Source organism: Ahaetulla prasina, chromosome 6 (assembly GCF_028640845.1).
Source record: "Ahaetulla prasina isolate Xishuangbanna chromosome 6, ASM2864084v1, whole genome shotgun sequence".
NCBI lineage: Eukaryota > Metazoa > Chordata > Lepidosauria > Squamata > Colubridae > Ahaetulla > Ahaetulla prasina.
In genome coordinates, this window is record NC_080544.1 from 35,096,791 (window position 1) to 35,217,477 (window position 120,687).

General features: G+C 36.9%; 2 protein-coding genes and 1 long non-coding RNA gene across 4 annotated transcripts; 2 read left to right on the forward strand and 1 right to left on the reverse strand.

The window, feature by feature from the left end:
* Positions 1–4,612: 4,612 nt before the first annotated feature.
* CC2D2B (coiled-coil and C2 domain containing 2B) lies at positions 4,613–94,024 on the forward strand. The gene is made up of 34 exons (XM_058188080.1): positions 4,613–4,657; positions 4,858–4,926; positions 5,770–5,836; positions 8,239–8,315; positions 8,540–8,617; positions 13,848–13,940; positions 15,694–15,871; positions 18,972–19,105; positions 19,226–19,351; positions 21,259–21,356; positions 29,541–29,681; positions 30,753–30,816; positions 30,954–31,075; positions 32,760–32,937; positions 34,014–34,161; positions 37,865–38,012; positions 40,957–41,095; positions 42,279–42,479; positions 43,300–43,392; positions 49,092–49,186; positions 49,771–49,941; positions 56,589–56,691; positions 66,933–67,042; positions 67,832–67,928; positions 68,418–68,516; positions 68,637–68,819; positions 69,288–69,491; positions 69,748–69,837; positions 80,463–80,576; positions 82,712–82,846; positions 85,113–85,235; positions 87,381–87,439; positions 89,213–89,444; positions 92,829–94,024. Exons 1-34 carry the CDS (start codon positions 4,613–4,615, stop codon positions 93,015–93,017), a joined length of 4,203 nt encoding a protein of 1,400 aa, XP_058044063.1. The 3' UTR covers positions 93,018–94,024.
* Positions 94,025–95,244: 1,220 nt separating this feature from the next.
* CCNJ (cyclin J) lies at positions 95,245–110,628 on the reverse strand. Of its 2 annotated transcripts, XM_058188806.1 has the most exons (6): positions 110,386–110,628; positions 109,703–109,809; positions 103,126–103,336; positions 100,565–100,864; positions 100,304–100,463; positions 95,246–99,438 (listed from the first exon to the last, which is right to left on the reverse strand). In XM_058188806.1, the coding sequence occupies exons 2-6, from the start codon at positions 109,769–109,771 to the stop codon at positions 99,045–99,047; spliced, it is 1,134 nt and encodes a 377-aa protein (XP_058044789.1). In that variant the 5' UTR covers positions 109,772–109,809; positions 110,386–110,628; the 3' UTR covers positions 95,246–99,044. The 2 variants fall into 2 exon arrangements, with proteins under 2 accessions (XP_058044788.1, XP_058044789.1); XM_058188805.1 differs by having other exon boundaries at positions 95,245–99,438; positions 109,703–110,628.
* A 125-nt stretch (positions 110,629–110,753) lies between these two features.
* On the forward strand, positions 110,754–117,585 carry LOC131201356 (uncharacterized). The gene is made up of 2 exons (XR_009155821.1): positions 110,754–110,865; positions 116,049–117,585. It is a non-coding gene; the product is annotated as an uncharacterized LOC131201356 (long non-coding RNA).
* The last annotated feature ends 3,102 nt before the right edge of the window (positions 117,586–120,687 follow it).

A 120,687-nucleotide genomic window follows, 5' to 3' on the forward strand; every position in this document is an offset into this window, starting at 1 on the left:
GCTAGCAATGCTGGCTATTGGGATACAGTGCAACAGAAAAAGAAATCGTCCCTGTTTTTGAGGGGAAAGTGTAACTTTTCATCTGTTTTCATACAGTTATTTCGACAGAAGGCTGCGCATTTGGGGAAATACTGTTTCTTGTACACATTGTTTTGACAAAATCCAGAAAGATAATAAATTGGGGCCAGACAAGGGAAACAAAAAATAAACAAGTTCGCTGTGAAAAGGAGTGGTTTTTAAATAATGGCACAGTTTTGATAACTATTTTGAGAAGGGCTTTGCAGCCCTTTCCCCCCAAAGGCAGTTTAATACCAGTAAAAGTATACAATGGTTTATTGCAGTCCTTGCTTAAGACTATATACAATTCATAACTAATATTTATTTAATCTCCTGGGTATATTTTTAATCCAGTTTGCATTATGTCTGGGATATTTCAAACTGTAGAAAAAAAATTCAGGAAAGGATTTCCTTTTCCTATGAAGCAGAATAAAGTACTCAACTGCATTTATTTTATTTTTTTTTATTTATTTTCATCATGTATTTTATGACAGATACAAGTATAAACATAATTATAATTATAAACATGTAAAGGGTATGAATAAAAGAAAACATTAGGATAGTGACAGTAGGGGCTTATGCACGCCCCTTAACTGCATAGAATATTGATAGTGGTTGTACAGTATATTAGCAAAAAGCCAAGTTGAAGATTTTGTATTTATATATTATATAATTATATAATTTGTATTATAGCTTTCAAAACAACTATAACCTACTTCAGTGACACAACCTCTTGCCTCCCATTTTTTTAATCAGATTGAAATTGGCATCAATATAATCAACATTGATGTTGGTATCATATAGATATAGGTATAGATTGCATGTGGAAAGGCTTAATAATTGAAATGCCACAGGTGGGACATACAAATGTGTCCTGCTAGCTGATTTTAACATTGTGGCAGGAACATAAGAGAAAGGAGTCTTAAATATTGAAGAACCATTTCGTAATTCCTTGCATCTTTAACATGAATTGGATGCAAATAAACAATGCCCAATTGAGCTATGATCCAGTTGAAGTAGATTGACTTGGATGGAGGCAGGCAATGGCGAATCCTCTGTTATAATGAGTTAGACTGGCTCCTTGAGAGAAGAACAATAGAGTCTTTCTTGAAGAGACCCTTCATATAGAATAGAATAGAATAGAATTTTATTGGCCAAGTGTGATTGGACACACAAGGAATTTGTCTTGGTGCATATGCTCTCAGTGTACATAAAAGAAAAGATACGTTCATCAAGGTACAACATTTACAACACAATTGATGATCAATATATCAATATAAATCATAAGGATTGCCAGCAACAAGTTATAGTCATACAGTCAAAAGTGGAAAGAGATTGGTGATGGGAACTATGAAACGATTAATAGTAGTGCAGATTCAGTAAATAGTCTGACAGTGTTGAGGGAATTATTTGTTTAGCAGAGTGATGGCCTTCGGGAAAAAACTGTTCTTGTGTCTAGTTGTTCTGGTGTGCAGTGCTCTATAGCGTCGTTTTGAGGGTAGGAGTTGAAACAGTTTATGTCCAGGATGCGAGGGATCTGCAAATATTTTCACGGCCCTCTTCTTGATTCGTGCAGTATACAGGTCCTCAATGGAAGGCAGGTTGGTAGCAATTATTTTTTCTGCAGTTCTAATTATCCTCTGAAGTCTGTGTTTTTCTTGTTGGGTTGCAGAACCGAACCAGACAGTTATAGAGGTGCAAATGACAGACTCAATAATTCCTCTGTAGAACTGGATCAGCAGCTCCTTGGGCAGTTTGAGCTTACTGAGTTGGCGCAGAAAGAACATTCTTTGTTGTCCTTTTTTAATGATGTTTTTGATGTTAGCTGTCCATTTGAGATCTTGCGATATGATAGAACCCAGAAATTTGAAGGTTTCTACTGTTGATACTGTGTTGTCAAGTATTGTGAGAGGTGGAAGTATGGAAGGGTTTTTCCTAAAGTCTACCACCATTTCTACGGTTTTGTTATTAGTTGGTTGATTTATTCATTATTTTAGAGGTCAGTCAACTTCAAATGACTTGGCAGCATACAGTTTCAGAACAAGGAACAATAAAAATTAAGAAATGGATCACAGACATCTACAAGAGAGAAACACATATAACAGCAGCAACAGCAAAAAACGTACAGGGGCTGGATCAAAGATGAACCAGTGAAACCAAATGCAACAGATGCAGCATAGATGGCTGGAGAATTCTGAAAATGGAATCCACATATCTTACTTCAAAACTTGCTAAATTTTAGATTCTGTGTGTGGGGAGCTGATTTATATTCAGATCTCTCTGCAGAAATCTATTAACAAAATCTTCAGACTTCTATAAGGCTTTCTGTGTAATATTTTAATGATTTTTGTAGATAAAATCTCTCATATTCAGGCTATTCCGGATATTGTTGTTTTTTTGATGTACAGACTTCTGATGTACATAAGTCTACTGGATTTTGACCAACTTCATATATAATGTCTAAGATTATTATATACGACTTGGTTAACAACATAAATGCTTTCTATTTAAAGAATGCAGTTATTAGATTTCTTCTGTAAAAGCTTGTCATAGAAACCTCAGAGATGCAGTGAAAACTCATTCTCTAGTCTCCTGTCATTAGGTGATTTAGAGAGAGATATATTTTTAACCACAGATAATTCTGTTCTTGTTATTAGTTGGTTGATTTATTCATTATTTTAGAGGTCAGTCAACTTCAAATGACTTGGCAGCATACAGTTTCAGAACAAGGAACAATAAAAATTAAGAAATGGATCACAGACATCTACAAGAGAGAAACACATATAACAGCAGCAACAGCAAAAAACGTACAGGGGCTGGATCAAAGATGAACCAGTGAAACCAAATGCAACAGATGCAGCATAGATGGCTGGAGAATTCTGAAAATGGAATCCACATATCTTACTTCAAAACTTGCTAAATTTTAGATTCTGTGTGTGGGGAGCTGATTTATATTCAGATCTCTCTGCAGAAATCTATTAACAAAATCTTCAGACTTCTATAAGGCTTTCTGTGTAATATTTTAATGATTTTTGTAGATAAAATCTCTCATATTCAGGCTATTCCGGATATTGTTGTTTTTTTGATGTACAGACTTCTGATGTACATAAGTCTACTGGATTTTGACCAACTTCATATATAATGTCTAAGATTATTATATACGACTTGGTTAACAACATAAATGCTTTCTATTTAAAGAATGCAGTTATTAGATTTCTTCTGTAAAAGCTTGTCATAGAAACCTCAGAGATGCAGTGAAAACTCATTCTCTAGTCTCCTGTCATTAGGTGATTTAGAGAGAGATATATTTTTAACCACAGATAATTCTGTTCTTTTTTTTTAATTTGGTACTTAAATTTGGTACTCAAAGCAAACAAATTTTTTGTCAGTACTAAGTTTGTATCTATATTTATTGGTTTGTCAAACATGTACAAGACAGCAGGTATAAATATAAACATGGATATGAATGAAAGAAATGAATTCAAATAAACGGGGACAGTAGGACAGGGATGGTAGGCACGCTGGTGCACTTATGCAAGCCCCCTTTACGGACCTCTTAGGAATGGGGTGAGGTCCACAGTGGACAGTTTAAGATTGAAGCTGTGAGGGTTAGAGGATGTAACAATGGACTCTGAGCATTCCAGGCGTTGATCACTCTGTTGCTAAAGTCATATTTTCTGCAATTGAGTTTGGAGCGGTTTACCTTGAGTTTGTACCGATTGTTTGCCTGTATATTATTGAGGTTGAAGCTGAAGAAGTTGTGCCCTTGAATACGTCATATATATATCAACTTTGTGATATTGTACACTGTTACATACATTACCAAGAATTGGCTGATAATTCACAAAACAAAACTGATCTCACAAATATTATAGATTAGCTGTAGTGCTTTATTTGATTTTAGCACAATCCATCTTTATATAAACCTGGTTTCTATAGTACTTACATTTTCTAATCAACATCTTTAAAGTTAACGTTATCTTAAATGTGTTGACAGCTCTCACCTTCATAAAATGATTTGGATTCGTATAGATCATGGTACAATTATAGTATTGAAGATTTTATTTGCTGCCTTGTTTTCTGGCACTTCAAAATTTTCATGCCTCCAATTTATCCAGTTCATTAGATAAATATTATTGAAAACATGTAACTTAAATCTATACCTTTTTCAGAAAAAGCTAAGTCAGATAAATTTATCTTTAGGTTATTACATACAAAGGAAATGCAAAAACAGTGGCAAAATTTACAGCTGTTTTAAAACAAGATTGAATGTTGGATAGCAATGATGTAATATGAGACATATCATAGCACAATTCCACATAAGTACAAACTATCCTCAATGAACTCTTCAATAACTTTATGTGCAATCAGAAAAATAAGCTAAAACATAAATATATTAAAAATACATTAAAAACATAGTCCCAACAAATTTATTTTGATTAAAGTAATTGTATATTATTTTTTACTGATTGTCAAGCTGAAATTATGTTGATATATATATATATATATATATTATAAATGTTTATATTTTATATTTTTCAGTTAATTAACATAAATGGATTCTGATGAAGATTTGGAGGCATTACTAGATAAGAGTGAGGCAAGTTATGACAAATACTTTTAAATATATTATTTTCTAACATTTATTAATAATTAGATATAATTGTTCTTTAGATAATTTGTTAAATTAAATATTGAGACTAATAAGGATGTGATTATATCCATTGTTTAGGGTTAGTTTTTAAAAGTGGCTTTGTATCCTTACAGAGAAACTTTTAACAATTTCCTTTCTTTTTTCAGAAAGAGAAAGTTCAGGAAAGACTTGCAAAGAAAAAAAATTCTTTACCTAAAGGAAGTACTAGAAATCAGGTACTTTTGTCCATATTAAAATAGAATATAGTATATTCTTTAGAATTTTGGACATTCTTCAGAAATTGCTTTTTAAAAAATGCCCCTATGTTGACAACTTTTTATATTCAATGTCACTTTTTATTTGTATATTTTCATGAAAAATGTACATGTAAACTGCTTTGAACTAAAGAAAAGGTGATTTAAAAAGTATTAAATTAAATATACACAGTTTGTAACCTGAAGTTAATCACAAAACAATAAAAGCAGTACAAGTTATATTTAGTATCTTCCAGGTGTAGAATAGTTAAAAACAGGAAGCAGGGAGGAACAACAGTGGATTACTTTTATGCTAGAGCAGGGGTGTCAAGCTAGCAGCCCATGGGCCAGATGCATCATGCGTAGGCCATGCCCACCCCAACTCCGCAAAGGGGAAAAATTGTCATGAAATGTCACGAATGGAAAATAAAACTGCCTTTTTTTGTTAAATACACAGTTTAAGTCCACAATCCACAATTTGGGTTGCTAAACTTAGAAAAGAGCAACCAAAATGTTCAAGCTGAGGAAAAGTTGTAATATGAGATACATAAATTAAAGGAGACATGACAGATATCTATAAAACAAGTAACCATAGTGTATAATGAACATGGACAAAAATAATTGTTTTGCAGTCATAATTTTTGAATTTGGTTAGGTTATAATTGTGGAAAATTAGAGGATTTAAATGGAAAAACCTGGAAAATAAAATGCTTTGCTAATACCTATCTTGGAGGAAAGATGGCATATACATTTATTAAATCAATTAATTAGTCATACAGGAATGTAGTTCTTATAGTTTATTAGCAATTTTTTTATTCAATTTAGCAAATTGAAGATAATCTATATGACGAAAGAATACAAATAGAAGCCCAAGAACAAACTCCACAGAAAGGTAATTCAGTGTTTTATTTCAGTGGATATGAAATTTAGAAACATTTAGTGTGCCTTAAATTAAGTTTTATTATTTCATTTTATCATTATTTCACAGGATCTTTATTTTATTTTATGCTTTTATGCATAATTTTCAATATTAAAAAAATTCCTGGGAAGATATCCTGTCTTGACATCTCAATTTAATAATTTATTAGAGAAAATCAGAATGAAAAAAGCTGCACTTTGAAAACTGAAAACGTTTAAATATCACAGAACAGTGGTCCACTCTTAACAATGTAGAAATATTTCAATATTAACTATAACATTAAAATAATTTGTAATATTTTGTTATTCCTGCATCTATAATTTCAAAAATTAGTTGTGAATGCACTTTTGTCAAATAAGACTGAAAAGCACTGTTTTCTCAGTGCTGCTGCTCTAATCTAACTTTACTGCTTAGCACAATGATTCTTAAAGTGGGGGTTTTCAACTATACTCAGAGGGGTAATTTGGGCATATGTTGAGGGTCATGAAGCATCATCTAAGTCAGGGGTGCCAAACTGGTGGCCCGCAGGCCAGATGCGTCATGCGCAGGCCAAAAATGTCACGATACATCACATGACATCAATGTGACGCAGCGAGTTTGACACCCATGATCTAAATGATTCCTACTTCCCCAACCCATATATGTCTACAGATGCCTTCCCCCTGCTTTCTCACCTTTTTCACAAAGGAGTCATGAGCCTACCCTTTTTCTTCTGGACCTCCTATTGGAGAGAGGTAGTAACTGTTTTAAGAAATTATGCTATACTTTTGCAGTTTTAGAAAGTTACTTTTTGATTCTGTAGTCTTTTTTTTCTTTCCATACACTTTTATGTGAAAACTTCTTTGTGAATTGTTTGATTTGTTGTACTGTAGTTAATCAGTATCATTGCAGCTTGGCCAGTAATCCAGCCTTCTAGAGAATTTATGAACAGAAGCATAGCTTTTGAAGAAGAATGGTCATTGAAGACCTAATCTCATTCTGATTCTCTAGAAACTTAAGAGACATTGTCAGCTGCAGAGTTAAGACAGAGTTAATGTGGTTTGTGACCGTGCTTTTCCATTCTTAACCTAGATTACTCGGACTTTTGAACATGTTGTTTACCTCCTTTTTTCAAATTTGCATATGTGGGGAAACTCCTCTTGAGAAATTTCCCCGAGGGGAAAGTGAAGCAAAAATATAATTCCCTGCTTACACACTGTGTTACTCCATCTTTTTAAAAAAGTTTACAATAAAATGGTTAACTGATTAAGATGATGGATTTATTTTCCCAGAAAAATATACTTTAATACTGTATATAAATTATCCATTTATGGAAGAATCCCTAATTAAATAACTTTAATTCAAACTGTAGAGCAGTGAAGAGTGACTGGCTAATTCTAAGCATTCTTGCCATGGATGGAAGAGTTCTGAAATTGTACTGTACTTTCTTTAGAGGTACTGTCTGATTGATAATGAAATGATATAGCTCCTTCTGTTACTGTCAGACTTTATCCTCCTTGCATGTTCCAGAATTTTTCAGTTTGGATGCAAGATAACAGTGCCAAATACTTGTTATTTAATTTTCAGGGCAGGAAATGTGGCTTTTTTCAATGATTAGCCACAGCTATTTTTCCCCTCATTTCTTCCACCTCTGCTTTGTCTCCTTTTAGTACCTCCAGCACAATGGCTTCTAAATGATTCTTGAAAGACAGAAAGCAACTGAATAGAACTATTCAGTTCTATTCAACTCATTATTGGGCAACATTGTCTAACACAGTATAGTAATGCAAACACCAATGAAGTGTAATTGCAGCAGAAGCAGTTACGGACAATTATTTAGATCTGTATCCCTCTCAAAGTACTACTTATCCAAAAACTGAATTGAGTTGTTATATTATAGATTTGATTTGTAGATATGGTGGTTGATCCCTGAATCCAATATTCCCTTTCCTCTCCATATGGGTAAGTGTTATGGGAAATATGGGAAATTACTATTTAAAAACCTTGCCCTATTTTTGTGTGCAAAACACAGCATCCTCTCTTTTCCAGTATTGGAAAAGAAATGAGTTCTCATGAACTCATGATCTCATGAATATTAGAAGTAGAACTCCATGACGATTTTGAATCGGAGACAAGGCTGTCAGACTCTCATGTCAGGTTGAAGGCTGAATCAGAGCACAATCCTATTAAATATACATTCATTTGGAATTTTGCTAACTGTATGTCTCTGTATGTGGTTCATATGCAGAATGCAACCATTTAACAGCTTGAAAAACTAAAAAATTATAGTCACATATTTTACTTTTAGCAATATGATCTACAGTGTATACTATAGGGACAGTGAAAGAATTCTATCACAAACTCCATTCTAAAAATGTATGCTTTCTTGATTCTAGTTGTGGCTGAAATAGAACAAGATACATTAACTGAAGCATTACGGGACAGAGTAAAAGAAAAGCTGAAAACTGCCAAGGTGATAGTTTTAATTGGTTTTTAACTAAATGAAAAAAATACAGAATATTGATTTATGTTTCTATGAAAGAAAAAAAGATAATCTAATGTAAAAGATTCACCTTCAACATCACTTGACGTATCCCAGAAAAAAGTGGTTATGTAATGTGTAATTTGTATGTGATTCTAGTTGTTAATGTGTATGTTAAAAGTAATATACTAAATACAACATAATATTTATTTTAGGCTGCACAGGAAAAAGATTTTTCTCACAAACAAAATTCTGCCGCAGGATTTCAAAACAATCAAGAAATAAATGCTGAGGTAACAAAACTTTTGTAAAAAAGATTCCTGAGAGTAATGTAGCTATTGTTTGATTCAGTTTCAGGATATTAATAATGAGAAAGGCACAGTTTTGTAGAATTGTAATTCAGGCCGTACTGCTTTACATAAATAGAAAAATGATCCTTTCTTAATTTTTAATCTTTTACTAAAGATTAAAAATTAATGTTGATGTTCTATATAATCTCTGCAATCTGCAATCTTGTAAAAGGATTAGAAATAGAACGTACATGAGAGATTTGTTTATCCTTTTTTGGAGTTTTCAATGGCAAGAGAAAATAATAACAGTTGCAGCTATGGGACATAAACAAAAAATGAAAGCAAATGAATTGCATATATTTATCTGAACTTGAGTTTTAAGATCGAATCTTGGTTGGGAAATAGGTACAGATAATGTAATTTGTTCAAATGTTGGTGTGAAGAAAAAGAAAAGTTGCACATTGGAGGATTTTTTTTTCCAGACAGCAGGATCTAGGAGAACTTCTAGTTGATCCTAATGGGTCTATTCCTTTTAAATTTAAAAAACATAGTCTTTTAAATTGTTTTCCTTTTTTTAAAAATCTGATCTGGTTTTTGAAAAAATGTTTTCTAGCAAAATTCTATTCAGTTTCATGTTACAGTTTTTCATATTTATATTTATTTTAAAATTATTGGTACAAGCATCGGGGAGCATCCAGAAAGCTTAATAAAATACAGATGATCTGTATCTGGAAGTTCAACAATAAAAAAAAACAGGAAAGGCCCTTTGAAATAATGTCCCCAGAAAGCTAAATATAGATTTCAGTCTGTCATAACAACAAAAGGTTAAGTAGCAAAGAATTGATAGCAACTGAACTAACTTGCTGACATTTCCCCATTCTTTTGTTTCAACAAGTATTATGAACATATCTAAATTTTGATTGCCAGACTTGAAATAATGAATAATATGAACCATTCCTAGAACTGATGATGCCATAGAAAATACGTAATTAGTAACACAGTAATCACTGTGTTTTCCGTCAAACATTACCAACAAGCACACAAATAAATACCATGGAATAAATATTTAGTTAGTTTCTATAGCTACATATGTAGTTTGGGATATCAGACAATGGACACAATTAAGTTTCGTGAACAATTTTGTGTTGACTTGATCATTAGTGGAATTTGCAGGAAAGTTATATCAAGTATTCTCAGTATTAAACTGGAATCCTTTGTCATGAATTCATTAATGTTTCAAATGATAACTGAGTGGTTAATGAAATATTGCATATATTAATTTAAATTGGATTTTTAGTTTTAAATAGTATTTTATGCAATTTGAATAGTAATTCTAAAACTATACACATTCAGCCTCACTTATTACATTTGGAAAAACACACCCAGAGTCCACTTTCTGCCACACATTTAACTTATAACTTCTGTACATTTAGAACATTACACACACCTTCAGATGTTCTTCCCTAGCTAGCACATGACTGTTAGAGCCTAGAGAGGTCATGGGTTGAGTAAAATGTGGTGAAACTCACTTAACATCTCTCTTGGTTTGGCAACAAAAATTTTGGGCTCAATTGTGGTCGTAAGTCAAGGATTATTTCTGCCTTCCTCTGCATGGCAGCCTTGTCCTAGTAAACTCCTTCTCCTTTCTAGCAATTTTCGTCTCTGTTAGAGGCACCAAAATAACCCAGACAATATAAGGTTTCCTGCTGGAGCAGGGGGTTGGACTAGATAACCTCCAAGGTCCCTTCCAGCCCTAGATTGCTGTCCTGTTTCAAAGCATCTTCTGAAGCCACGTCTAGTGCCAGGGTTTATGATCCTTCCTTCCTCTTCTTTCTCTCTCTCTCTCTCTCCCTTCCATCCTCTTTCTTTCTCTCTCTCTCTCTTTTCTCTCTCTCCAATCCTCCCTCCCTCCATCTCTCTTTCTTTCTTTCTTTCTCCCCTTCTCTTTCTTTCTCTCTTTCTTTCTCTCTTTCTTTCTTTCTTTTCTCTCTCTCTCCTTTCCTCTTACCTTCTTTCTCTTTCTTTGTCTCTTTTCCTTTCTTTCTTTCTTTCTCTCTTCCTTTGTTTCTTTCTCTCTCTCTCTCTTCGCTCTTTCTCTCCCTTCCTCTCTCTCCCTTCCTCTTTCTTTCTTTCTTTCTTTCTTTCTTTCTTTCTTTCTTTCTTTCTTTCTTTCTTTCTTTCTTTCTTTCTTTCTTTCTTTCTTTCTTTCTTTCTTTCTTTTCTCTCTCCCCCGTTCTCTTTCCTTCTTTTTCTTTCTCTCTCTCTCTCTCTCTCTCTCTCTCTCTCTCTCTCTCTCTCTCTCAGTCCCTCCCTTCCCTTCCTCCTGAAATGCCAGCAAAACCCACCACTTTGCTCCTGAAGTGGACTAGGGCAGGGGTCTCCAGCCTTGGCAACTTTTAGACTTGTGGACTTCAACTCCTAGAGTTCCTCATCCAGCTTTTCTTTTCTTTGCTGGCTGAGGAACTCTGGGAGTTGAAGTCCACAAGTCTAAAGTTGCCAAGGTTGGAGACCCCTGCCCTAGGGAACAATCCAAGTTGCTAAAAAAAACCCAAAAAACCCAATCCCCATTGCATCTGTTTTAGGGGAGGAGGTTCAATTCATCGCCCAGTTACAGATTGAAATGAAATGCTCCAGGCTGACAGCATTGCTTCCAATGACATTTGGCTCCAGATCAGATCGGTTTTTGTTTTTATTTTTTTTTGAAAAAAAAAAAAAGGTGAAGGAGGGACACTGAGTGAATGAAACAAAAGAGCCTCCAGCTTCTGACAGATGCTGAAGCAGCCATCTCTGGTGCTGGATGCTGGGTACGCCTCTTATTTTCGTCGGACCACTACCTCTTTGGGGCAAGGATTGCTTTTTACAGTGTGGCAAGGAACAACAAACAGTGCCTGTCACCTTGGCTACTGCAGCTGCTAACCTTACCCCACAGAGATCCAGCAAGGTCTCGCTGAAACACCACATTTGCTCAGGGATGCTTTCTCTTTCCCCACCCCAGGACTGCGGTAAGCGGCGGCTCATTCTTGCCCTGCCCCATCATGCCAGCGTCACATGAAGCAAATTAAAGGCAGCCCGCCTCTCTCTCTCTCCCACCCTACCCACCCCCCACCCCGCTTTCCTTTCACTTTTCTTTAATGTGCCCTGCTTCCCTCCCCAAATCTTGGGAGGTGGCCATTCGTGGCTTGTGGAGGAAGCGTCCTCTGCACTGCAAAGCCCTCGAAGCAGCTGCAGGAGGGGGAAAAGGAAAAAAAGGCTCAGCCTCTGAAGCCTCTCGATGGAGACCTCCTTGTGTGTGTGTTTGGCAGGCTGAGGCGAGCCAGGTGAAGGGAGCCCAGGGAACCACATCAGTTGCAATCGGCCCTTTCCTTCTGCTACCGCTGGCGTCTCTTCCTTCTCTCTGCTAACAGAAGTTGGAGAGAAAAAGGCAGTTGCTTCGCCGTGTATTTCTCCGCGTTTCCATCCCAAGTGAGCCGCAGCTGCCTTCCCATTTGCTGTTGGGAAGGTGATGCAGAGCGAGAGTGGTGGAACCCCCTGCACAGAGAGAGGGCCAGGCCAGGCCCGGCCAGGCCACCTCAGAGCCTGCAGCACTTTCCCTTCGGCCTGGGCGGGAGCATTTACCCAAGCAAGTCAGTGTGGGTAGCCCTTCATCTTGGTGCTCCCTTGCCTGCTGCCCTCCTTCCCTGCATGGCTGCAGACATCCGCCTTCCTGAAGCAACCCTGCCGCTGTTCCCTTTCATTTTGCAGCGGGAGAAGAAAGAAAGTGAATGGTGGCAGCGCAGTGGTGCTCTGGGAGGGCAGGCAGGACCCAAGGCAGAGGAGAAGGCAAGCAGGTGGCAGGCGGCTAAAGGCCCCATGGAAGCTGAGCGCATCAGGCCCAAAAGTCGAGTGCACCTTGCCATGTCCCTCCGAGGAGCCGAGTGCAGCGGGTCTCCCTCCCATCCCAGCATTGGCCTTACCTTCTAGATCCTCCACCAGCGTATTCAGCATGCCCAATGGACCCAGCGCATTGGTAAGGCTGACGGTGGGTGGCCCTTGGTGGAGATGAAGCCACTGCTCCAGGGCTGAGAGTGGTGCCGGCGCCACTCTGGGAGGGCAGGCAGATGTCTTGCCCCTGCACATGTCCCAGGGCAGCACAGCGGCGGTGTCTCCACCAAGGCTCACCCCACCCATTGGCCAGGCAAGGCTGGACACCGATCTCGGAAGGCAAGTGGGTGAGAGGGACCACCGAGAAGGCGGTGTGGAAGGCAGGCAAGCATGGCAGGGCTGCGGGGAAGGAAGTAGGCTGCTAGCTCCCTTCCCCGCAGCCCTGCCATGCTTGCCTGCCTTCCATGTGGCCTTCTGCCTGCCTGCCTTCACAAGCTGGCCACCGGTATGCTGGGAAGGCAGCGTGGAAGGCAGGCAAAAATGGCAGGGCTATGGGCCGTGGGGAGGAAAGTAGGGGAGACAGGCTGGGATAGTGTGGGGGAGCAGGGGCAGCTAGGTAGGCCATGACTCTCAGGCTTACCTGGCAGGCAGATCAGGGCCACTCAGTTTGGGTGCAGTGCTTCAGGCAGGCAAGCTGCAAGTGAGGACCCATGCAGTAGAAGTGAGGAGTGACTGAGTGGAGGGGGGGTGGGGCGAGCGAGCATCGGGTGGCCAGGGCCAGCGAGTGGGGACCAGTTTGAGGGCGTGGCCAGTCAGCAATCACTACTGGTTCCGCGACCTAGCCCAAATTATTGCTACTGGTCCTCACGAACCGGTGTGAACTGGTAGCAACCCACCACTGCCGTGATCTAAACCTTATCACACAAAACATTGCCTGCCAGCATATTTATATTCTTTCTTCATTATATCTTCCCAGAATTGTTTAAAATGGTGGGAAATGGATCAAGATGCTATTTCAAAGTGTCTAATCTCAGTGTTTATGTAGATTATGGAATGAATGATGAAAATTTCGCAGTATATGATAATTTAGGGAGATCTTACCTTCATGCCTGTTGTTTAATTAACAAATGTATATGGACAAGTTACATAGTTTTAATTAAAGGGCAACCTATGCATTTTTTAAACAACAATGTTTCACTTAGGAATGAATGGTTGCTATTGTAAAATAAAGCTAATATTTCAGTGGTAATCGTTACTTTAAAAGAATATGAGGGCAAATAAAGGAAAATATCGTTTAGAAGAAAATAAAAGCTTGCTGTTTGGTTGGTACAATCTATCAACAGTTATTCAGCTGTTCTTTTATCACTCTTAGAATGAAGTACCCTTAGATGAAGGCTTTGAATTTTTTACATCAACTTTTGAATATCACTCCAATATGAAAGAACTTGATACGAATGTTGAACAGGTATTATTATTCTTTTACATATTCATTGTCTTTTTCTTCTTTTGAGTGTCTTGTAGTTCTTTCGAATAAATACCAATAGCAATAAGACTTATATACTGCTTCATAGTGCTTTTACAGCCCTCTCTACGTGGTTTAGAGTCAGCCTATTGCCTCCAACAATCTGGCTCCTCATTTTACCCACCTCGGAAGGATGGAAGGCTGAGTCAACGTTGAGCCGGTAAGATTTGAACTGCTGAACTGCAGCTAGCAGTCAGCTGAAGTACACTGCAGTACTGCACTCCAGCCACTGCGCCAACTTGGCATCATAGTGCCCTATATTTCATTACCATTTTTAATGAAATAAACAATATTATTTTATTGCAGTGTTATTTTAATGTCTCAGAATGTATATGCACATCAAGTAAATATTATTTTATAATTTTTTTCTTTTTGCTCATATGATGAAGTCTTCAAAAATGCTTTTGTATGTTTCTTGGAAAACTTTCACTATAATCATAGAAGTAATATGTACTTATGTGTAATTACACTATATTATGTATTTATGCATAAAAACAGTGCATTTGCAATTGGATTTAAAGTAATAAGGTTTTTACAGCCTACCTTTTTTTTCAGCCTTTTTAAAAACTGCTGCATTTTATTTCTCAAAATAATTTTGAAAAATGGAAGGAGTAACAACCATTTGCTTTAATTGTTCAGTGGAGCAAGTGTGTATCATTTTTATCCTCTTACTGGCTCCTAATGAGAACTAATAAATTATATTGAACTATGAATATTCTTTAGATAGGATCTAAATATCCCCTTGCAGAAATGGGAAGCGGTTATAAAAAAGAATGCTATATACTACTAGAAGTGTGTTTCTGTGTTGAATACTTGGACCACTTCTGATTTCACATAATCAACTTCTAGAAGTTCATAAAGTAATTTCACAATGTACACATTAGCCTGTTCAAAGCAAAAAATAGAATGTTCCAGAGCCAGATTGTTTCAGTCCAAAACATTTTACATCCTTAGTGTGCTTCCTGTACAATGTATATAGGATTGCATCATTAGTTTAATAAGTTATTGAATTGTTAAAGAAGTTATTTTAAATGAGTTACAAAATTTGAAGTATTGAAGAATTACATTTAAAAAACAGAAATATGAATACTGAAAAATTGTTTATTTCTGTCCTGAAGGTAGGTCATTGATGCATATATGATGAAATTTGTAAAGTTAAATGATATAATAAAATTCAACAGAAATTATCAAATAAATAATTATCTTAAATTATTTCAGTTAGGATAATTCTTTGTTAATGAAAAATTGAAAAAACTATTGAAAAATCAAAAACCAAATTATCAAGTTTGTATATTTAAAATATTTATATTTATAGCCTTTCTACTACCCATCTTTTGAGGGGTAACAGTTTGTTCTTTTGACCCCTTTTTGTGTTTCTAATGAAGATATCCCTTTATTTACTGTGTACAGAAGTAGAATCCAGTATTGTCCTACTGGAATTCTGTTTGTTCTCAACATCTACTCCTAATGATTAAAAAAATTTCCAGCCAACTTTGAAGATACATGGAAACTGAAAGCAGTGGATATCATTGCTTTTCATTCAGACTAGATTTCATTTATGAACATATTGATTATTTTCTAGGGATTACCTGTATCACTTTAAAGAATTCAGTTGAAATATGGTTTCATTTTAGTTTTTATTCAATTATTCCTGAACATACTATTTCATATTGTTTTTCTTCATCATAAACAATAGAAATCAACAGATGGCTGCCTTCAAAACATCTATAGCTTAAATGAGCAAATTCCACTGCTTGTCCACGTGAAAGAAATGTTGACAGAATTACTTGAAGTAAAATCTCCTGCCTGTAATTTCAATAAAGTAGACAAGGAAAAGGGATGGAACCAACTTTTTATTCCAAGCACATCACCAGGTGATATAGGTTTCCAAAGATAGTACAACTTTGATACTGATTTTATAGATACTGATTTTATAGATACTGATTTTATGATACTGATTTTATACTGATTTATATTCTGTCCTGATTCAGGACAGAACTGTTATCGGGTGTAAAATTTAATGTAGTTTTCATTTTCACTAAACATATCTATACTAATGTAAAATTCACCATACAACTGTTTGTAAATACTAGGGAAGATTTTTATGCTGCAAAAAATGTTACAATGGCATCATGTCAAAAAAGTGCTCCCCTCCCCCTCCATAAAAATCTATATACTTTGCTTGTGTAAAATGTCTTCATGTAGAAGGAGGCGAGAATAATGTTAAAAGGAGCGATTCTTAAGAACAAGGCAAAGTTGGCTCCCCAATTCAGGTTCAAATTTTCATGAAGGTATGAGTTGTTTGTCATTGTGGAATACTCTTTTTTTTTTATTAAAAAAGTTTTACAACAATTAAATTTTCCCCCTCCCCCCCTCCCTCCTAAACCCCCCCCCTCCCCCCCCCGGACTTCCCGGAGCAAACACAAGGTATAGTTCCTTAAACAAAACAGTCATATATTAAACTTTTTAAAATCTAACACAATTATAATCTTTCTCTCTCACATAACCTGACTTCTTCCATTAAAATCAAAAATAACATCCTTCATTCAAAAGCAATCCGAAATTTCTTAATCCGATATCTATTTTGAATATAATCAATCCAGTTCTTCCATTCATTTAAATATTTTTCTTGAGTACTGTCTTTCAAGAAGGCTGAGATTTTAGCCATCTCAGCCAAATTGGAAACTTTCAATATCCATTCTTCTATTGTGGGTAATTCTTTTTTCTATTGTGGAATACTCTTGACTTATTATGAACACTGAAACCATTCAATATTAATAGACAGAAGAATCGCAATGCTATATTAGTGGTCATCTCTAGCAACTTAGGAAGCAGCTGCTTGGTAGCAAAATATGGCATATCCACATTATCCTGCCCTCTTCAAACCATGAACGAAAACCAGATAGATAGATGGGCATAGCTGGCATAAAGTTCTTGATGATCCATCATGATAGATTTAATGTAATTCTATTGCCTTACTTCTACATTCAAGGCTGCACCACAAGGAATGCAAAACTGTACCAATGACATTACAGCAATTTCTTATTTATCAAGGAACCACGGTCAACTTACATATGGATATTTCCTATACATGAACACAAAAATACAGGACCAGTTATTTCCTTAATTTCTTACCCCCAGTGTGGCTCCCATGAAAAGAATAGTCCCTTTTAATGATTCTTCCCTCCTATTTTTAATAGCATTGTCACTGGAAAGAATACTTGTGCCATCTAGCTCTTGCAATCATTTCTTCATATTTACTTTTTTGCATAGTATGATCCTGAGTTATAATACTGTGGAGAACACTACAGATATTCATCAGATATCATTTTATATCATCTCATAATGGGGATGAGGGAACAAAGTGTGCAGGGAGTGAAGTGGGATCTGGTATTTGTCTATTAATCACCTTTAGCATGGCACTTCCCCATTGGGACCCCAAGCCAATTGGCAAAGCGAGTTCAGGGGGTAAGGTGTTCCAAAGATGTTCCAAAGGGCATGAACCATGACAGAGAAGACTTCTCCTGGACTCTGCCAACCAAAATTCCTTGACTGATGGGGATGCCCAGCATGCCTTCTCAAGTAATCTGGACCCATGCCATGCAGGACTGTATAGATAATAGCCAGCTCCTTGAATTGTACCCAGAGACAGACTGGCTGCCCGTGCTGCTACATTCTGCACCATGTATAGCTTCTGAATGGTCTTCAAGGATAGCTCCATGTAGAGCTCATTGCAGTATTCTGGTTGTGAGACAACCAGGGCTTGAATGACTGAGCTCAGGAACTCCTGAGCCAGGAAAACTCGCAACTGGTGCACAACCTGAAGCTTTGTAAAGGCAATTCTAGCTGTGACTGCCTTGCATTCTTCATAATATATGTTTTCCTTATAGAAGAGTTGCTCTAGTTTTCCAACCATTTTGGTATTTTCCCCATTTTTCTTAGATCTTTATTTTTGTTTTAAAAATATGAAAAAATAGTATAGTAAAAAGTAAAATGTATTTTAAAGTAATAACCTGCAGATCATTGCCAATTTTTCCAAAGAAAAAATATGAATGCAGTGCCAGATTTTTTATTTAAAAATTGATGAATCTGTTCTGATTAGGCCTGAAAGGACAAGAGAACAGCAAACGAGCACCAAAAGAAAGTTTTAAGAACATTGTGCATTACTCCTTTGAGCTGGAGCTGGGATGAGGCTTCTGTAGCTATTTTTTGTCTCCATTCTATGGTTCAAGAGAAAACATTACCCTTTTTTAAGAGTATTTTTTTTTAAAAAAACAAGTGGGTAATTATAAAAAATGATATTTCTGATAAAGCTTGGAAGCATATTCAGTCTAGCCTTTAAGAGACAAGATAAGGAAATGCCATAACTGATAGGTACAATATCGTTGTACACAATTGTTGTACACAATTGTCTCTGTGTTATGACATTTCAGATTTCTTTAATCTTTCCATAACTATATGAGAGCAGTAAGAAGCTTAAAAGAGCAAAAGTTGGAGAAAGTAATTTTTTACTGGCAATTCACTTTATTATGAGTATCATCTGTAGCAGATTAATATGGCTGCCATTATTTGTTGTTTGTTTACATTTATACCCCGCCCTTCTCCGAAGACTCAGGGCGGCTTACAGTGTATAAGGCAATAGTCTCATTCTATTTGTATATTTTTTACAAAGTCAACTTATTGCCCCCCCAACAATCTGGGTCCTCATTTTACCTACCTTATAAAGGATGGAAGGCTGAGTCAACCTTGGGCCGGGCTCGAACCTGCAGTAATTGCAGGCTACTGTGTTCTTAATAAGCCTTAATAACAGGCTTTTACCAGCGTGAGCTAAACCGGCCCCTATATATATAAATATTTCACAAATAATTTATACATGTTTTCTCAGTATGTAACCAGTAAAAGGAAAAAAATTAATTAGCATTGCAATCTTAAATAAGTATACACCATTCTTGAAGTCATCTTAATCATTCTCAGTTATACATAGCCATAAGCTACCAAGCAATATGTTGCCAAGACTCCTAGAAGAGGAAGGATTTTACATTCCAAGAAAACCTTATATTCCTAGGAAGATGTACCACAAAATGGAGAATCGTCTTCATCAAGAAGGGGTAAATATAATGATTTTGCTTTTTTTTTTAAGAACTACTTTCTAAACAATTTCTTTCTGAAAAAATTATGTTCGTTGGTTTGCTTGATTTTCTTTATGCTTTTGAATCATTCTTATCAAGGCAAAAGGCTGGTTTGAAGAAAGTGGGGAAATAATATCATTACCTTCTCCGATCAAGCAATCAAGCCATCGCATAGTGTCTTTCCCTGTTAAGATTGTCACAGAATTAAAGACAGTATACAGAAAGGTTTGTTTTTATTCTTTCACACTACTTCACAAAGAGATATTTCATTGGATAACATTCAATTTGCATTGCTAGAAGTGTTACATACATTCAGGAACACTGACAATATATTTTAGTTGTTTTTTCACCATAACTAAATAACAATTTGTGGTGGGGGTGTTACTCATGCAAGGGCTGCACTAGCATTTGAAATTTCATAAGATAGGTGGAGATGCTATGATATAATTGCCTCATCACTTTCCATTTGCTTTGAAGGAGACATGAATGAGCAAGCTGCAAACATCTAAGATAAGTCTACTCATTTTGAATTAGTTTTTAAAGCCTGGCTGCCTGTTCAGGCCTTTCAGCTTTGGGGTTTTGTATCAAATGTTTTAGGTGTCATAAATGTACCCTATCATATCCATTGCTCTTTATTTATACCAAAAAACTAGTATTTGCCCCGGTCTCATATCTAATAGTTAAGGTTGAATTAATTGTTTAAACTGAAATGGTGTGAGAAAAACATAATTTTCTATGTTGATTCATAAACAGTTTTTATTTATCAGGCCAAACAGGTTTTTCTCACTTTGGATTCTTTTACAAAGCCTGCTATAAAAATGTGCATACATAGAAGTACAGTCTGTATTGTTCAATATTTCTTTCTTTAAGAGAGAATTTTGTGTTTTTCACCCCCCAAAATAGGCCACGCAACCAGAGTTGGAAAATTGTACCAAGTTTGATGACTGTAAAATGTATCAACTAGATCTTAACATATCAAGTATTGTCTTCAGTCATCATTCTCTTTTTAACTGTGAGCAAGTGTTGGCTGTTAAGTTGCTTAATATTTATGAATGTTTTCAGAAAAGACAAGAGCAAAATGTTACTAACTTGGTTTCTGAAAAAGTAAGAGAATACTTTTGTTATATTTTAGTTATAATGATGTTTGAAAAGATGTTGTTTAATAGCTTCAGATTATCTCAATTTGAAAACTAGAGATATCCCTAACTTTAATATATATTGTCATAATATCTGTACATATTCATTTTGAAACTTTGACTTGATTAGAGCTCTATTTCTAGATAGAGAATATTTCTATTCTCTATTTATTACAATATAGATCAGACAATAAATTTATTATTAACAGGTCAAATTAACATTCAGAATAGTCTAAAATATATTTCCTAGTAATATGTAGGGAATTGTTGTTTCCCCCCCCACCACCACGCCAGCCTTTGAACTGTTTTTATTAAAAAAATTGAATTGAATGCATTAATTGCATTCATGCTACATATTTATTTTGGGCACTTAGAAACCAGCCTGCATTTACAGCCCTTTGAAACATTTTGCAGTTACAGTGTTTCACTGGAAACCAGTGGTTTCTCGTAAAACGCTCCATAGCGAACAATGGATTCACTTAGCAACTGCAGCATTCATTTAAAAACCACGGCATTTGATTTATGACTGCCACATTCACTTAACAACTATAACAAATATAGAAACATTTATACTGGATAATAGATATCTCTTTTAAAGCACTGTGATGACAAATTCCATTTACCATACGGAGAGCTATTTATGGCCATAATTTTTTTATTTCCTAAAATTGAATCTCCAGAACATAAAAAAGATTCTAGAGAGACCAATAATCTCTACTGCAAAGTTCTTTAATAGCCAGCTGAATGAAGCTAAATTACTTAATTGTTGTACATTGAAGTTTGAGGATTATTTATTTTTTATGAAAAAAATATTTCTGTTGGAATTATTCAGAATGTCTATGACTATTCAATTATTTTGTGTTATTACATCATGGCTGCAAAATGTAGACATTTTCCACTATAAATATATGCATAGGTTTTACAAACTGCTTTTTCTACTTGTTAATGCTAATTCACTAATAATGATTAACTAATTATACATTATTTTTATTATAGCTAAAAGCCTTAATAAGTGCAACAAAACTGGCAGAAACAAATTTAAAAACCAGCCAGTTGAGTACAAACACTGTAAAGGATTACAGATCACAAATAAGGTATCTTGTTATCCTGGAACATTTCAAATATGCTGCAGATATGTTATTGTGTTATTATTGTTGTTGTTAATGGTTTTATTTATTTTATTTGCTTTATTGTTATTTCTGCAGTGCTTGAAATCTATATACTATTAAAAACTCTTGCGTCTGTAATCTTTAATGGGCAAAGCAATGGGGTAACATTTTCAACGAAAGCACCTCAAATGGGCTAATTTACAGAATACATCTAAAATTCACAGCCTATGACTCTTGTGGAATTGAAAGTTAACAAATTTTATAAAACTTTTTATGACATAAAAATCATTATAAAGCATTTTTCCCATATCAGAAGCACTTATATGGTGAAAAGATGAACCGGTGATATCACCATTGCCTGGGGGACAGCCAGTTGGGGACTCCTTTCATGTCCCCATTAAGTTGCCTGTTGAAGTGTTGTTCTGATAATTTTGAAGATTGATCTAAAGATTCTTACGTTGAAATGACAGAAATAAAATTTAGGCCTTGATAGGTCTTTGGGTCTTTGGAAACTTTAATATAGAAACCACAAACTTACAGCTGAACATAGGATCATAACCACAGGATACGTGCACAAGTATTTTTGTAACTTCTGTATCTTATCTAATATGAGCTGTGTTCCTGTTACGTAACTAAGTGAAACTAAGACACCTATATATGCTTCCTTCAAAATGCATTTGGGGTTCTTCCAGTCTTATGGGAGGACCCACCTTTGTTCAGCACTGAATAAATGTGTTATTTAGAGAGAGAACTTTGATTGTGCCAAGCCACACGTGGCCCCCTGCTTAACTGTGGTATCTGCTTGTGGTCACTGCTTTAGAACTGCTGAGTTGGGAGGAGTTGAAGCAAGTGACGGGAACCCACCCTGCTGTGCAGCAGCAATAGGGTCTCAAACGCAAGCCTGCCAATTGTCAGACTAGCGTTCTAATATGTGAGCCACCATGCTCCACATCATAAAACATTTTATCACATAACACAAAATATAAAACATTTCCTGTGGTGAACTCCTGATATTTGACTGTGGTATACAGTTCAGTATAAGCTACTTTCAATACAGACATATCTCTGAATATTTCTCTGAATTTTTAAGAACGTTTTGATTGCATTAGAAGCTCTGATATTGTTAGAGGCATTGAAGAATATGGTAAGGACATATCTGAAATCACAGGTTACTAGTAAAAGGAAAAAACAACCAGTTTAAGGGTTGCTGATTGTTTTTCCCATTAAAAGTGGGTTGGTCATTAAAAGGTCAAATCAGTACATGGAGGGAAAAGGGGAGATACCTGGGAACACAGTACAGGGAGTCCTTGTTTAGTGACCACAATTGAGACTGGCAACTTTATTGTTAAGCAAAGTGGTTGCTAAGTGAAACATCAAGGTTTTACAATCGTACTTCAGCTTTCCTTTGCTTTACAGATCTGCAAAGGTCATAAATGAGAGAATTAGATTTATTTATTATTGCAATTTATTTTTTCATATCTGTAACTATGAATGATTGCTAAATGATGCAGTAACTAAACAACTATTTGTATCAATGAAAGTGATTTAACATTTCCCCCTAATGCTGACTTATTACTTGGATTGCATTTTCTCTCTCCCTCCCATGCTGTTATTTTAATTCCTGAAACTGTATTGCATAATAAAAGCCTGCAAAATTCCCAAAGAGAGCATGTACAGTAGAACCTCTGTATAGTTAGTTCCATAATTAGTTCTATAACTTCGATCGTAACCTGATTTGGTTGTACATGCATTTACCAAAAAAAAATGGCGTGGAAGGGGAAATCAGTGCGGAAGAGAAAATTTGATTTGATTGCCACTCGAATATATGTTCGTGACCAGATTCAAAACTTTTGTGAATTTTTTGGTCGGAACCTGATTTGGTTGTGGTCAGAAGCATTCGTGACCAGAGGTTCTACTGTAGCCACTCAAAATAGTAGCGATTTCAAGAAATTTGATGAAAGCAACTTCATTAGACTATAATAACAGGTTCCCAGGAAGGAATTTCCTATTCCAAGAAGAAAGTCATTATTTTACATTGGTCATTTGCAATAAATACAGTATAAATGAGAACCTTTTATCAAGTCTACTCGTGATGATTGAGAAACATTGGACATGTTGTTTTGCAAGATTTGCAAGATTCCGGTCTCATCAGAAGTTGGCAAACAGGCAATTTCTGGCCTCCGGAGGGCCTCTGGGGGTGGGAGTGGGGAAGGCTGTTTTTGCTCTCCCCAGACTCCTAGAAAGGCTTTGGGAGCTGTGGACAGCAAAAAATGGGCCTACTGTGCCATTGTCTGCCAGGAGTGGGAGGAGCGGGGGGGGGTGTCACATGCGCATGCATGGGGGCAGGACACATAAAATTATGGGTGTGGGCATGCACGCGACCCTCACCCACCGCTGCTCCTAGCACACAATGGCAAAAAGTTAGCCATCACTGTTCTGAGGAGTAGTTATCCTAAATCTCTTCCTCTTCCCACAATCCAGGTCTGGACTGTGCTGTCTCTTGTTCTGATGATAAGACAGCTGGTTTTATTTGTAAATCCAGTGTTACATCTTTTTCCATATCATTCTTGTAACTTGTCATTTTTAAATCCAAATCCTAAACAGCTTATTCAATTCTTGTGGAATTGAAAGCCTGATTTTCAATTGTATCCGGTTTTGTCTCCTCTTTTAAAACTATTTTTATAGTTGCAGACAATTTTAAGAGAAATTTATGAGTGGGTTAAAATACCTTTCTCCATTCTGTGTTAGTATGTCGCTAAGACTGCTCCAACTGTTGCATGATTTCATTGATTTCTCTTGCAAACAAGGTTTTGTTAAAGATCATTAAACAGAGGCTACAGAATATCATCAATTAAGAGTTATCTGATGTAGAAAGGGGCACAGCTCTGAAGATCACATTGCCAATATTAGATGGATGATGGAAAAGGCATGTGAATATCAAAAAAATATGTATACGTGTTTTATCAATTACAGAAAAGCTTTTGACTGTATAGAACACAGTACAGGGAGTCCTTGTTTAGTGACCACAATTGAGACTGGCAACTTTATTGTTAAGCAAAGTGGTTGCTAAGTGAAACATCAAGGTTTTACAATCGTACTTCAGCTTTCCTTTGCTTTACAGATCTGCAAAGGTCATAAATGAGAGAATTAGATTTATTTATTATTGCAATTTATTTTTTCATATCTGTAACTATGAATGATTGCTAAATGATGCAGTAACTAAACAACTATTTGTATCAATGAAAGTGATTTAACATTTCCCCCTAATGCTGACTTATTACTTGGATTGCATTTTCTCTCTCCCTCCCATGCTGTTATTTTAATTCCTGAAACTGTATTGCATAATAAAAGCCTGCAAAATTCCCAAAGAGAGCATGTACAGTAGAACCTCTGTATAGTTAGTTCCATAATTAGTTCTATAACTTCGATCGTAACCTGATTTGGTTGTACATGCATTTACCAAAAAAAAAATGGTGTGGAAGGGAAATCAGTGAAGAGAAATTTGATTTGATTGCCACTCGAATATATGTTCGTGACCAGATTCAAAACTTTTGTGAATTTTTTGGTCGGAACCTGATTTGGTTGTGGTCAGAAGCATTCGTGACCAGAGGTTCTACTGTAGCCACTCAAAATAGTAGCGATTTCAAGAAATTTGATGAAAGCAACTTCATTAGACTATAATAACAGGTTCCCAGGAAGGAATTTCCTATTCCAAGAAGAAAGTCATTATTTTACATTGGTCATTTGCAATAAATACAGTATAAATGAGAACCTTTTATCAAGTCTACTCGTGATGATTGAGAAACATTGGACATGTTGTTTTGCAAGATTTGCAAGATTCCGGTCTCATCAGAAGTTGGCAAACAGGCAATTTCTGGCCTCCGGAGGGCCTCTGGGGGTGGGAGTGGGGAAGGCTGTTTTTGCTCTCCCCAGACTCCTAGAAAGGCTTTGGGAGCTGTGGACAGCAAAAAATGGGCCTAATGTGCCATTGTCTGCCAGGAGTGGGAGGAGCGGGGGGGGTGTCACATGCGCATGCATGGGGGCAGGACACATAAAATTATGGGTGTGGGCATGCACGCAACCCTCACCCACCGCTGCTCCTAGCACACGATGGCAAAAAGTTAGCCATCACTGTTCTGAGGAGTAGTTATCCTAAATCTCTTCCTCTTCCCACAATCCAGGTCTGGACTGTGCTGTCTCTTGTTCTGATGATAAGACAGCTGGTTTTATTTGTAAATCCAGTGTTACATCTTTTTCCATATCATTCTTGTAACTTGTCATTTTTAAATCCAAATCCTAAACAGCTTATTCAATTCTTGTGGAATTGAAAGCCTGATTTTCAATTGTATCCTGTTTTGTCTCCTCTTTTAAAACTATTTTTATAGTTGCAGACAATTTTAAGAGAAATTTATGAGTGGGTTAAAATACCTTTCTCCATTTTGTGTTAGTATGTCGCTAAGACTGCTCCAACTGTTGCATGATTTCATTGATTTCTCTTGCAAACAAGATTTTGTTAAAGATCATTAAACAGAGGCTACAGAATATCATCAATTAAGAGTTATCTGATGTAGAAAGGGGCACAGCTCTGAAGATCACATTGCCAATATTAGATGGATGATGGAAAAGGCATGTGAATATCAAAAAAATATGTATACGTGTTTTATCAATTACAGAAAAGCTTTTGACTGTATAGAACACAGTAAGCTATGGGCAGTTTTGCATGATCTTAGTGTCCCAGCCCACCTAATCAGATTCATCAGGTCACTCTACACCAGAGTTTCAAACTCGCATCATCACAGCTGCGTCATGTGACGAATCACAACTTTTCCCCCCTTCACTAAACTGGGTGTGGGCGTGGCCAGCGTGTGATGCATCTGGCTTGCGGACTGTCAGTTTGACACCCCTGCTCTACACTGATCAGGAGGCAACAGTGAGAACACTTTATGGTGACACAGACTTGTTCAGGATCAGTAAGGAAGTTAGACAGGGATGTATTTTTTCTGCTTTTTTGTTCTATCTGTATGCTGAAATGATTATACAGAAATTAGAACTGGAACTGTCTGACTTTGGGGTGAAGATTGGAGGAAGAACCATAAATAATTTGAGGTACACAGATAATCATACACTATTGGCTAAAAATAAGGAAGATCTGGAAAAATGATCTGGAAAATTAAGGACAAAAGTGAAAAAGTAGGACTGAGTCTTAACATCAGGATAACAAAGATAATGACAACAGCTGCAGATGTCATGAGACGTTTAAAAACATGGAGGAAACTGAATTTGTTTGAGAATTTATCTTCCTTGGATCCAAAATTGTTTACAACAGCAGTTCTAGTCTTGAAATTAAACACAGGATAACCTTAGGTTGCACTGCAATGGTTAATTAATTAATTTTATCCCATTACTAAGATCCGGAAAAGCAGAGATATTGATATAAATACAAAAAGCAGGCTAGTTAGACAATATTCTTCCCTACAATATATAGGTGTGAGAGTTGGGGACTAAGAATAGTAGATCAAAGAAGAATCGACACCTTTGAACTGTGGTCTAGGTAAATTACTGAATATGCCATGGACAGCCACAGTATTTATTTTATTTTTTTATTTATTTATTTTGTCACAACATCATACAAAAAGATTATATAGTATATACACATATAAACATATATAGGAAGAAGAAAAGAAAAACAATAGGACAGGAACGGTAGGCACGTTTGTGCGCTTATGCACGCCCCTTATGGTCCTCTTAGGAATGGGGTGAGGTCAATAGTAGAAAGTTTTTGGTTAAAGCTGTTAGGATTATGGGAAGAGACCACAGAGTCAGGTAAAGTATTCCAAGCACTGATGATTCTGTTGCAGAAGTCGTATTTTCTGCAATCTAGATTAAAGCGGTTTACATTAAGTTTAAATCTATTTGTTGCCCTTGTATTATTGCAATTAAAGCTGAAGTAGTCTTTGACAGGAAGGACATTACAATAGATGATTCTGTGAGCTAAACTTAGGTCTTGTCGAAGGCGACGGAGTTCCAAGTTTTCTAAGCCTAGGATTTCAAGTCTGGTGGGATAAGGTATTTTGTTGTTTTCAGAGGAATGGAGAACTCTTCTTGTAAAATATTTCTGGACACGTTCAATTGTATTGATGTCAGTAACTATAGAGAGGTGTTAAATCGTATAAAACCAGGCACATTACTAGAAACTAAAATCATAAGGCTATCTGATTTCCTTTGTCCATGTTGTGTGTGCAAATTCATTGGAGAAGGACAAATGCAAGGACAAAGAAGTGGACAAAGAAGAAGGGGCAAGCAAAGAACATGCTAGCTTGATAATAAATCTGATACAAAGTTGAACACACAATTGAAAGAAGCTGTGCTTGACAGAGTAGCATGGAGAGCACTAGGCTATAAAGTCACCATAGACACGACTAAATGGTTAACAACAACTTTTTCTTCTGGTTGCCTCTAGTATGCAGTCTTCAAAGTATCCTCATGTGCTTTTTTCTAATCCAAATATTTCATGGGAAGAGGTCTTTTACTTAGATTCAAATTCTTCATATATTTTAATAGGATTTTAAACAGCCCAGAGGAAGGATTCTTATAATTAATTTCAAAATCTTATTTCCAATCCATCTATCCCCTTACTGTTTCTATCTTTCCATAATCAACATTCTAATCCTCCTTTTGCTGTTTATTTAAAAAAATTTTTTTTTGAACCATGGCTTGGGCAAAGCTGATCTTCCCTCAGCTCTCAGAGCTCTATAAATCACTGAAGAACACTGTTTTACTCTTTCCTCATGAGGAGGCTCCATATGGATTGCTTCTAGGCAACCTCAGGTCTTCCCTTTTATCCAAAGCGGAATTTTGAGGTGCTGATCCTTTTGCCAGCTCCTCATTCCATTGCCATCACTATCAGTCCACCATTACTTTCCTGGAAGTCTCACTAGTATTAATTTTAATATTAAATAAACCTCATGATCTATATTCGAATGTTGAAAATTTAAGTGTGATGGAAATTCAAGACCTTCATTAAACAATAGTGATTTTTAAATGTCTCAGATAATCTTTTATTTTTTGTGATGTATCTCCCTTTTCACAAGAAGACACTTATACAGGTAGTCCTCAACTTACAACAGTTATTTAGTGACCGTTCAACATTACACGGCACTGAAGAAAGTGACTTAGGACCATTTTTCACAGTTACCACCTTTCCAGCATTCTCAGGGTCATGTCATCAATATTCAGAAGCATGGCAACTGATTCTGTTGTGACCCAGGTTCCTGGACCTGAACTCCTGGACTCGGATGATTCAGAAAGTGAGGGAGAAGACCTGGGAAGCCCTTCTTCTCTTGGGCCCTCTCCCTCCCTGGCAGGGAGGAGGAGGGGCCGGCAAGGCCTGATTCTCTGGAGCCTTCTTCTGGTTTGGCAACGCCCCAAGAACAGTTTTGGAGTGATGCAAGACTGCGCAGACGTGACTGGCACGCGCAGCAGAAACAGCATTGGGATAAGGCCAAGGAATGATGGACATCTGCAGAGACTATAAATAGGAGGCGGGACTTCCTGGTTTTTTGTCTTGGACAAAGCAATGAATTTGCGCGGGCAAACTGTATCAATGGAGGGAAGAATATATTCGTGAGTAATTCTGGCCTTATCTATAATTTCCTCATTATCTCCAGAAACTTGGCAGGCCCGTGGGTAGACGTGGCCAGGACATTTATCTATGTAAATAAATTAGAAAAGGAGGCCTCTGACTGACTCTTTGCTGGGAGTATTGGGGGGAGGGAAACAGAACAGATTCATACTTGTGACCATTGCTGTGTCCCAGGGCCATGTGACTGTCTGATAAGCAAATTCAATGGGGAAGCCAGATTCACTTAACAAACAGGCTACTAACTTATCAACTGCAGTGATTCACTTAACAACTATGGCAAGAAATGTCATGAAATGGGGGAAAACTCACTTAACAAATTCTCACTTAACAACATAAATTTTGGGCTCAATTGTGATCGTAAGATGACGATCACCTGTACTTTGTATAAGGATATAAGAAAAGGTTTTTGATGTATTTGCATTCAAAACAGGAGAAATTAATGTTTAGCTTTTATAGTGCCTTTAAAAAAGTAGAATTCTCACTGTAATTTTGTCATTTTTTTCTTCCCTATATTCATTCTAAAAAAGAAATACTAAAATATTATACAACAAGGAACAACAACGAGATTATTCTTTAATACAAAATATGCTGAAAGTGTGGAAACAGATGAAGACTTTACGCAGACAACAAGGCTTTACCAGTACAACTATAAAAATTCAATTTCAACGGTAAGTGTATAAGGCAATCACAATGCAATTAGAATTTGTGAATTAATTCTCTATAAAAAGTAATATCATGGCAATGGCAACATCCAAACAATATTCAATTATCTTGGAAAAATATGTAGCTTTAAAATTAACAAAGAAGAAGCCTAGAAGACATAAAATCTTCATTGGATTAAATTGGATTTTAAAAGTGAATTTTAGCAATTTTAAATGGGGTTTTAATTGACGGTAATTTTTAACTTCAGGCTAATTTCAAATAAGTTTTTTTAAAGGTATTTTAACGTATTTTTTAAAAGGTATTTTTAAAGGTATTTTAACGTGTATATTTGTATTGTTGGTTTTATCTTGCCTGTACACCGCCCTGAGTCCTTCGGGAGAAGGGCGGTATAAAAATCAAATAAAATAAATAAAATAAATAAATAAATAAGGTCTGATATGAAGAGAAATCTCTGGAAAGCTCAATAGAAACAGACTATTAATGGCTACTAATTTTTATTCACATAATATCTAAATATTGAAGGTGTTTCTGACTATTATGGTTTAGTCTAAATGCATGACTTGTTTCATAATTTAATTTTATAAGCCATAATTAATGCTAATTGTAGTATGTTGATTTAGATGGAATAGCAAATCACTTTTAACCAAATACTCCTGAATTTTAAGTGCCCTTCCCAGATACACAGTAGAAAGATTGAGGGAACTGATAGAGCCAAAGTGGTGCTATTTAAGATGATGGACAAGGATTAGGGAGAGTCCAACTAATTGTCCAAATAATTGGGTTGCTTTGGGCTACTTGATCTCACAGGGGAGGGAAAAGGTCAAGTAAAATACTAAAAATTAAAAATATCACTGAATGATAAATTGGAGAAGGTGGAGGATTCAGGTTTCTCTATTTTGCATTAAATTATATTTATGAACAGGCCACGCAGAGTTGAATTTGGGGGCTTTGAAACATTACTGGAAAATGCAGTTCTTTATTGCTAGAATATGATGTGGCACGCAGAATTTTATAGAAGTGGATAGGCTATGTGCTATCACCAAATGTTTATTTTTCATATAATTTTCATATTCAAGGCAAACATGTAATTCTGAATTGGATGAATATCTAGCCAAAGTATCAGAAGATGATGAAAAAGAGGTAAGCAAAATGTTGTGAGATCAGTAAATCTGTGTAGAAATTTTTATAAAATGCATTTGAAAAAAAGCAATACAAATGCAGATATTATTATTTGAGATAATATTGATTATAATCAAAATATTAATATTGAATTCTAGGATTCTTTGGACTCCATTTGTAGCTCTCAAACTTTAACAGACCCTAGAGAAGGAAAGAAAACATTTTTCATCCCTCATGTGACCTTTATATCAGAAATAACACCAGCAAAATTATGCCCACTGTGAGTTCCACATTTTTCCCCACTTTGTTTCACTTTCCAATGGCTAATTTTTTTTAAAATTGCAGATATATCATTTGGCATCTGTAAATAAAATGACTTCTTCCTCCCGCTACCTAACCATACATAGCAATCTTCTATAGAATAGGTCTTTCTTGGTATCACCGTCTGGTAGAACTCAGAGCAGCCCAACTGAACTGAAGTTCATTCAAGCTCTCCAGAAAAGACTCTGGCTAATAGTTCAACTAGTCCTTGGCTTATGTCCATTTGATCACTGACTGTTCAACATTGACAGCAATGTTGAAAAACATGGACATAGCAATAGCAATTATCTATATACCATTTCATAGTGTTTTACAGCCCTCTCTAAACAATTTACAGAGTCAGCATATTGCCCCCAACAATCTGGGTCCTCATTTTACCAACCTCGGAAGGATAGAAGGCTGAGTCAACCTTGAGCCAGTGAGAATTGAACTGCTGGAAGTCAGCAGAGATAGCCTGCAATACTGCATTCTAATCTCTAAAATTTCAAGCCATCACAGCACATATTTTAATCTGGGTACTCAGATGTCCAACTAACAAATATAACACCATGGTCACCTGACCGCCATTTGCAACCTTCCGTGCCAGCTTGTCATAAACAAAGTCAATGGGGAATTTGGCAGGGAAGGTTGCAAGTCACTCAAATAAATCATTTCTGCTTTTTCTTCCATCAGGGTAAGCTCTCTGCCCACCTGCAGCCTTTGCTGGCCCTCCCAGGTCTTTCCCTGTGGCAACTTTCCACCCCCTCACTGCAGCCCATCCATGCACCTTTACCTGGGATTCTTGCTTCTTTCCACTTAATGATCCATATGTTTTGGGATTACAATAGTAAGTGGGATTGCCCAGGATTGCATTACTAAGCGATGCAGTCACATGACATTGTACTTTTCAACTGCATCACTTAGTGATGGCAATCCTGGTCCCAATTGCTGTCATAATCTGAGGACTACATGTATCAAAACCAGGAATGTTAATCAAATTACATTGCTGTGTCTCTGTCTGGGTACAGATAGTCCAATGGAATGACCAAAGTGTCCTTGTGCCAAAATTGGGTTGAAATTCAGACTGAAAATTTAAACCTTAAATATAATTTTTATTTGGAATATATTGTAACATTAACATACTACACTTTGTTTTAATGGTCAGAAATTCAATCTAGAAAATGTATATTGGTAGTCCTTGATTTACAATAGTTCATTTAGTGACCGTTCAAAGTTACAATGGCATTGAACAAAGTGACTTATGACCATTTTTCACATTTATGATTGTTGCAGCATCCCCAAGTGATTTACGTTCAGATGCTTGACAACTGGTTCATATTTATAACTGTTGCACTGTCCTGGGGTCATATAATCCCTTTTTCCAACCATCTGACAAGCAAAGTCAATGGGGAAGCCAGATTCACCTAACAACTGTGTTACTAATTTAACAACTGCAGTGATTCTCTTAACAAATGTGGCAAGAAGAGTTGTAAAATGGGGCAAAGCTCACTTAACAAATTTCTCATTAGCAACATAAATTTTGGGCTCAGTTGTGGTCATAGGACTACCTGTAAATGCATGCTTCATGCAGAGATTTATGTGTAGTTTCTTTTGTGTGACAGTATGGTTAAATAAAATACTAACTTTAATTTGTTCATTTTTAGTGAAGAACAGAACAGAAGAGAAAAGGTCAAAATGGAGAAATATTTTATTAAAACATATTACAATAATAAATTGGTCTCTTGCACTCCTGAGTTTTCTCTTCGTGATGATTTTAAAGTTATATTCCAACAACATTTTATAATTCAGATTTTAAACTGGTCTGAATCCCTTCAGCTGGAGGTATCTATGCAGATACAAATATTGCATCTGAAATCTAATAATCTTCTCTTTACAAAACCTTCATCTAATTGGATATTGTTCTGTTCCAATTATTTTGAGGGGAATTTTTATATTTAACTATTTTACCTCAGAATGAACATGTAGTTGACATGCTTGTTGAATGAACTTACTGTGTGTTCCATAATGTTTGAAAAGATACAGGTATTTCTCGATTTATAACAGTTCGCTTAGTGATCATTGGAAGTTACAATGGAAAAAAGTTACTTATGACCATTTTTCACACTTTTGACCGTTGCAGCATCCTCATAGTCACATGATTTACATTTGGATGCTTGACAACTGATTCACATTTATGACTGTGAGAGGAGATTAGGCTAGTCATTCTTTTGCAAATGTGCATTGTAGATTGAAATTACAATGTCTGTGGTCTCTTTATATAGTAGCCACGAATCTCCAAAATTAAAAATAACCCTCCCCCCACAAAAAGGACAGACTCTCATGAGGTAGCTGTGTCCTGTGCATTTTTTTTTGTTAACACGTGATTTCAAAACATTGATTTTGTTTATATTTTAAATTTTTTAGTATTTATAGCAACATTGTGCCTTCACTATAGTGTAAAATCATGCAATGCTGCCCTCTGTCTGAAAAACTGATTGGCCCTAGATATTATTTATTATTAATTGCATTCTATTTTGCTTGCTTTCTCTGTTCTATTTTTTTTTTTTTTTGAGAACTGAAGTCAATATATATGGCAATCTTTTCTAATTTTATTCTTCACAACAACCACCACTCCATGACATAGGTTGGAATGAGGGAGAACAAATGACCCAAAGCTACTCAGCAGTGAGAAAATGGGTACCTTGATCTTACAAAAAACTTACTCATTATACTAAATTATTTCTGCTTATGTAGAAGCAACTCATGCCTTTTAGATCTAGATACATATATTTATAATATTAACCTTACAGGTTATCTATATAAAATATTTTTATAGTGGCTTTTTCTTTTTTTTTAACTTTGGTTAATTAGTTTCAATTCTTCTTTGACACAGTTTTATATTATATATTATATTGTAGATTATGGAGTCAAATAAAAATATGTTGCTGGCCAAAGTGTACTTACCTCTTCCTAATAACTGTATTTTGAAAAGCAAGGATGTTTTGGATGAAGTAGAGTTTAGCTGTGAACAGCAAGTTAAACCTTCAGATGGAGCAGTGGGAAGCAGTAAGTTACTACAGTAATATTTCTTCAAATTATTTACTGTTTCACTGTATATTTTTACAAGGCAGATTTTCAGTTTCATTGTGGTTTTTTCCCCTCCAAATTTTAAATACAAAACGAAATTTGGTGTTAAATTTAGAGCCAGAGAAGGATTAAGTATAATTTTGAAAAAGATGCCTCTGAGTTTTCCCTTTTCTTATTTTATTGGTAAAAATAACTTGTTCATTCACAATTACTCTAGGCTTCTTACATAGATGGCACTGCTTTGCACTGTTTCCTAGAATAACCATGTCATGCAATGAAGAATTGAAAAGAAGAAGCAGCTTCTGTGAAAGGCTGGCATTGCTGAAAACATCCTAAGGCTGAAGACAAGCATAATATCTTAGGGCTCAGATACATTTTTTAAAAAGTGTTTGTAACCCTTTCCAAATGTAGCACTTTTTTTCTAAATTTTTTATTTTCTTTCTTTCTTTCTTTCTTTCTTTCTTTCTTTCTTTCTTTCTTTCTTTCTTTCTTTCTTTCTTTCTTTCTTTCTTTTTATTTTCATCAAGCATGTATTTTATGACAGATACAAGTGTAAATTACAAATTATATATACATGAAAAGGATATGAATAAAAGAAAACATTAGGACAGAGACTGTAGGCATGCTGGTGTGCTTATGCCCTTATGCCCTTAGGCCCTTAAAGACCTCTTAGGAATGGGGTGAGGTCTACAGTAGACAGTCTAAGGTTAAAGTTTTGGGGATTTGGGGAAGAAACCACAGAGTCAGGTAGTGCATTCCAGGCATTGACAACTCTGTCACTGAAGTCATATTTTCTGCAGTCTAGTTTGGATCGGTTTACCATGAGTTTGTATCTATTGTGTGCTCTTGTATTGTTTTGGTTGAAGCTGAAGTATTCATTGGCTGGTAGGACACTGCAGCAGATGATTTTATGTACTATGCTTAGGTCAGACTGAAGACAGCGAAGTTCTAAGTTGTTTAAGCCCAAAATTTCGAGTCTGGTGGCATAAGATATTTTTTTACAAGCAGAGGGGTGGAGGACTCTTCTTGTGAAATATCTCTGGACTTGTTCGATTGTATTATTGTCTGATATGTTATTAATGTCTGATCTCTTGAGGGCTCGGGACAGAGGTTGTTCCTCTGTCCTGGTCCTATTAGATCTCTCAGCGGCTTTTGATACCATCGATCATGGTATCCTGCTGCACCGGCTCGGGGGACTTGGAGTGGGGGGCACTGTTCATCGGTGGTTCTCCTCCTACCTCTCCGACCGGTCGCAGACGGTGTTGACAGGGGGACAGAGATCGACCCCGAGGCCCTCTTATGTGGGGTGCCGCAGGGGTCAGTTCTCTCGCCTCTTCTGTTCAACATCTATATGAAGCCGCTGGGTGAGATCATCCGTGGTCTTGGGGTGAGTTGTCATCTATACGCTGATGATACTCAGCTCTATATTTCCACCCCTAACCACCCCAATGAGGCTGTTGAAGTGATGTCCCAGTGCCTGGAGGCCGTATGGGTCTGGATGGGGAGGAACAGACTCAGACTCAATCCCACCAAGACCGAGTGGCTGTGGATGCCGGCGGCCCGGTACAATCAGCTAATTCCATTGCTGACCATTGGGGGCGAGCTATTGGCCTCCACGGAAAGGGCTCGCAATCAGGGCGTCCTCCTGGATGCACGGCTGTCTTTAGAGGATCATATGACGGCTGTCACCAGGGGAGCTTTTCATCAGGTTCGCCTGATTCGCCAGTTACGCCCCTTTCTGGATCGGGCTTCCTTATGCACGGTTGCTCATGCCCTTGTTACATCCCGCCTGGACTACTGTAATGCTTTCTACATGGGGCTCCCCTTGAAGGGTACCCGGAGACTCCAACTGGTCCAGAATGCGGCTGCGCGGGTGATAGAGGGAGCTCCTTGTGGCTCCCATATAACACCCCGCCTGCGTAATCTGCACTGGCTCCCGGTGATCTTCCGGGTTCACTTCAAGGTACTTGTTATCACCTTTAAAGCGCTCCATGGCTTAGGGCCGGGATATTTACGGGACCGCCTACTGCCACCATTAGCCTCTCACTGACCAGTGCGCTCTCACAGAGAGGGCCTCCTTCGGATACTGTCAGCTAAACAATGTCGGCTGGCGACCTCCAGGGGAAGGGCCTTCTCTGTGGGAGCTCCTACCCTCTGGAACGAGCTCCCTCTGGGGCTTCGTCAACTCCCCGACCTCAGGTCCTTCCGCCGCGAGCTGAAGACGTTGCTGTTTCGAAGAGCAGGACTAGCGTGAACGTAGTTTTAAATTGGGTTTTAAATCAGGGGTTTTAAACGGGGTTTTAAATTTGTATTTAAAAGTTTTAGGCCATCAATTGAATTAATTTTCTATTCTTTTTGCTGTTTTATATGTATTATATATTTTCTGTTGTTTTATTGGCTGTGAACCGCCCTGAGTCCTTCGGGAGATGGGCGGTATACAAATATAATAAATAAATAAATAAATAAATAAATAAATAAATAAATAAATAAATAAATAAATAAATAAATAAATAAATAAATAAATAATAAATATGAAGTGCGGGTTCCAGACAGATGAGCTGTATTTAAGAATTGGTCTGGCAAAATTGGTACACCCTAGTTTTCAGTTCAATATTACTGGAGAAGAAGCTATGCAAGACTATGTTAACAACTCTTAAAGCCTTTTTAGCAATGCTGTTACAGTGAGATCTGGCACTTAGATCATTTGAGATGAGTACTCCAAGGTCTTTGACAGAGTGAGGATCGTCTGTTAGGTCGTATCCGTCCAGCTTGTATTTTGTGTTCTGATTTCCCCCCCCCCCCCAATGTGTAAGACAGAGCATTTGTTGGTTGAGATTTGGAGTTGTCAATTGTTTGACCATTCTGACACATAGTCAAGGTCTTTTTCTAGAGTAGCAGCATTGTCAGTGATGTTGAATAGTTTTAAATCATCTGCAAAGAGAATGTAGTTGCTTATAATATGATCGCAAAGGTCATTTATATAAAGTATAAGAGTGTGGGTCCTAAAATGCTGCCTTGGGGGACACCGCTGTTAACAGGTGCAGGGTTTGATAAGGCGTTCCCTATTTTGACTACTTACTGCCTGTTTGATAGGAACACAGCTATCCACTTATGCAGGAATCTGGAAATGCTATAAGATTTTAGTTTTGGAAGTAGCTTGTCATGCACCACTGAATCGAATGCTTTACAGAAGTCTATATAAATTGCATCTATTGATTTTAAAAATTATTTAAAATTATTTTCAAAGCCCTTCTTTTGAAATGATTTTTTTTAAAATTCCCATTATTTTTAGTAATATATCTTAAATAATCATTTGTGCCAGGAAGAAACCTTAGTAAATTTGTGGTCCTCATGTTTTCATTGCTAGCTGAAGTATATTTCAAATACGTGTGGAAATAGACTATAAGGCTGTGATTGGTGAGATGAAGAGTCTTTGTTTTTCTGTACTATTTAAAAGCAGATGCTCATATATCTATTTTTATCAGCCAGATCCATTTTATTGTGAATAATTTGGCCCTAATTTTAAGCTCCAAAGATTTGTCATTAGCAAGTGAGCTGTCTATTTGTTAGTTTCAGAAGTTAGCACCTAAAAGTTACATACACCAATGAATATGTGCCATTTAAAGTGAAATGAAAGTCTGGTGTTGCAATAATATTTTTTTTGGTTATGTTTATATTGTAGATGTTCCTTTTTTCCTTGGTGAAAATCAAACAGAAGAATTGTGTATTATGACATCAGGAAAATTAATGTATTCTTTATCTTGGACAGTTAATGACAAAGGAATTCCTTTGGCTCCTACTATTCAACATGCATTTATTTCCTCCAACAGGTGATAATATTTATGTATTAGTTTCACTGTTTGTTTTTGTAAATAATTATCTATACAATCTATTTTTCCATGCAATGCACAAACTACCATGTCATGCTTCTTTTCCTTGTCTTGCAAAGAATCTATGTTCTAAGTCCGTGATGGTGAAGCTATGGCACGCGTGCCAGAGGTGGCATGGAGAACCCTCTCTGTGGGCACATGCACCATTGCCAGCTGCTGTTCTGGTTTCCAGTGCCCCGGCCAGCTGGTCTTTGTGGGTGCCCGAGTGCTGGAAAATGGTCTGAAAACAGCCCAAAAAGTGCCCAAAAAATGGCCTGAAAACGGCCCGAAAAATGGCCTGAAAATGGCCCAAAAAACAGCCAAAAAACAGGCATTCACATGCCAGCCAACTGGTCTTCGGGTTTCCGGCATGCACACATGCCCGCGTATGTCTGCACATTCTGGTTTGGGCACTCGGTGCCGAAAAGGTTCACTATCACTATTCTAAGTCTTCGTAGAAATAGATTGTATATTTTCATAAATTGAGGAAATACCTATTTTTTCTTTTGTCTCAGTAATCATGTGAATTATATCTTGAAACCAGGCTGATAGAATGAAGTTAATCTAATTGCATATATCTGTGTTACTTCTGCACTCCAGTTTGAAGTAGTTACAAATTGCAGGCTTATGCTTAGCACAGCCATGCCTAGCTATTTCTCATAGCTTCTCATGACCCAGTCCAATTAAATAGGCATGGAGGAAGCATGAAATGTATATAAATACAGATAGTTACCAACCACAGTAAGGACTGACAAGTCTGTTATTAAACAATTATTAAGCAGTCATTAAGTGTGATGTCTGCCAATCTAGCAGTTCAAAAGCATGTAAAAAATGCAAGTAGAAAAATAGGTACCACCTTTGGTGGGAAGGTAACAGTGTTCCATGCGCCTTTGGCGTTTAGTCATGCCGGCCACATGACCATGGAGACGTCTTTGGACAATGCTGTCTCTTCGGCTTTGAAATGGAGATGAGCACTGTCCCCTAGAGTCAGGAATGACTAGCACATATGTGCGAGGGGAATCTTTACCTTTACCTTTACCTTAAGTGTGAACCATTACAATCATTATGAATGTGCATGGTTTGACAAGCACTTGAATTACAATTATATGACTTCAAGAACAAGTCGTAAGTCTGTATTTTCAGTGCCATTGTAAATTCAAACCATCACTGAATGTGTGGTTGGTTAGTGAAGACTTTCTATAATACACTTCACAGTTTGCTGGGAAAAGTGGGAAAATGTTGGCATTGAGTTTTTGTACTGCATAGATCTTGGACATAAATGACATGCATTACTAATCTTGCTAGGTCTCCAGATAACTAGCTAGGAATCTATCATGGATGGCTAATTGTAAGCATGTCATATGTTAATTTGCTTTATGCTTTATAGCCATCATTGGAGGGCCAGTGGTCCTTGAGCCTTAAGCTGGGCCTGACATGAAATTTTCCCACTTTGGACCTATACCAGAGTCTGGATCACAGCTTCTCCTCAGAATGAGAACAGACCAGTATTCCCAATGCAATGTATATGTTCAGCTTATTGTCATAGCTATTATTGCTACAAAGTTTTCCTAAAACCATCCATAAATTTAGATCTTGCCCAAAACTAAGAGGAATAGACTTTGTACTTTATACACTACAGAAATGATTACTTTCTTAAATTCTTTTAAGTGCAGCACAATTTTGCTTCCAGTAGCCTACATTTCAGCTATATAACCAGGGGTGAAATCTAAAAATTTTCCCTACTGGTTCTTTGGGCGTGGTTTAGTTGGTGGGCGTGGCTTGGTGGTCAGATGACTGGGTGGGCATGGCCAATAACAATAAATAATAAAAATAATAAACAAAGTATAAAAAATAAGAGGTACCAAAAACCAACTTTCACACTTTACACACACACAACACAACACGACACAACTGACTCACACACAATGTAAAAGCAGCTGCACTTCACACTTCACACAGCCACAAAAAGCTCAAAAACCAACTTTCACACTTTACACACACACAACTCACACACACACACAAAATGCCACATACAGCTTTCTGAGATTTTGTGTGTTTGTGTAGTTAGAGTGAAACACTACAGAAACACACCAAATCTCAGAAAGCTGCACAAATATTTTATTTTATTATGTTATGTTATTTTATTTTATTTTATTGTGGACTTCAAATCCCAGAGTTCCTCAGCCAGCAAAGCCAGCCAGTTGATCACCGAGGAAATAGATTAACTAAGCAATTGATTCTGTCTGGCTGAAAGTGAAACTGCTTTCGGGCTGGAAAAAGAGCCATGTGTTCATCAGTAATCAGGTAAACATGCTTTCTACAAGTAAGAGTACAAGTAAGGTTCTGCTGATGAGGAACTCAGGTGAGATCGCCAGAGGAGACTTTAATTTTTTTTTTAAAGTTTAACGTCTCTGCCAATCTCAGCTGAGGGGCGGGATCCTCAAAGGCTTTTTTTTTACTTTTAAAGGCATGTTTCAGCTGAAGCAAAACCGGCTTTTAAAAGTTAAAAAAAAAAACCTCTGCTGATGGTGCGGCTCAGCAGAGGCAGGGGGGCGGGCAGGGGCAGGGATTTTTGCTACCGGTCCTCCGAACCAGCAGCTGCCATCGCTACTGGATCGTGCGAGCCAGTCCAATCCAGGAGCATTTCACCCCATATATAACCCTATTGACTTCTTTTAAGGGTCTTTTCCACACTCTTATGATTTAAAGCCCGTTTCTACATCCTTAAATTAGTAGCTCTAGGTGTATGATTTAAAGTCCTGGAATGCATCTTGCAGTTCATATGCAGCGACTATTTTAAACTGTTAAAATAAGTCTATATTCTTTCACAAAAGTTCCTTTTTTCCTATTGTGGCATCATAATGAGACTGTTATTTCATATTAAGTTTTTTTGTTTTTGTTTTAGTGTACCAAGGAACATCAGTTCAGGAAAAGGGACAGGAATTTGGTGGTATTCTGATATCCAGAAACTAATTGACTGGGCAAAAGACACAAATATTGATCCGAATGATCCTTACTACTCAGATTTGTTTGAGTTAATTATGGTAATGATGAAACTTCTGTAATGAAGTTTCAAGTTTTCTGCGTAATAAATGTTATATAATAGAATCTTCTTTATTCTAAATAATAAATTAAGGACTTAGAAACACTGATCAAGAAATTAACTCAGGATTTTGTAATAATTTTTGATAACTAAAAAGTTTGTATATGTTGTTCCTTTTTAACTCTTCATTATCCTATATCTTATTTATTAATTTTACAAGAACCAAGTTTAGAACTATCTTTTATCCTTTTATCCAACTTGTTTCAAACATGAAAGTACAAGTAGAGTTTATTTGACAAAACAAAACCTTACAGTGTGAGCAGATACAAAAGGAGAGTTTTTCTTTCTCTCATAATACATGACATTTTAGTTACCAATTGAAATTGAATGGCAATAAACCCAGGACTGGTTTGGAAACACTTGTACCAGAGATGGGTTTCAGCAGGTTCTGACCAGTTCTGGAGAACCGGTAGCGGAAATTTTGGTAGTTCGGAGAACCGGTAGTAAAAATTCTGACTCGCCTCGCCCCCATCTATTCTCTGCCTCCCGAGTCTCAGCTGATTGGGAGGAAATGGGGATTTTACAGTATCCTTCCCCTACCACGCCCACCAAGCCACATCCACCAAGCCATGCCATGCCCACCAAGTCACACCCAAAGAACCGGTAGTAAAATTTTTGATACCCACCACTGACTTGTACATATAATATGACTTATGGAATTGACACTCAAAATACTTGTAGTGAATAGTTCATAGCTTAGGTGACTATAAAATGAATTAAATGGAAGGATAAATATGTATTTGAAGTATAGATATCTGTTAACTATAATAGTTACATGGTTCTCTAGACAGAAACAGTATAATCCTAAAATGTAGAAGACGTTAGACACTACGTTTAGATGCTGACTTGCCAACAAAAGTTTTCATAGAATTTAGCAATAGTTCTACTGTTTCCATACATACATATCTAAATTTTTAAAGAAAAAAGTCAATTATATTCTGAATAACTTTGTTTTTTCAAAACAATTTAGCTCTCCTATGCTTATTTAGTGGCAAAATCTTTGTAGATTTTATTATATTTTTTCCTCTTCAGCATGTGAACAATGTTCATAGCAGTAAAGTTTTTATATTTATTGGTTGTATTTACCAAAATTATCCCAACTTATATTTATTATTTTCTAATAGTATGCACAGTCTCAGGAGAAAAGTGATTCAAAACACTTTCGCCTTGAACAACTGCAAGATTTTAACTTTGTTATTGCAGAAGATATTCAAAATTGCAAACGTTTCCGGCTGTTACAGCTTAGGAATTTAGGACAGTTGGGCTTCTACTGTTTTCAGCAAATTCCTCTCTTTGACAAAGAAATTCCAGACACAATTTTTCAGGTATTTTACTTTAAGAACAAATATTGAAGTTTAATTTTACATTGTGCATTTACACAATGTTCTACATTCACCTCTTCCAATGCTTAAATTAGTTGGTGTTAGACTGGTTATCAGTGACACTATAGCAGTGAAGGGAAGTTGGAAGCCACACCCAAGCTTCTTTCGTGGGTTTTTGATAATGGATTTGTACAGATGCAACAACACATACACAGCTGAGCATTTAAAAGAATCACAGTGATAGGTAAGCAACTAGATTGGGGAATTGGGGAAAACAACAGAAGAAGGTAATGGGAAATCATTACATTTAATGCCAACAAAATTCCATGAAGTGACTCTGTAATCGATAGACCTAGGGCTTAGGTTTTTAACAAATTCAGTTTTCGTCATGGATCAACATAGATTCCTTTTGCTTGTTTTTTCCTACACCTTGCATGCATTAGTTACACTATTTATTCATTCTATATTCAATCCTCACATTAAGAAGTGTCATAAGAGTTATATGATTAACAAGTGGTGGGACATTTTCAAATACTTTTATATATAATTTATATATATAATTTATGCTGGTATATTTAATTATATACCAGCATAAATTGAAGTACTAATATGTTAGATTTCTCTAGTAATATGTAGATATAATTGTATGAAATGAATAGAAAGTACTACTCTAAATGCTAAACAATTGTTACTTAAGACCACAACAATCTATATCTTTCAAGAAGGTAGAATATAAATATAGTGACTTAGATGCTATATTTTGTTTGGGCAAACAGCCTAGTGTTACTTTTAATTGATAAAAACAATCCATTTCTTCTTTCAGGAACATGGAGGCCAATTGGAAAAGGACGTTTTTATGACAGATATGGATCCTATTTCTGCACAAAGAAATAGTTCTGCTAACTTTGTTAGGATGGTATGACAGTTTTTAATATATTAGAAAGTGAATGATTGGAAACTACTTACTGCATTGAAAATAAAGCAATGTAGTATTCCAAGTCTATCAAACCTAAGGACAGTTATCTTAAGATAAAATAACCTTTATTGTCACTTTTTTCTGTGAATACACTGGCGCACATTAAAAAATTAAATTCTGATGCCTGCTCTCAAAAGAAAATATAACCATATACATACATGCACACATACATACATATGCTACACACACACACACACACACACACATGTTAAACACAGTTCATTTTGAATACATAGCAGAAAAAAGTGTTGGTAAGGTTGATACTATATGGTACAAAGCTATTACAGAATCTAGTTGTTCTGCTTTGGATAGCATGAAGCCTCCTCCCAGAAGGTAACAAAAGAAACTGGTCATGGAGAGGTTGTGTAGTGTCCATGACAATACTGCAGACCGTGGTTAAGCAGCACTTATATGTTATGTCCTGAATAGAAGGAAGTGAACATTGAATAATCTTTTCTGCTGTCCTCACCAGTCTCTGCACAGCCTTTCTATCTGAAACAGTAATACTTCCAAACCACAAAGTAATACAATATGACAGGATGCTTTCAATTGCCCCTCTATAGAAAGAGTCTTCTAATGTTATATATGTATATTTTTCTGAAGTATATGCTGCTTAGGATATAATTGCTGTAATAACATCAACAACAAAATGCAGACAGTTTCTCAGCGAGCAATGGTTTAAATCCATATATAAATCATATGGAAGAGAAATAAAATGAGTAACATTGCTATATCAACATACATTACATATATATTAACATACATCACATTATAAGAGCCTCTGTAGCTCAGACTGCTAATGCAGTCTGTTATTAACAGCAGCTGCCTGCAATTACTGCAGGTTCTAGTCCCACCAGGCCCAAGGTCGACTCAGCCTTCCATCCTTTATAAGGTAGGTAAAATGAGGACCCAGATTGTTGGGGGCAATAAGTTGACTTTGTATATAAATATACAAATAGAATGAAGACTATTGCTAGCATAGTGTAAGCCGCCCTGAGTCTTCGGAGAAGGGCGGGATATAAATGCAAATTTAAAAAAAAAATTGCTTGGAGTAATGCATTGCAGTTATATTGTTAATACAAATGCTGAATATTGAACAGTATAAAATAAATTCATTTAAATCTTGTGCACCAAGTAAGAATTAATTCCTATTCATATAAAGACTCACATTTTTCACTTTAATTAACTACAACACAGTACATCTTTATTATGTCAGCCATTGATCATAGACCAAACAACAGACTACATAATGCCATACCAGAAAATATGTTTCTATAAATACTGTATTTAAAACTAATTTAAATAATTAGTTTTAAAATTGTATATTTAGTTTTTAACCTAAAAATAACAGGATATTGAAAATACATACTCTGTGTTTCCCCAAAATGAAGTCCTCTCCAAATAATAAACCCAATTGGGCTTTTTAGCATATGCATTAAAATAAGACCCCCCCCCCAAAATAAGACCCCCAACAACTACTTACACACATGCGCAGCCAGACCCACCATTTCCTCTGGTTGCTTGCCATACAAACAACATGAGGTGAGGCGAGGCTGGAGGGGGGGGGAGGGGAGACATGCCCTCCTCACCCTGTTTTTCGTGCTGGCCGAGAGGCTGGCCACCGCTGCCCTGACATGTCCTGCTGCTGCCGCCTTGTGGAGCAGGACTCTGCAAGGCTTGTTGTGCCGTGGCATGCACAAACTGCAGCACCACCATGAGCTTCATTGTCCCGACACAGCTGGCGTCCTGACACTTGCGGTATGTTGAACCTCACGGCAGTGCTGCCGTTCATGTGTGAAACATGAACATTGCAGGGGAAGGGCGTTCTCTGTGGGGGGCCCGGCTTTATGGAATGAGCTGCCGGTGGGACTCCGTCTCCTCCCTGATCTCCGGACCTTTAAGCGCGACTTTCTTTTTTCACCAAGTGGGGCTGGCCTGACTGATTTTAGTATGGGGGTTTTAGTGGGTTTTAATAGGGTTTTTACCAAGGTTTTAGTTTTGATAAATTTTAGCTAATATTTTAAGTTACAGCAATTGAATCAGTTTTTTAAATTTGATAGTGTATTTTAAATTTGTTGGGATTTTTGTCATTTTATTGGCTGTACACCGCCCTGAGTCCTCGGAGAAGGGCGGTATAAAAATACGAATAAATAAATAAATAAATAAATAAAACAGCACAAGCCTTGCAGAGTCCTGCTTCACAAGGCGGCAGCAGTGCAATGAGTCTCACAAAGACCCATTTCTGGCAGGTGGGGCAGAGGAGAAGCGAGACGCGTGGAGCGAGATGTAGCTCCCATTGCTGTCTCTTCTCTCCCCCCTCACTGGGCATAGCAGGGCTCCTGCCTCTTGCATAGCTCCTATCCCTTTAGGGATGCAATTTGCATGTGGCAAGTGGGGTAGGCGAGAAGTGGGATGCGCGTCTTACCTTTCAAGTTCCGTGGCATTCCTTGCTATTGGAAACATGCTGGAAAACATGCTGGAAAAGGAAACCTCCTCTCAAGTTCAATAAAGTTTTTTTTTTTACAACGTGTTTCCCTGGACACAATGGCGAGGAACGCGACAGAGCCGGAAAGGTAAGATGTGCATCCCGCTTCTCGCACGCACCACTTGCCACCCCCAAATTGCATCCCTAAAGGGGGTGGGTGGCTAAGCAAGGGGCAGGAGCCCTGCCATGCCTGGCAAGCGGGGGGAGAAGAGACAGCAAGGGGTGCAATGTCTTGCTCCACACATCTCACTTCTCCCCTGCCCCACCTGCCAGCCCTCAATAAAGAGATGGGGAAGGGAAGCAACCAGGCTGTTGTTGTCATTGAAGTGCGAGATGCGCGTCCTACCTTTCCAGCTCTGTGGCTTTCCTTGCCATTGTGTCCAGGGAAACACGTTGTAAAAGAAAACTTCTTGTGAGTTCAAGAAGTTTGATTGAACTCGCAAGAAGGTGTTTTTTTACACCCTGCTTCTTGCCTGCCCCACTTGCCACCCCCAAATTGCATCTCTAAAGGGGGTGGGTGGCAAAGCAAGGGGTAGAAGCCTTGCCATACCCGGCGAGGGGGGCCACATCTTGCTCCATGAATCTCGCTTCTCCCCCACCACACCTGTCAGAAATGAGTCTTTGTGAGACTCATCTCACTGCCACCTCCTCCTTGCAGAGCAGGACTCTACAAGGCTTGTGCCATTGCACGCATGAACGGCAGCACTGGCCATGAGGTTCAACATACCGGTGCAGCCGCGAGCGGCATGACGGCAGCTGTGCCGGTATGATGAAGCTCACGGCGGTGCTGCGGTTCATGTTTGCAATGGCACAACAAGCCTTGCAGAGTCCTGCTCCACGAGGCAGCGGTGGTGGGACATGTCAGGGCAGCAGCGGCCAGCTGCTTGGCCAACGCAAAGAACAGGGAGGGGAGGAGGCGGAGACAACGGGATACCCAGTCCCATGCTCGTCGCCTCCTCCAGCCCAAAATAATAAGACCCCCTCCCCAATAATAAGGCCAAGAAAATGAGACCCTGTCTTATTTCTGGGGAAACACAGTATTATATTTTTGTTTTAAGTTAATATGCTCCTTAATTAGAGCTCTGTAAACTTTGTCACTATAATCTGTAAGTGAAAGCAAAGCATTAAAAAATCCCAAACAGTCAAGGGTAAGGGAAATGTATTGCAACAAAGTTATATGCTATTTTCAAAAATTACCCAGCTAGAACAGCAGAGGTCATTCACTGCATTCTTAATGCAGCCAAACTAGCTTTAAGAATAGGTTTAATTATTTTTCCAAATGTCTTTTTTCCCCTGTTAAATACGAGAGGGGGCAATTTTTTTAAATTGGCAAATGTACTGAGATTCACTGGTGGAGATATGACATAAACGCTAGATTTTAAAAATGATGAGTCAAATTATTCAGTAACTGAAAATAATCTGCAGAAATTTGATAAAGCTAAATATTTAACAAATTTAGAAAACCAAAAGGAGAACAAGGAGACTAGCGTCTGTTTCTTTCTTTAAAGAAAATTAAATTATAGAAAAGAGGGAAACTTTATTACCTTAGTCCAATTATTTAAAATTCTAATAATCCACATAAGTCAGTAACTTCCCATTCTATAACTGATTTTAAAGAAGCAAGATGTAAATGAAATTAGTATGTCAATTTTTAAAAAATTAAATATCTGATCAGTCTTTTCTTTATGCCTTTTCTAATGAATAAGCCATCTCACTGAAGCTGACTAAAATAAACCAAGTAATGTCCAAACATTAGAACTTACTCTTCTCATAGTTAATTTTTAAATAATATTTAAAACAGTACTTGATCAAAGCTGATAGAACTCTATTCAGACATTAAGGCATACTTCAAATAATCATCGTATCAAAAGCCTAAATTAAAGCCAATAGATTTCTTTTCCTGCTTTGAAAATTTGTATTATAAATATACAGATTAAAAAGAAGTAGGAAAAGGACAGAACCATGCTTAACTATTCAAAATACTTGTTACACTATATGTTAAATATACTATTGGGTAGAATATCACTTGAACTTGAGTATTTTAATTCAGTCACACACCTTCCACAGAACTGCATGTTCCAATTATGACTAGTTACAGACTTATTATATCTTACATATAATAAGATGTTTTGGTTTCTTTACCTCAAGCAATTATCTTGTAGAGAATTAATCCAGCTTCCTGGCCCAACACAAGAATTTTTCCATTCCTGTCATTCCTAAATTTCAGCACAAATTGTATTGTACTGAATGAAAAATAAAGCACAATATAATTTGTATTGAAATGTATTTCTTATCTTACTTTGTTTTTCAAACATTCAGTCTAGTGATGGAATGTTCTGGAAAATGGAAATTGTAGCAAAGTATTGCTTCTAATGAGATGTTACTTTATTTTACTAATTTAATTTTAATAAATATAATAAATATAAAGCCTACTTTGAGGTCTACTTTTAAGAGCAGAAAGGGTGCATGAATTAATTGAACAAAATCCTGCTTGCAGGATTATTCTTGCTCTCAAATGCATTTAATTTCTGACATAATTTAATACAAAAGAGGAAGGATTTTGCTAACACAAATAATGAAATAAAATGTATATCTCCCCCTAAAAACAAACACTTTTTTGTTCTAAAAATCATATATTAACTTATTTAGGATTTGATTAGACATGGACAAAAATGAGTAATTCTGATGCCATCATATAGTATGTATGGTTTAATCCCCAAACGCAACATGTACCTTTTACATAGCAACAAAAGCTTACTCAGCCTTCTATCTGCTTCAAGCAATGCCTGTACTAGATATTTCACTCTAAATGTATTGATTTCTGCTGGCACTTCCAAAGCATTAACAACATCTAAAAACTAATAAAGGAGAACATTTGTAGTTCAGGGTCTCTGAGCTTCCTTGTTTTCTTGCAGAGGTTTCATTACTCAAACTTGGTAACATCATCGGTGCTAGTGTGATGGTTTAAAGTCCATCAGTGCTAGCACTAATGATGTTACCTAGTTTGGCTAATGAAACCTCTGCAAGAAAACAACCAAGCTGAGAGAGCACCAAGGAACCTTCAACATTTAAAAAATTTTTGTTTCTGGCTTAAACTCATGTTGATTAAATTTTACAGAGAACTTACGCTTTTTTTTACTATGTTTTTTTTTAGATGCGAGATCAAGTTGCAAAACAAATTTTGACCATTAGGCACAAATTTAATTTATCAGATCTTGTGAGTGATTATGAAGAAATTATATCAATGAGGTAGATAATTTTAAACAACTTATTTTAAAATGACCCAAGGTGGGTACAAATGTTTAACATGAACAATGTAACATTCTAAAAAAACTTCTTACTACATGAAATAGAAAGGTAAAAAAATAGTCTGAAAGAGCTCGTTTATTATTGAAACACTAGAACAGTTTTACAACATGATATGCTTTGTGGTGAAATAAATAAAAAATAAGTAAATAAATAAATAAAATGATGAAATAAAATTGTTTTATAAAACCAATTGTGCATATATTTCAAGATCTGAGAAGTAGTAAATGCCATTCCCTGCTATCATATCATTTGCACTATGACATCAATGAACAGACTGTTATTAGCAGGTAAACTGCAATAATAAAAATCCTTTGGGTACAAATAAGGGCTTCCACATAGTTGGAACCAGCAGCATCCACTGGGAGAGGGTCAGGAAGACAGTTTCAGCAGTGTGATTGTCGCCCCCGTGTATGTGCACGTGAAGTCAACACAGAAACAAAAGGGCTTGATTACAGTGCTGCAGCCATCAGCTTGACTTTTTTGGTCTGATCAAAATAACTTCTTTATTTCTTCATTTGTTCTAGCCAATTGAGTAATGCAATTTTCAAACTAAGTGAACGCAGAAGACATTTGAAACCACAAAGGAAAGAGAGACGAAAGGTTGCAGCCCAGGCAGTCTCGGATGGAGATGTTAAACTTCTTATCAGAATATTGAGAGCATACAATATTCCTGCAAGAAAGGCACCAGCATCTAAGTAGGTGCAACTTTCAATGAATGCAAACAAGGTTGTTTTTTTTTTAGTAATACAGTAAAATACAGACTGTTCATTGATTCTATAGTAAATCAATAATACAGTAATCTACAATATTTATTTTATTTATTTATTTATTTATTTATTTTGTCACAACAATATATATAAGCATCACATAAAAAGATTATATAGTATATAAACATATATATGCAGTAATATAAGGAAGTATAAGCATATATATATATAAGAAGAAAAAACAAGCAAACAATAGGACAGGAACGGTAGGCACGTTTGTGCTCTTATGCACGCCCCTTATAGTCCTCTTAGGAATGGGGTAAGGTCAATAATAGAAAGTTTTTGGTTAAAGCTTTTGGGATTATGGGAAGAGACCACAGAATCAGGTAATGTGTTCCAAGCACCGATAACTCTTTTACAGAAGTCATATTTTCTACAATCTAGATTAAAGCGGTTAACATTAAGTTTGAATCTATTGGTTGCTCTTGTATTATTGCAATTGAAGCTGAAGGAAGGACATTACAATCGATGATTCTATGAGTTAAACTTAGGTCTTGTCGAAGGCGACGGAATTCTAAATTTTCTAAGCCTAGGATTTCAAGTCTGGTGGGATAAGGTATTTTGTTGTTTTCAGAGGAGTGGAGAACTCTTCTTGTAAAATATTTCTGGACACGTTCAATTGTATTGATGTCAGAAATGTGGTGTGGGTTCCAGACAGGCGAGCTGTATTCAAGAATTGGCCTAGCAAATGTTTTATATGCTCTGGTTAGTAATGTAGTGTTTTTGGAAAAGAAGCTACGCAAGATTAGGTTTCCAACTCTTAGAGCCTTTTTTGCTATGAAGTTGCAGTGGGCTTTGGCACTTAGGTCATTTGATATGAAAACTCCAAGGTCTTTGACAGGGTGGGTGTCATCTGTAAGGTAATGACCATCAAGCATGTACTTAGTGTTTGGGTTCTTTTTTCCAATATGTAAGACTGAGCATTTGCTGGTAGAGATTTGGAGTTGCCAAGTTTTAGACCAATCGGAAACTAAGTCAAGGTCATCTTGAAGGGTAGAAGTATTGTTAGTGATGTTAAATAGTTTGACATCATCAGCAAAGAGAACACAATAACTTGAGATAAGGTCACAGAGATCATTTATGTATAGTATGAAGAGTGTTGGTCCAAGAACGCTACCTTAAGGAACGCCATTCTTGACAGGAACAGGATTTGATAGAGCATTGCCAATTTTAATCACTTCTTGTCTGTTAGATAGAAAAGCAGATATCCAATTGTGAAGGGGTCCTGAAATGCCATAGGATTTTAGTTTTAGGAGAAGTTTATCATGTACTACTGAGTAAAAAGCTTTGTAGAAGTCTATGTAGATTGCATCTATTGTTTTGCCTTGATCAAGATTTGTAGTCCATATGTTTTTACAGTGGAGAAGTTGTAAGTTACATGATAATTTTTTTTCTGAAACCAAATTGTTTATTAGAGAGTAGGTTGTTTATTTCTAAGTGGAAGGTAATGGATTGGTTGATGATTGATTCCATTACTTTGCAGGTGACGCAGCATAGAGAGATTGGTCTGTAATTTTCAACTAAGCTGGGGCTCCTTTTTTGAAGATTGGGATGACTGTGGCTAGTGACCAAAGTTTGGGAAGGGAACTGGTCGTGAAAGCTTTATCAAAGATTATGCTTAGGGGTTCTGCTATATTAGTGGAAAGTTTTTTTAAGAAGTATGCACATAGTCCATCAGGTCCAATAGATAGAGATGGTTTCAAGTTATGAAGAGCTTTTCCAACATTATCTTCTGTGAAATCTATATGTGTTAAGTCATCATACTCATTGCTGGTACGATTTGGGAATGTCGGATATGTGTCATCACTGTTAACAAAAACTGAGCCAAAGAATGTGTTAAAGAGGTTTGCTTTAACTGTTTCGTCATTGCATTATTTGCCGTTAGAATCTTTTAGTGGTGGGATGGATCTTGAGTCTTTAAGTTTATTGTTCACAAAATTATACAAGGCACGATTGGAATTTGTGCACAGAAGTTCCTCTTCTTGCTTGGTGTGGTAATTTGTGCATTCAGTTTTTATTTGGTTGCATATATTTCTGTAGTGGTTTTTGAAATTTGCTACATAGCCCTTTTTGTTTCTTCTCCAGAAGGATTTTTTTTATTGAAGCTTTTTTATTGATATGGGTAGTTTGCTTTTCCGGATCTTGGTGGTTGTTTGTGGTACGTATAGTTTAATGACTCTATTGATTTCAAGTAGGAAAAGTCTATAGTGGTCTTCAGCAGTTATACAGGTTGAGAACAGATTTTGCCAGTCCAGAGATGAGAGATCGTTGTTTATAAGATCATAGTTGGCTTTTTTGAAGTTGTAGTTAGGAATACTATTGTTATGACGATTTGTGTAAGGGCGTAAATTGAGACGAAAGTCAATCATGAAGTGGTCGCTGTTGGAAAAGGGTTCTTTTATTTGTAGTCCATAAATTGAGTTTATGTTGTTGCAGAAGATAAGGTCAAGGCAGTTGTTGAGTCTTGTATTGTTAGTTACAAGTTGTTCAAGACCTAGGTTTGTAACAGTGTTGTATAGTGTAGTATGGATTGGATCAGTTGTACATTCACTAGTTATCCAGTTAATAAGTGGTAGATTTAGGTCACCCAGGAAGATGAGAGGATATGGGCAAGAGGTAGCCCATGTTAGCAGTGAGGTTAATATATTTGCATGGGTAATGTCGTAGTCAGGGGCTCTGTAGCATAGTAAGAATCGAAGTGTGGTGTTAAGGGATAGGTCGCATACAATAGTTTCAGGAAGAGAAAGTTTATGTGCAACTTGAATGTTTTTTAGATTCAGTGACTTTTTGTAAAAAATAGCCACTCCACCACTTCTTCGGTTTTCACGATCTGATCGATAAACTTGATATTCTTTGTTTGAAACAATGGAGTCAGGGAGGGATGAGTTCAGCAGTGTTTCACAAACAAATATAATATCAAATGTACCACTGTTTAACAAGAGGATAAATTCAGGTAATTTGTTAACAATGCTTCTTGCATTTATCAATTTGCATTTAAGATATGTAGTGATTAGTGTTGAAGAGGTAAGGGGCGTGCATACCTAGTTTTGGATGTTAGTTGGTTGAAGGATATGTATAACAGGTGGTTGTATAGGTGGTTGGATGGGTGGATGGATGTTTTGGGTAGTGAGTGTTTGGATGTTGGGTATTTGATTGTTTTTTGAGATGGATGGTTGGTTGGATTGCTGTTTGGATGGCTGTTTGGATGGCTGTTTGGATGGTTTGTTGGATGGCTGTTTGGATGGCTGTTTGGATGGATGGTTGAGTGATGGGTACTTGATTGAACATTGGGATGGCTGGTTGGATGTTTTGGGTGATGGAGGGTTTGGTGGTGATTTTTTGATTGTAGGTTTTATTTTTTATGCAATCAGCACGGTAGTCAATGTATAGGTTGGATTCACCATTTTCTTGTCTTCGTTTAAGTTCTGTGCGGAGTTCACGAGAACGTATCCGTTGCAGAAAAGATAGATCAGGACGTGATCTAAGTTTACTGTAGGCAGGGTTGGATACTGTAGGCAGGGTTGCAATAGCTGCAGATTATCTAGATAGTCATCCACACTATAAGATAATTAACAGCATTTGTAGTGCTTTTAAGTTAAGTTTACTTTATTGTCATTGCACCTCGTACAATGAAATTAAATGCCATATTCAGTGTACATTATAACTATAAAAATAAAACATAAACAAACATCCTTCACATTCTATACAATTGAATTGAACAACCAATATTGCATTAGTATTGCACTATAAAGTAGAATTCAATAAAGTTACTGCCCTGGGATAGAAGTTGTTTTTCAGCCTATTTGTCCTTGTTTTTATTATCCTGCACTGTCTACCAGATGTAAAAGTTCAAAAAAAGGGTGCCCAGGATGAGATGGATCTTTAAGGATGTTTGGAACTTTCTTAAGGCAGCGGGAGCTATAAAGCTCTTCCAAAGAGGAGAGAGGGCAACCAGTGATCCTCTGGGCAATGACGTTGACCCTCTGGAGTGCTGTCCTATCTGCCACTGTGAAATTGGCAAACCATACACAGATGCAGTAAGTTAAAATACTCTGTATGGTGCAGCGGTAGAAGGTCACCAGCAGTTTTTCATTCAGTTGTTGTTTCCTGAGAAGTCTCAGGTACTATAATCTCTTTGACCAGTGCTGCAATGTGAATGCCCCAGGTCAGGTCCTCTTTTATGATAACACCCAGAAACTTAAAACTGGCTACTTGCTCCACTCAGTCTCCATTGATAAGCAAAGGCTGGATGTCTGATCTATTCGGTCTATAGTCTACTATAAGCTTCTTGGTCTTATTGGTGTTAAGGACCAAGTTATTGTCTCCACACCACGAAAGTAACCATTCCACTTCATCTCGATAGGCAGACTCATGCCCCCTGGAGATGAGTCCCACCACATTTATAATTTAGTTCTTTTCATTGTGAATATAACCGTCAATTCTACAATACTAGCAAAGTAATTTAAATACCACCAAGTGAAAGACAGAATTAAAGACACATTATTTATGCTAATGGCAAAAAACATTTCCAAGAAAATGTAATGAAAATCATTATTCTACAATATCGTGTTAGCCCTTAAAAAAGCCTATGGTTTACCGTGTTTCCCCGAAAATAAGACACTGTTTTATATTTTTTTTGAACCCTGAAATAAGTGCTTGGCCTTATTGCCATGCGTTCAAAAGCCCGATTGGACTTATTATTAAGGAACGTCTTATTTTGGGGGGAACAGGGTACATGCCTCTGATTTTCATTGTTAGTACCATTTTGTTATATTTTTATCAAAATTCCACTGTGCTCTAAAATACTAGTTTAGTGTCTGGATATGTAGAAAAGTCTGCTGAAATTATTTATGGCAGAATAGCACAGAAGTGAAAGATTGAAGGCAAAGGAAAAGGGGACAGCACAGGATGAGATAGTTAGATAGTGTCATTGACGCGACAACATGAATTTGGGCTAATTCTGGGATACAATCGAGGACAGGGGAGCCTGATGTGCTATGGTCCATGAGGTTATGAAGAGACAGATATGGTACAACTTAACAACTGAACAATAATAACAAACCACAAAAGGAACCAAGTTAATTTGCAAAATGAAAGGCCTGGTAGATTTTGAAATAAAGGGGATTTTTTTTTCTTGAAATAATGTTTCATTTGAAAAGTATGGCTGTCTTTCAGAATTACTATTCTAGAAATAATTGGAACTACTAGAATATTGTATGTAATGCAAACAGAATTTCTTATCAGAGATTTATAATATACTGTATAACAATAATAGGCATTGGGGCACATTTCAATATGTTTTCTCTGGATCAGTCTCGTTGACTTTAGTGGAATGCCAATATGCTAAACTTAGACACAAGCAAAAACAGTATTATTTCCAAGTAGTCAAGCACAAATAATTACCAGTTTTGAGAACCTTGGCTTGAATAAACTTTTCATTTCATTTCCTACAGTGCTACTACCCCGTATTTTACTTATCTCCACATTATTCAACCAATTCCTCATTTACCTTCCCCTGAATTACTCATTATCATGCAATTTCTCTAAAGCTGTAGTATTCAAATTGTCATCTCAGAACTAACATCTTCAAATCCGTTTTTTGCAATTTCTATAACACTTTCTGAGTATTAAAAATACTTTCTGAGTATTAATTTCAGATGTTTCCTGTTATTTCGAAATAAGAAACACATATAAGCAGAAGAATACTAAGCTACTGTCAGGTTTGCACTGTATCAGTTTGCATTGATAGGGGAATGAATGAATGATTGAGCAAACCTATTTATGGTCACTCCTCTTTTCCATATTGTCTATATTATTTTGGCGGATATGTCTGGCTGCACCCAGCAACCTCCTCAAAACAATTTTATTTGTGTTGTCCACACATTCAGGTTCTGAAACTTCCTTCAGAAAACTTCTATACTATGGGCAGGAACCTATTTGCACACTCGAGAATACTCCTTCCTTTTTTTTTCTAGACTAGAAAGAAAACTTATATCAGATAATTTTGACATTAATGCATTTACTAGCCCTAAATAAATGATCCTTATGCAATCTTTAATCATGAAAAAATATATGAAATGGAAGCATAAGAATGTAAATCATGCTACAATGAAAATTTCTTCTGAATGAATATGTGATGCATTTCTCAGTTGCTTTGTTTACAGGGAAGAGTATCTAGGTAATAGTTTGCATTTATATAACTCTGTATTTCCTGAAATTTCTAGATTTATTGCTACAATGCATTAAATTATAGTAGGAAATAATTTTTGATTGATAGCAATAGAAGCAGTCTATTAGCAATATCCATGTTTAACAACAAAATGAAAATGAAAAGTTTGCTGAGGTGACTCTTCTGATTAGACTTTTCTAAAAGTAATGTCATGCCAACTTATATTTTATCATGCCCCCCTCCCTGCATAGACTTGTATCAGCAAATTTGAGTTACAACTTTTACTCAGATTTTCTTTAGATTAGCAGTCAACCTATTATTATGCGTCAATAAATGGGAGTTGTGGTGCATTTTAATGAGAAAAACTGGCTGAAACATATATAATATTTTCTTTTAATATTCTTAGGGTTCCAGTTACTTATTCACCATCATACTTACCAAATCGTATGTCCCGAGGCAGACATATTCCATTAGGTAATTCAGCCTATGCTGCCGATCTTCTCTCTGAGGTAATTATGATTTTTTTCCCTTTTAAAATATGTTCCATTTTTCTCTCTCTGTGTGTATATATATATATATATATATATATATAAGCATTTCATAAGCCTTGAAGAAAGCAATAATAAATCTATATGGCAATGTGAAAGATCATTCTATTTTGAGCAGTTTAATGACATGTTTTGATTTCCCCTTAATGTTAGGAAAAGTCTAAAAGTTTAGAGCTCATTCTGAGCTAAGTTTCTTGTTTCTTACTTTTGTTTGATAAATAAAGAAGGTGTGTGTGTGTGGGTGCAAATCTCAAAAAGTTATGTAGAAAATTAGCACCCACCCCCCTCCTAGAAGAATGAAATATTTTAGGAAATATTAAAAAGGGCAGAATATTATATTTCCCTGGATGAGAAATGGAAAAACATGTTTTAAGGACAAAGCAGCTCCCTGCAGCTTCCTGCCTCCCCCCACCTTTGTCAATGGGTCAGAGACAGAAACTCATTCTCCCCACCTTTGTCAATGGGACCATCATTTGCAACACAATAGGACCCCTCTAGCAACAGAAACTCACCACATGGCACCTAGGAAGATTACATCAGCCAGCAAGGCTAGCTAAGACCCCCACCCCCTGGGAGTCTGACAACCAATCAGGATACTCTTCCTGTGCCCCAGGAAGTTCAAAACTCAGAGAAAGCATAAAGCCAGGGCGCGCTCAGCATCTCGTCCCTTTTCTGTTCAGGAACTCAAACCATGTGATCCTGACCACCATTAAACCATCTTTCCAAGCAGTCTCCATGTTTCCAGTGTCTTTTTCCCCACTTGGAACTGAACCCAGATGGACATTTCTTTCAACAGCTACAAAGCTTTTCTTGATCCTACATTGTCAAGGTCAAATCTTGCAGGCTCATGACCGTAAAAGCAGGGCCATGAAGTCATGATGACAGGTTTTAATAAAAACCCTAGTATTGGCCTTTAGCTTGGGAGCTACTACACAGAATGTATTACTGGGCCCTTCCTTTTTTTCCTGGTGTGTTTGTTGTCTCTGGATCTAAAAGAACCAATTGCCTGGACACCTGGTCATTACCTTGACATTTGTCAAAACAGCCAGTTGATTTAAAATATTACTTTGAATAAATAAAGACCCTTTAATTTATCCTAACCCTTTTCTGTTTTTAGACTCTTGGATTAGTTTGCTAATGTACATGTAGTTCAGTAGGTGAATTTTAATGTTTTCATTACGGGGGCATGGGTTTTAAAAGCAGTCAGCAAAAATATAACATCAAGGAACGTAAAGGAATATCCTTAACTGGATAGTTTTTATTAACACCATCTCACCAGAAGATGTAAAGTCAATTCCTTTACATGTCTTAAGGAAATGCAAAATGTAAAAGACTGCAGAAGAAAATAAAATTTGTGGTTATAAAATTTGAAGTTTGGACCTGGATTCAATTTTGAGGTTTTAATGAAAGCTTTAGGGAACTTTTAAAAATGTATTTTAACATGGATAAAGTAACAATGTTTTTATAGCAAGACCAGGGTGGACTTTAATTCTTATTTTATTTTCTATATAAAAACATGTAGCTATAATATATACTCAAGTTTGGGTGTCAGAATCCTGGGATACCTACAAAGCACTTGTATAAAGTTTTTATGTACACTTAATTTTTTCTATTTTATCTAAATTAATAATTGCATACAGGCTTTAATGATTATTTAAATATTATGGGCCCTTCAGGTACTTTTTAGTTGCCATTTTCAACTGAATTGTAGTTTATTCTTTATTAATTTTTAATATTGCATTTTATTGTCTTGTAGTGTATAATTATGTGTGCATGAAAAATGAAGTTACTATAACTAATAATAATTTATGGGGAAAGTACTGAAAAGATCTGGAAATTGTGATATCGCCAGACCAAAGTAGCAAGGAAATCTGAGCACTGATTAAAAGAGAAATTATTCACTTTATAATTGAACTGTGAGAATTTAAGAAAAACTTAAATTGTCAAAATGAAAATGAATTTGATGAATTAGAAATAAATACCTGCTTGACTTATGACATAATACACTATTGACATGTCTTGATTAGAAATTAGAGGCTGTGGTTCTCATCCTGGCCAGCATCAAGACCAAGTGGGTGACTTTTGATCAGGCACTCTTCTTTGAGTTTAATCCTCCCTCAAAGAGTTATTGTTATGACAAGAATAGAACAGAAGTATTACCTTGTTATCTAGAACAGTTTCACCAACCAGTGGTCCGTGGGCCACTGGTGGTCCTATAAAATTGTATCCATAGAAAAATTATTTGCATTTTATATTGCACTAAATACTATTTATCTTTTAAAAATTCATATTAGGTCCAGATGGATTTAAAATTATGAATTTAGTGGTCCCTGAGGTCCGGAAGGTTGGTGACCCCTGATCTAGAATAACCCACTGCATTATTAAAGATAGGTAAGCTCAAGAATTTTTACAACTTGTCTCTCCATTAGGACAGTACTTATCTGAAAACAGAACTGGATTGAAAATGTTTGTGTGTGTGTGTGTGTGTGTGGTGGAAAGAAAGCAAAAGATTTTGAATTTGAAAATGGGCAGATCAGATCCACGTTATGAAGAAAAAATCCTAGTGGATTCTCAATAAGAGGCAGTAACTTCAATGTTGGTTAACTGCTTCATTGTAAATCCTTCTCCTCCTCCTTCCTGTTATGCTGTGACTGAACTCTGTTTAAGAGATTGGAAAGAACACTGGAGCTGCACTTTGCATTCTTTTTTTATTTCTTTTGTCACAACAGTATACACAAACAAATGTTATAGATAAAACAGCATATCTTGAAGTAAGTAATATATATATATAACAATAGGACTGGAGCGGTAGGCACTTTGTTTTTATGTATGCTTATAGTCCTCTTAGGAATGGGGTGAGGTCAATAGTAGACAGTTTTTGGTTGAAGATTTTGGGATTTTGAGTAGGGACTATGGAGTCTTGTAATGTATCTTTAAATGTTTTGGCGGGAAACAAGCACGTTGCTGATTGGTTGAAGCCGCCGGTTAAACTGTATATAAGGAGAGGTTTTTCCCCAGCCCGGTTGCTGGGTTCACCATATATTAAAGAGCTGTTGTCACTACCCTGGTCTCCAGCCTCGTTATTGCCCAACTTAACACTGGCGACGGGTGGGATCTCGAGGCTAAGAGCACCAGGAACGAGCTGAACGCACGGAAGAACCGAACCCAGCAAACTCAGGGCAGAAACGCGATGGCCAGCTACACCGCCCGCCCGCTTGACCCATCCAGGGAGAAATGGGGAACGACATGACCCGCTTCGAGAGCTTCCTCGAGGCAAACGAACTGCAAGGAGTTCCAGACAACCGAAAAGGGCGATTTTCCTGAGCCACTGCGGTCCCGAGGTCATCGACATCGCGAAGCCCTGGCAGAGCCAACGCCTACAATCGGTATCATGGCAAACTCTGCAAAATCTATTGAAGAACCATTTCCCAACACCGTCCAAATACGCACGCTTTGAATTTGGAGAGCGAGACAGCAAGAGGCGAATCCATCAGCGATTACATGGCCGCCCTGAGAAAAGCCTCCAAGGATTGTGGGTAGAGACTTGGATGAGGAGCTGTTAGAGCAACTCATCCGTGGGGTCAGAGACATTCGCTTTGGCGGAGGCGGCTGCTATCAAAAGCAACTCACGCTGGCAAACGCCTCTGGACGAAGCCAGAGCTCATGAGATGTCCACCCAAGCGGCGGAAACCCTACAAAGCCACTCACGCCAACGGCAAGCGCGAAATCAACCCCGTCCACAACGAAGAAATCCAGACCAATCAGACGGCGAGGATGAGGAAGGAGTTTGCCTCACCGGAGAAGGCAAAGAAGACCGATGAATGCGGAAGGCGGAGGGCAACACCAGCGCCAACGATGCAAGTTCAAGGACGCCACATGTCGGCGGTGCAGAAGAAGGGCACCTGGCTCAAGTCTGTCGAGCACCCCAACCTTCCCGCCGAAAATTCAAACCAACCAATCAGAGCGCTGGATCGCAGGCGACCCGTGATTGGTCAAAACAAAAGGGCGCGAATTCAAATCGAACGACCGTGATAGTAGGCCGAGCAGCAACCCGCCGAGAAGAAAATCTTCACAAACCGAAAATCGGAGTGCCGTGCGACTGAAGTGGACACAGGATCAGCGATCACAATCATGTCCTGGGACACTTTTAAAGCTTTGCCGAATCGCCAAACGCAAACTGCAAACACAGCGGCTAAGAGTTCACGACTACCAAGGGAATCGCATCCCTGTTCGAGGGACCACCTCCGTCCAGGCCGAGTACGGACCACATTAAGAAGACCCTGCCCATCACGATGTCGAAGGGACCCTGCCAAGTTTGTTGGGACTAGACTGGTTCCGCATTGGGCATGGAGTGACTGGCATCTACAGAAGTGACTTTAACCTAAAAGACACACTCATGGACGAATTCAAGATGTGTTCAAGGACTGCCTGGCCAAGGGGGACCCCTATTTCCTTCAATTTAGACCCCAGGTAGCCCCTATACGGTTAAAAGCAAGGAGGGTCCTTTGTCCCTTAAACCCAAGATTGACAGGGAGATAGACAAGCTCATCAGTCAGGGATACTGGTGCCAGTCGATCATGCAAAGTGGAGACGCCAATCGTCACCCCAGTGAAACCAGATGGGTCAGTTAGAATCTGCGCTGACTACAAGGCAACGTTAAACAAAGCCTTGCAAAAAGCTTACTCGTCCCTGTGGTGCAACACTTGCTGCACTCGCTGGGGCAAGGACGTTTTGCCAAATTAGATTTGGCCCAAGCCTATCAACAACTGCCTGTAGACGCCAACACAGCCAAGCCCAGACAATTGTGACTCACAGAGGTGCTTTCAAGTGTACCCGGTTACAGTTTGGGGTGAGGTGGCACCTGGTCTATTTCAAAATTTAATGGAGCGACTTCTGCAAGGGCTCCGGGGTAGTCCCCTATTTTGATGATGTATTGGTATCAAAATTTAGAAGAATTGGGGAGCGCTTTGAGAAAGTTCTGGGCATTTTCCGTCAGCCGTCTAAAGGTTAAAGTGAACAAATGCCAAATAGGGGTAGAACTGAGAGTTCTTGGGCTACAGAATAGACAAGGAAGGAATCCACCCCACTGAGAGCAAGGTCAAGGCAAGAAAGGCTCCAGCGCAAAAACAAAACAGAGCTACAGGCATTCCTGGGTCTAGTGAACTTTTACGCTATTTTGAAAATAAGGCAACCGCTGCCGAGCCGCTACATAAGTTACTGGGAAAGAATACTGTTTGGTCTTGGGGAAAGACGGAAGCTAGGGCTTTGAAGCAGTAAAAACCTACTCGAGCGATAGCTTACTGATCCAGTATCATAGCACATGCCATTGGTATTAGTTTGGCGATGCTTCCCCACGGGTGGGGCTGTGCTCAGCCACAGGCTTCCAAATGGCACAGAAGCCCCAATAGCCTTCTACTCCAGAACGATGTCCTCGACAGAGAGGAACTATAGTCAGTTGGATAAGGAAGCTCTAGCTATAGTTTCAGGGTAAAAGTTTCACGAATCGCTTTGGTAGAGACTTTGAAATTGTTACAGACCATAGACCACTGTTAGGGTTACTGGCTGCGCCCAACGCCTGTGGCACTTTCGCCCGATTGACCCGATGGACTATCTTTTAGCCGCTACTCCTATAAACTGCAGCATCGGCCAGGAAAGAGTTGGGGCATGCGGACGCATTAAGCAGATGCCCACTACCAGGGGCGATCGAGACCCCACTCGGGACGCCCATACTGTTAATTGACTCTCTGACTCTGGCCCAGTCACATCTAAGGAGGTGGCTCGGCCATACCGACATTATTTTGAGAACTGTACTTGGTTGGGTACAAAGAGGGTGGTTGCGCCGGGCGAGCTTTAAAGAGTTTGTAAAAACGTGGGGAACTTTCGGCTCAAGGGGTGCCTGCTATGGGGGATCGAGTGGTGATCCCAGAGAAATTGAGGAAAAGGGTGTTGGATCTCTCCACGAGGGTCACCCAGGGATCGTAAGGATGAAGGGTCTAGCGAGAAGCTATGTGTGGTGGCCCTTAATGGACTCGAAATTGCTGAAAGGGTAGGGAAATGCCAGGCCTGCCAGGAGTCCAGACCGCTACCCCAACGGCCCCGGTTCGGGAATGGGAGAGACCCCAAGGGCCCTGGTCTAGAATCCACATTGATTTTGCCGGCCCTTCCACGGCCAAACCTTCCTGGTAGTAGTCGATGCCTACCCAAATGGCTGGAAATCATTCTCATGAGATCCATGACAGCCGAGGCCGTGATCTCAGTCCCACGGCACCTATTTGTAACCCATGGGTTGCCCGACTTAATATTTATATTTGATATTTATATTTCTATTTTTAATAATTCGGGCGCTAGAATAAGTTTTTTAAGGATTATTTTAATTTGTATATTGATATTGATGTTTTATATGCCTGTAAACCGCCCTGAGTCCTTTGGGAGATAGGGCGGTATATAAATTCGAATAATAAATAAATAAATAAAAATATATATATAGGCATTTCATAAGCCTTGAAGAAAGCAATAATAAATCTATATGGCAATGTGAAAGATCATTCTATTTTGAGCAGTTTAATGACATGTTTTGATTTCCCCTTAATGTTAGGAAAAGTCTAAAAGTTTAGAGCTCATTCTGAGCTAAGTTTCTTTTTTCTTACTTTTGTTTGATAAATAAAGAAGGTGTGTGTGTGTGTGGGTGCAAATCTCAAAAAGTTATGTAGAAAATTAGCACCCACCCCCCTCCTAGAAGAATGAAATATTTTAGGAAATATTAAAAAGGGCAGAATATTATATTTCCCTGGATGAGAAATGGAGAAACATGTTTTAAGGACAAAGCAGCTCCCTGCAGCTTCCTGCCTCCCCCCACCTTTGTCAATGGGTCAGAGACAGAAACTCATTCTCCCCACCTTTGTCAATGGGACCATCATCCGCAACACAATAGGACCCCTCTAGCAACAGAAACTCACCACATGGCACCTAGGAAGATTACATCAGCCAGCAAGGCTAGCTAAGACCCCCACCCCCTGGGAGTCTGACAACCAATCAGGATATTCTTCCTGTGCCCCAGGAAGTTCAAAACTCAGAGAAAGCATAAAGCCAGGGCGCGCTCAGCATCTCGTCCCTTTTCTGTTCAGGAACTCAAACCATGTGATCCTGACCACCATTAAACCATCTTTCCAAGCAGTCTCCATGTTTCCAGTGTCTTTTTCCCCACTTGGAACTGAACCCAGATGGACATTTCTTTCAACAGCTACAAAGCTTTTCTTGATCCCACATTGTCAAGGTCAAATCTTGCAGGCTCATGACCGTAAAAGCAGGGCCATGAAGTCATGATGACAGGTTTTAATAAAAACCCTAGTATTGGCCTTTAGCTTGGGAGCTACTACACAGAATGTATTACTGGGCCCTTCCTTTTTTCCTGGTGTGTTTGTTGTCTCTGGATCTAAAAGAACCAATTGCCTGGACACCTGGTCATTACCTTGACATTTGTCAAAACAGCCAGTTGATTTAAAATATTACTTTGAATAAATAAAGACCCTTTAATTTATCCTAACCCTTTTCTGTTTTTAGACTCTTGGATTAGTTTGCTAATGTACATGTAGTTCAGTAGGTGGATTTTAATGTTTTCATTACGGGGGCATGGGTTTTAAAAGCAGTCAGCAAAAATATAACATCAAGGAACGTAAAGGAATATCCTTAACTGGATAGTTTTTATTAACACCATCTCACCAGAAGATGTAAAGTCAATTCCTTTACATGTCTTAAGGAAATGCAAAATGTAAAAGACTGCAGAAGAAAATAAAATTTGTGGTTATAAAATTTGAAGTTTGGACCTGGATTCAATTTTGAGGTTTTAATGAAAGCTTTAGGGAACTTTTAAAAATGTATTTTAACATGGATAAAGTAACAATGTTTTTACAGCAAGACCAGGGTGGACTTTAATTCTTATTTTATTTTCTATATAAAAACATGTAGCTATAATATTTACTCAAGTTTGGGTGTCAGAATCCTGGGATACCTACAAAGCACTTGTATAAAGTTTTTATGTACACTTAATTTTTTCTATTTTATCTAAATTAATAATTGCATACAGGCTTTAATGATTATTTAAATATTATGGGCCCTTCAGGTACTTTTTAGTTGCCATTTTCAACTGAATTGTAGTTTATTCTTTATTAATTTTTAATATTGCATTTTATTGTCTTGTAGTGTATAATTATGTGTGCATGAAAAATGAAGTTACTATAACTAATAATAATTTATGGGGAAAGTACTGAAAAGATCTGGAAATTGTGATATCGCCAGACCAAAGTAGCAAGGAAATCTGAGCACTGATTAAAAGAGAAATTATTCACTTTATAATTGAACTGTGAGAATTTAAGAAAAACTTAAATTGTCAAAATGAAAATGAATTTGATGAATTAGAAATAAATACCCTGCTTGACTGCATATGACATAATACACTACTTGGGGCATGTCTTGATTAGAAATTAGAGGCTGTGGTTCTCATCCTGGCTTAGGCATCAAGACCAAGTGGGTGACTTTGGATCAGGCACTCTTTCTTTGAGTTTAATCCTCCCCTCAAAGAGTTATTGTTATGACAAGAATAGGAACAGAAGTATTACCTTGTTATCTAGAACAGTGTTCACCAACCAGTGGTCCGTGGGCCACTGGTGGTCCTTGCGAAAATTTTGGTGGTCCATAGAAAAATTATTTGCATTTTTATATTGCACTAAATACTATTTATCTTTTTAAAAAATTCATATTAGTGGTCCGCGGGATTTAAAATTATGAATTTAGTGGTCCCTGAGGTCCGGAAGGTTGGTGACCCCTGATCTAGAATAACCCACTGCATTATTAAAGATAGGTAAAGGGGCTCAAGAATTTTTACAACTTGTCTCTCCATTAGGACAGTACTTATCTGAAAACAGAACTGGATTGAATTGTGTTTGTGTGTGGTGGGAAAGGAAAGCAAAAGAATTCTTGAATTTGAAAATGGGCAGATCAGATCCACGGTTATGAAGAAAAAAAAATCCTCCCCCCCCCAGTGGATTCTCCAATATAAGAGGCAGTAACTTGGAATGTTGGTTAACTGCTTCATTGTAAATCCTTCTCCCTCCTCCTTCCCTGTTATGCTGTGACTGAACTCTGTTTAAGAGATTGGAAAGAACACTGGAAGCTGCACTTTGCATTCTTTTTTTTTTATTTCTTTTTGTCACAACAGTATACACAAACAAATGTTATAGATAAAACAGCATATCTTGAAGTAAGTAATATATATATATAACAATAGGACTGGAGCGGTAGGCACTTTTGTGCTCTTATGCATGCCCCTTATAGTCCTCTTAGGAATGGGGTGAGGTCAATAGTAGACAGTTTTTGGTTGAAGATTTTGGGATTTTGAGTAGGGACTATGGAGTCTGGTAATGAGTTCCAAGCATTAACAACTCTGTTACAGAAGTCATATTTTCTGCAATCGAGTTTGAAGCAGTTGACATTTAGCTTGAATCTATTTTTTGCTCTTGTAATATTGCGATTGAAGCTGAAGTAGTCTTTTATAGGAAGGATATTGCAATAGATTATTTTGTGTGTTAAACACAGGTCATGTCGAAGTCGACGGAGTTGTAAGTTTTCTAATCCCAGGATTTTAAGTCTGTTGGTATAAGGTATTTTGTTTTTTTCAGAGGAGTGAAGAACTCTTCTAGTGAAATATTTCTGGACTCGTTCTATTGTATTTATGTCAGAGATGTGGTATGGGTTCCAGACGGATGAGCTGTATTCAAGAATAGGTCTGGCAAATGTTTTGTATGCTCTAGTTAGTAGTGTAGAGTTTTTTGAAAAGAAGCTACATAAAATTAGGTTTACAACTCTTAGGGCCTTTTTTGCTATGTAGTTGCAGTGGGCTTTGCCATTAAGGTCATTTGATATGAGAACTCCAAGATCTTTGACAGGGTGGGGGTCGTCAGTAAGGTAATGTCCATCAAGTTTGTACTTGATGTTAGGGTTAGGGTTAGGTTAGGGTTAGGGTTAGGGTTAGGGTACCTTACGGTATTTTGCAAATTGTTTTAGCACAAGTAGAAACAGAATAGTGTTGTGTTTAAGTAATAACTGCTTTTTGTACTATCCACAGTGAGAAGAGAAAGAGGTTATTTAACTTTACTAACTGTTCTTCCTTTCCATTTTAATATGGTAAAACATTTGCTCTGTTTTAGGTGACCGTGCATCCTTTTGTAGAAGTTACATTTCAGAAAACAGTTTATCAGACTAGCACTGCAGATGGCTCTCATCCATGCTGGAATGAAGAACTTCAAGTTGATTTTAAGTGAGTTAATATTTCAACTTTAATATAGTTTGTTTTAGTAAGATGAATGTGGCATTTAAATTACTCAGTAAAAATTCTGTGTTTCCTCTGTGTCCAAATACTTCTTGCACTGCAATCTATTCCATTTTTTTAGACATTGGACTTCAGTTGTACATTATCTGCATATAGTGGAACATGAGCCCAAAACAATTACTTCTTATTTAATTACCTGAATGTTATAAGAAGTTTGCTCTATAAAGAAAACAGTAAAACAGTAAATCCTCACTTTAACAGATTATTCAGGGAACAGCATGTCCATTATATTTGATATTTGGATAAAACTAAACTTGTATCATTGGCATCAGTTTATCATTTTCCTAATGTAATTGCGCTATATCCTTTAAACTAAGAGTCAGTTAAAACAGTAGATCATTGATTCAAGATTATCTTTGTTAAACTGAAATTTTATTGCAAATGATGCCGTTTAGTCAATTTTATAATTATGCAAATGATTGAAATTCACAGAAATGATAAGTTCAAAATAAACAGATATGAATGATCCATTTAATGTATGTAATGTAAATATTTATGTATGAGACTTAATATTTTCTAAATCTAGATGTGATTTCAGAGTTTCAAATGGACAGAATTTGTACAGAAGATTCAGAGTCTATACAGCACAGTATATAGTTTAAATAGCTTTACTATTTAATACATGAATATTTTAATATTTTTAAATTGTGTATGTTTAAAGTAGAAAAAATATAACTTTTCTTAATTTCATTTCAAATATTTTGTTTTTTGTTTCAGCTCTCCAGCACATGATTATACCTTTTTAGGTCTATCTAAAATAAAAGACAACATAAATATTAGCATTTTTGATGAATTTGTGCTTGAAAAGCATGAGGTAAATTGTGTATTGGAAAAAGAATAAACTTTTAAATAAGGAATCATAGACTAGTTTGTAAATATGTGTAAGAAATCAGAATCAATACTTTTTTTTCATTTTGATTAACGAATGGAAAGTTATCATTAAGTCCAGAATATAATTGTAATATTTCTTATTATATCGTTTAAGAAAAGAAGATATTATACATAAACGCTGTTCAGAATGCTACATCTCATTTTGTTCCTTGATGTATTTCTTCAGCTTTCATTAGTTAACCAACTATTAATGGAGCATACTGACTTGCTCAATATAATTCACTCTGGTCACTTCCAGTTAGAGTGTTTTAATATTATATATGGGACTACTTTTGAAAACCATTCAGAAGCTGCAGTTGGGAATACTGTATTTTTAAAATGCACAAACGGTATCTTGCATTCTCTATCTTGCACATAGATACATGCATTAATCTAAATACAAAATATTAATCCAAGTTATATATTTAACTAGGATGCCTGCCCAAATAGTTGCAGTGGTCATTCTTACATAAGAAAAAACTGGCTTGGATCACTTGTGTTTCCTTTCTCTGCTCTACTTGAACAATCTAAGGTAATAAAGAACAAGAAATATGGTTTTAAACCATTCAGTATAATCCCAGTAATGCAGCCATCCCATCAGATGTTTTCTGTGACTTTATTATATGTATTTTTAAAACGTATGTGTTTTCAGATCTGTGGAACATTTCAAATAGATATGCCACCTGTTGTACTTGGATATACTTGGAGTAAGACATATGTACCCCCTAAAGAAGAATGTTTGGGGCAGAACCTGAAAGAATATAGCTTTCTCACCATCTTTGCCACTATTGAACCTCAGATATCCTCTGTTGAAAATAATTTAGAACTAGATACGGTAGGCATTTGTAATTATCCCATTTGATATATAAGATAATTTAAAAATATTTTTTCCAATTATAAAATACAATGCATAGATAGTCCTCAACTTATGATCATAATTAAACCCAAAGTTATGGTCATAAGGCATTGTGGTTGTAAGCTGAAGCAATATGTGATTGGGCCTGATTTTTTTTACATTTTTATGGCAGTCATTTAGCAAAACTGTGGTGTTAAGCAAGTCTATTTTACCCAATGGGCATTTTTTTTTTGCTGGAAACTGGAAGTTAATGCCAGAAAGCTCACAAAAAATATTGAGATGCTGCAAATGGCTTTAAAGTGAGCCAAGCGCCCAAAATTTAGCCATGTGACTGAGGGTGCATATGGCCGTTGTAACTTTGAAATTAGGTAGTACGGAGGGTTCATTGTAACTTCAAATGGTTGTTAAGTATTGTAAATTGAGACTTAATTCTGAATATGTCTTTAGTTTGCAGATCATGAAGCAGAAACACTATTGCAAAGAGCGTATATTTTTAAGCAAACATGGAAAGCAGTGTTTCCAAAGAGAAGAATAATGACCTCAGTTTTTAACAATCAGGGAAGGAATATTTTAGTAACTAAGTACATTAGCCCTTTGAATCCACCACAATTATTGCTAGATATGTATCCAAAAGATCCCAATTCAACTTCTGTAAGTATGATTTATTATTAAATAAAAACTTTCTGATTTCATTAAATATGACTGTGAGGCATTTCAAATTATTATTTCTCTCTAAATTTTTCTGGTGTGCCAATTAGAACTTTTTCTTTACATTTCTTAATAAACATAAAAAGTATAATACAATGAATAAATAATTGATGGATATTGTAATTCCAAATAAAACAAATCAGTCGGATTTGCTGATTTTATTTCCTGCTGACTAGATTTCATCTTACTTAATTTCTAGGACCTTATATCACGATTTGTATCTTTAATTCCTTGTATAGCAGATACAGTGGATGAAAATAATGATGTTGATGTGTGGATGACATCAGAGGTACTGCCACATTTCATAGTAATAATGCTCTGCTGATTTTTAAAAATTGGATTTATTTTTATGTAATTTGATAGCCTCTGAAGTATTTATATGGAAGTGAGATATAAATGCATGGTTCTTATACTTTTTCCCCTTAGGACCTCTTCCCACTTTTAAAAATTATGGAGGACCCCAAAAGAGTTTTTTTATATAGATTATATTTATGAATATTTACCATATTAAAAATTTAAAGTGATGCATTTGCTGCCACTACCTCGTCTCATAATTGTTTGATGGGATTTTAATAATGTGTTATTTTTCATATAGACTGGCAAATAATTTTGATTTTGTTGATTGTTAATTTTGTTAATTGTAATATTGTTTGTTCTATTCTGAATTTAACTCTTAAATTTGAGTAATCTGCTGAATTATTTTAAAAAAATAGTTTGATCCTAGAGTGGACCTAGGAAAAGAAAAAAAATTATTGAGTGATGTGGTACTTGTGATCTACTGAAAGACTTACCGGTAAATGTCATGCTGCTTTATCAGTTTACAAAAAATAGTTAACTTGAATTATAAAATACCGGGAATGTGTTTTCCTGCAGAGGGGAAGATATTCTTAGAAATTGTTCTCACTTACTCTGCTATGCAATAATACAAAAAGTAGTATTTATTTATTTATTTATTTATTTGATTTCTATACCGCCCTTCTCCCGAAGGACTCAGGGCGGTGTAGAAACTGACTCCCTAATAAAGAGCATTCTGTTTCCAGATTTGTTTCTGTCTTACTCTGAGATAGGATATAGCTCAGTAGCTTTTCCTCTTACGTTTCATACAGTTACCACCTACCTCTATCTTGTTAATATGCTTTTTATCCTTAAACCCATTTTTCTTGTTTGATGAAGAACAAGTTCTCTAAAGCTTTGTGTGCACTATATCTAGTGCTAAGGGGCAAGAAAGCCCAGAAGGATCTCAAATGAGGAAGAATCCATCCAAACCCAGAAGAGTGGAAAAAAATAATTGGCTATGGAACCAAGTTTTCCCAGTGTCAGGGCATTTTTCCCATCTGACATCAAAATATTATTTCTTTCTTTTCTCTGCTGCTAAATCTTAATAGCAGAGAGCCAACATCCCTCCCCAGAGAGGGTAGACGTTTCTGGAAATATAGCAAAGATAATCATCTGGACTTCACACAACATTATAGGGAGCATATTAAAGTTCCTCTAGTCTACACCAAACCTTTATTAGATTAGAAAAATTATAATTAAAAACAAGGCTTCAAATTACTTCCTCACAGATCACAAAATACTATATTTCTAGCAATTGCTCTGTCATTCTCTGAATAGCTTTCTTCCCAGCACAAAATTCCTATCAAGTATTTATTTAAAAAAGATGAAATTTTAATCAATTGCTTGAAGTAATTCTTCCATCCATCTATTCCTGTTTTTTCTTGTTTTTCAGTAAATACATCTACATATTTCAAAATGTCCAACATGGTTTTAACATTATTTTTCAACTATCTTCTAGGTAAAAACTCACATGGATCCTCATGAATAAAATCTTGAAAAATTATTTTCAATCCTCAACTTAAATCATCATAAAAAAATTACAGTTATTATTCAATAAAGATATTGATTTGTAATTTCTTACTGAAATCAAATCTTGTCCCTTTTTAGGTATAATTATTATATTAGCTCTTTCCATGTCTCTGGCATCTTTCCTCTCCTTCCTGTAGAATAAAAATCATCATATTGTAAACGTTGTAAAAATTAATCCTCAAAGAACTTATAATACAAACCTGATATACCATCTGATCCAAGCAGCTTTCCAGGTTTACTCTTTTTAATTGTTTTTGAAAAATTTGTTATCATTATAACGAATTCATCATTTGCCTTTGTTCTGTGATCCAGGGTAAATTTTATTTTCAAAGATATTCATATATTTTCTCTATTGGAATATCATGTCCTGAATAAGAATTAGAATATTATTATTATATAATATCTATCAAATATTTATAGAATAATATTATTATAAATACTTGTATTTATACAGATATTATATAATAATATTATTCTATAAATATTTGTATGGAAGCCTTATCTGTTAATATGGTATCTCTCTCTTGTAGTTTCAGTATCATTTTCTTTTCACTTTCTCTTCACAATTTATAAACCAACCATCTCCCTGGTTTATTTGCAAATTCAAAGTTTCTTTGCTTTGTGTAGTTTAATTCTATTTCCATTTCTTGTATTGCTAACATCAACAATCCTTAATTATTCTTTTCTTTTTCTGTCATAGAAAATATTTTGCACTTTCTCTTGCATCTTCTTCAATTCAGAATTATATTGTATAAAATAACCTCTAATAAAGATTTCACTTGCATCCCAAGCAAATTCTCAAATCCGCACCTTTATTTAAATTATTTTTAAAAAATCTTTTAATTTGTTTTTTCAGTCCTCCAAAATATCATCTTTCTTCAAAAACATTTCATTTTTGTATATTTTTAATTATTTATATTTCACATTTTTGTACTGCCCATCTCCTTTCATATGAAAGAAAAATAATTTTCTTTTATAAATCAAGAGTTATGATCTGAAAAACTCTTTGATAAAATCTATTAAAATTTATGAAATTTTAACAGTCAAATTACCTGAAGGGTAAATCCTATCTGTTCTTGAAAAACATTTGTGTTTTTCTGAAAAATAACTGTACTTTTTAAAACTACGGTATGTTTCATATCCTCAATAATTTAATATTTTTTCAGAAATTTTATCCTGTTGGAAGAAAACCACTCCATTAATCTATGAATGAAAATAAGTTATATCTTCATTTGGGGCATAAATCCCAGTACTATTGTTTTAATGCTCTATAACTTCTACTCCAACAAACCTGCCATATTAATCAGTTAATACAAATTGTGTGTTGAGGATTAATGGACAAAGCAATTCCATTTCTCTTTTTAATATCTGCTGAAATAAATTGTTCACCCAAAGTTTTATAGGTAAAATATTTTATATCCTTTTTAGAATAGAATTTTTTTTTTTATTGGCCAAGTGTGATTGGACACACAAGGAATTTGTCCTGGTGCATATGCTCTCAGTGTACATAAAAGAAAAGATACGTTCATCAAGGTACAACATTTACAACACAATTGATGGTCAATATATCAATATCAATCAATATAAATCATAAGGATTGCCAGCAACAAGTTATAGTCATACAGTCATAAGTGGAAAGAGATTGGTGGTGGGAACTATGAAACGATTAATAGTAGTGCAGATTCAGTAAATAGTCTGACAGTGTTGAGGGAATTATTTGTTTAGCAGAGTGATGGCCTTCGGGAAAAAACTGTTCTTGTGTCTAGTTGTTCTGGTGTGCAGTGCTCTATAGCGTCGTTTTGAGGGTAGGAGTTGAAACAGTTTATGTCCAGGATGCGAGGGATCTGCAGATATTTTCACGGCCCTCTTCTTGATTCGTACAGGTCCTCAATGGAAGGCAGGTTATGATTCTCTTCTAGGCAAATTGTTTTAATATTTCAAATAATAGTGGGGGTTTTTTTGAGGAGCATTTGCTTCATTTATATTCCATGTAAAACAATTGTAATCCATAATTTTATTTATTTATTTTGTCACAACATCATACAAAAAGATTATATAGTATATACACATATAAACATATATAGGAAGAAGAAAAGAAAAACAATAGGACAGGAACGGTAGGCACGTTTGTGCGCTTATGCACGCCCCTTATGGTCCTCTTAGGAATGGGGTGAGGTCAATAGTAGAAAGTTTTTGGTTAAAGCTGTTAGGATTATGGGAAGAGACCACAGAGTCAGGTAAAGTATTCCAAGCACTGATGATTCTGTTGCAGAAGTCGTATTTTCTGCAATCTAGATTAAAGCGGTTTACATTAAGTTTAAATCTATTGGTTGCCCTTGTATTATTGCAATTAAAGCTGAAGTAGTCTTTGACAGGAAGGACATTACAATAGATGATTCTGTGAGTTAAACTTAGGTCTTGTCAAGGCGACGGAGTTCCAAGTTTCCTAAGCCTAGGATTCCAAGTCTGGTGGGATAAGGTATTTTGTTGTTTTCAGAGGAATGGAGAACTCTTCTTGTAAAATATTTCTGGACACGTTCAATTGTATTGATGTCAGAGATGTGGTGAGGGTTCCAAACAGGTGAGCTGTATTCTAGAATTGGTCTAGCAAATGTTTTATATGCTCTGGTTAGTAGTGTGGTGTTTTGGAAAAGAAGCTACATAAAATTAGGTTTACAACTCTTAGAGCTTTTTTGCTATGTAGTTGCAGTGGGCTTTGGCACTTAGATCATTTGACATGAAAACTCCAAGGTCTTTAACGGGATGGGGTCGTCTGTAAGGTAATGTCCATCTAGTATGTACTTAGTTTTAGAGTTCTTTTTCCTATATGTAAGACTGAGCATTTGCTGGTTGAAATTTGGAGCTGCCAATTTTAGACCAAGCGGTTAGATGGTCAAGGTCGTTTTGAATGATAGAAGTGTTGTCTGTGGTGTTAAATAGTTTGACATCGTCAGCAAAGAGAACACAATTACTTGAGATATGGTCACAAAGATCATTAATGTATAGAATAAAGAGTGTTGGTCCAAGGACGCTGCCTTGAGGAACGCCACTCTTGACAGGAACAGGATTTGATAAAGCATTGCCAATTTTGACCACTTGTTGTCTGTTAGACAGAAAAGCAGATATCCATTTGTGGAGGGGTCCTGAGATGCCATAGGATGTTAGTTTAAGGAGAAGTTTATCGTGTACTACTGAGTCAAAAGCTTTGCAGAAGTCTATGTAGATTGCATCTATTGATTTGCCTTGATCTAGATTTGAAGTCCATATGTTTTTGCAGTGGAGAAGTTGTAAGTTACATGATAACTTTTCCTGAAACCAAATTGTTTGTTGGAGAGTAGGTTGTTAGTTTCTAAGTGTGAGGTAATGGATTGATTGATGATAGATTCCATGACTTTGCAGGTGACGAGCAAAGGGAGATCGGTCTGTAGTTTTCGACTAAGCTGGGGTCTCCTTTTTTGAAGATGGGGATGACTGTGGCTAGTGACCAAAGTTTGGGAAGAGAACTGGTAGTGAAAGCTTTATCAAAGATAATACTTAGGGGTTCAGCTATATTAATGGAAAGTTTTTTTAAGAAATATGCACATAGACCATCAGGTCCAATAGAAAGCGATGGTTTTAAGTTGTGAAGAGCTTTACCAACGTTGTCTTCTGTGAAATCTATATGAGTTAGATCATCATAGTCATTGCTGGTTCGTTTGTGGAATGTTGGATATGTGTTATCGGAGTTAACAAAAACTGAGCCAAAGAAAATGTTGAAGAGGTTTGCTTTGACTGTTTCGTCATTGCATTCTTTGTTGTTAGAATCTTTTAGTGGTGGGATGGATCTTGAATCTTTAAGTTTACTGTTGACAAAATTATAAAAGGCACGATTGGAATTTGTGCGTAAAGGTTTTCTTCTTGCTTGGTGTGGTAATTTGTGCATTCAGTTTTAATTTGGTTGCATATGTTTCTGTAACGGTTTCTGAAGTTTGTAACATAGCCTTTTTGTTTCTTTTCCAGAGGATTTTTTTGATTGAAGCTTTTTATTGATATGGGTAGTTTGTTTTCTTGGACATGGTAGTCATTCGTGGTACATATAATTTAATGACTCTATTGATTTCAAGTAGGAAGATTCTATAGAGGTCATCAGCGGTTATGCAGGTTGCAAACAGATTTTGCCAGTTCAGAAGTGAAAGATCGTTGTTTATAAGGTCGTAATTGGCTTTCTTGAAGTTGTAGTTGGGAGTTCTGGTGTTATGACGAATTAAGTATGGACGTATATTGAGACGAAAATCAATCATGCAGTGGTCACTGTTTGAAAAAGGTTCTTTAATTTGTATACCGTAAATTGAGTTTGGATTGTTGCAGAAGATGAGGTCAAGGCAGTTGTTGAGTCTTGTATTGTTAGTTACAAGTTGTTCAAGACCTAGGTTTGTAACAGCGTTGTATAGTGTAGTATGGATTGGGTCAGTTGAACATTCATTGGTTGTCCAGTTAATGAGAGGTAGATTTAAGTCACCAAGGAAGATAAGAGGGTATGGGCAAGAGGTAGTCCATGTTAGCATTGAGGTTAGCATATTTGCGTGGGTAATGTCATAGTCGGGGGCTCTGTAGCATAGTAAGAATCGAAGAGTAGTGTCAAGGGATAGGTCGCATACTATGGTTTCAGGAAGAGAGAGTTTATGTGCTACTTGGATATTTTTTAGATTCAGTGTCTTTTGTAAAGATAGCCACTCCACCACCTCTTGGTTTTCCCGATCTGATCGATAGACTTGATATTCTTTGTTTGAGATAATGGAGTCAGGAAGGGATGAATTCAGCCATGTTTCACAAACAAAAATGATATCAAATGTGCCACTGTTTAATAAGAGGATAAATTCAGGTAATTTGTTGACTATGCTTCTTGCATTTATCAATTTGCATTTGAGATCTGATATGATTGGTGTTGAAGAGGTAAGGCGTGCATACCTAGTTTTGGGGGTTGGTGGGTTGGGGGTGGTGGACAATAGATGGTTGTATAGATGGTTGGATGGTAGTTTGGGTGTTTGGATGGATGGTTGTTTGGATGGCTGGTTGGGTGGATTGTTGGGTGGCTGTTTGGATGGCTGGTTGGATGGCTGTTTGGATGGCTGCTTGGATGGCTGCTTGGATGGCTGTTTGGATGGTTGGTTGGATGGTTGGTTGGATGGCTGGTTGGATTGTTGATTGGATGGCTGTTGGTTGGATAGTTGGTAAGATGGTTGGTTGAATGGATGGTAGGGTGATGGGTACTTGGTTGAATAATGGGATGGCTGGTTGATTGTTATGGGTGATGGGGGTTTGAGGTGATTTTTGATTGCAGGTTTTATTTTTATGCAATCAGCATGGTAGTCGATGTATAGGTTGGATTCACCATTGTCTTGTCTTCTTTTAAGTTCTGTGCGAAGTTCACGAGCGTATCCTTTGTAGAAAGGATAGGTCAGGACGTGATCTAAGTTTACTGTAGGTAGGGTTGGATTTAGCAATTGAGTTTATAGTCTTTATGAATTTGCGTTTGCTGTCCTCATTAGTGCATATAACTCTACAAAATCTTGGTGCTGTTGTCCCATCGCTGTTTTTATATTCTGGTCCATCTCTGGAGACAGCAATTATTTCATTTGGGGAGATGGTTGATGAATTATAATTTCCAATGATGTTGTGAATCTTATTGATATCTGGTTCATTTGTGTTTTCAAGTCCAAATAATATTGCATTATTTATTTTTTGTCCTCTCTCCATTGCATCTCTGATTAGTTGATTAGTAGTTGTTTGTTGATTGGGTTGTGTTGTATTAATTTGATGTCTAGGTTGAGTTGTAAGTTGTATATTTTGTGGTGATAGATGAGTTTGGAAGAGATTTAGATCATTAGAGTTTTCATTTTTTAGTGTTGAAATTTGTTTTATCAAATCTGTGAAACTTTGTTCAATAACTGATAGAATTTTTTTTTCTAAGTTTTGTTCAATATTTTGAATTCTTTTTTCTAGGTTTTGTTCAATATTATGAATTCTTTTTTCTAGGTTTTGTTCAATAGCTTGTAATCTTTTATCTATGTTTTGTTCAATAGTTGTTAATCTTGATTCTAAGATTTTATCAGCGTTTGATTTTCTGGCTGGCATAATGATGATCTTTCTTATTCCTTTGTTTTATTTATTTATTTATTTATTTATTTATTTATTATTATTTTATTTTAGTAATGATTAAGTGTCTGTCACTTAATCAATTATCTTTGATTTTATATCTGTCTCTTTAACTTTAAATGGTAGTCAATTTGGCAGTTGCTATGGTAATAGGGAGTTACTATGGTAACAGTGAGATTTGGCGGGAAATTTAAAATGGTGAGATAGGGTGGTTGGAGAAGCTTCTTTACAGGTGGCTGTAATGGCGGGAGATTCAAAAAGTCAGTAGAGGCCGGGAGACTGGAGTCTCCTAGGAACTCACCAGTAGTCCTGCAGCAGTCCTGCCGATTGGGGGATAGGTTGATTAGGGTTGTTGTAAATGTTGCTGTTTAACATTTTAATTTTAATTTAAATTAGTTTAAAAAGTTAGGAAACTCCAAATCTGTAGTACCTATTCCAGAATCATCATTTTCCAATTCCCATTGCATCTGTTGTGAATGCTGTGAAATTCTTTCTATGATTTCTATTTCTGTTTCCTCCAATTCATCTTTATATCTTTCTAAAAACATCCCTTGCCTTTTGAACAGTCAAATGATTCTTTGCTCTTTGAAAGTAAAAATTGCAATCTATCCCATTGAAAGAGAGTTTTTTTTCTGTTTTAATTTTTCAACCAAAAGGGAATTTTATTTCTTCTTACACAAAATTCAGTCGGGAATCTCTTTCCCGTAAATGTTGGAAAACAATTATATCAATACTACCCATTTTCAATATTGTATCCAAAAATAAGGTTGTCATAAAAGAATTTGGAGATCATGAAAGAGAGGCTGTTGTTAGAATGGAATATGAGGCTTCTGTTGTGGTTATAAGGATTTTCTCAATATCCCAAAGGTGCTTTTTCAAAAGGCAACTGGACTTTGTTTTTCCTTGAAGACTTTTCATCCAAGGTCTCAATAGTGCTATTTCTTCCATAATAGGAAGAGCTTTGTTAATCTTGAGCCTAGATGTCAGCAAAGAAAAGGCCTTTGATCACACTTAGTTTTGACAATGGATAATAAATGAGTCAAGATTCAGCTTTTGTGGCTGATGCTAGTTCAAATATATCCAGTTTGTTCTGAATATGGCTTTTAGTTCAAAATCTTCATTTCTTTGTTAGATTTTTTAAAGACATCCTTTGTAAATGGCCAAAATATAGATCTTTCAAAAATAAAGCATTTACAGTCTTACAAAGGAGACAATTTAAACAGCAGTAAAATGGAAGTTTTCAATAAAGACACAGTGTCTTCCTCACTAAAAATAGTGTGTAATATGAAAAACAATAGGCATAATGCCAGCCACCTACCAATATAGATTTATAAATAATTAATGCATCAGTGAGGGTGCTCAGTAATAGATCAGGGAATGCTTTGCAACCAAGAGGATAGTTATACTCTAAATTTGGTCTCTCCAAAGTGTTTCCAACTTTTCTTCAAGGTATTTCTGGAAAGAATGTTGTCTTTAAATCGCACAGACATGGTATATTTGTTGCAGGCCACCAAGGAGTTTTTTTGTATCATGTATATGTAGGATCCTGTTCAATATTCTTCATTATTCCTAAGAATAGAGATTGGAGATCAGTACTGTATTTGGGGGAAAAAATGGAATCAATTTATCAGATAAAGATATTTTAGGATTAAGGACTCCATATCTTCCTGGCAGCCTACAGACCAAAGATTTCCTTACTTTTGATAGTCCTCCAGATGAATTCACACACGCCAATCTAACTTCTTCATTATCATTTTTTTTTGCATATCAGATGCAATTCAAAGCCTTCTCCCTTGAGTTCTTTCCTCCATGCTTAAATTATTCACCAGTGTAATGTTCATAAATAATGAATTTGAGTAAATATTGGAAAGAGTAATCTCCATCTAATACCAGATTGGGGGAAGTACTCAATATGCAATATGTTGAACAACAAGATGAAACCAGAGCCAATTCTAGAAAAAGCCTAGAATTTAAACATGAAGTATTTACATATATTGATATTTTATATCAGTATTTTACAGTAGTCCTGTCTTCTGTGCATATATTATTTATTGTTTGTCTGCAAGCAAGCAACAGAGGCAAGCTGCTCAGAGTCACTCACTTCTCATGAATTTAACTGCATAACCAGCTTAAATTTAACAAATAATAATAATAATAATTTACTGATTTTGTACGTTCTGTTTTAGTAACTTCTGAAACTTTCATTGGTAAATTATGTGGTCATTAAGTAAGTCACATCCAGTTTTATGACCTTTTTGCCACAGTTGCTAAATTAATCATGTGGTTGTTAAATGGCATCCTCCATCTTTGTGTTTTGGAAGCCTCCTGGCAAGGCTGCAAATGGAGCCCATGTTACCCTGGGATGCTGTAACAATTGTAAATTCCTGTCAGTTGCTAAATGCCTGAATTTTGATCACAGGATCATAAGAACATTGTTTTTTATAGTCATGGCATAAGTGTGAAGACCAGTTGTAAATAATTATTTTCACACTTTAACACCATGGTCGATACCTCTGTGATATCATTGCCTGACCATATTTTATAGCATTTTCTTTACCAAGTTGCTAAGAAGGTGCTAGAATAATTAATGGAGGGAGATTCATTTGTTACTTGATTAAACAACTTCAGCTCCTCCTGATATGATATCAACAAATGCTTATTATATAGCTATTTTAAACTCCTTTCAGCTTCTGAATCTCAAAATATAAAAGAAACAATGAACTTTTGGAACTGGGGCGGTAGGGGTATAATTTTTTTCTTAACTTTTTGAAGAATGTTTGGTTACCTGAAATATCTTGCTGCTTCTAAACTTCATGATAATAACACTCTGCTATTCATAGTGACATTTTACTATTATTAAGTATGAAGATGAACTTACATTTTTTAAAAAAGTAACTATCTTTTTTTTTCTAGCACTGCATCGAATTGGGTGTTGGCAATAAAGAAGAACATGCAGTGCTTCTGTGTAATTATCTTCTGTACCTTGGGAAAAAAGCCTGGGTATTGTTGGGAACATCTGTGTTAGAAGTAAGAGCAAAATAATTTTTGAATTAGTAAAATAATTAAAACTATGCTTCCTGGATATTCGAAACTACACAATGAGTGAAATTGTTAAGCAGATTGAGATTCTTATATGAAGAAAAGCATTAGCACATATGTTAAATCAAGCAGCTTAAGCCATGGATGCTTTTAAAGATGCTTTCATGAGTTTATTTTCAAACAAAACGATCCGATCTGAAAACTGAATTGGTCTTGATGTCACAGTATTCATTAGTATTCACTAGTGTATGTGAATATGCAGTGCTTCTTTTGCTTAGGGATAGTGCACAAAGCCAAAATGTAAATTAATTAATTAATTAACTTCCACAATGGAAGAATGATTAGAGAAATTGATGAAACTAGTGGAAGTCGCCAAATTAACCGCTTTAATCAAAGAGAAGAATACATCCAAATTTGTTTCTTTCTTAAAAGCGTTTAAATGCTTTTAAAAGTAAAAAAAAAAGGCTCTGATGATTGTGCAGCTCAGCTGGGATCATCAGAACCCTCTAGAAGCACTTTTTCTACAACCTCTTCGGCCGAAGAGGTTGTAGAAAAAATGCTTTTAAAAGGTTCTGACAATCAGGCAACTCAGCTGGGATCGCCAGAGGAGCCTTTTAAAAGCTTTTTTTCCTCTGAAAATCATCATAGGCTTTTAAAAGCATTTTTTTACAACCTCTTCGGCTGAAGAGGTTGTAAAAAAATTTTTTGTAGAAAAAATGCTTTTAAAAATAAAAAAAAATTCCCCACACCCACCCAGTGACATTACCCCCCCTCCCCCAAGCCATACCCACAGAACCGGTAGTAACAAATTATACATTTCACCCCTGCTTTATTCGTGTCAGAAGTATCTTCAAATTATAGCTATAGTGCTGCACGATGGGGTGAGCCTCCGTGACTTGCCCTAGCTCCTGCCCACCTAGCAGTTCAAAAGAAGGCAAATGCAAGTAGATTAATAAGTAACACTTTGGTGGGAAGGTAACAGCGTTCTGTATGCCTTGGCATATAGTCAAGTTGGCCATATATCCACGGAAATGTCATCGGACAATGCTGTCTCCCTTGGCTAAGAAATGGAGATGAGCATCGCTTCCTAGAGTCGGACATGGCTGGACAGGGGAAACCTCTACCTTTCTTTAACATTCAACACTGAGCGAGTAAAATGGGTATAAAATAACTCAAAGAAATGTAGCACCTGTAAAAAGTATGTACAATGAATAGAATTAAAACTAAATGACATTCATCCAGCATTGGGGCATGTCAACATCATTTTCTGTCACTAGCATGATTGGGATTTATTGATTAGACAAATTTTCTTCATTATAGAAATGGCTAGTAGTATATACTGAGTATGTAAAGTAAAAAAGTTGAGACTATGTTACTATGTTCATTCTACTGTGTTAAAAAGTTAATGCTTTTTTTCTTTTTCCCTATTTATCCTACACCTCTTTATTTCCCCTTTTTGCCCTTCCCATTTTCCCATTATTTTCATTTGTATTTTATATTCTAATGTTTAATAATATTACACTATAATAAGAAATAGTGCACAGAAATGTACTGGAAACAGTTGCATAGAAAAAAAGAATACATTTGGGAAGTTGAATAACTATTATATATTTGCTGCAGTTTTAAAAAATAATTTGCCCAAAACAGTTGATGGAAAAATTACTTGCATGCATATTGTACCAACACGATTTCAATTTACACTGATTTGCACATTCAGTTGATTCTTTGTATTTAATTTCAGATTTAAGAAAACGCCATCATAGATATTAAGGATTTATTTCAGATCACGTTATTTCATATGCCTCCTATTTTAATAGCTAAGAGAAATAATTATATACAATAATCTTGAACTAGAATGGCCAAAGATGGGAAACCGGAAATGAAACTGCACCATGATAGTTTGTTGTGTGTTGGAATTAATATTTGGAGAGCTATAGGTGTTCCTATTTCTACCTTATATATGTCAAAGTTCTCATTCTAAAACTTAAATCAGATATTTATATTAATGTATGTAAGGATGTTTTTTTTCCAGAAGAATGCTACATGAATAATTAATTAGAAAATGTAATTAAGTATAAAATTATTTATTTTGTATTTGGAATGAATAAACATTTTGCTAATAGGGGAAAGTAGCTTATGTTGCGACACAAGAAAATGGAGAATATTTTCTGTGGAATCCCCTGAGCGGTCACTGCTATAAGCAGTTCAACGCATTTTGCCCCCTACAGGGTGTTGATTGCTTAATCAGTTGGGAAAATGTAAGTATTTATAATAAAATGGGTTGATAATGTCAGTGGTGGGATTCAGCCAGTTCGCACCACTTCGGGAGAACCGGTTGTTAACTTTCTGAGCAGTTTGGTGAACTAGTTGTTGGAAGAAATCATTAGGGCAGAGAACCGGTTGTTAAATTATTTGAATCCCACCATTGGATAATGTATATATAATCCTAATGTATCCAAGTAGTTGGACATTCCATAATTATAATATTATAATTAATGTGATGGGGGGAGAGATGAGTTATATTGAACATTTCTGATACCTCTGTAATTTTAAAAAATCTAATGTAAGCAAACAGACTGCTATCCCATCATTTCTAATTAAAAATTTCTTGGATAGCTCTCTCCATTCAGCCTCCAAACACGTTCAGTTGTTTCTATGCTCTCTTGCTTTAGCTGGAAGAGTTTCATTTCTCTAAGCTTTTAGCAAGTGTGAAGATTTGTAGCTCAAGGAATTGGTTGTTGTTTTTTTTGGTTGTCACCAAAAAAATTAAATTTAGAAAATTGCAGATATAAAGAAGAGCACCAGGAGGCTCCAGCTGGTACAGAATGTGGCCGTGCGGGGGATTGAGGGAGCACCTCGTAGCTCCCATGTAACACCTCTCTTGCGCAGGCTGCACTGGTTACCAGTGGTCTTCCGGGTGTGATTCAAGGTGTTGGTCATCACCTTTAAAGCGCTTCATGGCATGGGACCAGGATACTTACAGGACCACCTGCTGCCACCAGTTACCTCCCACCAACCAGTGCGCTCTCACAGGGAGGGCCTCCTTAGTGTGCCGTCAGCCAATCAATGTTGACTGGCGGCCCCCAGGGGAAGAGCGTTCTCTGTGGGGCTCTGGCCCTGTGGAACGATTTACCTGTGGGACTACATCTTCTCCCTGATCTTCGGACCTTTAAGTGTGAGCTCAAAACTTTATTTTTTCACCAAGCGGGGCTGGCTTAAATTGACAAATTTTAATACTGAGGGTTTTTAGTGGGTTTTTAAGGGATTTTAATTTTTGTAATTTTTTACTTAGTAATTTTAAATATACAACTGTTGAATTAGATTTTTAATTGAATATTGTATTTTAAAATTTTTTGGGTATTTGTATTTTATTTATGCTGTACACCACCCTGAGTCCTTGGAGAAGGGCGGTATAAAAATTTGAAAAATAAATAAAAATAAATAAATAAGATAAAAGCTTTCTGTATTTTGCAATCTTAAAAGCTTTGTTATTGCTCTATGATGGAATGTACAGTACATAATGAAAATCTGAGAATCAGAAAACCATTTTTGCATCACACCACTGGCTAAGGAGATCCAGCCTTCTATTGTTAGAAGTCAGTCTTGGTTACATTGAACAAATATTATAAAGTAAATTCTTCCAAAACTTGTACATTTTCTTTTAGAAGGTCCCAATTGGAAGTGAATTAAGAATTTTTCCCCAGCACTATTCTCTAATGCCAAATTTCCTGAATTGATATTACTACAAACAAAAATTTCTGAAGCAAATTTTAAATGAGAAAATAGGGAGGAAAGGATTAATCACTTTCTTGTATGTCATATAAAATTAGGGTTCTATAGTTACTTTTATTCAGAAGAAAGAGATTGAACAAGAAGCATAGATTTTAATTATCTATTTTATATGACATTTGTTTTAATGTCTCAGCATAAGAAACCCACAGAGGACTCAAAAATAAACAATACTTGTGTACATGGGAAGAATTAGCAATATTCCTGAGCAAATAAAAACTATTTTCTAATATAGCTAAAATTTAAAAGTTACTATTCTTTTAAAAAATATTATAAGTTACTCTTTCTGAATATGATGCCGTTAAACTGAAATATTTTTTTCCTACTTTATTTCTATATATTTTGCTGATATTAGTAAAATGTATATATTTAAATTATAAATTACAACTGCATTTATGTGCAAGGAAAACTATTGAATGAGATAACACCAAGAGGTTTGTACCTTGTGAAGGAATAAAACTATAAGTGAAACACAGTATAATGAATATAAATTAATATAGGAGGAATAAGAAATCTGTGTTTTTATACCTCTGATAAAGATATGAACTCAAATTACAACTTTCTTGATAATTTCTTACAAATTAAAAATATGGCAAATCAAAAAAGTTCTATTATTTTAAAATCATGATTTAACATATTAAACTTAAGTTTTTAGATAGAATTAGTTTTATAAAAATATAAAATATATAAATATAAATATATTTTGTAAATCATTTTTAAAATAACATTTTATAGGTCTGGTTTAACATTCAACAAAACAATTCACCAATGTGTACCAGTTTTGACATTTCAAAGGAAAGCTTTTGGAAACAATTACTTCCATACAATTTCCAGAATTCAAAAACACAAACAGTGCAAGTAAGAAGTATTTCAGTATCTACAAATTATAATTCACAATTGAATTTTTACATTTGAGGTATGTGTGGGGGAATACTTTCCTTAAAAAAAGGGATGTCTGTAGGAAGAGATAGATATAAGGAATGTAGACTAAGAAATTAGTATTATAATATTGCTAGCCACTCCAATTCAGAGTAAGATCAGATAAATTTGTTTACCATTTAATGAAATATTCCATCTTTATCTATCCTAACAGTAATGTTATCTCTGTAACTTTGTGCATCATACTGCTGCTTCTAGAAATGCAAATGACCAGCTGCAATATGTCATTTTTTAGCACTTTTAGAAATACATTTAGCACAGATTTTGGACAATATGCATTCTTGACAAGAAGAACTTGGCTATAGTAAATAAAACAAGTGCTGGCCACCTGAAGTCTGGGACCAGAACAGATTTTCTGATTTGGGAAAGCACATAGTATATCAAATCACATTCAAGGTTTTCTTATCAGTTTTACTTTCTCCATTGCTTATTTACCTATACTCTTAGCTAGATGTGGAATAGTTCTGCTGCTTATCTTCTTGAATACAGTAAAACAGGAATACAGTAAAACAAGGTCAAGAGTAGGAAGTCATGGTGAAAGCCTGTGAAATACCTTTACCTATAAAGTGCTCTAATATTAAAATAGGGTTTATTTATTTGTTAGTGAAAGGTGTAAGGTTACAGGCTGAAAACGGGAAAATGTCAAGAAACCTAGGAACAAAATGCAAAATCAATACAGTGTGAACTCTTATTATTTCTTACCAGTTCCATTGGAGACAACGTATACAACTGTGAGATGAGTTAAGGGACATGTCCATCAAATGCTATTTATGTGAGCTGCAAACAGGCATGGGAAACCATCTTGCTCTCCAACTTATGCTAATTCTCAGCTGCAACGGGAGAGCTGTTTCTACCCTCCTTCTTTCATTATGTTTGAGGAGAGGCCTTGCTCCTAGCAGCAACTCCTCCTCAAACTGCAACTGCAACTGCAAGAGTATTATGTTACATTATTGACTCAAATAACCTCAGGCTGACAGGGTTTAATAGCAGTAGCCTAGAAAATCTATTTTCCATATCCCTCAAATGCTGTCTGATCAGTGGAGAAGATACAACTGATTATCACTTCTGAGAGAGAGACTGGAATGAAATGAATAGAATGTTAGGATTTAGCATGTTTGTGTCTAAATCAGAGCATCAGAACATTTTAATAGTCATATTTTTAATATTTTAATGTTTAAATACTTTATATTATTTTGACATTGTAAGCAGCCCAGAGTCACTTGACTGTGAGATGGGCAACATTTAAATTTAATGACTAAATTCTGGACATAAATTGTTTCAACTCCTACCCTCAAAACGATGCTATAGAGCACTGCACACCAAGACAACTAGACATAACAGTTTTTTCCCCAAAGGCCATCACTCTGCTAAACAAATAATTCCCTCAACACTATCAAACTATTCATTAAGGTTGCATTACTAGTAGTATTAGTCTTCTCATCACTCCCATCACCCATCTCCTCCCACTTATGACTGCATAACTGCAACTTTGTTGCTTCTATCCTTATGATTTATATTGATTGTTTCCTGATTGCTTAGTTGTACCCGATGGCTATCATTAAGTGTTGTACCTTATGATTCTTGACAAATGTATCTTTTCTTTTTATGTACACTGAGAGCATATGCACCAAAGACAAATCCCTTGTGTGTCCAATCATACCTGCACAATAAAGAATTCTATTCTATTCTATTCTATTCTATTCTATTCTATTCTATTCTATTCTATTCTATTCTATTCTATTCTATTCTATTCTAAATAATAAATAAATCAGCCTGTCGGGAACCTAAACCTTGGCAGTGAAGAACTGAATTAAATTCGAATTTCCTTTCTATATGTGAGGGAAGAAATATTAAGGTATGAATAAGAGTAAAGCAGTACTTGTGAGAGTTTTATGGGATAAGTGTGTAACTGTGACGTTACCAAATACTAAGTAAGAATAGCATCTTCGAAACATACATTTTTTAGAACTGAGAAATCATGTCTTTAGAATATCGGTCAAAATCCTGGTTATCTTGCATTTGAATATTCCCTGGTTGTGCAATTGCTTTTTTGTTCTGTTTCAGCCAGAAAAAATATTTTACGTTGCAACGGATGGAAGTTTGGTAGATGAATTACAAAATAGGTAATTACTTTAATTAATAACATTTTAAAAGTTGAGGGACTCTGCCAAACTACATATTATTTTGATCATTTAAAAAAATGTTTTGGAACCAATTGCTACTGGGGTTGGACATCTGTTATTATACTTTAGGAAAAGTGTCAAATTATGTATTTCTTCTTGCAAATAATGTCAAACGTGACACTCTTTCATTATTTACATAAAAAATTAATCTTAGAATCATCCAAAACAGCCTCTAATATAATAATGAGTTTTTTATGCTGCTAATGCACAAAATTATATGATAGATGTTTTAATCGAATGTTAAAAATAATCAAATTTAAAAATGTAAAAACTTGGTTGGCAATAAGTTGATTTAATACTTTAATAATCTCCTTGATTTCCTCTCTAAAAGTTTACCTGAAATTTTAAAGCTGACATTATCCCAATGGTGTTTTTAAAATAATTGTGCCATTTTCAGCTGAGGTAAAATATTTATATACTTCAATTAATTGAATAACCTCATAAATTATCAAACTGTGTAAAATCGATATATTTTATATAAAAATATATAATCATTAAGATGTAATACAAAAATATAAAAATCATTTGTAATTACTTTCACCCTATTTTGTTTAAATATCTTTCATCTAATAATTTCTTTATTTTAACTCAGACCTTCTCCACAGTTACATAAGAAATACTTGCACCTGTTCATTTCTCATCGGCTCTAACATCAAATCTATCAATGGACTTTTTTTGCAAATGTCTTTCCTGTTGATAAAGTGGAGAATCCTTTTGCGACTTTGCATGTTTCAGTCCACTAGAGTTGGGCAGCCAATAAGTTTATAGATAAATAGATGATAGATATTTTAAAATCCATTATACTCTGACTGTCACGTTTTCAATTTATTTGCCAATTCTGCTCAGGTGTGTCTAACCCTGGCAATTTTAAAACCTGAGGACTTCAACTCCCAGGATTCTCTAGCCAGCATATCTGGCTAAAGAATTCTGGGAATTGAAGTTCACAAGTCTTAAAGTTGCCAAGGTTGGACATTCTTGCAGGGTTTTCTGGATCTGTTTATCATGTGGGAACATTTATGCTTGCCACAGAATTAGAGGAAGATGGACAGCCATCATGCTGCTACAAAAGTTTTTTTAAAAAAGTTAGGTGATCTTCCATTGCAAATTCCAAAAGGAATCCATACTCTTTCTTAGATTGTACTTTCCATCCCCAACATTCCTGAAGCTTCATGAACAAGATGGTTAACAAAAAAGTGAAGGCACTTAAAAATAATAATCAGTCTTTAAAGGCACTTCCCATAGCATTAAATCTACTCTGAAATCGTTAAATGAAAGAAGACTCATCAAGCAAAACTATTCTACATGCACATTTTATTGCATTACAGTTGCTTACCATCTTCCAATAGTGATTTCTTTCTGCTTTCTATCTGCTGGTCATAAAAAACTTAGAATAAGTTTAATTTTCATCCTTTTGTCTTTATTCATTGCAGCAACAACAGTGATATTTTAGAAACAAAGCATACAGCATTAACAACATTTCCTTTTCAGTATTTTTTCCCATTCAGTGTATTTCACTATCCCAGTTTGTTCTGTAGCTATTTTAGCTCTGTATTTTTACTTAACAAAATTAACATCCTTCCCAAGTTGTATACTGTGTTCAAAACATGATTACATCAGGAAATGGACACAGAATAGTTTAAAAATTTCATGCTCATAAAGACTCTTCACACAAAACAGTATTTGAGGTTTTTTAACTAGTGGATAAATTAACAGTATTGTAACTATAATGATAATAAACATCCTCTTGGTTTTTTTTTTAAAAAACAGAATTGAAAGAACATTAAAAAATAAAATAATGGAGTGGCGATCTCATCTTCCAACTCGATGGCATCGAGAGTGTACTAGTGTTTTAAGACAAATTCTTCCTAAGCTTGAGCTTAGAAATGGACACATAACCAAAGAAAAAGAAGAAAGTTATTTGGAGGCTTTTCAAGAGCATTACTGGGTTAGTGTTTTGTTACTGTTACTGAACTACTCATTTTGGGAGAGGGCATCTGCCAAACAACCTTTCACAAAATATGAAGGGCTTCCCTTGGGAAAAAATATTATTTGCTTTATACACATGGAAGCATATTTTGCCTGCACAATACAAGTAGAATTTGGATCCTGGTTGTTAAGTGGTCAGTCATTAACAAAAATTGATTATTAACTGAGCTCAGAGATTCTAAGTTGGGAGAATGAGGCCGAAGAAACAGAAGATGTAAGAGGTAAAGCCAGATACCAAATTACTGCATAAGATAAACCAGAATAATAAGACAAGGATAAGACAGAGCCATAAAAAATATAATTATCCATATAAAGTCCTTGGGTAGGTGCCTTCATAACTTTTTTTTTATTGAGAAAGCTAAGGATATGCTTCAGCTATCCCTTAGAGCATTACCCAAAGAGTAGCAATATGAACACTGGTTAATCACTTCAAGGCATGGCACAACCTAACATAAAAGTTTGGTTCCTGTGTTTGACACTATTCTCTATCTATCCTTGTATAAATGGTAGTGGTAGAAAGCATGGACTTACAGACTTAAAATAGATATGCTGGTTTAATTCTAAGCAATTTTTGAATCCACCCCCTTCCAAGCCATTAGACGGAATAACTTAATGTAGATGATTGTCACTATCTGTTCTGTTCTTTTCTTCTATCTCCTCTCACTATTTTCTTTGACCCTGGAGAATTTGCCCTGGGTATGATATCAGCCATTTTAGAAAAAATGTGGCATAAAATTACTCTTATCTAATGGTTTCATTTATATGAAAAAGGAACACTTAGGTGGAAATTTGCCTATGCTGCTAGTGTTTGATAAAAAAGTCATGAAAAAATAATTCATTCCACTCTAGTTATGTAAGAAGCTACTTCCTTTTCAACTATGTCTTAGTTATTTAATATTATTTCAGGTGATGCCAGTTGTCTCAAGTTCAGCTTCTTGAAAACAACTTTCCATAGTCTCTAAATCATAAGAGATTGGTACGGCAGCATCCTTATTAAGCCATCCCACTATCTTCCAGATACTCCCAGTAAAATAAAGGAAATCAATTATCATTTCCTTGAAACACTCAATGAGTTTCCCCAAAAGAGAGAATAATATCATTTTGCATTAATAACTAGATTCATCTTACTCCATAGGAAGTAGGATCCCTTTTCATTTTATTGACATCATAATCAGTTCTTGAGTCTAATGAACTGATATCTCCTTCACCCAACTAGTTATACTATACAAACAAAAGTTAACACAATTATGTTTCTGAGATGGTGAGGTTATCAAACGATTATCCAGTAATTTCTCCAATCTTTTCTCAGCCCTGGTCTCTTTAGAGTCATCCCACTGCCTTGTTAGGAGATTGATATCATAGCCAGCCTCCTATTGCATCCAACTACCCTATTGGGGGAAACAGGTGCTATGATGATTAATCTCAGAGGCCTTCTTGCTCCATGGATATAAAATTTTATTACTCCTTGCAAAAAAGTATTACACTGTGAAATAACATTAAATATATGATCAGTATCATAGCTTATAACATTTTTTCAATGAGGCTCAACTACATTAAACATTCTACTTTCACATACCTGCTGTGATAATAAGCAGTCTCTACCATGATACCAAGAATTTCAGATTCATCTGCAGTTTCAGAGTGTGAGCTGGTACACTGAATGCTATTATTTAGTTATAGTAGCAAAGTGTCTGTTTGTTTCATTCATGTCGATTCCAACACCACTAATGTCAGATTGGTCATGCAATAAAGAGTTCAATGTTCTTCACTGTATCTTCTTTGCCACTCTCTAGCCTTATCTACCCTGGATTCTGAAGTCTCCAAACTTCTGAAGAAGCATGTAATCAAACCAAGTCTGTTCTACATAAATTCTATTCTGAGTACTTCCTTGTGAGAAAACAGAGGGCTAAGATCAATACTGCATTTTAAGGCATTAATGTTAGGGATTTTAATGAAAGGATTTTCCTTATGTGTTACTCACTGTCAATACTTCTTTGACTATAGTTGAGAGCTATTTCGTCCAGTCATTTCAGCATGGATGCATTTTGTCTTTACCTATGCCTATCCATCATACCAGCTGTCTAGAACCATTTTCAATGTTAAAGAGATATCCTGAAACCAGCAGAAAAACAATTGACTTGGCAACTCCTGCAAAGCCAAAAAGTCTACTTACTCCAGATGTATTTCCAGTTGGGGTTGCACTAGGTTATTTGAACCCTTCAATCTTTTGTGGTAATATTCTTTTTTAAAAAAATATACTGTTCTTTTACAACTTTTGAACAAGACAGACAAATTAACAGATTTTAAGCAAGATATACAAGTTAAACACTCATGTTATTTCATGGTACCTAAGAAAGACAGTGAATAATGTCTTGTCCTCAGTCTCTACACCTTTACACCTTCCTGTAATTTTTGGACCAGTCTGCTATATCTTTCATCCCTTTCTAATTCTTATATGATTTATAACCAAAGTTCATTAAGACCTGTCAGATCTCGTTCTTATAACCCTCTGCTATCCAGGATAAATATGATTCCCAGCTTTTATAGCTTACTTTCAAGCATTATTAGAGGGTTCTGACTTTACTAGGCCTCATCACAAAGAGATAAGATGCTTTCACCAGTTCTTTGATTTCTTTCAAATATGGAGTTAAAAAGGATCCCAAACAGCTGGTGACAGGTGTGGTAGAGCAGGGGTCTCCAACCTTGGCCACTTTAAGACTTGTGGACTTCAACTCCCAGAATACCTTAGCAGCTGGCTGAGGAGTTCTGGGAGTTGAAGTCCACAAGTCTTAAAGTGGCCAAGGTTGGAGACCCCTGTGGTAGAGGGTTCTGTAAGCCCTCTTTTTTGCTCTTCACCCTGCATTCATTAGTGTTGTCTGAGCTTTTTAACAGCTGGCATTTCAAGCAGTGGGAAAGACGACTCTCTCAAAAACTCCAGGTCTCTGATCCTACAAGTAACTGCTCTCTAAGATTAGAGGTTCCTTCCTCCCTCCCTTCACCTGATCCTTCACACAGCCCATGTGATTGATCTACAGCCTGGAAGCAGTAGAAAGTGAAAGGGGCTTGAAAAGAAAAATTTGCAAAATACTGCAAAAGCTGTATTAGAATACTTACTTGACTGTGTTTCAAATTATACTTTATTGCAACAAGGTTATTTTTAAACTCAATTAGTATATTTAAAATGGTAATCTGTAATTTAAAAGTTGTATCTAGAAAAATTGTTTTATGTCATCTTGGTTTGTACTATTTGGATTTAAAATACTATTTTATGCAGATGTGTAATATTTAGATTTGATGCTATGTTTATTTTAATCATGTATTTAAAATTCTTCTTTTTTGGTAGGTTACAGGATTTCCTTTACAGATGCCATACCTAGATATCCCATCAATAACTGAGGCAGTTTATCAGACAGGAATTCATTCTTCAGAAATTCCCTATACAGAATTTGCTCTTGCTGTGTATATCCATCCTTATCCAAATAAGATTTTATCTGTTTGGATCTACTTAGTATCTTTGGTTTGTCATCAGTAAGTAGCAGTAACTGACAAACCTCTTCAGGAATTACAGTGCATCTGTGAAATTGGTATTTGTGATTTCTGAATTGTTGTTGTAGACAAGAAACTAGTCAAAAATATTGTTTTTTAAAAAACCCTATCTGCTGTTTGATTCTTTCATTCTTCTAAAGTAATAGATTTTGTTTTATTTTTGCTTCTGTGAATAAAAAAAATTTACAAAATTTATTTGGAGTTTAAACATCTAAAGGTTTTGTATCTTTTTGTAAATTCTTTTTGTAAAATATCCATGCAGTGATTTGGGCATCAGTCTATAAAAATTGCAGTTACTGTATTCTAGGATAATTCTTTAATTCCCATTCAATAGCCTTGAATTTCCTCCTGGCCTGTCACCCAACTATTGACTGGGCCCAACTATGCTTAACTTCTGGATCCAAACAAACTCAGGACTTTTTCATTATAGGAGAGTACAAATGCCTTCACAAACTTTCATTCATTGATTTAAACTGGCTGCTCACTTGTTATACAATTCTGGGCAGCAAAGAACAAATCAAAAACAGTAACACACAAACTATAAAACTATAAAAACTGAAAAACACTACATCTGTGGCATCACACATATCCACATAAATAATCTTCTATATATGGGCTCAGTCAGCCATAAGGGCCATTGCTTGGAATAAAAACATTTTTTTAAAATGCCTTATGAAAGGTCACCAGGGTGGGGATCATCAGGACCTTGGCTATGGAAATATGATGTAACCTAAGGTTTATCTTTGTAAGAATAAAATGAAATCTGTTGTACCTTCATATTTAATTTTGTAAGGTAAACATTCATATACATATTGCCTTCTTATAAAAGGCTGTACCAAAAAATGGTTAAAGGATGCTTCAGGAATGTCCCAACATTTGATATTCTCTTTTGTTTGTGGCTCTTTCATCACCATTTGAGGCTTACCATGCAGTGGTGGAATTCTACTGGTTCTCTCCGATTTGGGCAAACTGGTAGTGGTGGTGGCCGGAGGCTCCGCCCACCCGGACATCACCACGGACGCTCTGTGCGTGCGCAGAAGGCTCTGCACATGCAGAGATGGTGCGCGTGCTCCCATTGGCAAACCAGTAGCAAAGGTAAGTGGTAACTAATGTTATCATGCCATCTGGATGCTAAATGGCAATTTTAGATTTCTGAAAGCCAAACATTTTTAATCAATGACAAAATTTCTTTACAAATCCCAGTTTCAGGAATGTGATTTTAGATTTGATTGAAATAGTAAGTATTAAAGTGTAGAGGCATACTATATTGGCTCTGGGAACACAGTATGGCTCTGTAAAATGCTCGATAACAGGTTTTTCAGCGTAAGCTTTATAATATTAAAATAGATACATCATATAAAAGGGGCATAACACAGACAATTGATAGTGTATGTCAATGTGTTCTTATTGTATTAGTGGAGATCAGAGCGCAAATGGAAGGAGTTGCTATCTGGCTATATTTTCATTAAATGTTTCCCCTAGTATTGTAGCATTAATCTAACAGTAATTTCAGCACCCATAATCTTATTCAAATGCAGTGCTATAACCAAGTTTCATATTTAATAAACAACAAAATAAATTATAAATGATCACTTAAATTCACAAGCATGCCTTTTCCTTGCTTATTTTTAATCTATTTATTAAATTTATTTGCTGCCTATCTCATATTGAAATGGATCAGGACAGTTTATGTTTAAATTTAAAGTCAATTTATTGGATACATTCACACCATGGGCAAACTATGGGTAATCTAAGCTTAGTTTTATAATGCAATTTTGTTCATTTTCCCAAATCATATTATTACAGTTAAGGTCCAAGATATAACATTAAATCCTTTCAACTAAAAATTGAAACAAAGTTTTTGAATACTTCCTCTGAAGTATTCACTTCTAAGGAAGTGAAAGCTCAGAACTTACACACAATATATCCAAACTAGAGTAATACCATGAATGCTGAACATTGCTGAAAGAGTATTCTTGAGATAGGTGGTTTCGAAATTAGAAAGATATTTCTGTTTAGATGAATTTATGTTTTTATAATACTGCAGTTATATTTAAGGCCAAGGAATTTTGCAATATAAAAATTAGTTAACTAATCATTATTCATCGATCGTTTTTCATTGTAGAAAAAAGCAGCTAACAATCACTTTCAAGATTATTTAATAATCTACATTTCTGAATGCTTCCCAAAAAGTTTATAAATGATATAAAATTTACAAGTCACTATAATTTTTGCATCAACCAACAATATTTTATGGTTTCTTAAAAATTTCAAGAATGCTTCATGATCCTGCTTGAACCGTCCATTCAAAGCATGATTTATTTCTTAGTGTTAAATGTGTCAGGATTGATTTTACTGTTATATAATCAAGAATTTTTCTGTCTGATGACAATCCAGAAAATTCTTGTAGATCTAATATTGTGTATGTGCCTGGCCACTGCAAAAAAAGTGCCTTTTTTTGTAAAGGGTATCTTGGCACTGCTAAGAAGCGTAATTGTGATGATTGTAATGAATTGAAATTCATAAAAAAAAATGTAACAAACTCAGATATGGTCATCTAGTAGTATCTAGAAAAAAGAAGTTCGGTTCACATAAGTGGAGCATTTAATATAAGGCTAGAAGGTACCTTGGAAGTCTTCCAGTCAATCCCCTGCCCAATTTAGATATTTTAAATATATAATTAATGTAGTTTTAAACAGAGTGGTGCAGTGCCCTAGAGATGGAGTTCTTGTCTCACAATCAGGAGGCTGTGATTTCAATCCCAGGTAGCGGCAGATATTTCTCTCTCGGCATAATGAGAATATATCTGCTGAAGAAAACTCTGCATTGGTGACAGGAAGGGCATCTGGCCATTATACACTTTGCTAGCTCGTCAGTTGCCCAGACTCCACCCCCGTAAGGGATTATGGGGTCATTAAAGGATGATTTATGTAATTTTAAAATCAGTTAAAATTAATTAACTGTAATATGTTAACAACACTCTCCTTTGATTGGCTGGCCAATAATAGTTGGTGGTTAACATATCTTGCTTGTATCTAGATTTTTAATCTCAAATGATCCAATGCCAACATTACTGAACATACTTCTCAGAGCTATGCAAATCCTTTGAAAGTGGTGCCTTGAACATTGCTGGAGCAAAGATGAAGCACATAATTTTCATACCTGAATGATTCCTTTTCAGTTATGTACTATTCTGTGCTTTAGCAGATTTAATTTAGAATTAAATTTTAAGGTAGAACACACCAACTAGGGAACTGATTTTTGAAGACGAGATGTCATACTGTTTTCGGTTGTGTAATGTTATCTATGCACAGTGCAATAATGGACTTTGTTCAAAAAGAGGAATGGGTTTTCTGTGACTTCTTGCATGTAACTGTGCAAGTAGTATTGCCTGATATAATTAAAATAATTTTTCCATATTCTAGCCGTATATATATATATGGATTCAATATTGTTCACAGTTGTAATCATTTTCCATTATTTCTTTCGTTGTCTTTTCCAGAAAAGGTTATTAATGAAGTAAAAGAGTTCAAATTTTTAATAATTAAAAAAATACTTTTCCTGTTTTTTTTCATGTCTGTTATATTACAGTCAAAAATAAACTTGGAATGCATTGCAATATCACTATCATTATGAATGTAACTTTATTCAAAGCACACACACACACGTTACGCAAAACTAACTTTATTTTTTAAAAGAGTGCATGGCACTCGTTTCCCCCCCCCCAATGTGTAGTTCTTTCTTGACGACACACATTTTAATTCCTGCAGTAGTAATTTCAGCAGTGTGTTGATTCAGTGGAGGTTGACCAAATTCGTATAAGAAAATAGAAATGATGCACAGTGCATATTCTATTGCCAATATTAATCTATAACAACAAACTCAAAATGCTAAATAATAAATTAAAAAAGTAGTGAGCCACAAATCTAGGAACTTGTAGAGGATCCATTTTTAACAAGAAGTCTAATTACTTAAATATATTAAATAAGATCATTTTTTAGGTGAGTTTTGCTGGTTTGATTGGACAAATTAACTCTCCCACCAAATTCCAGTGTTAATTATTAACTGATGTTTTGAGTGTAAAGGGCCTGAAAGATAATTTTCAGATGTATTGGATGTCTGCTCTGCTGTCTCATTTATGGAGGACTGACACTGAAGGACACGTAAGAATTTTAGGAACAATGCACTTGTTATTTCAAGTCATGGATCTCCACAAAGTTGTACATTCAACATAGTACTGAGGTAGTTAAAAGTATGGAGAGTTGTATGAGCAGTATTGCAATTTGAGATAAGTATCATTCCTTTTCTGATGTATTTTGCAGTCCTTCATCCCCACATAAAGTGAAATCATGAGAAATGACATCATGTAAGAAGATACCTCAGACACTTAATTCTGTTACCTAATCAATTTTTCCCCGCTCAGACATGCAAACACAGTAAATAATAAAATATGCTTAGGAAAGAAGTAGCATTTCCCCAGTATATAAAATGTTTTCAGAAAGTTTCACTTCTTTTTCCTCAAATTTCCCCATTTTTATAAGTTGACACACACACAAAACACATTATGGCATAAAATAATTACTACTACGGAGGATAGCTTCTCCTCCAAATTAAAGAATATTTTCTCATAGCACAGTCAGCTCACAGAGAGCTATTAAGGCCATTTTTCCTTTAAAGAGAACTATTTAGGATGATCTTTTTCACTAGGGAAGGTCTGTCTACCTTCAGCTTCTCCATCCATTTATCACCTCCATTCTCAGTCATCTCTAAATACTTGGATCGCACACCACTGGAGACAAGTATATCTAATTTAGTCACTCCTTAATCTTGAATATTCTGGCAAGAAGATTCTTAAAATTCTTTACTGCCTATTAATTCAAATAATTCTGATTTCGGGTAAGGATAGAATCTAAGGAATTAAAGACACTTCTGATGATCATATGTAGCACCCTTATTACGACTGCTTAGCTCACATTATAAAAATACCTGAATTGTAGCTGATGTGGTCAAAAAAATAGAAATATGGAAATACAGTTGTGCTGTAAGAGTCTGAAAACTTCCATTTCTCATTCTGCTCTCTGGCCAACATAAATAAGGCTTTATTTCTTTTAAGCATTTCAATTGTACCTGGAAGCCAGAAATCAGTACAATGGGAAAAAAATCCACCCCAAAATTTTTTGGACACAAATAGTTGGTTGCATAAAGTAGGGTAAATTGCAAACAAAACTCCATTTTTTTATGGTATAGTACTGGCTTCATTTAAATACAACCTGCCTATTTTTCTCTGTCTCATTGCAAAGCACATTTAGGTGAAGGGAGTACTTGGATGAACATCTCAAACTCCCTTTGGTATTTACTAATACAATTACCCTGAGGAATAGAACCCGAGGTAACCGTTTAAATGATATATATCCTGTATAACAGTAACTTTTGATTATTCCCTGAGTTGGTATGATCATTTATCTCTACATAGCTTCAGTGAAGACAAGAATACTTGAAGTAGAACGACTGAAGAACATTAATCCAAGGCCACTGAAATACAAGTTCTCATCCACGGGCATGTCAAACAATTGAGCTGCTCATTAGATGAAGGCGGCCTCCTCTCTCACTGGCCTCTCCATCTTCTGGAAAGCAATGGCACTTAGTGGTTCAGTATCTTACTGAATACTGCACAGAGCTAAGTAGAAGCAACAGCGTCAACGTCACATATAATATTTCATCTTTTCAGGAAGACCAGACCTGCAGACAGGGCAGGTGTCTCTCAACACACTTTTAAGGATATGTTTTAAGTTCAGCCTGTAGAACTACAGTGTGGCAGAAATATTTTTTTTCATCTTTCTCCATTATTCTGCAAGTAGGCACATTCTTGTACTTACAGCTTCCGCAACTGAGCTACCTTTGGGAGAAAAATACGGTGTTCTCTTCCAGCCATTTCCCAGGTTTCAAAAGGACCCCAAATCTCTCCTCTTAGTATTTAACACTGGTCACACAGAGAGTTGTGCTGCTGTAGTCGTCACCTCTCAAAGCATGGAGTAATACAAGGGTAACGTCCAGCAATCTGATAGGTTCGATTGTAGGAGACGTTTAAACATGGCTTCACCTCTATAGGGACGGCTAGTGACATTCCAGAAGTCTGCATATGACTTTGAGCCTGAACACCACCTTGTAAACCAGCTGGGCAAGTCTGCATCTGGTAGGCTGAGGTATGACTGCTTGACATAATTGGCTGACAGTTTTGTTGCGGTGCTGTTTGAAGATATGGTAGAGGAGTCTGATGTGCTTGAATATAATGGGGTATGTGCTGCTGTGTGGGTTGAATGGTTGTTTGAAATAAAGTGTTATGGGGTGGCTGAGAGCTATGTTGTCCTTTTTGCTTGTTGGCTTCTTTTACATCATTATCATGGGCCCTAGAATATTAAAATGAAAAGGATTATTTTCTGTTTGACTACAATGGATGAAATCTACAGTTCATCCAAATCCATGTAAAAGGAGAGGATTACTTTTTCATTCATGCTTGGTGGGAATGGGCCAATAATTCTTCTTGATTCAATGTAAGTATTTCTGCCACAAGAAATAAAACCTCATCCATCCATTCATCGATAGAAATAAAACCTTTATAAAACCTGTGTAAGACCACACCTAGAATACCGCATCCAGTTTTGGTCACCACATTACAAAAAATATGTTGAGATTTTGGAAAAAGTGTAGAGAAGAGCAACTAAGATGATTAAAGGCCTCGAGACTAAAACATATGAAGAATGGTTGCAGTCTTTGGGTATGGCTATTCTAGAGAAAAGGACTGGGGTGACATGATAGCAATATTCCAGTATTTGAGTGGCTGCCGCAAAAAGAGGGGGTCAACTTATTCTCCAAAGAACCATTTCTGACAAATGGCAGTCCAGTCTCTTCTTGAAAGCTTCCAGAGATGAAGCTCCCACAACTTCTGAAGGCAATAGCACTTAAGAATTATATACCGTTTGATAGTGCTTTTACAGCCCTCTCTAAGTGGTTTACAGAGTCAGCATATTGCCGCCAGCAATCTGGGTCCTCATTTTACCCACCTCGGAAGGATCGAAGGCTGAGTCAACCTTGAGCCGGTGAGACTTGAACTGCTGAACTGCTGGCAGTCAGCAGGAGTATCCTGCAGTACTGCATTTTAACCACTGTTCCACCACGGCTCATTAATGGTCATTAACCGTAACTTCCCCATTGTAAACCGAGGACGGTCTGTACTACCTTATTAAGTGAGGAAAAACCGTTCCAAACACTTACACCAATAGCCGCTCAATACACGGAAACAGAAAATCCCAGGAATATGCTGTCAGGCGATGGAGTCGCACTGGCCACGTTGGAGAAAGACGCAAGATAATTCTTGAGGAAGCAACACACGCAGCGGCCACTAAGGAAGGGGCGTAATTTAAAAAGGCATGATCTGGAGAGAGAGAGGATTACGGTTAAGACACACAAAGGCACCCCCCACCTCTCGCAGATAAGTAACCATGGGGAGTTTGAACAAAGCCATAAAAAATGCACCTTGTAGGGATACTTCCAGAAAGTAGTCGGCATATTTGGCCATGTACAATTTGGTCTTTTCCAAGCACACCATCGGCCATCCGTCATGGAGGTCTGATTCATGAACAGCGATCGAGAGATAGTAGTCTATGAAGTGAGCAGCTGTGGGCAGGCAGAGGTTCCACTGGAAAGTTTCTAGCAAGAGCAGCTCCATGTGCAGCAAATTCTGCTTGGTTAGGACCAGGCTCATGTTGGTCATACACCCCAAGCTGTTCAGCTGTTCAAGCTTAGGCACACTGTCTTCCTTATCTTCAAATTTACCTGAGGGACATGAAAGGGGTGAAATACCATTAAGAACACAAAAAAGGATTTAAAAAAATTCTGTATGTTGTCAAAGGAGGTTTCTCTCCCCGAAGAAGGTTCAGTTACTATAGATCAGTGATGGCTAACCTTTTTGTCATTGCGTGCCAAAAGCGAGGAGAGTGCGGTGTGTGTGTGTGTGTTACACACCTGTGTGCCCACACCCATAATTCAATGCACCCCGCCCCCCCCATGCATACATGCACGACCCCCGCTTTTGGCATGTGATACGGCCTTCCCCATCCCCCCCCCGGAGGCCCTCCTGAGACCAGAAACAGCTTGTTTCCCAACTTCCTGTGGGCACGTAGGCCTGAAAATCAGCTGGCCGGTGCGCACATGCAGGCTGGAGCTGAGCTAGGGCAACGCTCGTGTGCCCACAGATATGGCTCCATCTGCCATAGGTTCGCCATCACGGCTATAGATAGTCCTCAACTTACCACCATTGGTTTAGGGACCGGTAAAAATGACAATGGCCCTGAAAAAAGTGATTTATGACTGTTCCTCGTGCTTGTGACCACTGCAACATCCCCACAGTCACAGGATCAAAATTCGGGTATCTGGTAACTGGCATGTATTTACAATGATTTGCTGCATCTCGGGGTCATATGACCTTCCCAGCCAGCTTCAAAGAAGAAAAGTTAATGGGAAAAGCCAGAGCTGCTTAATCAAACAAAGGCTCATAAAATTGGACACGATTCCCTTAACAGCCCTTGGCTTAGCAATGGAAATTCTAATCCTCATTGTGGTAAGACGTTGATGACTAACTCTAATTAGCTGTTAAACCTGACATTGCTTTTGGTTAAAAAGTACACTATGATTGCACAGGTGGTTAGTAAGCACAGATGGGCTCATTTCGCTCTAATGCACCATTATCATCTCTAATGACAGATCTAGGATGCCAGATTGGCAGCAATCTTTCAAATTATTTTCTCATTCAAGGCTTGGCAGCAGGAATCTTTAAAGGATCAGATCCAGTTTGTCAGAGCTCCTCATTACCGGGGAAGCAATCCGTTAAAAAAAAAAAACTTAGGCTAAATTGATATATTTTTTAAAAAATGGGTTTGATCTCCATATTTTGAAGCCTAAAACAAGAGTTTTAAAATTTATTTGGGACAGGCGTGAATTTTTGAAAACGTCAACTGTTTACAAGCGCCACTGGACTTATTGTGAAATCAATTCGCCCAATGTTTGATCCACACAGTTTGGCCTACATCAAACATTTAATTTTGGTTTGTTGACTGCCCACAATTGGCTGAGTTCATACGTAAAGCTAAGCTGCAGGGCATGCTCTTTAAAGAACAATAAACTAAGTTAAGTCAAAACAAAGTACACACCTGTCAAAGTGGCTGCAATTTCCATCACTTTCCAGGTCAATCCACTTTTCTGTGATATCTAGGACTGCATTCCAAAAGTGGATGATGGCTGGGCCCATTATTTTGAGGAAGGGGTCAGGAGTTTTAAGAGCTAAAGTGGGCACCTGAACTTTCAGTCCTTAAACCTCTGGGACTCAAAAATACAAGGAGTGCACTTTATTTTTGATGGCAATGATTCTGAGGGACACAAAAGAAATGCTGGAGTGACAGCCGTCTGCAAACCGTGAGTTGCATGACTTGCTCCCTTAGCTTAGCTTTTTTTTTTTACATTCTCTCCAATATCCTGCATCTTTCTGTGGATTTCAGAAGCAAAACACTTTAAACTGATCATATCAAGGGATATAATAGCCATTACAAAATATCATAAGGTTGTTGTAATGGATCGGAAGAGTAGAAGATACCATTCGTGTGTAAAAAACAAGAAGTTCCCAATTTGGACAGCGTCATATTTTGTCTTCAAAGGCACAAATATAAAGTTTGCTGTGACATAACCTTATGATTCTCGATGAATGTATCTTTTCTTTTATGTAGACCGAGACCATATGCACCAAGACAATTCCTTGTGTGTCCAATCACACTTGGCCAATAAAGAATTGAACTGAATTGAATTCTATTCTATTCTCTATTCGCTGTCTAAATGTTGCCCTTAAAATTATAGAATCCATTTCTCTTTTTTCAAGAAACCGCTGCAGCTTAACAAATAAAAAAATTCAGGTTTCTGTGATCCGTGATGGGTCTCAGGATAGCCGGTTTAGTATTAAATTCCCAACCATTTTTGTAATTCAATGATTTGGTTTCTAGTCTGGGTGAAGCAATTTCTACCTGTTGAGCTTCTTGCTTTGAACTTACTCGCTAAAAGCAAGCAGGAAAGAGCAACCACGTGTAGCTGTTGAATGGAGATGTCATAACGGTCCATAAAGAGGTCCAATAGGTAAATGGCAAGGTGTCGGGCAGCAGGACAGAGACGAAATCGGTTGCTCACAATGGCAATCAAGTCTGCAAAATACCTTCTCAGATTTAACTGGGGAGACTGGCCTTTGTAAGAGGGCAGCTTCAGCTCCTAAGGAGAGAGTAACAGCGTTTAAAACAGCCGCTGCTGTAGAGAAATTGGCACTGAGAATAATTACATCCAAATTACATTTCTTCATTCTTCATTTAGTTTGCATAGTTGCCCGTCTTACATAAGTGACACTGGGAGCCTCACATCCATTAAAAACTTCAAAAGAACCAGCGCAATACAAAAACACAGAAACAAAACATATACAACCATGTCGAAAACCATAAAATATATTCCGCAACTATAAAAACATTCACAGCGTTCAGGATAACCGACAAACAGGCTCTACACAACAAAAGATCCCCAAGCAGATTTAAGATCATTTTGGAATTTGAGTTCCTAAGAATGGTCGTTTAATCTCCCTTATATTTGAAAAAAGGACACAAAGAGTTTTATAGCTCTCAGGATTTGCACCGCAGTCCCGCCTTTAATCTTATGAACAACAGGTGCAGTCCAGACATTAAATCCACAAAACAGTTGAAAAAAAATTGCAGGAAGATAAGGATTTTGGCATTCATCTTTGGGCATAGTTGTTATTATTGCTCACAGTTGAGTTTCACTTAACTATAATCACACAGGCAATAACCATGTGTGATAGGCAACTGAAATGGTTGTTGTCGGCATTAGCACTTCCATCTTGGGGCAGAGAAGGGGATGGAGACACTAAGTACAGGATAAATGCCAGGGTTCCAAGTAACACCCCCAACCAAGCCCTGAGCATCCAAAGAGAAAGATGGCCTCCAGCGCTGACAGTAATCAAATCTACATATCTCAGTTCCCCACTGAGGTACAGCAAAATGGTGAAATGTTAAATGGCACTGAATCATTCTATATGACCTAAACCAAGACACTCTAACCTGGGGGTGTCCATTTTCACTGGCAGAAGGCTGCAGGACACCAAGCTGGCCATGCCCACCCCAGGCATGCCCACTTGGCTCACCCGAGGTTAAACATAACCTCGGGTGGCCCTCATTGAGGTGGCCCTCAATGAAATTGAGGTTGGCACCCCTGCTGTAACTCAAGGGGAAAATTCCTTGAATAAAGCATACAATTAAACAGAAGATAATGCTAGTCTTTACTAAAGCTGAAATATTGTCTGAGCAATACGTGGCCAAAATGGTTGTATTGAGGATAAGAGAGGTGATCTTGACAGTTTTGCTTATTGGTATTTTGCATTTTTCCGAAATTTAATAAAAGTTTTGGAAGTTCCAGTCCTTGTGGCAAAAAAATTACAAAAAAATTATTATCCTGGGAATGAGGACTAAAACATTCGTTGAGTACTGGGAAGCAAGATAATATTCAAAAAGAGCCAAACAAACAACGCTGATTAACTGGGATACAAGGAGGAAGGGAATTATAGGACAATCAGTTTTGCAAGATGTTTTTGTTATAGTGTATATAACAATGTCTCAATAAACTATAGTTTCAGTCTTGCTATGGAGTTGATATTCAGTTTTGGTCTACCTAGTGAGCCTGACAATCATCAGTTGTCTCTGATGTCTCTCGTTTGCTGTATAAATTTGTTTTTGCTTGCATAAAGCATATTCATTTCTTTTTCTATCAATGCTAAACCTGTGAGCTTGGATGATACAACCTCATTGCTAATACTGACAGTGAATATACTAAGAAACACATTCTCCAACTTTTTTCAAAAAAAAAAATTCTCGAAAGAAAAAACAAGAGCAAATTATTTAATATGTTCCCTGTGCCCGGCTATTAGTCCAATTGGGGAAGATAATATCGATACCAGCCCTTCCCTTCCCAGCCAATCAGAGCTAACAGGAAACGAAAGAAGTCTGCTATGACAACTTTAAGATGTGTGGACTTTAAAATGTGTGGCATGGATGGCTGGGGAATTATGGGAGTTGAAGTCCTCATATCTTAAAGTTGCCACAGTTGGAAAACATTGCTACAGAAGAAGAAGACAGAAGGCAGATTAATCTTCTGATACCTGATTTTCCATCCCATAATCCTAAATTCATACTTTACAATGGTCAGATTCACAAAGAATGCTATCAAGAAATCTATTGAAAAATCACAGTAGCTGAACTCACACATCTCACTAACTCAAAATCAAAGAAATCATGCCGCAGCTTAATACAACACATCAATTTTAATTTAATCATTTTAATATATGCCGATTAGTGTACATTCAAAGTGACAATAAAGTTATTCTAAATCTAAATCTAATAGTAAAATTGGTCATAGTAAACATTTCCTGCTTTCTCCATCATGACCAGCACAAAACTTAAAGTTCAGTTTTATTCTTTACTGTAGTACTTGGTTATGCTTACATCTTTTGCTAATGATTCTAGAACATAAGCAATTTATTAAATATAGAAACGGGTAGATGGTTCTAATCTATTCTATGTTGTTAGACACTATTCCCTCACACTATTTCCCTGCAATGAAAGAAGTCACATACTTAAGTTCCACTTTACAGTTGGTAAAACAGGATGGAGCAGTTTAACATGAATCACAGTAGCAGTAATTGAAACAGTGAACCTTCTCTGAGTTTTGCTTGACTTGAAAGCAATTCATACTTCAGAGGCATCTACATCTGTTAGACGGGAAGTATATTGGAACTACTAATAACCAATGCCATCAGGTATCACATACCAGTGGATCATTAATCCAGAAAAGACCCAAGATGGACACCCAGGGTATTGCTAAAATCGCAATAAGCCAAAGGAAGATTCTGGGTGCTTCAGTATATTTAGCTGCCCATGTCATTAATAATAAGATATTTTGGACTATTTTGTGTCTTATTTTTGTTGTTCTTCTATGATAGACAGAAACAATGTTCAGCAAAGAAGGTAGAGTTGGAAAAGGAGAATTAACACTGTGGTGTCCTTGGTGCTTTCTGACTTTGATTTTTTTGCAAATATTTCATTACCAAACTAGGTAACATCATCAGTGTACTAAGGACCCCACAGTTCAATCCTGGGGTATAAATATTCTCTTGTAACATTTTTTGAACTCCTGGTACAATTCCATGAAAACCCCTTGTAACTCCACTTCATTGAGAATCACCTGATACGAACATCAAACTGAAAGCATTCATGGTTCAGGCAACATTCATTTGAAAAACAAGCCCAGCTTTTGGATTTGTTAGGCATACTTGTACCAAAACCCATCCATTATAGTTTGCAAATCATATGGCTTAATATTTTATATGAACCTCAGCAAAAGCCACAGTTTATTCAACCAACTGAAATAAATAACTGCTCTGGGGACTGATTCAAAATGGTCAACCAGTGTCATGGATCCAAAGGAAAAAAAATAAGAAAAGATAAGAAAATGAACAAAAGATTACAAATAAAGAAATCAGAACATTCTACCTGATCAAATAATCCTATCAATTTAACAAAACAACAATATACAATGATGGAACTAAATTTCTCAGGTCAGAGTTGTACATTAAGTTACTTCTTGTAGAGGCATCTTGTTTGAGGTATGATGAGATCAACTAAATCTTCCAACTGATGGGATAGCAGAAAAATAAATACTTATGGACAGGTCACAAACAACTTTTGCTAAAAATTTCAGGAATATACATTGGTTTAATTTAAACAGGACTGACATTTACATAGTCTATTTCTGTACCATGATTTAATTGGTAAAGGAATTAACTTGTTTTTCTGGATTCAATAACCTACTGAACTTTAAAGCCACTACATGTTTGAACATGGGGGGTAATTAGGTTTGTGATAAAAACACAGTCAAGGAGGTGGAGTGGTCTAAAAGCGATAACTTGGTTTTTTTTAATTAACTACTACCTTCATACAGTAAATTAAATCATGATTTGTTAAGTCATGGCTCTTGGGGTTAACTAATGTCTCTGCCTGTTAAGCCACAAATTATGCTTTACAAACCACACAATCTCCAAACTAACATATTAAACATCACCAAATAAAACATGTTATAGCTAAGCACTAACTCACGGATTTTGAAAATATCTTAAATAAAAAGATTATAAAGAGGTTAAAAGTTACAGGTTTAAGTTCACTGACAATTTTCTTCTACTGAGTTTGGGAAGACTTCATTCTGAGTTATAATCAATATAAAACCTGAATATGTTCCCTTCCTTGATGGGAACTAAAACCACATGGATGAAAAGTCTTTTTATACTAGAGAGATAATTACTGCAGCATATTAATGATCAGAGACAACCATATTTCAAAGAATTATCAAAGTCTCAAGCATTTACATGAGTAATAGAACTGAATCAGTACATTATACCCAGTGGTTTTATCATGCTTGCTCTAAAAAAAAAATATGTTAAAAGAACGAACCTAACTAATGCGCCTTTCTTTATCATTACAGTATAATGACAAGAAGCTGCACACCGTGAATATCCACCAGGAGCCTTTTAAAAAATCCCAAAGTCTCTTCAGAAACTGATAATCAAACATTTATAATAGGGGTCCATAGCATGCCAGAAACTGGGCCACACAAACAAGCAAAGACCCATCGGTGGGATGAAGGCAGCCGACGAAACCATATCCCACTCCAGCCTGCAGAAAAACCTCTCTTCATGGAACTGGTCATTGGTGCCCAAAAGGTTGGGGGCCACTGATTTATAAGGCAAGACAAAAATGGCTGCCTGGTAAACACATTGCCATAAATCACTTGATCATTGTTCATTGAATAGACCCTAATTAACTGGATCAATGCAATTCAGAAAGACACAAACTATGGTAACGATGCAGTGTTTGCTCCTGAGCCTAGTATTTCCTAAAGAAAAACAACAACAATATTATGTATAACTTCCATAGATTTTTTCAGGGCTGGGTAAACCAGCATTCTTACAGACATCTGCAGAGTAATAAATGTTATTTCAGCTGATCTTTTGAATCTAACTCTGCATGTTCACTGCAGTCTGCCTGCAGGGAGAGAGAAACCTGAATAAGAGCAGCAATTTCCAACTAAGATGCAAAGCATCAATCAGCTGCTGAGGTTCCTTCAACTGTTCTCCGACAGTTGTTCCTGTAACCCAACATCTATGACATTGTCATCATTTTTTTAGGTTGCTAAGCCATGGCCCCAGGAAACTATGTTCAGCAACCCAATCTGGGGCTGTCAGTCAACCTAGAAAACTTCAGGGATACTGACCAGAAATTTTTCCAGCCTGACCAAATGTTTCAAATAAAGAAGAAATGTGGTTAGGTTAGGTTGTGGTTTTATGGTGTTGATATTATTATAAGTATCTTGAACTTGCATTGGCAGTATTATGACAGCTTTCGATAAATGTTGATTTATTGTAATGTATTCTGCATTATGCTGCAAGCCACTTAAGAGTCAGGTGACTGAAGTGGCAGAGAAGCATTTGCAATAGACAAATGGGAGACACAGCAGGATTTGGAAATAAGCTACCTTCTCTCACAAACACCTAGATGGGTTACTTGGTGATTAAGGTTACTTGTTGACTGCCCTTTGATTGGGAAAAAAAATCAGATGGGAGCAGAATGGACTTTTAAAAATCTTACATATCCCCTTTCTTTTTCTTCTACAGGTTTTGGAAAAACTGTTTCAGTAATAATTTATTAAATTTACATGCCATCCGACTCCCAGCCACACCCCCCCCCTGCACCTTGGGAGGACCATTTCATTTTATTATGCTGCCCTGAACAAACCCCAGAACAAAACCTCTTTACTTTGGTTCTTACTGAAAATTGAAACTTTAGTAGGCCCAAAGCAGAATCTGCTAACTGTTCTTCTCATAAAGGAACAATGCTCCCACACCAATCTCTGTATCTGCACTTAAGGGCAGGGAGCAGGACTGGATTAGAGGAGAGAGAAAGGAAATCGGCACCAACAAAACTACACATCTCCGTGCGGTTGAAATCAGTGGGTTTGGCTGCTGACTGAGACGGATCTATTAACTTCAGGGCATTGTCTGGCCAGATATTACACAAATGCTACAGGATCACAGCCAGTTTTCTTCTCCTGACTGAAACCCACAAGCAATCTCAATGCCCTGAAGTCCTGGGAAGTTTCAGTAGCATCACTTCCAGGGTCTGGAAGAAGCTCCAGAAGCAAATCCTACTGAAGAATAATGGCTGGAATCTAGAGCTTCTTCCTCAGTTTCCCCACTTGTGAGTACAAAGGCTAATTGTATGACTCTGAAGGGTTGGGGGGGGGGACTGAAGACATTCAAGAGGTGGAGGAGTAGAAAGGCCAAAGAATGGGGGGTGGGATTTTTTTCCACAGCTGATCAAGACCCCAGACCTTCTTGGCTTCGAAAGGGGAGGGCGGAGAGAACATGCGTAAAAGCAAAACTTGAACCCCGGAGCCCCTCGATCTGCCTCCTCCGTCCGGCCCCGGATTCCAAAGATCGGGGCTGGGTGGGTGATCCATCCGACTTACCTTGTAGCGAAGAGCTTGGTGGATGTCGGCAGCCAGCTGTCCTTTCCACCACTGCCCCTCCAGCTCCATGGGACGGGATGAGGCGGCCGGGGATCAGAGCGGGGAGCCTGCGGGGCAAAACAAAAACCAAAAAAGCCGCGGCCGGTTCTGAACTCATCGATGGGCCGCAACTCCCGGGCAAAGCCGCTCAGTTATGCCGCCGGCAGGAACTCCTCCCGTCCCAGCCGGAGTCTCAGACCTTCCTCTCGAAGGAGGAGGAGGAGGAGGAAGCGGCCGGGGTTGCGCCCCAGCTGATTCCACTCCTTGCTTCTCCAAGAGACGGCATCGGGAAGCAGACCGGTTCCCTCGAAGGTCTCCCCGGGGACAGCAGGAGCCCGGCTGTCTCTGGATCTTCCCAAGCCTGTGAAGCCGGGCCACTGGAGAGGAAGGGGCGGCTCTCGCCCAGGGCTCCCCGATCGAGCGCAGCCCCGGCAGCCGAGCCTGTCCCGCAACAACTTCCTAACTTCTCCCAGCGGAGAAGGGAACCCCGGGCCAGAAGCAGCGGCGGCGGCGGCGGCGACGCCACGACAACAAAGGGCTAGACACGCTTTCCCTCCCTCCCTCCCCCACCCCGGCCTCGGCTACCCCGGACGGACGCTTCTCCCTTCTTCGCCCTACGCCGTTCCGGCCGTCGTCGAGCTTACCGGAGAGTTCGCAGCTCCGCTTCTGCTCTTTACAGCGGCCAGGACGGGAGAACCGCCTCCAGCATCTCCCGGGACATGTCGGTTAAAGGCAGCAGAGCCGCGGCATCCTCCCCCACCCCGGGAGGGGAGCTTTCGCCTTACCAGCCCCGTCCGGTGGAGCGGCCCCTTCGGCCCATTGTTAAAAGAGCTCGGCGAGCGAGTCCGTATATACAAAGACGGGGAGCCAGGCACATGCGGCCGCGCCTCCGCCAATCCCCTTTCGCCTTACAACTCCGCTCGAGCCCCCCTCTCCAATCAGCGCGCGGCATCCACAGGGCCCTCCCCGCCGCTTCGTCTTACATCCCCCCCCCTTTTCTTGCTGCACGAGAGGAAGTTTTGGACCCGTTGAATTGCCGTAGCCGCTCCGACTTCTGAAAAGAGACACACAAGGACGGCCGAGCTGGCGTCACGTGGTCGGGTTTTGTGCCGGGGGCTTAAGGGGTATGTGTGTGTGTGTGTATGTGTGTAGCGAAAGGCGGCTGCCTTAAAAACCAACGCGGCGTAGCTTTGGCGGCCCCTGAGTTGGCAGGGGAAACAGGCGAATGAGTTTTGAGGAAGTTATCTTTTGCCCTAAAAGTTTTGGGAAAGTTTCTAAAGTAACTTTCTCTTGCACCCGGCTCGTGTAAGAGGCAGGGAACGGGGAATCCGAGAGACACGGGGATCGCGTGGCTCGTTAAAATAGCTGGAGAGATCACGTCGTGATAATTTTTCTTCCCGCCACCCACCCTCCCCACCCCCGATGGGCTTCATTGTGGAGCATTTAATCTTTCACTTGGGTACTCCAGGGTTCGACTAGACATAAAACTGTGCAAGACGTATTTATTTTGTGGTATTTAATTACAGATGGAAAACTGGGTGCCTTGCCCAATAAAAAACTGTTTTTAAAAGACTGCGCGGTGCAATAAGGATAATTGGGTTTCAATTTGATGCATATCTATGGAGAGTGAATCCGGTGCAATGGAATGGAACTTTCTCCTGTAGATAAGCATCTATCTGTCTTCGCTATAGCATAATTCTGGGCCTCTATGTAGCGTAGTTTTCTGAAGATTACAACATCTGTTTTAATGGGCTTAACTCTAAAGGTAACAAACTGTCCATGCTACTAGGATAAGCCTTATTTACTCCAGTGGGATTTCTCAGTTAAATGTGACTTGGGCACATCATCTCTTAATACAGTCTTTGGCAATTCAGACCATAAGCAAGCAATGAATAAAATGGGAATTAGGGTGGAAATAATTGGTTTGCACATTTTTTTCAGATGAGGCAAGCAGATGGATCTTTCATGTTTTGCTCGTAGGAATGGATGAGATTTTTAGCATAGGTTAGTAGGTACAGGGTCATGATTCTTCCCATCCTGGCCTGTTCAAATGCACGTATGTGGTACTCTGATCCATTCATTCAGTTTTGTAAAGTTGAAGTTTTGTATATACATATTTTCATATACAGTATACAAATTGCAATGAATTAGATCTGTGTATGCAGGATGAGCCTTTTCTGATGTTTTTCCATGGGAATCCAAGAATCTTCAGCACCATGTCACATCATTGGACTAGGGCTACTTTATCTGGGCTGCAAAAATATACATAAATCAACAACACCACTACCTGACTCTGTGGTCTCTTCTCAAAATCCCAAAAACTTCAACCAAAAACTGTCTACTATTGACCTCACCCCATTCCTAAGAGGACTATAAGGGGCGTGCATAAGAGCACAAAAGTGCCTACCGTTCCTGTCCTATTGTTTCATTATATCAAATATATAGTTATTGCATACTTTTGCTTATATATATGCTTATATGATGTGTTGTTGTTTTATGTTGATGCTTGCTGTTTACTGTTGTGACAAAAAAAAATAGCAGCAGGCAGATATAATAAATCCTATCTCTTTGCTACCAGCTAGTGCTTATATAAAGTGCTGTAGCTCATATGTGGTAGCTCTGTCAGATTGCAAAAAACAAAGCTTTTAAGAAGTCATGTTATTTTAAGCAAGTTGTTTAAGGTTTTGTATTTGTTTAAAAAAGCCGACAGCTGTGGTTGGGAGGGGCCAATTTTCAGTGGATTGGTGGTGCCTAGGAAAGGCATATACTACAGCACTTATCAAAATGATTCATCTTGCTTTTAGCCCTGAAATTAATGTTCCTGTCAGCAATTATTTTGACAGAGTATGATCCAATTTCTCTGAGTTTCTTGCAGGTCAGTCTTCATTTTGCAAATCAAACTAGCCATGTAACTGCATTGATTTAGCCGCAGTCTTTTAACAGGGCCAAACTGCTTGAGAATAATTTTCTTTAATGTTAGAAGTTTGAAACTAAAGACAGCTGAGGCCACTTAAGCTACCTTTAAAAATGTTGTCAAACCTTTATTTTACAATCCTCCAAATTAATAGGATGTACTTTAAGAAAAGAGACAGCTAATAAAGTTCTTAAAGCTAAATTGGACCAGGGATGAGAGATCTGAGTAGCTGCAATGCTATCTGCTGCAGCTTTTAAGAATCTCAGTATATTCTCACATTACAGAAAAGGGGATATCTTGTCAGCAAGCCATTTCAAAGTTTGTGTATTCACAGAGATATAAAAACATCTATGGGTGTGAATGGGTGGAACATATTTTCTTTTAAAGTGATGTCTGTGGAAGCATTGCTAACAGCGGTTGCTTACATGCTGGCTGGGGAATTTTTGGAGTTGAAATCCACATGTCTTACGGTTGCCAAGGTTGAGAAACACTAATTTACAGAAAGAGGGGAGGTTTTCTTAAGGCCGTCCTAGCAAATGGTCTAAGGAAGTCACAGATGGGAAAGAATGCCTATCTTGCCAGCAAAAATTCACTCAGGGCTCAATCAAAGGCAGGTGACAACTGAGAATTAGAAGAAATTGATAGGGTGATATAGCTTTTTTACATTTACTTTTTAGACATTGTTGAAGTATACTTCTTTTTTGGGAAAACAATTAGTTTTGTATTTGCATGAATCTAATGCTAATTCCATGTTGTGTTCAGTTTGAGTTGGGATGCTTGCATATTCTGCTCATGCTGGTTGGACATCTTATTCTCACTATGTGCACCAAGGGAGGAAAGGTAAAATTCATTCAGCTTTGAATTCTGTGAAAGGAACCTTTCTATCAGTGGTGAAATGCTCCTGGTTCGGACCAGATTGCCCGATCCGGTAGCGATGGTGGTGGGTGGTTTGGAGAACTGGTAGCAAAAATCTCTGCCCTCCCCCATGCCCAGCTGAGCCACGCAATCATCAGAGGTTTTTTTTTTACTTTTAAAAGCATTTTTTCTTCAGCCAAAAAAATGCTTTTAAAAGTAAAAAAAAAGCCTCTGACATCAGGCAACTCAGCTGGGATCATCAAAACCTTTTAAAAGCATTTTTTACTACCTCTTCAGCCGAAGAGGTGGTAGAAAAAATGCTTTTAAAAGTTAAAAAAAAAAGTTGGCCATGCCCACCCAGTCACATTATTCCCCCACCAAGCCACGCCCACAAAACTGGTAGTAACAAATTTTACATTTCACCACTGCTTTCTACCCTCGCTAAAGCTACTTATTCTTACTTTCCTGGAGTAGGCTTTAATAAAAATTGCATTGGGGAGATTAATTTAAAACGGGAGTGTCCTGAACCAAGTGGGATTCTAAAGTTGGCGATCTAACATTGTTTTTTATCTTTTTTCACTTTCCAGGTTTGAGACTGACAAAGGAAATGTCTTGGGGGATTCTTCTCTCTGTTGTGAATCACATTATACAGTGTTTTATTCTCTGCAATGACTGCTAACCTTTTGTAGGCCCAGTTCAGAGTGTGAAGTTTAATTTTCAAAATGCTAAATAACTAGGACCCAGGTTTCCTGAAGAAACATCTATTCCAGGGGTGTCAAACTAGCAGCCCATGTGCCGGATGTGTCTCATGTGCTCGTCACGACCATCCGTTTTAGCGAAGGGGAAAAAAGTTGTGATATGTCACGTGATTGTGTGATGTGACGACTCAAGTTTGATACCCCGATCTATTCCCTTATTTATCTACATCACGGATGTCAAACTCGCTGTGTCACGTTGCCATTACATGACATTTTGTGACTTTCTCCCATTTGCGGAGCTGGGGTGGGTGTGGCCTGCATGTGACACATCTGGCCTGCGGGCCACAGGTTTGACACGTCTGAGCTACATGAATCCTAAGATTTTCCTCTGAGTTTTTTTCCCCTTCAAATGAAAGAGGATGAACATTCAAATAGAAGGAATCTTTTCAGTGGTGTCAACTCATAATTGATTTTTTCCCCCCATTAGCATCTACATTATGGACCTGAAAAGTAGAAATAGGCATTTAAAATCTATTTCAGTGTTTCTAAACATTTCCTGATTTTGTGAAATGTATGTATGGCAATTATTGCTGAAAATAAAACCACAGAAAATACAAGACACATCCAAAATATGTTGTTTTCACATCTTCAGTTTGATTTTCACATAGGCAAAAGAATTGGAATTACTGTGCAGTCCAGAAATATAGTAGCTTTATTATGATCCAAATATTTAGTAACAGGATAGTAACAGTTTTTTGGTCTTTTGCCATAAATATGTTCCCTGTGCCAAAGAAATTTCTTTATTGGCTAGGTTTAACTATATATGTTGGGATTCTTCTTGAGTACAAAAAATGCTAGTGGCCTGATGCTTCGTTCTTGAGAATTTCATCTTTTCTTGTACAGGTTTGCCACATAAGAGACTATAAATTCAAAGTTTTGATCCTGAAAGGACCATTTCAACAGATTATGTAGAGTTTGCAAAAGGAAAAACTGAACATTTGATTAATATTAATATTGCAAAACACGATGTTTTTGTTAACTCTACATTGCTATTTTGAATGCAAGAAATCCTATTTATTAACAATTGACAATCTCAGATAATTACTTTTCAGTTAATCATTATAGAGATGATTTCTTTCCCAGCCTATCATATCTTGAGGTTATGATATTCCCCTGGATATGGGTACAAGTCATCACATCCAAACTGATGGGTGTGTCTTTTTGTCCCACTTAAACACAATAGGAGCAAGATGTAACTTACTGATCCAGTTTTCTCAATTTTCATGACACACTGAGCCATAATCTAACCATGTCGTTTGGAGCTCATCACATATTACACAAAGATAATTGGCTAGTGTGTTGTTTCATGTGTCATATGAATCTAGCCAATGAATTGCTATATAATGTGGAATGGTTCACATCTGACCTAGAGATTGGTGTAAGGCAGATTTTGGATGAGATGAACTCTTTAACAGTTCTTTGAATATGCATGCTATCAAGGTCCTTCTGAGCTCCCCCTTTCAGTGAAACTCAGTCTGGTTCTGCAGGTTTATTTAAATGATTTGGGTACCCTTTGCGCAAGAAGATTGTGCCGTGTCTCTGTCTAGTAGTTGAACAGTTTTTGACCTACATTGGAAAAGAAGGGTGGAGATTAAGCCTAATGATGCAGAAGGGTCATTAGAAAACAAGGCAGTAGCAATTGCCTTTTCTATTCAATTTGTTTTGCAGAAGTAGACTTCTCTTTACTAAGCCTCCAATGTGTACATTCATATGGCAAATTAGCAAAGGTATCTGTAATGGTGTTTTTTTTCTCATGACTTCATGGCTCTCTTGACTCCAGATCTTCCAGAAGAACCTAGCAGAGCTCCTGCTTGGTGAAGAAGTTATCTTGGTGAAAACTGCTGCTAGCTACAAACCTATCAAAAGCATCATCTGAAGTAATCTCATTGTTGCCATGAGAATACGAGCACTGTTACCACACTTAAACACTGGCAGAGGCCCATGAACTTTAAGAAGAGTACCCAGGGGCATTGGAAGAGCATCACAACATTTTTTTAGGTGCTGGCGCCCAGCTGAAAACAAAGACAAACTTGCCATAGAATCAAATTATTCTTAAATTCTCTCTCTTGTAGCTTTATGTTCTTCCTCCTCAAATTTTTCAGATGGAGGCTTCTTACTCTAAACCAGGGGTCTTCAACCTTGGCAACTTTAAGACTTGTGGACTTCAACTCCCAGAATTCCTCAGCCAGCAAAGCTGGGAATTGAAGTCCACAAGTCTTAAAGTTGCTGGGAGTTGAAGTCCACAAGTCCACAAGCTGGGAGTTGAAGTCCACAAGTCTTAAAGTTGCCAAGGTTGGAGACCCCTGCTCTAAACATGGGACTCTTTTTTCCAGTAGAGTGATGTTTCAAAAGAAGACAGTTTTGTAACCCCAAAACCCAATACATTCTGAAAATTATTATACCATGTTTGTTGTAGGGGGTCGAACGAGTCATAAGTCACAAATCCCTGTGTGCCTGCAAGAGATCTAAATCCACCCACCTCTCATTTCCCTTGAGCGTTAGTAGCTCAGATTTTTGTAGATAGCTTAAGCTTCCAATAAATCTTTATGCTGATTTGAACTGCCTGAACCTCCTGATTTCCCTGGTGGCTTGACATGTTTTTGTAATGAATTGTGACTTAAAGCAATTAAGAAAAATGAGCAGATATGTAGTGATGAACAACTTGGCACTGCAGCACTATCCCCAAACCTGTTTTTTAAAATTTTTGTAGACATTCAGCTTGTCATGTTAATTGTTTCTGGACAACCATTTGTTGTGTGGCACATTAAAGAGCTTAAAAATGAATACCCTTCTGTGGGTGCAGAGAATTTTCAGAAGTGGGATATTTCGTTTCAATGCTTGCAGCTTATTTCTCATTCATTCAATAAGAGTAGAAAAACATCCTGAAATTGTACTAACAAATTTGGTAGCAAAATGGCTAATTTTCTACAATATAATCCCTCTCCCCCCCCCATTTGGGGTTTGTTCTTGAGGGGTGGGTGGATGGTGGGGGTGGGGGTGGAATGTTTTAAGGCTGAATGAGAGCACAGTGCTTCCATGAAGCAAAATACTCCTACCAAAACCCTAAATTAACAAGCTTTCAAAATTGTGTCCTGGGATCAATTAAGACATATTTTTATTTGTGTTCTTTGCTTATGGGATAATAACTTGTTGAATATTTTTTGAAGACACTATTTCTGATAACTGAAAGAATGCCACTATTCTCTTATCCAAAGGAAATGCAGCAAGAGAGAAGCAGAAAAAAGATGACTTTGTTAATTGGGTCTTTGTTAAGGAGGTGTTTCACACACTTGTAATTAAAAGATTACTATTCAGGATTTGTGGTGTCTCCTAGGTTGTTTAATATATTGTGGATAAATATATCAGGAATGTTTATGGTGATGCTGGTTGGAGAACTGAATGTAGATGCACTTTGTATGTGACAATGCCATGTTGTTGATGGTGAACACAAATGATTTGCAGTGATCGTAAGATAGATTGTATGATGCAACAAGAAGTACAGATTGGAAAATTCATACATCAAAACCCAATACAGTTGTACATGACAGGAAAAATTGAGTGAATGACTGTAAATTATCCATAAATGACAGAAAAAAAACCCAAGACCAAATGAGATGAATTTATATATTATGGTAGAATATTTACTGTACATCAACAAAGAGTGGAAAACATTTAAAATGTCCAAGTGCTGGAAAGAAGGCACCATGTAGTAAATGTGCTTTTGTGAAGAATTAACATTTGTTGAAAGACTTAAAAATGGTTATGTATAGGCCTGCTTCTGTCCATTACGTTATTGGGAAATAACTTGTGGATAAGTTAGAAAAATATAAAAGTAAGTTGAATGTAATAGTAAGGGCTGCATAAGAAATATACAGGTGAAACTCAAAAAATTAGAATATCGTGCAAAAGTTCATTTATTTCAGTAATGCAACTTAAAAGGTGAAAGTAATATATGAGATAGACTCATTACATGCAGAGCGAGATAGTTCACGCCTTGATTTGTCATAATTTTGATGATTATGGCTGACAGCTCACGAAAACCCCAAATTCACAATCTCAGAAAATTAGAATATTGTGAAAAGGTTCAATATTCTAGGCTCAAAGTGTCCCCTTCTAATCAGCTAATTAAGCCATAACACCTGGAAAGGGTCCCTGAGCCTTTAAATGGTCTGGTTCAGTAGGAATCACAATCATGGGAAACACTGCTGACCTGACAGTTGTGCAGAAAACCATCATTGATATCCTCCATAAGGAGGGAAAGCCTCAAAAGGTAATTGCAAAAGAAGTTGGATGTTCTCAAAGTGCTGTATCAAAGCACATTAATAGAAAGTCATGTGGAAGGAAAAATTGTGGAAGAAAAAGGTGCACAAGCAGCAGGAATGACCGCAGCCTGGAGAGGATAGTCGGGAAAAGGCCATTCAAAAGTGTTGGGGACTTTCACAAGGAGTGGACTGAGGCTGGAGTCAGTGCATCAAGAGCCACCACACACAGACGGATCCTGGACATGGGCTTCAAATGTCATATTCCTCTTGTCAACAAACAACATCAGAAGCGTCTTACCTGGGCTAAAGAAAAAAAGAAGGTCTATTGCTCAGTGGTCCAAAGTCGTCTTTTCTGATGAGAACAACTTTTGCATCTCATTTGGAAAGGACCCAGAGTCTGGAGGAAGAATGGAGAGGCACACGCTGCAAGATGCTTGAAGTCCAGTGTGAAGTTTCCACAGTCTGTGTTGATTTGGGGAGCCATCTGCTGGTGGCTGGTGTTGGTCCACTGTGCTTCATTAAGTCGAGGGTCAACGCAGCCATCTATCAAGAGATTTTGGAGCATTTCATGCTTCCTTCCGCAGAGGAGCTTTATGGGGATGCTGACTTCATTTTCCAGCAGGACTTGGCACCTGCCCGCACTGCCAAAAGTACCAAAACCTGGTTCAATGCCCATGGGATTACTGTGCTTGATTGGCCAGCAAACTTGCCTGACCTGAACTCCATAGAGAATCTATGGGGCATTGCCAAGAGAAAGATGAGAGACATGAGACCGAACAATGCAGAAGAGCTGAAGGCCGCTATTGAAGCGTCCTGGTCTTCCATAACACCTCAGCAGTGCCACAGGCTGATAGCATCCATGCCAGCTACATTGAGGCAGTAATTGATGCAAAAGGGGCCCAAACCAAGTACTGAGTACATATGCATGCTTATACTTTTCAGAGGTCCAATATTGTTCTAAGTACAATCCTTGTTTTATTGATTTCATGTAATATTCTAATTTTCTGAGATTGTGAATTTGGGGTTTTCATGAGCTGTCAGCCATAATCATCAAAATTATGACAAATCAAGGCGTGAACTATCTTGCTTTGCATGTAATGAGTCTATCTCATATATTAGTTTCACCTTTTAAGTTGCATTACTGAAATAAATGAACTTTTACACAATATTCTAATTTTTTGAGTTTTCACCTGTAGGTGGCTCAAGTTTGAATGAGTGCTGAATGAATGAATGAATGAATGAATGAATGTACGTACGAATAAATTGACCAGCATGAAAGAAGTACATTGAGGTAGATTAGTACCTATGGAAGGAATGAATAACAATTCAGTTACATGAAGAAAAGAGTGAATGGCTAGAAAGAAAAAGAAGAAAGTTATGATTGGATGGACTTGAGATCCTGGAAGAAAGCAAGGAGAACCTTAAAGAATAAAGGACAATGTAGGAAGTAGCATATGGGTATAGTGGAAGCAAAGATGGCTTGCAAACATAGAAAGGCATGGAGAGATATAGTGAATGGTGTTGCATAAAGCTATATCTCTTTTATAATCTCATCCATCAGTCCCTTTGGTTTGCTCTTTCTTACTCCTTTTCTGTGCTTTGGCTCACACAGGGCCCCTCAAGAAGATTTGTATCTGTTATTTTTATTTTATTTTATTACTGTTAACTATCTGGAAACCTTTGTGGAGGAAAAAACAATAAGAATCTAGTGGATCGTTTCTCCTGGCTTTCTTCAGTATGTTCAGTATTTCCATTCATCTGGCAGCGTAACCTGAGGTACTGCTCTTTAAGAAGCATTCAAGGGACCTTCTCCTCAGCAGAGCTCTTCAATACTACAGTACAGATAGAAATTGCTCTCTGAACAAGCACATGCCATATTATCTCAACTGATTATATTGTACATGCCACAAACTCCTCTAGTAATTAATAAATTACATTGCTCCTACAATCAACTTCAACTCTCCCCTTTGGATACATTTCTCACGGAGTTCACTTTTCATTCACCAGTTGAAGATACAAAAGAGCAGGGAGGAAAAATCCCTAGAAAAGAAGTGGGCAAATATTCTCTTCAGCTTCTAGAAGTATGAAATGAAAGCCAGGATTCCTAGAGATTTGGCTCATCTGAAGGATGTCTGTCTTGTAGACACCCTTAGTAAC

Coding starts and splice junctions, on each gene's coding strand:
- CC2D2B (XM_058188080.1), top strand. CDS start 4,613: ATGGATTCTGATGAAGATTTGGAGGCATTACTAGATAAGAGTGAG. Junction 15,872..18,971: donor TATTCCAAGCACATCACCAG/GTGATATAGGTT, acceptor AATCATTCTCAG/TTATACATAGCCATAAGCTA. Junction 82,847..85,112: donor GCTTAATCAGTTGGGAAAAT/GTAAGTATTTAT, acceptor AACATTTTATAG/GTCTGGTTTAACATTCAACA.
- CCNJ (XM_058188805.1), bottom strand. CDS start 109,771: ATGGAGCTGGAGGGGCAGTGGTGGAAAGGACAGCTGGCTGCCGACATC. Junction 103,337..109,702: donor ACCAAGCTCTTCGCTACAAG/GTAAGTCGGATG, acceptor CTCTCTCCTTAG/GAGCTGAAGCTGCCCTCTTA. Junction 100,865..103,125: donor TTCCTGCTTGCTTTTAGCGA/GTAAGTTCAAAG, acceptor CATGTCCCTCAG/GTAAATTTGAAGATAAGGAA.